Source organism: Bos javanicus, chromosome X (genome assembly GCF_032452875.1).
Source record: "Bos javanicus breed banteng chromosome X, ARS-OSU_banteng_1.0, whole genome shotgun sequence".
Lineage (NCBI taxonomy): Eukaryota > Metazoa > Chordata > Mammalia > Artiodactyla > Bovidae > Bos > Bos javanicus.
This window is the reverse complement of record NC_083897.1, coordinates 136,817,116-136,940,525: the sequence shown is the minus strand read 5'-3', so window position 1 is coordinate 136,940,525 and position 123,410 is coordinate 136,817,116. Positions and strand designations below refer to the sequence as shown.

At 41.7% G+C, this 123,410-nt stretch overlaps 1 long non-coding RNA gene across 1 annotated transcript; it reads right to left on the bottom strand.

Moving 5' to 3' along the window:
• Window positions 1-25,154: 25,154 nt before the first annotated feature.
• On the bottom strand, window positions 25,155-105,339 carry LOC133242121 (uncharacterized). Its single transcript, XR_009734771.1, has 6 exons — window positions 105,163-105,339; window positions 104,565-104,646; window positions 101,524-101,794; window positions 77,228-77,337; window positions 68,298-68,422; window positions 25,155-26,393 (listed from the first exon to the last, which is right to left on the bottom strand). It is a non-coding gene; the product is annotated as an uncharacterized LOC133242121 (long non-coding RNA).
• Window positions 105,340-123,410: the final 18,071 nt, after the last annotated feature.

Below are 123,410 nucleotides of genomic sequence, written 5' to 3'. Positions count from 1 at the left end.
CTGATGCACAGCTAGTCAATACTATTCACTAGAAAACACAGGAACAACTACAACACATGGCCTTCCTGATCTAGCTGAATCACAGCTCCTGGATAGTTACTGCTGTTGTTCAGTTGCTAAGTTGTGTCTGACTCTGTGACCCCAAGGACTGCAGCACACCAGGCTTCCCTGTCTTGCATTATCTCCCAGAGTTTGCTCAAATTCATGTCCATTGGAGAGTACAAAGTGAAAATAAATGAATTTAGAGTTCCTGCTATTTCAAAAAAGAAGCTGATTGTCGAAAAGGCAGACATTGAAGAAGTGTTCTATCTTTCACCAGAGCTTGTTAATATATCACAAGTATTTTAACTACTCTCAGGAACAAATGGGTAAACAGATACAACCCCCTTCACTCTATGATGGGCTAAAAATTGAGAAGTGGCAGCTCTTGTTTATTTTGTCAGGTTAGCTTCCTGAAGGTCATTTTTCAAGGGCACTGCATGTAATTGGGAGAAAAAGAAATTCTTTTATTTTGTGGTATCTGTTTACACATCGAAGAGGCTAATTGAATTTCACTGCTTATAATCTTGTTCATTTATCAACAACCCATAAGGGATACGAATTTGAAAGTGCAATTATATGAAAATGTCATCTCAAGAACCAATCTTGGGTACCTTAAAATTCATCTACTGAACTTTCAATTCTTTCAGATTCACTTTCATTTTTGTCCCATCTGTACAATCACATGGAGAGTCAGGTACCTCCACAAGTTTTTAACAAGGTCTCCGATTCACTGAAAAGTCTCTCAACTCCAATTTTCTCCTTCCTATAGACACATGTATTGCTACTTCTGAATATTTTCACTCTAGTCATTATCTATTATGGAAGACGAAGGTTTTGGTTCCTGCCTCTCCTCCGCCCACCTCTTCCCACCCGCAGACAGCTCCCATCTCCAACCCTTCAAAGTACTCAGAGGGCTCAGGACACGCTACCCCCAAACATGGCACCTTATCACAGTGCATTTTCCAGCTGAAGGGATTTGAGGAAAGGCACGTGTGCGAAGAATTTTCTGACCTTGCCCTGGAGCAGGTCAGAAAACCCTCCTGTGAGAGGTAACCTCCCTACACATGCGTGCAAGTGTAGCTTAGTCACTCAGTCATATCCAACTCTTTGTGACCCCATAGACTGTAGCCTGCCAGGCTCCTCTGTCCATGGGATTCTCCAGGCAAGAATCCCAGAGTGGGTTTGCATTTCCTTCTCCAGGGGATCTTCCCAACCCAGGGATCAATCCAGATCTCCTGCATCTCCTGCACTGGCAGGAGGGTTCTTGACCCCTAGTGCCACTGAAAAGAGCATCCCTATCTCCAAAGTCGAAGGGACCAAGACAGGAATCTGAATCAATGTCTTGCTCAGTTTCCCTCACTTCACTACACCAATTTCATACCCTTTGTCCTCTCATATCTTTCCACAACTGTCTACTCTTCATCAAACCTGGCACAAAAACACTCACCATTCAATCATTTCTTTGGGTCATTTCCTTATGAAGGCTCTTGTCATATAAAACTCATGCTAAATAAATTTGTATGCTGTTCTCCTGTCAACCTGTTTTTGTCCAATTTTCAGACTCAGCCAGGGACCCAACGAGGATGGAGGAAAATTTTTTCCTCCTCAACAGTATTCATCCTGTGATTTTGCTTAGACTGTCATGTGCTTTTTAGATTATTATGTCTCTGTAAATCCTATTTATAACTGAGTCATGTTATATACTATGACTGCTTTCCCATGCAACATTTTGTTTTTCTTAAAGTTATTAATGGTCTTGTGGTTGACTGCTTAGTTCTGTATGTACTTAATATCAGCACATCTAATTATCCTCAAGCTGTGTACACCTTTCCAGACATTAGGACATACTGACGCCTCTGGATAAATCCCTCCAGAATGTTCTGAGCTGCTCCAATCTGGATCCACTTCTAACTCTACCCTCATTATTTATCTACTGACATAAGTTTACTAGCTTAAAACAATACTCATTCATTACCACAACGTTTTTCTAGGTCAGGGGTCCAGGCGTGGCATAACTGATTCTCTATTCAGAGTCTTAGGGGGCTGAAATCAAGAAGGTGGTCAGGGATGCATTCTCATCTGAGGCAGAGTTCTCGTCCAAGCTCATGTGGCTCTTGGCAGAATTCATTTCCTTAAGGTTATAAAACAGACCCTCAGTTTCTACAGACCACCCACCAATCCCTAACATGTGGTCCTCTCCATAAAATGGCTGTCTGCTTCTCTAAAGCCAACAGCAGAGTCAATCTGCTACCTCAAATCTGACTTCTTCACTTGATGATCTCTGTACCCTCTGAATGGGCTCACCTGATCCAGTCAGTCCCACCAAAAATAACCTCCATTTTGAGGAGCTTAAAATCAACTGATTAGGGGCTTTAATTACATCTGCAAAATCTCTTCACCTTCACCGTAAAACTTAATCATGAAAGTGACATTAGGGTCACAGGTCATACCTAGATACAAGGGAGGGGACTATTTAGAGCATGTCTATCAGGGATTGGAAATCCTGGACAGGACGTGTCTTAGAATTCTGTCTACTACTACACCTAGTAACTGGAAGCCATCCAAGAACCTGTTCCATTACTATCATGGGAATTTCCTTAGACTTTCTCTTGGGTTGGAGTCCCTGTTTCCTGGGCCCTTTGACTTCTTTCTTGATTAACTCCCTAATTTTGCAGAAGCATGTCTCAAATAGCTTCCTGAAAAGGATTGCTTGGGAAGCTAAGTTCTGTTTTGCAGACACTGGCAGTGGAATTTTCAGTTTGAAGTTGCTTTTCCTCAGAATTCTCACTGTGTGTTACTACACTGCTTTTTTGCTTCCACTGTTGCTAGTAGTAACTCTAATGTCTTCAAATACTTAATACTTAGTATAAAATTTTTTTTCCTTCCTGAGAATTTGTAGAATCTATTTTCTGTCCCTGGGTTTCTGAAACTTGTTGATAATGTGCCTTGGATTTGGTCTGCTTCATCCTTTGTTCTGTACATTTAGACATCCCTTTCAACTGGAACATTCAAGTTCTCTAATTCTGGGGAATTTTTAAAATTATTTTATTGATGATTTCTTTTTCTCTGATATCTGTCCTCAAGTCATAGAACAGCAATTATTCTAGAACGCCCTATATGGATCTCTATCTTTTTAAAATTTTTGTCTTATTTTCTTCTGTATTTTCTATCCTATTTTCTGGACAGTTCCCTTGATTTTGTCTTCTAACAGTGTGTGTTACCATATTTTTAATGTCTAAGATTTTCTGTTCACTAAATTTTTTTTATAGTATCCACTTCTTGCTTCATAGATTTATATCTTCTCTGAAGATATTAATAAAAATCATTTTGCATATTTTCTTTCCATTGTTATTGGTATTTCAAGTTATTTTTTTAAAAGTAACTAAAGTAACTGGCAGTCCTTGACCATCTGGTCATATTTAAGGATGAGGCACTAAAAAGATAACTGGGAGCTCTTGGGGACAATGGTTGTCAATGGTGCTTTTGTCTCTCTGGTGATATTTGGAAGATCTCTGATTTGAGTATCTTCTGTTCACTTCTTTTGCAACTTAGATTTCCAGAGAAGAAACTTCTGACCTCCTGCATTGAAAGTACATGTCTGGCTGCCAAAACTCTTGAGCTATGGGAGGGGAGAAGGCTGGAGATCTCAAGTCTCATATATAAGGTTTATCTTAATCCCCATGCTTTCTACTTGGTCTGTTTTAGCATGTGCCTCATATTGCCTCATTCAAAGATCATCTGTTTATCTCCTTTACAGAATAAACCTCAAGTCTCTGGCCAGAACAGGAGAGGGATGTTTGCTCAGCTGCCGAAATTTGGAATGGAGATATGAGGGGCTAAATTCTTAAACAGTCTTTCAACCAGTTCTTCCACCTGCCAAATAATGCTCCTTTGGAGGATTCTGCAATGGACATTAGGTCATTTCTCTCCTTTCCCAACTTCCAGCTTAGGATTCAGCTTTCTCATGTCTGGGAAGTCATTTAACTCCCATCTACCTTCCTACTGGCCTCTAAGATTTTGTCGCTATTGTCTCCTCATTCTTTGTCCTTGTCTATTCGTATCTTCTTTTTAACATTCCTTTCCTCTCATTTAGTGGAATTCTGGGAAGAAGAGCCATGAAAGTACGTATGTGTTCAATCTGCCATTCTTAACTATTTGCATAGAAGACCATCACAATCAGAGTTTGCAAGGATAATCTCTCCAAATGATTTGAGAGCCTGTCTGGAGGAATTCACTCATGAGAGAGTCAAGAGACTTTCTGGAAAAAAATATAAGTACATAATTACTAAAATGGAGTCATTTTAGTGGTTACAGATAAATTAATAGAATGAAAATAGCAAAATCAAATACATAAAAATATTTGGTATATGATAATCCATTCTTTCAAGTGTAAGAAAAGGATTAACCTGCAAATTTGCCAGTTGACATGACGTTATAACAAATAACTAATAATTTTTATATATGTATGTATAAAGCCTTCATCAGAATAAATTCTGATGGACTTCCCAGATGGTCCAGTGGCTAAGACTCCACACTCTCAATGCAGGGGGTCCCGGTTTGATCCCTGGTCATGGAACTAGATCCCACATGCTGCAGCTAAATGTTCTGCATGCCTCAACTAAGACCTGGTGCAGCCAAATAAATAAATATTGAAAAAGAAATTCTGAGAGTCCCTACCACTTCTCAGGATCAGAAGAGAATTCCAAGGACATCTTTCAGTATTAGGTTGTATCTCTGCCATTTCTCTTTGCTCTGGTTCTCACATCTGAAGGCAGCTGGCTTTTCTGACACCCTCTGCCCACTACACCTACACGCACACCTAAGAGATCATGACAGCCTTTACCACTACTTCCAAGATCACTGAGCTCGGTATTTGGTCCACAGGCTCCCACATTGCCAGTTCTGTCAGAGGTTCTGCCACTCCCGTAAGGCCCAGTTGGAAGTGGGACACCTTATCCACTGCTCTCAGAATTCCCAGCTCTTATCCACATTGTTGTTGTTTAGTTGCTCACTCATGTCCAACTCTTTTGCAACCCCATGGACTGTAACCCGCCAGGCTTCTCTGTCCACGGGATTTCCCAGGCAAGAATACTGGAGTGGGCTGCCATTTCCTCCTCCAGGGGATCTTCCTGACCCAGGGATCAAAGCTGAGTTTCCTGTATTGGCAGGCGGATTCTTTACCACTTAACCACCTGGGAAGCCCACAGAGCTGGGAACTTTGCTCCTTCAGGGCTGGACTGCTGCCTCATTTCTTCAACTCTTTGAGCCCTGATCTTGTCCTCCCTGACTTCTCAAAACAAGGGCCTCTTCGCTGTCCCTTGAAGAAAAAACCTACACACCTCCAGAGAGGAAGCCCTGAGGTTCCAGAATGCTGTCATCCTGATTAACAAATTATCCCCAAACTTTGCATCTTAAGCAATAACAACTCCTATTTTGCCTGGAACCCCTCGACTTGGGACTGCTCAAAGGCTGAGGACTGGGATATGGAATTATCTGGAGGCTAGGACACTAACGTTTCTGGTGGCTGCTGGGGCAGAGTGGGGGCCAGAGGTCCCAGCTGGTGCTGCCAAGTCAGGAATGAGCACATGGTCTCCTCGTGTGGCTGACACATCGTCACACCATGGTGGCTGGGTTTCAAGGATCACTGTCCCGAAGAGAGAGAGAGCCAGGTACAGTCATAACACTACTTATGACCTAGCCTCAGAACTCACACAGTGTCCCTTCCACTACATTCTATCTGTCGACCCATCCAAAATTCTACTCAGGCTCAGAGGAGGAGAAATTGATTGTACCTCTTGATAGGATTATGGCATGGTTCTAGAGGACCATGTGTGGGACTATAGTTTGACAAAACAGAATTTGCCATACCTGCCTTCCTACATTAAAAAGAAGAAGAAGAAAAAATGCTTCCTTTATCTGTGTGTGAAAAGTCCACAGGCAAGAAAAGATACAGTTAATTTCTCAGTTAGGTTACCCTGCCCATCTGGTTTCATGGTTGAGCTACAAGTGCTAACAAATCCTTCGCTACATCAATTAACTCTGCTTTGCTTCAAGGTCATGGAATAAGCCCTTAACCAGCGCCAGTCACCTTGAAAATAAATGATACTGCTAACAAGGGCAACCAGACAATAAAAAGAATAGCTCAGTGTAATTCTATTTCCACTAGCACACGATCTATTAAAGATCAGGAAAAAAATAGATACATCAGGACTCTTTCTTTGCCTAAATAAAGGTGGCCTACAAATACTTATGTAACAGGAGAAGCAAATTATTTTCTGTTTTCTTTCCAAGTAAATTACTTATATCTTACTGCTCTACTGAACTCATTTATAGAAGAACAGATCAGGTTTTTGTTTTTCTTTTAACTAAGAACATGCCATGTTATTGCTAAAAATTCAATGTTACTCTCTTGCACGTACATTTAGCCAAGTCTTTGTAGAGGCTCTATCATTTGATTTTCTATCATGACTATACTTTTCACAAATGTACCCATGAAAAATTAGCAATTGCCTAATTCCTAAAAGAAAACACAACACTGCAAAAAGCAATCTGCTTAGAGACTTCTAACATACAGAATAACTACATTTCCTTTATTATTATATTATCTTTGGCCACCTGATGCAAAGAAGTGACTCACTGGAAAAGACCCTGATGCTGGGAAAGATTGAAGGCTGGAGGAGAAGGGGACAACAGAGGATGAGATGGTTGAATGGTATCACCAACTCGATGGACATGAATTTAAGCAAGCTCCAGGAGTTGGTGATGGACAGGGAAGCCTGGTGTGATGCAGTCCATGGGGTTGCAAAGAGTTGGACATGACTGAGTGACTGAACTGAACTGAAAAACACTTATAGTCCAAATCAAAGTCCAGGTTAATTTCAGTAACTGACATGCCAAAATGTTGCTTGAGACTAGATTCTAAAATTCATAAGTGATATATTTGCACCTGGAGTAGGATGAGGGAGAAAGTTCAGTTTGCTTATATTCTTTCTTATACCAAAGAAATAAGATTTGGACTAAGTAAGCAAGCTTTGGTCCCATGTACTGAGGGTCTTTCTTAAGAAGTGAATCAAAAAATAATTTGCTAATGACCTTAAACATAAAGTGAACCAGAGACATGGCCTATTTAACTCCCAAATCTGACTTTGATCAATAGAATTTCCTGGCAGACTTGTTAGAAATATATTGAAATAGAAACAGATTCCTAGAATCACCTTTAAAAATTTGACTAAGTCTGGTATAACATCCCAGAACCTGCATTTTAAACAATGCCCCTATTTAAAGTTTTAAAGTCTCATTTTTGGATTGTCCTCATTTTCAGAGAAGGAATGAGTTGGGAGACAGGCTGAAACAAATGGACCAACTAACCCAGATGAAGTTTTATTTTTAGTTCTGACAACACAATAACAACAGAATTCACTGTAGGCCAGCCATGGTTACAAATACTTTACCAGTATTAACACATTTAGTCCTCACAACTAATGATGTAGGTGCTATCATCCTCAAGTGTAAGTTGAGGAAACTGAACAACAAAGAGGTCAAATAACTTGTCTAAGGGCCCACGACTGAACCCAGGCAGTCTATGCTCATATTCACAATGCCTTGCTGACTTCTGGGAGACCTAATCACAAACACATACAAAAGTATTTGTGGCCATGGAACTACAGGATCAAAGACCAACAGACTTGAAGTTGTCAGCTTCTCTTTTTCTCAGCCTTTTGTAGCTGGGGTTAACACTGTAGGCTCAATGCCGTGGGGATTCTGTGACAATGTAGTCGCAGAGTACCAAATCCTACCACCAGGAGAAGACAGTGTAACCCAATTGTTGGCCATCCTAATTCCCATAATTCCCATTACAGCCATCATTTTTATCCTCTGGTTTCTCCACTGGGATGGCCTGGAACTATCCTGCCATCCCTACCCATTCCCAACTCTCGCCAACTCTGTCCCTTGAGTGATTGATGGGTGCCATTTCCCATAAACCGAGAGCCTTCTCTGGGGGACTCATTTACAACCAGAACATTTGTCCTCTCAGTGACTACCACTCTGACCCAGCAGCCAGATCACATTACCTGGACACATTACCATACCTTACCCAACTCTCATTTTTCCCTAGACTTGGTGTCTTCAACCTGACCCTAGCCCATGCCTTACAACCTTCCAATCCAGAAAGAACACACAGCTCCCCAGCATGCTTTATGGGTATTCCACATCCGCATATCTAGAAATAAGTTGATAGCTCATAAAACTATACTTACAACTTGCTCTCCAAACTCATTCCTTCTCTGAAAATGAGGACAATCCAAAAATGAGACTTTAAAAACTTTAACTTATGTATAAGTGATTTATGATGCTTCTGAATTAGACATTTTCAACTTTCGCCTTACAAAGAGGGATCTGTCAGATCTCATAATCTGGCTGTAGAAGTTTAATGCCACAAATTGACATTATATAAAATATTTAAAACATAAGAGATGTGTTATAGAAGATAAGTTCATTATGGTCCTTTTTTAGCTTATCAAGAGGTACATTAAGAAACTAGGACTTGTTCTTAGCTGCATATGCTGTATGAACAGGCATAAGGCTAAACTTTTCATTCCTAAGCATTTGGGTCATACATAATCAATTAGCTAATATGCATTTTCTTGGCTTTATTTCTTAACTGTATTTATGTACCATAGGAGGCAGCAGGAAGAAAATGTTAACTATCCATTCTTAAAGCAAAACTTGAAAGATTATGTCAAGGTAGCATGGTATGGTGGAAATATTATTGGCAATGGAGTCAGGGCTCAAATTCAACTTGCAACTTCCCAATGACTTAGCTTTTCAAATCTAAGTAAAGGTTCATGGCCTTATGCCATGCTAGAAGTCATGCCAGTAGAGAAGTAGACAATGCGACAGGACTCACTGAAAGGAAAGGAAGCAGGTACACATCAACCCCATCATGTGCTTTTTCCAAATATCTGAATTATATCATTTTATATCATTTTGTTTAGCTGTTTAAAACCAGTCAGTCCTAAAGGAAATCAACCCTGAATATTCACTGGAAAAGTGAAGAAGTGAAGTCACTCAGTCATGTCCAACTCTTTGAGACCCCATGGACTGTACCCTGCCAGGCTCCCCTGTCCATGGGATTTTCCAGGCAAGAATACTGGGATGGGTTACCATTTCTTTCTCCAGGGGATCTTCCCGACCCCAGGATCAAACCTGGGTCTCCCAAACTGCAGGAAGGCTCTTTACTGTTTGAGCCACCAGGGAATTCCGGGGAATTCATTGGAAGGACTGATGCTAAAGCTGAAGCTCTAACACTGTGGCCACCTGATGCAACGAGCCAACTCATTGGAGAAGACCCTGATGTTGGGAAACAGAAGGGAATGACAGAGGACAAGATGGTTGGATGGCATCACCTACTCAATGGACACGAGTCTGAGCAAACTCTGGGAGATGGTGAAGGACAGGGAAGTGTTAGTCCATGGGGTCATGAAGAGTCGGACACAACTGAGTGAATGAACAACAACAAAGCTGTTTCAGGGATCCGGTAGGTTGAACTGGGTGGTTTTGATATTGGAGGTAGTGTTAGGTGAGCAAAAGGGAGAGGTATTACACCATGGAATCACATAAAAGGGTTATAGATGATTAGTTCAACTCCCCTCTCATTTTCTCATTTCCTGGCACATCAAGAGGTCACTGGGGAGAAGTTAAACTGCCTTGGGTGTGAATTGCCAGTTGAGCCATTTAACTTCACCAAAGCATCCCACCTAATTCACAGAGCTTCAAATAAGGGTCACAGAAGAGCATCAGAATACTAAACTGGTCACACTGAAGGGGTTACCAAGGGAAGACTGCAGGTGAATACGTACCCTGCAGGCAGAAGTCAACAACAAACACAAGGAACCTAATGATGAAGAATTTTAAATTGTCTTAAGTTCCTGACTTCATTTAAATCTACTTAAGGAATGACCTTTTATCAAAGGTCACCAATGAAATTCTGGACACCAGGCTCAACAGGTTTGTTTCAACCTTTTCCTTCTTTTGATTCTTCTGGCTTTGGACACATCTTCTTCCCAAGGTGTTTATTCCAGAACGGGTTTTTTTTTTTTTTTTTTTTCTGGTGTTCCTATTTCTTCTCTGTCCATTTCTTAGCTGTCTTTATTCCTTTTTTCCTCCTCAGGTTTCTAAATAAAGACACACCACATAGCTTAGTTTTTGGACCTCTTAATATTTACTCTCTTTCGGTTAGTCTATTCAGTCCTTTAGTTCCTATTTTTCTCTTTCAGACTGATCAACTTCTTAAGCATGATTCAACATTTTTAAGTTACTTATACACATCACTAAACATGTACACATCACTAACATGTACACATCGCTAACATGTACACATTGCTAACAGATGACTCTGATCCCTGCAACTTTGCATCATGTTTCTCTTCTTACATTCCCTGCCCCCAAACCCCCAAATTCCCTAACATAGCTCCTCTTTGCCGCCTTCCTCAAGCTGCCCAGGCTCATGAACTTGAGGTCACCCAGAACATCCCTTTCTCATTCACCCTTGAAGCTTAACGGATGTTAACTACTACAGATTTTGCCTCCCAAATTCATCCAGGTCTATGCCACTCCTCCCCTTCTTCACTGACACTGTGTTTCACATCCCCATTACCTCCTGAGTAGAGTTAACATCAAGAGAAATACAAGTCTTCAAGTTATTCAAAGATTATTCTATTTTTTGTAAGAGGTGCTATATTTTCATTGGTGAATAAATGTTAACAGCCAAAGGGAAGATAAACACATGTCAAAGAGTAAAGGAAGATGAATAATCATTCTGAAAGAAAACGTCTATTAAGCTTTTCTTTTCTTTTTTTTTTTATTTATTTTTTATTTTAATTGGAGGCTCATTACTTTACAATATTGTGGTGGTTTTTGCCATACATTCACATGAATCAGCCATGGGTGTACATGCTGTCCACAGTGGCCATATCAATTTACATTCCCACCCAAAGATTATTAATCCTAAAATGCATTTGTCATGTAACTGTTACAAATAACAAAGGCAAAAAACTTTGAACAATTACCAATCCAGGGAAAATCACCCAAAAGGCTGCAGCAACACTGAAATGAACGTTGTGTCTTTAAATAGATGCTTACTGTTGCAGAAAGAATTAATGTTTACAAGGGCCAGGATTCCTTTAGACAAAACAAATGCAAAAATCCATAATTTCTTCCCTCCTCTAACTAGTCAATGTATAATACAGAGATGATGGCAACATAAGAATGCCATATCAGTTTTTCCAAATGCTTTTATAGACCATCTGAATCAGGATCAACCTGGTAAAATGCTGTTTCCCAGGTGTAATATAATTCCCACACTTTTCCCTTCTTTTGTAGTACATGTAGAACATGCTTTTTACACAAGTTCTCACTATGATTTCTATGCACTTTAGAGTTAAGGAACCTCTAAAATATAAAAAGAAAAAGGCTACAAAAATTAAATAAGAATATTATAAATTATATTTGTTTTCTTTTTCATACTTGCCTCTTTTTGAAAATTTTATAGTTATATAAGAAAACGAATGTGTGACTTTAAAAGCAAACTTGTAGACTATTCCTGAATTTTGCCTATATATATATCAGGCAGTAACTCATCAGTAAATTCTTTCAAAATACTAGGAAGATTCTGTAAAAGGAGAAGAGATTGGAGGCAGAACTTTCCCATATATTCTCAAAAGTACAATTAAACTCAAGAGTGACTTAAATAATCTAATGGGGTTTTTTTATTAAAAATTTTTTTTCAAAATTCCAGATGTGTAGGAGAAAGATAATAAAATTATAATACCATTGTTCTTTTAAAAAAAAACTCAAGTTCTCTTGCTAATAGTTAAGAATACTGATTTATTTAAAACATAACATGTTTCTGCTTCATAACAACATCTGTATTATTTTACATTTTTATTGGCAACTTTCACTGTACCCTGGTGATTTCTAAAAATCCTCATACTTCCCTGCTGGTCAAAGTTTCCAAAAAATAATAAACAAATGATTATTAACTCTGATCTTTTTATTCCATGACCATGTATTCCATAAAAAACACTTGAGAAGGCCGAGCTATTAACTTTGGGGAAAATAAGGTCCATATACCAGATTTCAACTTTAGAGATATTTTGTGAGGTGGAAAGATCATCACGAGTACATAGTACAACACCCACCACAAGTGCATTATTCCCAAGGGAAAGTGTTAGCATCTGGACTTCCATTAGCATTAAACACACTCCTAACTTCTCTCACACACTCCACTGCTCATGGAGAAGCTGCTATCATGGCAAGTGTTGCCTATTGCTAAAGTTTCTAGCCAAGTTGTTCAGCTAGGAATCAGCTAGGAATGATTTGGACTTCTAGTGGAGACAATTTGGCAGTATCTGGAGAATTTTTGGATTGTCAGATCTGAGGAGAACTATGGGTATCTGGTGGGTAGAAGCCAGGGATACTGCTAAAAACTTATCAAGCATAGGACAGCCCCCATAACAAAGAATTGTGAAGCCCCAAGTATCAATGGCACCACAGTTGAGAAACCCTGGGCTAAACCCATGGTTCTACAAATTAATGCCCACTACCATAAAGTCTTAGGCTCTGTCTGTTCCTGCTTCTCAACCTTCTACCATAATAATCATCATTTGAATCAAACACCTTGGCTTCAGAGTTCTTTATACCCTCACATTAATTGTTGCTAATCACTTTTTTTTTCTTGTATAAACCATCTTTAATGCATCATCTCCAATTTCCAATGTCAGTGTCTTTGAAGTAAAAATAGAACTAAACACATTTGTAAGGCAATATGAGAGTCAAACCTTTCCAATTTTTACTGTTTCTTCAGCTTTTTATAATCATAACAAAATTTTTATCTATTTACATATATCGAGTCTTTCCAAAGCATTCATTTTAGATTTCACTACAATGGCTTTTTCTTTAGATATTTCATCAGTTTACATTATATTTATTTAAACTTTTGTGATTGCAGGAAGTCATCAGTCCAATTGCTAGAAGTAAATATTGCATGGCAAAATACAGCATATACTATGAGTAATACACTTTTAGCATGCCAAGGGCATTAGGTAGCATATGTTGTATGGAAAGCTTAATTTATCTAAATTGATTAAGAAGAGGTTTATGAAAAGTTCTACTACAGATAATTAATTGATGGACGACTATATAAATGTATACATTAATATTGGCAAGTACCTAATGTAAAGAACAGGTAGGAAAGAAAAATGTCACATCTTGAAAATTGTTAAGAATTTCTAAATTAGAAACAAGATTAGTATCCCATTTTTTCCATATTTTTTAAAGAGCAAAAAAATATATAGTTTCTACAATTGTTTATAGATCTTGCAATTATATGGAAGAAAAATGTATAAAATGAAGAACCAGTTTATTTCTTAAATCCATATGTAGTCTCTCACTTAATAGTGTTAATTTGCATTAATGCAAAAAACATGCTACTGGCATTCTTTGCAGTAAAAATGCTACTTAGAAATTGTGGTCTTCGTGTGGTTGTTCTTTCTTTCCACACAAGGTGCAAAGTTAAACAACCATTTGTGATTGGTTTAACTGTTTTGAGATCAATGGCAGTACTCACTTGTTTTACGTAGAGATCAATTTCTCTGAAATGAAGAGAGTGTGTAGAACAATTTCACCTGAGTAAAAATTTTATTAGCTAATCTCGATACCCAATATGGCTTTTTTCTGCTTATCAACTGCCAGGGCTGGAATTGCCTAGTAGTAGTTTCTTACCAAGTAGGTGGAATTGCTAATCACTTTGAAGCCTTCCTTGATTCATGCCCTCAACCCTAGCCCCTGTACCAACTCTTCCCATCAGACAGTTTAGATCCCACCATATCACCTTAAATTTTTAACAGTACAACTTGCATTGGAACTAAAGGTCTGTCTCTCTTGCTCTCAAGAATCATCTTCTTGAGTGTCAATTCTTACCTAAGTCCCCCTAGCTGCCAACATAGTGCCTTAAACATAGTAAGTGCATAATAAATATTTGTCAGGCTAATGAAATAACTTGAGATTTGCACTCTACTAAACATGGATAATGATTCACGGAATACAAAACATAACCTTTGCCCTCAACTACTTCCCTTTTGGGGTAAAGATATACACAGGAAAGGATAGCAAGCAATGTAAAACAGTACCTAATGAGTAGCAGATGTCTAAGTCAGATAACAATTACTAGAAAAGATTTCTGATGGGTGTGAATTCCCTTAGAATGCTGGTAAGTAGAGAGTGCCTCAATGAGGATACCTTTTGTAAGCTAGTCAAAATGAGGAGGCCATTCCACACCAGTAGGAGGTGGATGTGAAAGGCAGCTTGAGCAAAGCAAAAGCACTTTGCCAATCAGAACCATGGCCATTGAAAGCACATTCTTGGGCTCTTTTTTCATACTCCTTCTCATAAAGTATTCTGAGTTGGTGGGGCGGAGTGGTTTACAGAAAAGCAGTGGTAGAGGCCTAGGCATTATCATCTCTGAAATAGAACTTTGGGTCTAAATCTATTTCTTAGAGATAGATTTCACTAGTGTAGTAGATGCTGTAGTGTGCTACCCAGACTCACAACTGCTGGCATATGGGATACTGGTGACTCACAGCTGAGTTCCTCTCTAGGAATGATTCATTACCAAAGAGAGTGGCCTCACCCTAGCTAACACTCCTTGTCTGAGTGCAGCTTGCATTCAATGACTGCCAAATGGAGAGGCGTATATTATAAAATCCTGGTCCCCTTGTCTCAAGGCACGACAATTTTGAAGACCTGTCAAACTTCTAAGGGCTTCCCTGGTGGCTCAGATGGTAAAGAATCTGCCTGCAATGCAAGAGACTCAGGTTCAATCCCTGAGTCGGGAAGATCCCCTGGAAAAGGGAATGGCAACCACTCCAGTATTCTTGCCTGGAGAATTCCATGGACAGAGAAGCCTGGCGGGCTATGGTCCATGGGGTTGCCAAGAGTCGGACACGACTGGGTGATGAACACTTTCACACACTTTCAAAGCTCTAAAGCTTCTTAACCCATGACCATTTCAACTCTTCCCTCTCTCTATCCTACTTCTATCCTTGACAGCACTCACCAATGAATTATTTGCAGGAAAATCTCCATCTCAGACTTTATTTCCTGGAAAGCCCAACTAAGACTACAGGACAGGAAATGAACCAACAATAGTGGTGGCAGTGAGAAAGGATGGGGTCCAGCAGATTTTAACACTGTCCTTCTTGGGCAGTCAGCAGTTAGACCACTGTAAGCAGGAAAGGAATCAATCATCTCACACACCCTGCAGTATTTCATTCCCATTATCAAAATGGTACCCCATATCCCTGGGAATTTTTACTACCTACCCTCAAATGAGATCTGCTTTCAAAGCCTCCTCTGCACGGGAGCTTCAATGACTGATAATATTTTCAAGTCTCACCTAACAGAAATCTATTTTTTCCATTCAGCCTCGATGCAAGCTAAATCAAGGAATCAGTTTCCCACAGGAGAATAGTTGGGGAACCTTGCTGGTACCTTTGAAATCAGAGCAGGTCACCCTGAATGGTGGGAGAGACAATGCCATGAACTCATCAGACTCCATTTTCTTATCCACCTAGACTCCATGTTATTGATTTTCTAGCCTCCTCTGTGATGCCCCCAGGCCATATGAATGAATCCTGACCTACAGAGTGGGTGGAAGTGATGTCCATCAGCTATGAGGTCAGGTCCTTAAACTACCCACACCCCAAAACAGTTCTCCAGGCAACCTCTCTTTGTTCTACCATTTGGTTGAAAATAATCCTGTAAAATTCTGAGGCCTCTGAGGAGAGGCCATAAAATGTATGGAACCTGGGCCCTTGAATGGGTGAATGTAATACAGCTTTCCATGGCACCAGATCAACTGTGCTTGGGTTATGCCACAGAGATTTATGGCTTACTTGTCACTAAAGAGAGTGATTACCTTACCACATTCAGTTCAGTTGCTCAGTCATGTCTGACTCTGTGACCCCATGAACCACAGCACGCCAGGCCTCCCTGTCCATCACCAACTCCCGGAGTTTACCCAAACTCATGTCCATTGAGTCAGTGATGCCATCAAACCATCTCTCAACCTCTGTCGTCCCCTTCTACTCCTGCCCTCAATCTTTCCCAGCATCAGGGTCTTTTCGAATGAGTCAGCTCTTCACATCAGGTGGCCAAAGTATTCGAGGCTCAGCTTCAACATCAGTCCTTCCAATGAACACCCAGGACTGATCTCCTTTAGGATGGACTGGTTTGATGTCCTTGCAGTCCAAGGGACTCTCAAGAGTCTTCTCCAACACCACACTTGAAAAGCATCAATTCTTTGGCACTCAGCTTTCTTTATAGTCCAACTCTCACATCCAAACATGACTACTGGAAAAACCATAGCCTTGACTAGATGGACCTTTGTTGACAAAGTAATGTCCCTGCTTTTTAATCTGCTGTCTAATTTGGTCATAACTTTCCTTCCAAGGAATAAGCATCTTTTAATTTCATGGCTGCAATCACTATCTGCAGTGGTTATGGAGCCCCCAAAAATAAATTCTGACGCTGTTTCCACTGTTTCCCCATCTATTTCCCATGAAGTGATGGGACCAGATGCCATGATCTTAGTTCTCTGAATGTTGAGCTTTAAGCCAACTTTTTCACTCTCCTCTTTCACTTTCATCAAGAGACTCTTTAGTTCCTCTTCATTTTCTGCCATAAGGGTGGTGTCATCTGCATATCTGAGGTTATTGATATTTCTCCCGGCAATCTTGATTCCAGCTTGTGCTTCTTCCAGCCCAGCGTTTCTCATGATGTACTCTGCATATAAGTTAAATAAACAGGGTGACAATATACAGCCTTGATGTACTCCTTTTCCTATTTGGAACCAGTCTGTTGTTCCATGTCCAGTTCTAACTGTTGCTTCCTGACCTGCATATAGATTTCTCAAGAGGCAGATCAGGTGGTCTGGTATTCCCATCTCTTTCAGAATTTTCCACAGTTTATTGTGATCCACACAGTCAAAGGCTTTGGTGCGGGGAGCCGGTGAGGCATTCTGCTCATGACAAAGGTCATGAGGAAGGAGGCTCGGCATACGCAAAGGCGGGATCGAGCCTCAGGAGTCCCCCGGATATTCTCGAGCATTTTCCCCCAAAAAACCAGAGTCTGCCTACTTTATTGCTTTGTGCTCTCACCTCTGACTTTACTGGGGGCTGTCCCCTACCACCATCTCGCTCTCTCTCTGTCAAAGAGTTAACTTACAGCTCCAATTAATAAAGTTCCTGGGCAATTAGGAGTGTTTAAATCCAAACTCCTCAGATGGCTCTCTAACTCGCCTGACAAGTTTACCCGGACTCCTGCAGCTATGCATATGATTGTTTACAGTCTCCCAGCCTCGAGAGGCATGGGAAGCTTAAGATATTCAAATAGCTTAGAGCCTCTCAGAGAGTTAGAAACTGTCAGAATAAACTAGTAAAGGATTTCATTGATGAGTCAATGTTTGTTGCCAAGTTTTCACATCCCCTGAATTGTATCCTTGAATATGTATTAATTAATAGTGGGTATGTAGAAAAAATAAGTAGTGGCCTTGGTGTTAGTAACTTTAGACCCTTAAGGTAATAAATTCTTTCTTTGTTGTAAACCCATTACACATCCACCCTATAGGAATGCAATTTTATCTTTGGAAGATGGTGCCAAACCTTAAAATAATTACTCTTAGAGAAAATAAGTCTTTGTTGATAAGTCCTTGTCAAGAGTCATAAAATGTTAGTAGGCCTTCTGGCCAGAAGATGATGTAAATCACCTAAACCATTTGTATACGATAAATTTGCAGGAAAGAAACCCTGGTTTTTGATAAGAATCAAAGACTGCTGACTTTGCATCCCCTATTATCCTCTATGTGTAACTTAGGGTATAAAAGCCCCTGTTAAAAATAAAGCTACGGGCCTTGCTCACCAACGCTTGGTCTCCCCATGTCATTCTTTCTTTTAACTTCCAGCTGAGTCTCCATCTGGAGCGCGGAACCCACCACGCTTACTAATTATGCCTGGGCTTCTAAGACCCACTCGAGAAGGTGTCTAGGGTGAGGCACCTTCCGCTATTCGAGAGGGTGCCTGCGGCCTACGTAAGTGGTGCAAACTTCTTGTCTTGAAGTTTTATTGGTCTCCCGCGTAGACCAAGCTACTCAGCTTCTTTTCTCCACTGAATTTTCCTACTGAGCTATCCTCATTCTATTACTCTTTATATCTTTGATAAATAAATAAATAGTCGCCGACGCCGTCTCCCCTTCGAATACCCTGGATCAGCCGGGGCTGGTCCTCGGCACTTTGGCATAGTCAATAAACCAGAAATAGATGTTTTTCTGGAACTCTCTTGCTTTTTCGATGATCCAGACAGATGTTGGCAATTCGATCTCTGGTTCCTCTTCCTTTTTAAAACCAGCTTGAACATCTGGAAGTTCACCATTCATGTATTGCTGAAGCCTGGCTTGGAGAATTTTGACATTAATTCCAGCTTTATTTGAATGTAGTCATAAGAGGTAGGTTTGTGAGAAGTTTCCTGGATATTTGAGGAAACTTGTCTCAGAGAAGCCCCACACATTAAAATATCCTAGAAAATTCAGGAAAAAGCAAAGACTTCTGTGCCATTATTAGCATAGCTAGTGGATGTAATTTAATCAAAAGCATAACCATTTACACACCAACAAACAACTGGCATTCTGTATTTAGCTATGGAAGATATAAATGGATCATGTAATTGCATTCACCCATACATATTATACACATCATTGATTGTGTGTTAATGCGTTTAAATTTTGTTTGAAAAAAACCACCCTGCCGGCATGCTCTGAGTAAACAAACTCTTAGAAAAGAATGATGAACAATGTTTGGGAAAAGAGAAGGAAACCTGGAGAAAAATGAACTAAGATTTTCATTTTTAAGTGAAAACTTGGATAAGCTATAAGGCTGCTTGGGTATATTTAGAAATTATACAAGCTAGAAATATAAGAAATGTGTATTTTAAAAGCCAAGATAAACAAAACACGATGAATATTAACTCACTGTTACCCTGCTTTCTAGATTCCTATATCCCATATTTGGAAGGTAAAATAACCAAGTGAAACAGGAAGACTTGCTTTTCTCTTTTAAGTGAATTTTCCATGTTGAGGGATTTGGCTATGCTTCAGTTCTCTGGAGGGACTATTAAAAAAAAAAAAACACTTAGATTGTTATCTTTGAAACCATCTTCAAAAAGGGCTCAAATTTGAAGTTGTAAGAAACTGGCTTCAAACCTAGAAATGCATCTGATTTCATTTTATTTTAAATTTTATCCTCAAGGAGTGCATTATGTATTTTAAGTCACTCTGGAAGGGGGCATCCAAAAATCTTTCAGTTCACAAGAGTACTCACTATACTGCAACATTTTCATCCACTTACTAATGTCTGAATACCTCTAATACTCATTGCTGGTTCAATCCACTGTGTGTGTGTGTGTGTGCGTATGCGTGCAAGTAATTTTCTTGCATCAGAGGCAGTTTTCTGTTTCTTTAAATTTAGGATCCCACACTTCTTCAGGGAAAAATGCTTTAGATAAGATCCAATGACTGGATATTCAAGCAGCTACACACACTCAACTTGAACAAACTTCAGTTTATGCTTCTGGTAGTAGAGTTCTGTACACTATCGGCACAACATTTTGATAAATTATATTTCTCTTGACTTCAATCAAAATGCAAAAATAGGATGCATTTATAATTATGTTTGTAGCACTGAGTATATTTCTGACTGGAGAGGATTTCCAGTTTAACTAAGTATCAATGAGAACCAAAACCAATGCATATAATTTTACACATCTGTTGATTAGCAAAAATGTCCACAGAATGATTTCTGGCTTCATACATTTCAAACTTTATTTCTTTCCCCACCATCTACACACTTTTCTGCCACATTCTGTGGAGCACACTCATACCCCAATACAATCTGTGGTCCTATGCTTCAAGTCATAACACAGAGTGAGTCATCAGAGGGACGGAGACTGGAGTCTTCCCGGAAACCATTCCTACGCTAGCACAACTAGTGGTAATATACACAGAAGAGACTTATAATAAATATATTCCAATAATCATGGGGGTGTCAAAGTCACAGCTGGGAATTTTATATCTGCATTTTTCATCCACAAGTAAACACACCAAAAGTTTTGTATTTGTATCCCCAACTCAACTTTCCCTTAGCCCATGACCTCTTGAACACCATGAAGAGAAGTATAACAGAGGGGGTTCTGAAATAGGAAGAGTCAGCAGTTTTAGTCCACTCTAGTTAAATTATATTACATTCACAAATTTTACACAAACATATGACCATTTGAAGACAGAGGCTCCTGCCAGCATTCTAGAAGGGACCCATCCAGTGGTGGTCCTCAGGCTTAAGCTTTATCAGCTTCAGGATGTTTTTACTTCTACATAATTCTTTCCTCTGTAAAAACTTTGTATATGGAAACTTTCAAACATATACAGAAGTCAGAAGAATATATAATAACTCACCATGTACTCATCACTCAGTTTCAAGAACTATCAACTCAGGACCTTTCTTATTTTCTTCCATACCCTTACCTACTTTTCCCTCTCCTCCTCACCCTGGGCTATTACCATGCCACTTACAATTATTTCTGTATATACGTATATGCTTAGGTTTATATTTCTTGTGGGATTTTAGGACAGTTTTATCAATGGCTATAGTGGAGGACAGTGGAGCCTGGTGTGCTGCTGTCCATGGGGTTGCAAAAAGTCAGACATGACTTAGCAACTGAATAACAACAATAATTAAATATTTGTTTTGACTTCTGCCAGGAGAATTGCTTTTATTTCCTACTATTTTTGTAAAATAGACTGAGCCTGTTCAATAGTACTCATTTTTAACATTTGCAATAAAGACAAGATTTCATTTGACCTTAAACTTACACAATGTTATGTGTCAATTATATCTCAATAAAGCTAGGGGAAAAAAGAACGCACTTGAACTGGCAATGACCTTTCCTTAACAACAGAGCTGTGAATGAACTTCTCCAAGAACTCCCACATGTTCCATTTTTCTTATGGCTAATAATAGTCATTAATCAATCATATATGCATACATACAAACACACATACAGAAAGACATATGTAATTTTTCTTCTTGCATCACATTCTTCTAAGCCTAAACCAAACCAGATTTTTTTGGTCAGGGGGAAAAAAAAAATCTATAAATAAGGTGTTAAAGGAAGAAATAAGAAAAACACATGAAAGGTCATCTAACACATTAACACGGTTAAGGAAATCAATGCCACACCCCACTCCACACATTCCAGGGGCAGATTTCCCTATCACATTTTATACCATAGTTCTAGATAACTTCACAGTAAGATATCATAAAGCATACCTAAAATAAAAACACTTTAAAATCTCATGATTAGCACTTCACTCAAAGTCAAAAGAAGGAATTTAAGTTGGTAATTTTAGTGCAAGAAAAAATTTATAAAATTTTACTATTCTTATTACAATAAGGGCTATTAAGATACACCACACCTTGGGGAACTTTCCTTTAGAGCCATAAATGTTCTAGCATGAGAAAAATAGTGTATTAGTAGTATATTATAGAAGGCAATGGCACCCCACTCCAGTACCCTTGCCTGGAAAAATCCCATGGATGGAGGAGCCTGGTAGGCTGCAGTCCATGGGGTCGCTAAGAGTCAGACACGACTGAGCAACTTCACTTTCACGTTTCACTTTCATGCATTGGAGAAGGAAATGGCAACCCACTCCAGTGTTCTTGCCTGGAGAATCCCAGGGATGGGGGAGCCTGGTGGGCTGCTGTCTATGGGGTCACACAGAGTCAGACGTGACTGATTCGACTTAGCAGCAGCAGCACATTAAAAAGTGTTGGTACATGTTGTGGTTCTAAACTGGCCTAATATTAAAAAGTTATGATAAATTCCTTCAAAATTTGAGAGTTCACCCCCAGGCTGGAAGCCAAGGGTTCTGGGATTAACAAGACGAGCAGAGTCCCTACCCTCACAGAACTTACGATATACTGAAAAAGAAAGTACCCGGGGAGTTACAATCCTATGTGACACTTGTTATGACAGGAATTACAAGAGGTTTCAGGAGGGTGGTGCAAGGGAGTTGAACCCAGGAAAAGGCCTGGAGAAGTGACATGTAGACTGAGGTTTGCAGCAGCCTTCCAGGTGTGATCTTATTTCATTAAAAGTTTGGGTGTATGCAAAGTGGAATGGAGACTGGAGAAGACAATAATGGGGGCAGAGAGAACAGGCAGAAGACCACTGATGCGGATATGAATGAGAGAAGATGGCATCCTGGACCAGGACGATGGCAAGGAAGATGGGCGGAAGTAGGCAGATTCAAGAGCTATTTCAGAGCTATCATCCACAGAGTTTAGTGATGAGTTAGAATGAGTGGTAAGGAAACTGGGAGAATCTGGAATGTGTCTTGAGACTGGAAGGTGATGGGTTTTGTTTTGTGAATCTGGACATGGAGTTGAGCTCTTTTGCCGGGGACCAGCCCCGGCTGATCCAGGGTATTTGAAGCGGGGATGGCATTGGCGACCTATTTATTTAAATATTTTATCAAAGATATAAAGAGTAATAGGATGAGGATAGCTCAGTAGGAAAATTTAGTGGAGAAAAGAGGCTGAGTAGCTTGGTTTATGCGGGAGACCAATAAAACTTCAAGACAAGAAGTTTGCACCACTTACGTAGGCCGCAGGCGTCCTTCCGTTCTCCCGAAGGAAAGGAGACACTGAGGCCTCCCCGGTCGGATCTTAGAAGCCCAGGCATAATCAGCAAGCATGGCGGGTTCCGCGCTCCAGATGGAGACTCAGCCAGAATTTGAGAGAGAGCGCGACATGGGGAGACCAAGTTTCGGTGAACAAGGCCCGCACTTTATTTTCCAAAGTAGTTTTTATACCTTAAGTTGTGCATAGAGGATAAGGGGGAAGGGGTGGAGTCATGCAAGGACAGCAGTTCCTGGTCCTAATCGAAGCCAGGCTTTCAAACTTATCATATGCAAAAGTTCAGGTGAATTACATCATCTTCTGGCCAGGAGGCCTGTTAACATTTTAAGAAACTTATCTTTCTCTAAAGGTGATTATTCCAAAATCAGGCACCAGCCTCCAAAAAAGCATTGGACAAAGCTGCATTCCTATAGGGCAAAGGTGAGGTGGGCTCAATCAAGAAAAGAATTAACTCAAGGGTCCAAGGTTACAAACATGGAGGCCACTACTTACATTTCTATACACCCATTATATCAATCAATACACTGCCAAGGACACAGTAGGTAAGGAGTATGGAGACTTAGCAGCAAACATTGGCCCAATAAGTGAAAAACCCTTCACTAATACAATTTCTAATCAATCTTTTAACTACTCAAAGGAATCTGTGTTTAGACAGTTTAGAACATCTCCTGCCTCTCACAGTTGGGAGGCTCTGAACAATCACATGTGGCCGGAAAAACCTATTCAGGCAGGCTAGAGGATTTCCAAAGGAGTTTGTAGGTTAAACACTGTCACACCCAGGAATTATTAACTGGAGCTGTAAGCTAACTCTTTTTCAGAGAGAGGTAGTGGGGGACAGCCCCCTGTAAAGTCAGAGGTGTAGGTGAAAGCACAAGCAGAAAGTAGGCAGACTCTGGTTTGGGGGGTAGATGCTCAAGAATTTCCAGGGAGACCCCTGAGGCTTGATCCCGCCTTTGCGTATGCCAAGCCTCCTTCCTCATGACCTTTGCCACGGGCGGAGCTCGCTCCCCGCACTCTTTGGCTTCAAGATTTCTGTTTCAGTTGATTCTCCAGAGACAGACACAAACATCTCAAATTAGAGCTCAGCCTTGTGATTCATGAAATTTTAAAGACTGTGCATGTGTGGTGTAATTACTGCTATAATTTAACGGGGCTGTTTTGTGCCCTAAAGCTGAGAAGCGAGCATACCTTTGTGCGTTCAGAATGTTAATTGAATTACCTCTGACTTTAGTTTATGTTCCTTAAGTCCAAACTCTTAAGTCAGGCAAAAGGGCTCACAGTTATGTAGTACCATACTTAACTACCCTTTTTATAAGCAAGGATTTTTATACCGAAAATAAACAGAGGCATACAGACATAAACCCATAAATTATGTGGGCAAGTACTTTAAAGGAACATGTATTTGCACAAGGACCAGGAGAGCTTTCCTAAAAGGGACCAGGTCCTGGGAATTCTCTCTAAAAGTGATTTATTTCTGTCAACATTCTTCTTCAATTTAAACATACGCATTCACATATATTTAAATTTCTCCAGACATTTGACTTTAAAGCTTTACTTCTGATGTTCTGAATAAATACCTTTAGCAAAGAAGCAATAAAGTAAGTTAAGGCAGCTTTTCTTTTTGAATCTACCTTTCTTGTACAAATCTTCCTCTAAACACCTAAAGATCATTTGATAATATGTCTTTAGAAATGTTTCCTATAAAGTATGTGTGTGCCTATATATGTATGAATAGCATATACATGATACATATCATACACACATATATTACAAACTACTGAAATGTTTCTTATTGCCCTGAATTTTTTTCGTACTGAAGAGTTCTCAGCTTTCTGGCAAAGGAGATTTCCAACTTTATAAATGTATTTATACAATGAATTTCAACAAGAATTTATTAAACATCTACTCTGTATAGATGGATGTGGTGTGTCAATGCATATTATTATCATAGTAAGTTAATTGTCAAAATAAAAGCAATAATAAGCTATGATGTTAAAAAAAAAAACCATACACTTCATGCTGCTGCTAAGTCACTTCAGTTGTGTCCGACTCTGTGCAACCCCGTACATGGCAGCCCACCAGGCTCCCCCGTCCCTGGGATTCTCCAGGCAAGAACACTGGAGTGGGTTGCCATTTCCTTCTCCAATGCATGAAAGTGAAAAGTCAAAGTGAAGTCTCTCAGTCGTGTCCGACTCTTAGCGACCCCATGGACTGCAGCCTACCAGGCTCCTGCATCCATGGGATTTTCCAGGCAAGAGTACTGGAGTGGGGTGCCATTGCCTTCTCTGCATACACTTCATAGCCACAGATAAAAACAGACTTATGAGACCATTTTCTACCTTTCTAACTGATTAAGAAGCAAGAGAATGAAACACGCTTTTAAAAAGCTTGGTCCCTGGTGTGTCATAACAGGAATTGTCCATTCTCCAGCCCTGGTAACCCATTTGCCATACAATCTTGACGATCATCTTCTACCAAAGGATACTATACATGGCCATTGGCACATGTCAAGTTATCTCACATCCTAGGTTATTACTCAGTGCCCAGAAAGTCTTCCTATTATTTCTATTTCCTGTAAAATAATCCTCAGTTCCCAGGAGGAGGTCATTTTGCCTTAAATAATGAAACTGCACTTTGGGTTATGTATCCTCTTAGTGTGTATCAAGTATATTATCCCGAATACAAAAATCTCATCTGTTAGCTTAATGCAAAGCTTTACTTTCCCCTCACTTATAACTTACAGAAAGACATGTTGAACAAGTTAGTTATGTCAATACATGTCTGTTAAGCCCATGAGCTGAATTCCAAAAGGACTGAAGGAATTTTTTTTTAAATGCTCTGCTTACACTGCTGCAACGTTAACATCGCTGACCCAATTAGAAACATACATGGATAGCTCTGTATTTGTAACATTCTGTATGATTTAAATGACAAGGTGCCCTAAAAGGGAGCCAAGATATGTGTTCTGATGTTCCAGAAGTGGTTCTCTCTGGCAAAGGGAGTGTGATTCTTCAGCTAATCAGAGAGAGATCTCTCTTTAAATCTGGAGCTGGAGAGCCTCAGCATAAGAAAAAGAATGAGCACAAAAGGTGTCCAGAACAGGACTTTCTCTGCTGTTCCTCAGACCCAGGAATCCTGCTGGTGTGAAGATGGGTACATCCAAAGAGAAAGCACCCCGAGGAGTGGCTGACATGACCCCGTGACCTTCAGCCAGGTCACCACACACCCAACAGCTGTCCCCAAGGAGACTGCCTCGGCTCTCCCTTTGCTGGTAATGAGACTCCATGGATAAACCCTCTTACCTGGTTCCAGGATTTCTTTCTCAGTTCCTGCTCCATCACTGCCTCTTCTCAGCTCCAAATCTTCTGGCTCTACTTCCTGCCTCTCTCCACCAGGACAGACTTGGACACCCTGATGTTTGGCACCTTGCCTTAATATGGTTTCAACTCACTCTCTGGCACCTGTGCCTCTGGCTCCCCCTCCATCCAAACTTTGGCATCCAGGAGTTTTCTGGTTGGCCAGTGCTTCCATCAGATGCAATCCTACCTAATAAGAGCAAAGCAAACAGTCTGAACCATATCCTAAAAGTACCCTATCCATCAGTCAATATAGGCTTAGTGATGTGCGTGTAACAAATAGCTCCAAACTCTCCATCATCTAAAGTTGAGGTTTGTTCAGCTTATCCTACATGTTCAGTATGGCCCAGCTATGACTCTACTCCAAAACACTTTTGCTCAGAGGCTCCACCACTTGGAACATCCCTGGTCCCCACAGCTAGAGGAAGAAAGCATGAGGTGTTACAAATGAGCTCTTAAAGACTCAATGTATTTGCAGCCATATTTCTTTGGTCAAAGCAAGTCATGCAGCCCTGCCTGCCTCATGTCAAGGGGGCATGAAGGTACAATCGCACCCAAAGGCAGGAGAACCAGAGATATTGCTGAATAATATTAACTGTTACCACAGGCATGAAGTTTTAAGTCACAATTTTCTGATCTCATTGTTTATGGAACTAGAATATTGACTATAGTGTTGGTTGGCTCTGTTAACTCTTAGTAATCCCTAGAGAAAGCTTGAAGATTTAATTAGGGCTTCCCAGGTGGCTCAGTGGTAAAGACCTGCAATGCAGGAGACCTGGGTTCGATCCCTGGGTCAGGAAGATCCTCTGGAGGAGGGCATGGCAACCCACTCCAGTACTCTTGCCTGGGAAATCCCCTGGACAGAGGAGCCTGGAGGGCTACAGTCCATGGGGTCACAGAGAGTGGGACATGACTTAGCAACTAAGCACAGCACACATGCACACACTGCAATACAAAAGGGCGAGAAGAAGCAAGTCCTTGATTAAAAACAAAACTTCCAATGCTATAACTACTAACTGTCATTAGTCCTAATATATTAATATTAATAACAGCTAAGGTTTCATTTCTCAGGCATTTGCAGCACACCTCTAAGCTCTTTACATATATAATTTCTATAAGTCTACAGCAAGACCATGGTACAAGTACTCTTTTTATTCTCATTTTATAGACAAGGAAATTTGACCCAGTGATGTTTAGTAATGTGCTTGGGGGTGACAGCTATCATGGTTTAATGGATGCTATTTTAATCTTTAAAATATTAACATGAAAGTGTCACATAGTTTGGCTCTTCTACTAGCTCCAGGGTTTCCACACTGGGTTACTGTGAGCCTCCTGGCTCATGATTTCTAAAGCAATGTCAGTCTTTAGGCTTTAATCCAGAGAAGATTTTTGGCACATCACAGAGAAGAATGGAGTGGGGTGGGGTGGGGTGGGGAGTACACGACTTTTGATTCTGGCTAAAATGTACAAAGTCCTAACAGAGCATCATTCTTACTCCAACCACCAAAATAGCCCTGATGGCTACAAAAATCAAACTTTTATAAACTCCTTTCAAGAGCAAAGATGCAAAGAACCCTAAAGGAACAAATTTCTAGAAAACAATGAGCTAGTCCCAAGTGAGAGGAGAGCCGTAAGTGTTCTCACTCACAGCAGAATGACAAATGGAGATGAAATTCAGACGGAAAGCATAAGGAGAAAGGAGCCAAGTTGCAGTGAAAGTTCAGTGGTCATGTGTGGCGGACACGTGGACAACACCAAGAGTTCGGCCACAGAGCGAGTCTATGCTGAGCCATCAAATCATTCCCACAGGGTGTCACAAAGTTCTCAGGAGTATTGTGCCAAAGGTTGGAGCAGGACAGAAAATGGATTTCCCCATTGGAGGAATAGGGCCTTTCCCAAGGAAATGGCAACCCTCTCCAGTATTCTTGCCTGAGAGATCCCATGGACAGAGGAGCCTGACAGACTACAGTCCACGGGGTCACAAAGAGTCAGACACAACTGAGCAACTGAACAACAAGTGCAAGGCAGCCATCTCCCATCTCCAAAACCAGACCTGATTAAAGTGTACCCGTGACCCTCTGGACTCTGAGGTCCCAAAGGCCTGGGGCTTGTCAGTTGAGAGAAATTAACCTATGACATTCCTGGTAAGTCAGCAATAGAAGAACAATAAGAATCTACAAATTACCAAGGAAATGTGACCTTAAACCCAAACTGAAAAGACTGACATCAAATACTGGTGAGGTTAGGGAGCAACTAGAATTCTTGTACATTTCTCATCAGAGTTTAAAACAGTACAACCACTGTGGAGAACTGTTTGGCCATTTTTTTAAATTAATTACTTTATTTTAATTGGGGAATAATTACTTTACAATATTGTGATGGTTTCTGCCATACATCAGGATGAGTCGGCCACAGGTATACATGTGTCCCCCTCCCATCTTGAACCCCCTTACTTCTCTCCTCACCCTATCCCTCTGGGTTGTCCCAATTTCTAACAGTCAAACACACATCAGTCCTAAGAAACAACACTCCGCTCCTGGGTCATAATCTAAGATGAATAAAAATGTATGTCCAAAAAAAGATTTATTTACAAATGACCAAAGCAGTGTAACTGATGAGCTCAAAATTGGAGACTACTTATGGGTTCATCAACATGTAGGTAAAGTTTTGTGTGTTCACACAGTACAATACTAGTCAGCAACCTGACTTACCTGTACAATCAAAAACATAGATGATTCTCAGAAATATGCTGAGTGATAGAAGCAAGGCATAAGAGTACCCATGAATCTACCCATTTATACGAAGTTCTAAAACAAGAAAAATAATGCATGGTGATAAACCCCAAGTTGAATTAGCCAGTGAAGGGCACAAGAGAGCTTTCTGGGATAACAGAAATGTTCTATTTTTTTGGCTTTGGATGGTTAATACATGTCATTGTCAAAATTTAGTTGAAATGAAGATTTGTGCAATTTACTAGAGCTTAATTATACCTCGCTTTTAAAAGGTATAAGGTTAAATATTGTTCTTTCAGAGTACGTGAATGAGTCAGCTCCAAACTGAGTCCATAATATCAGAGTTAAATGCCAGGTCTTGTAGGCCACCCAAGGTCAGTATAAAACAATCACAGCACTTCTCTTATTCAGAGCTTTTGACAGTCAGGTGCAGACATGACGGGACCTGCTAGAAAAGGGCACAATCCCACACCTCATGAGTGATTCTATCCTTTCATCTGTTTCTACCCAGTGTTATCTCATGCTGAGTTATCCAAAACCTGCTGATGTGTCACTGCTATAACCTCTCAGTGTGAGCCTTTAATTGCTCAGGGTCAGCCCTTAAAACACTGGGGATTCCCACTCTAACTGCACAGAGCTTATCAATGTATGGCGTGCTAGAGCTCTACTGCTTATTTTGTTATTGCCATTTCTGATCTTAACTTCTCCACACAGGCAAACAGTTTTCCGTAAGGCTCCTCTGACATGCTCCAAAATGACTCCTCCTAGAGAGATAGAAAGTGGTATTATGCAGTAGGGTGACCGCAGGTGAGAAAACAAGCAGCTTGTCTTAATACTGCCTAAAATGGCACTCCTCACACTTGTTTGTACATAGGAAACGTCAAGGAATATTGTTAAAATTATGATGCTGATTGAGCAAGCCTGGAGTGGAGTCCAGGGTTCTAAATGTCTAACAAGTTCCCAGGTTCTAGGATGTTGCTGGTCCACAGTCCACACTGATTTTAAGGCCAAAGTTTTCCTTTCTCTTCAGTTTCTGGAAGGTGTCTCTCTCCATGTGTGAATTCTCAGTCCAGGGTTCAGCTTTTGACTGCTTCAGGTTTAAACGTGCAAGCTAGGGTTCCAGCAGTGGACCAAGGTTAGCTTTTGGAATTAAAAATAAACAACCTGGAAAGGCATTTTAGTTTTCATAGATTAATTCAAAATTATTCCATCTCTTCTCATGTCCTCCCATCATCCATCTGTAGGACTCCCATTGATCAGTAGCTTCCACAGAGTAGGCAGACCTTCCAGAAGCATCTAGGATCAGACAATGAGTCATAGGCAGGAGCTTCACCAAGACTTCAGCTCACATCAGTTAGGATATACATCCTGACTGACAGAGAAATAGGGATGCAGGTCAGTAAGTTCCTCTCTGGAATGGGTCAGAGCCTGCTTCCATAACCAAGTGGGGAAAACAGCTTCCTTCCCCATTGACTCTGCTGGGTACAATGATGATTCTCAGATGGACACAAAGGAAAAGATATTTTACCCCAGAGTGACCTTTTGGCAACAGCATTCTAAGAGATGGTAAGATTATGACAGCATGGTATTTGGCATCCAAGTTCTTGAATCATTCAAAAAACATTTAAGATGTGATCTTTACCCAAGAATTCCAGAAACTTTTTTAAAGAAAAATACACTTGAGACACTGAATCTAAATAATTCAGAATATTCATAAATTCCCCAACCATTTAAGCACTTGATTCATTATTTAGGAAAAACTTTATATGCAAAACAAAAAATAACCAGTGCTTAACATAAAGACATAGAAGACTTATTGCAATTGATCAGGTTTAATTGGATAAGTGGCATTAGTCCTTGACCACATGAATATTTTGTGAAAAAATAAACCACAAACAACCAAAACATACAAGGGGGCCACAGAGGATGAGATGGTTAACTGGCATCACTGACTCAATGGACATGAACAAACTCCAGGAGATAGTGAAGGAAAGGGAAGCTGGCATGGTGCAGTCCATGGGGTTGCAAAGAGTAGGACACAACTTAGTGGCTGAACAACAACAACATACACAACGTGACAGCAAAAGAAGTCTTCAATCTGCTCATAGTTTTGCTAGATCAAACTTTTAGAGGAAAACAGGCAGAATACTCTCTGACATAAATCGCAACCAGATCATCTATGACCCACTCCCAGAGTAATGGAAACAAAAACAAAAACAAACAAATAGGACCTAATTAAACTTAAAAGCTTTTACACAACGAAGGAAACTATAAGCAAGGTGAAAAGACAGCTTTCAGAATGGGAGAAAATAATAGCAAATGAAACAACTGACAAAGAATTAATCTCCAAAATATATAAGCAGCTCATGCAGTTCAATACCAGAAAAAGGAACAATCCAATCAAAAAGTGGGAAAAAGACCTAAACATACATTTCTCCAAAGAAGACATACAGATGGCTAATAAACACATGAAAAGATGCTCAATATCACTCATTATTAGAAAAATGCAAATCAAAACCACAATGAGGTATCATCTCACACAAGTCAGAATGACCATGAGCAAAAGTCTACAAACAATAAATGCTGGAGAGGGCATGGAAAAAAAGGAACCCTCTTACACTTTTGGTGGGGATGCAAACTGGTACAGCCACTATGGAGAATAGTGTGGAGATTCCTTAAAAAACTGGGAAGAGAACTGCCATACGACCCAGCAATCCCAATGCTGGGCATACATCCAGAGGAAATCAGAAGTGAAAGAGTCACATGTACCCCAATGTTCACTGAAGCACTATTTACAATAGCTAGGACATGGAAGCAACCTAATATTCATCAGCAGACAAGTGGATAAGGAAGTTGTACTACATATACACAATGGAGCATTACTCAGCTATAAAAAGGAACCCCTCTGAGTCAGTTCTAATGAGGTGGATGAAACTGGAGCCTATTATACAGAGTGAAGTCAGAAAGAGAAACACAAATACCGTATATTAACGCATATACATGAAATATAGAAAGACAGTAACAATGATCCTATATGCAAGTCAGCAAAAGAGACACAGATGTAAAGAACAGACTTTTGGACTCAGTGGAAGAGGGCGAGGGTGGGATGATTTGAGAAAATAACACTGAAACATGTACATTACCATATGTAAAACAGATGACCTGTGCAAGTTCAAAGGATGAAGTAGGACACCCACAGCCAGTGCTCTGGGACAATCCAGGGGATGGGGTGAGGAGGGAGGTGGGAGGGTGATTCAGGATGGGGGGCACATGTATACCATAGCTGATTCAGGTCGATGTATGGCAAAAACTATCACAATATTGTAAAGTGGTTATGCTGAAATTAAAATTAATTAATTAATTTAAAAAATAGGCTTTAGTTTCCAAGCTCTTCCAAGTCTCCAAGCTCTCAGCATTTCCCTTTACGTTCTAAGGGCTAGTGGCTCAGGCTGGGGGCAGTGCGGCGGTTTCTGCTGAGTCAGAGATCTCCATTGTATTCTTGTGCACTGGCTTTTGGAACTGAAGTAAAGGCCCTTTCATTTCAGGTGAAATTCCTCTTGGTAGACTAGACCTAGGCTGGTCTTTGGAGAGAGATCAAGTTCTGAGCCTTTGGACTAGGAGGACTAACTCCAAGACCCTAGACTACCAGAGAACTAACTCTCAGTTCAGTTCAGTTGCTAAGTCGTGTCCGACTCTTTGCGATCCCATGAATTGCAGCATGCCAGGCCTCCCTGTCCATCAACAACTCCCGGAGTTCACCCAAACTCATGTCCATTGAGTCGGTGATGCCATCCAGCCATCTCATCCTCTATCATTCCCTTCTCCTCCTGCCCCTAATCCCTCCCAGCATGAGGGTCTTTTCCAGTGAGTCCACTCTTCACATGAGGTGGCCAAAGTATTGGAGTTTCAGCTTTAGCATCAGTCCAAAGAACACCCAGGACTGATCTCCTTTAGAATGGACTGGTTGGATCTCCTTGCAGTCCAAGGGACTCTCAAGAGTCTTCTCCAACACCACAGTTCAAAAGCATCAATTCTTCGGCGCTCAACTTTCTTCATAGTCCAACTCTCACATCCCTACTTGATCACTGGAAAAACCATAGCCTTGACTAGATGGACCTTTGTTGGCAAAGTAATGTCTCTGCTTTTGAATATGCTATCTAGGTTGGTCATAACTTTCCTTCCAAGGAGTAAGCGTCTTTTAATTTCATGGCTGCAATCACATTCTGCAGTGATTTTGGAGCCCAAAAAAATAAAGTCTGACACTGTTTCCCCATCTATTTCCCATGAAGTGATGGGACCAGATGCCATGATCTTCGTTTTTGAATGTTGAGCTTTAAGCCAACTTTTCCACTCTCCTCTTTCACTTTCATCAAGAGGCTTTTTAGTTCCTCTTCACTTTCTGCCATAAGGGCGGTGTCATCTGCATATCTAAGGTTATTGATATTTCTCCCAGCAATCTTGATTCCAGCTTGTGCTTCTTCCAGCCCAGTGTTTCTCATGATGTACTCTGCATATAACTCTATGGAGTATCAAATAGTGAGAACTCACACAAAGGAAACCATTTGAATACAAGTGGTGATTCCAAGTCTATGCCCCGACCAGTAATGCTGAAGAAGCTGAAGTTGAACAGATCTATGAGGACCTACAAGACCTTCTAGAACTAACACCCAAAAAAGATATCCTTTTCATTATAGGGGACTGGAATGCAAAAGTAGGAAGTCAAGAAACACCTGGAGTATTTTTCTTTCTGCCTTACTTCACTCTGTATAATAGGTTCCAGTTTCATCCATCTCATTAGAACTGATTCAAATGTATTCTTTTTAATGGCTGAGTAATACTCCATTGTGTATATGTACCACAGCTTTCTTATCCATTCATCTGCTGATGGGCATCTAGGTTGCTTCCATGTCCTGGCTATTATAAACAGTGCTGCGATGAACATTGGGGTACACGTGTCTCTTTCCCATATACGGAATTTAGAAAGATGGTAACAATAACCCTGTGTACAAGACAGCAAAAGAGACACCGATGTATAGATCAGTCTTATGGACTCTGTGGGAGAGGGAGAGGGTGGGGAGATTTGGGAGAATAGCATTGAAACATGTATAATATCATGTATGAAACGAGTCACCAGTCCAGGTTCGATGCACGGTACTGGATGCTTGGGGCTGGTGCACTGGGACGACCTAGAGGGAGGGTAGGGGAGGGAGGAGGGAGGAGGGTTCAGGATGGGGAACGCGGGTATACCTGTGGCGGATTCATTTCGATATTTGGCAAAACTAATACAATATTGTAAAGTTTAAAAATAAAATAAAATTAAAAAAAAAAAAAAAGAAACACCTGGAGTAACAGGCAAATTTGGCCTTGGAATACGGAATGAAGCAGGGCAAAGGCTAATAGAATTTTGCCAAGAGAATGCACTGGTCATAGCAAACACTCTCTTCCAACAACACAAGACAAGACTCTACACATGGACATCACCAGATGGTCAACACCAAAATCAGATTGATTATATTCTTTGCAGCCAAAGACAGAGAAGCTCTATACAGTCAGCAAAAACAAGACCGGGAGCTGACAGTGGCTCACATCATGAACTCCTTATTGCCCAATTCAGACTTAAATTGAAGAAAGTAGGGGAAACCATTAGAACATTCAGGTATGGCCTTAATGAAATCCCTTACGATTTACAGTGGAAGTGACAAATAGATTCAAGGGACTAGATCTGATAGACACAGTGCCTGATGAACTATGGATGGAGTTTTGTGACACTGTACAGGAGATAGGGAGCAAGACCATCCCCAAGAAAAATAAATGCAAAAAAGTAAAAAGGCTGTCTGGGGAGGCCTTACAAATTGCTGTGAAAAGAAGAGAAGTGAAAAGCAAAGGAGAAAAGGAAAGATATACTCATTTGAATGCAGAGTTTCAGGAATAGCAAGGAGAGATAAGAAAGCCTTCTTCAGTGACCAGTGCAAAAAAAGAGAGGAAAACAATAGAATGGGAAAGGCTAGAGATCTCTTCAAAAAATTAGAGATAGCAAGGGAACATTTCATACAAAATTGGGCTCGATAAAGGACAGAAATGGTATGGACCTAAAAGAAGCAGAAGATATTAATAACAGGTGGCAAGAATACACAGAAGAACTGTACAAAAAAGATCTTCATGACCCAGATAACCACAATGGTGTGATCACTCACCTAGAGCCAGACATCCCAGAATGTGAAGTCAAGTGGGCCTTAGAAAGCATCACTATGAACAAAGCTAGTGGAGGTGATGGAACTCCAGTTGAGCTATTTCAAATCCTCAAAGATAATACTATGAAAGTGCTGCACTCCATATGCCAGCACATTTGGAAAACTCAGCAGTGGCCACAGGACTGGAAAAGGTCAGTTTTCATTCCAATCACAAAGAAAGGCAATGCCAAAGAATGTGCAAACTACCACACAATTGCACTCATCTCACACACTAGTAAATTAATGCTCAAAATTCTCCAAGCCAGGCTTCAGCAGTACGTGAACCGTCAACTTCCAGATGTTCAAGCTGGGTTTAGAAAAGGCAGAGGAACCAGAGATCAAATTGCCAACATCCTCTGGATCATGGAAAAAGCAAGAGACTTCCAGAAAAACATCTATTTCTGCCTTGTTGACTATGCCAAAGACTTTGACTGTGTGGATCACAATAAACTGTGGAAAATTCTGGAAGAGATGGGAATACCAGACCACCTGACTTGCCTCTTGATAAACCTGTATGCAGGTCAGGAAGCAACAGTTAGAACTGGACATGGAACAACAGACTGTTTCCAAATGGGGAAAGGAGTAGGTCAAGGCTGCATATTGTCGCCCTGCTTATTTAACTTATATGCAGACTACATCATGAGAAACGCTGGGCTGGATGAAGCACGAGCTGGAATCAAGATTGCCGGGAGAAATATCAATAACCTCAGATATTCAGATGACACCACCCTTATGGCAGAAAGTGAAGAAGAACTAAAGAGTCTCTTGATGAAAGTGAAAGAGGAGAGTGAAAAAGTTGGCTTAAAGCTCAACATTCAGAGAACTAAGATCATGGCATCCAGTCCCATCACTTCATGGCAAATGTGGAAACAGTGTCAGACTTTATTTTTTGGGGCTCCAAAATCACTGCAGATGGTGACTGCAGCCATGAAATTAAAAGACGCTTACTCCTTGAAAGAAAAGGTATGACCAACCTAGACAGCATATTAAAAAGCAGACATTACTTTGCCAACAAAGGTCTGTTTAGTCAAAACTTTGGTTTTTCCTGTGGTCATGTATGGATGTGAGAGTTGGACTATAAAGAAAGCTGAGAGCTGAATAATTGATGCTTCTGAACTGTGGTGTAGGAGAAGGCTCTTGAGAGTCCTTTGGACTGCAAGGAGATCAGTCCTGAATGTTCATTTGAAGGAATGATGTTGAAGCTGAAAAACTCTAATACTTTGGCCACCTGATGCAAAGAACTGACTCATTTGAAAAGACCCTGATGCTGGGAAAGATTGAGGGCAGGAGGAGAAGGGGACGACAGAGGTTGAGATGTTGGATGGCATCACCAACTCAATGGACATAAGTTTTGGTAAACTCTGGGAGTTGGTGATGGACAGGGTGGCCTGGCATGCTGCGATTCATGGGGTCGCAGAGTCAGACACGACTGAGCGACTGAACTGAACTGAATACAAGACCTGGCATCACCCAACTACCAGTAGCACCCTGTGCAGGATGCCTCACCTAAACAACAAAAATACAAACCAAATCATCAACAGACATAATTACCACCTCATTCAGCCTTGCCCATCAGAGGAAAAACAAATAAATAAAAACTCAGCACAAATCTCACCCTATACAAAGCTTACACAAACCACTGGACCAACCTTAGGAGGGCAGAAACCAAAAGGAAGAAAGAATTCAACCTTGAAGCCTGGGAAAGGGAGACCTCAAACACAATTATTTAAAAAAAATAAATAAAGAAGATGAGCCCATCATAGTTGAACAAAGTTTAGGAGTTCTAAATTTTGCTTAACCAGTTTAAAAATGTATAAATAAATTGTAAATGGAGGAATCCAGTTAAGTGCTGCCTCTAAGGTTCAGGAATCTACCTAAATACAGAAATCTGGGGGTTTATTAAGAAACAGATTGGAGGAGTTGAGCCGGGATTTCTGGTACTCAGCAACACAACTATATAAGCACTTACATAAGCAGTCAACTATTTTATTTTCATTGCTTGCCTTCCCTTCTAAAAGTCTAAAACTCTGCCATCCTAGGACATTATAACACTTGTTCAAGGTTGTGGGAGTCTTTATTCCTAAAAAGCAAGTCTGTATCACTTAACATTGCAATTCTCAAGCATTCACTGAGCACTGGCCCAATATTTTGTTAGCAATTATAAAATGTATATTATCAATCAAGCCTAGTTTTCCTAACATCGCTTTAGCTGAAGCATCAGGATTTCTATCCAGACTCAGAATGAGTGATAAAATAGCAGGTAATAGGATATCTGAGGATAAGCAGAGTGAAACTGAACTATTACAGAAAAGCCCTGGGTTCATTTTCAGCATAGTATAATCACAAACATTGTCACCCTCACTACAGTCACCACCGTCACCCTTATTACTGCATCATTATAATCATCACCATTACTGTCACCATCATAAACTAGTGATAGCACAGAAAATATAGAAGTTTCATTGAAAAGAATTTTGGCTGTAACTATTAAGCCTTACAAATTTATATCCCATTTGAATCAATTTCTCTCCAAGGTACCTGTATGACAGAAATACACGGGTACAAAAAAAAAAAAAAGTATGGAAAAAATTATAGAAATATCAATTCTTACAAATAAAATTACATACTCCTAACAGGAATATTTCTAGGCAAATTGACTCTAAAATTTACATTTCAATAGAAAATTGTTTGAAACAAGGAAAAATTATGAAACACCCTAAATAATTTCAAAGACAAGTTTACTTAACAAATGTTTATCAAGTGGCTATTGTGTCAGGTACCATTTTTAGCCAAAGGGATGACTAAATAAAATCTTGGTATGTTACTACTGCAGAACACTGGGCTGCATGTAATGAGAATAAAAAACACCTAATCAACTAATGTGGGAAAAAATCTCTAAGACATGTTGTGAAGTTAAAACAAATCATGATACAATATATGCAGTACAGTGCAATTTGACTCTCATAATAAAAAGTATCTCAATCTGAGCCTGTAAAAATCCAACTCAATAGAAAATAATCCAGGACGATACCTTATGAACAGGGGATGGATGATTACTTCTAGAGAGGAAAGTGGAATTGAGTAAGCTGTGGACAATTTTGGCTTTGTGTAATATTTGAATTTTTACCAGAAGAATGTGTTTATTACATGCATACCTAAAATTTACCAGGCTACCTGAAAAAATACTGATAAAGTATTACTTGTCAAAATGTAGTCTAGAACAAACTGTACTTAATAGGATGTTTTCAAATACCCTCATTGTTGGTCATTTTCCTAGGAATTCAAATTTAGCAGGCTAGTATCAGACCAACTTTATCTTTGTTAAAAGGCAGGAAGGCAAGTGGTAAGAGAAAGAACACACCAGGATGGTGCTTACCATCAGTTAAATGTGGGTTTTAATCCCTATTTTGGTACCTGATAAACACATATGTTCTTAGAATGTATACTTTAAGTAGCCAGCAACATGATGCCTAACAAAAAGTGACTTAAACAACAGGGGTTTGTTCACTCACACAACCAGAAACCCAGAAACAGAACACTGCCAAGGAAGAAAACTTTAACAGTTCTCCCCTGGCTTTTACCTCATAGTTGCAATATGGCTGCTGCAGCTCCAACAAAACACCACATCCTTATAAGACAGCAGTCCAAGTAAGAAGGAAAGAGGTCTTTTATATATGCAGGTCTCTACCTTATTAGGGAGGATAGATTTTCACAGCAGTTCCCACATTTTCCCCTTACATTTAATTGGCCAGAACCAGGTCACATAGCTACCTTCAAGTGAATCACTGGGGAAGAGAATAATGTTTGACTTAAGCTCAAACATAGTTCATATCCTGAGACTGAGCCCTCTGTGCCTGAGCACATAACTACACACTGCCCACAATAATTCTGGATTCCTCTGTTAACAAAAGAATAATAAAGAAACCACCACTGAACAGCCAGGCTTCTCAGGTGGCTCATTGGTAAAGAATCCACCTTCCAATGAAGGAGATGCTGGAGACACAGGGTCAGGAAGAGCCCCTGGAGGAGGAAATGGCAACACACTCTAGTATTCTTGCCTGGATAATCCCATGGACAGAGGGGCCTGGTGGGCTACAGTCCAGGGGATTGCAAACACCTGGACAGACTGAGCACACATGCATGCACACACTGAACAGCTGATGAACTGCTACAATAAGTATCTAAAGATTCAGTTTGTTCATCTGTAAATTGGGGCAAATGACTTATTCTCAGAACTGCTTGGTACACTAAATAAGATAGCATATGGTAAGCACTTCACTTATTCTAAGTTCTTGGTCAATGTCAGTTTTTGTTCTCAATCACTTCCATCAATAATTATGGCATTATTTCCATATTGAGCCTTTTAAAAGATAGACACCAGGAAAAGTAGGAGCTGTAAAACATATAGTTCTCCATTTCTTGCATTTAGATATTCCTATGGACTTCCCTGGTGGCTCAGACGGTAAAGCGTCTGTCTACGATGTGGGAGACCCGGGTTCAATCTCTGGGTTGGGAAGATCCCTTGGAGAAGGAAATGGCAATCCACTCCAGTACTATTGCCTGGAAAATCCCATGGACAGAGGAGCCTGGTAGGCTACGGTCCATGGGGTCGCAAAGAGTCGGACACGACTGAGAAACTTCACGTTCACGTTCATGTACATAATATATGTATATTCTGCAACCAGAAATGTCATCATTTGTCTGAAATGCCAAATTGGTTTCTGCAGAGTCCTGTTTCTGTCCGCCTGCAATGCAGGAGACCTTGGTCTAATTCCTGGGTCAGGAAGATCCACTGGAGAAGGGAAAGGCTGCCTAGTGGTTCAGATGGTAAAGTGTCTGTCTGCAATGCAGGAGACCCGGGTTCGATCCCTGGGTTGGGAAGATCCCCTGGAGAAGGAAATGGCAGTCCACTCCAGTATTCTTGCCTGGAAAATCCCATGGACCGCGGAGCCTGGTAGGCTACTGTCCATGGGGTCGCAAAGAGTCGGACACGACTGAGCGACTTCACTTTCACTTTCACCCACTCCAGTATTCTGGCCTGGAGAATTCCATGGAATATATAGTCCATGGGTTGCAAAGAGTTGGACATGACTGAGTGACTTTCACCTCAAAGAGTCCTGTACAAAGCAACACAATTAAGTAATAGAAGTCATTAGAGGAGATACACCATCAAGAAAAGACTTTCCTAATATTAATTTCAAGTTTATCTCTTGATGCACAAAGGGATCACCACATGGGTGCTAACTGGACACTATTACCTCATGTGGCAGAAAGGAAGAGGGAGCCAGGTCTCCCCGGCCCCTTTTGTAAGGGCACTAACCCCAGACTCCCATTTCCCTCTGACAACTAAGGAGGAGACATTTACTTTCTCAGGAAAGACATCTTCTTGCCAATTTCAAAGCAGTAACGCCTCAAGTCCTTTGCACATGATGGCAACTTAAAATTACTCCACTGTAAATAATCTGATGACAAATTTGGCAGTTTGATTTTAGCCACAGTGGGGAAGGGAAGAGCTAAAGGGCTCAGAGTTGGGCTTCTCTCCATCCAAGTAGACAGATTTACCTCAAGCAGTAGTTCTCACCCTTGAGTGTGTATCTGAGTCACCTGGCTGCTGCTGCTGCTAAGTCGCTTCAGTCAGGTCCAACTTTTCATGACCCCATGGACTGTAGCCTGCCAGGCTCCTCTGTTCCAAGGGATTCTCCAGGTAAGAGTACTGGAGTGGATTGCCATACCCTGAGTGTGTTACATCACAGATCTCTGGGTCTCACTCCCAGTAGATTTAAGGTGGACTCTATAGTTCTAACAAGCTCCCAAATGATGCTCAAGATGGTGTTCAGGACTCCTCTCAGAGAACCACTGCCTGAGGGATGCAGGAGTCATGCCTGCAAGTGACAGCATTAGCCTCTCCTTGAATCCGCACCTGTGAACTCAGGCTCAACCCCAGTCAAACAATAGAGAGCAGAGCATGCGAAATGTATGACATTTCTGAATAACTTCAAATTATTTCCAGCCTGCAGAACTTGAGACTAGATGACTTCATTTGGGGGTAGACCCCCTTCAAGGAAGCTTGAAGGGAGATGAGAAAGGCCACCTATCCAAATAAGCCGGCTTCTCACTACCTCACGCGCCGACTTGCCAACAGAGAGAACAAAGTCACACTCAAATTCTAAACACTTTTAAGGGCGTACAAGTATTTCAAGTCCATGATCCCTTCCTTTGTTTTAGGTCTCAAGAATGTAGGGCTTTTTGCCTCTTTGCCATCACAAAAAGCCAGGACTGTGCTCCGTCACAAAATGCAAGAGCGTGGCCCAGACCAACTGCTGGGCTGAGCCTGCTGTCAACTGCGTGGCCAACAAAGGACCAAAGAGCTGGATTAGACAAAAAAAAAATTTTCTGTCGTTTGAGGCAACAGATTTTTCCAAACAATATTTTAATTTGCATACCAAGCCAGATTCCCTCTCGGAGGACGGATAGAGAACATTCCATCGTGTAAGACAATACTCATTCCCATAGAGTGATGTCAGGGCCCAGCGAGCAACGCTCTTTCTGAGATTCTTTTCCTGGCCGTTAAGGTTCCTGTTATAAAATGTTAACCACTTCAGAATCGGGCAAGAGGTTGCAAATCTCTGTTAGTGTTTTTACAGAAGCAAAAGAGACAAGGCTGTCATCAACTGCCTCATGAGCAATTATTTAATGACTTTTCCCTCCTGGTATGAATAGGATTTCTGCAATCTATCTTCACCTCCCAGGACTTTCTTCTCCCAGGAATACCAATTTGGGTAGTTTATTTCTGCCAGCTTTTGACGTGCAGGGAGCAGTCTGATTGTTTGCTAAAATGATAGGAGGCATTTCAGGGCTCTAGGACTAAATCCTGGTAGGAATTTTGAGGTTAATAGGAAACACACTGGGCATTTTGCTAGTTAGGGGAATACCACGGCACAGGGAAGATTAAGGACAAAACGCTCTCTAACACATAAATGATAGAAAATGGTGTGAAGAAGTACAGCACAGCAGGGAGATGCTGCCAAGAGCCTATTCTTAGGGTTACTTGAAAAAACACCAAGTTAAAAAAAAATACACTATTTCATCTACTAACTAATCAAGTATCCTTTTCTCTCTCTGCATATGAATTCCATAATTTTAAGATGAAAGAAAAAACTTGTATTCCATTTGAACTCTAACTATGTGCTACTTTTTAATTGTGAAAAGCCTGAAAAAATGGATATAGGACACTGAGGGGAAAATACAGTATCAAACAGCCTGAAATAACTGACTTTTAGTCAATTTAACAGAGCTATTTTTTAAAAATAGGAGTATAGTTGGTTTACAATGTTGTGTTAGTTTCTGCTGTGCAGAACAGTGAATCACTTATGCATACACACATATCCACTCTTTTTAGATTCTTTTCTCATATAGGTCATTACGGAGTATTGAGTAGAGTTCCATGCACTATACAGTAAGTTCTTATTAGTTATCTATTTTATATACAGCAGTGTGGGTCAATTCCAATCTAACAGAGCTAATTTTAGGATGAAAAAAAGGAATACAGAGAAACCTTGAAATCCCCTTGATTTTTCCCCTTGTCCTATTTACCTCTCATTATCAAATTTGTTGGGAGTCTTCCCTATACAGGGCTTTGTCCTTTTATTTTATATACATATATTCTAGAACAATGCTGAATATAGTGTTATATGTTTTCTAATATCTATAAGAAACTGTTACTCATGAACCCATGGATTATCGCCCACCAGGCTCCTCTGTCCATGGGATTCTCCAGGCAAGAATACTGCAGTGGGTGGCCATTCTCTTCTCCAGGGGATCTTCCTGATCCAGGGATCAAACCCAGGTCTCCTGCATTGCAGACAGATTCTTCACCGTCTGAGCCACCAGGGAATCCCAATATCTGTGTAGCTGCTATCAATATGATACTGAAACTTGATTTTTTTTCATTCAGTGTTATACTTTTGAGCCTGTCTATACATAGAGACCGAGGTCATTTTTAAAGGCAGCATCAGCTTCCCCTTCTATAAACACACTACAATATGTATTTAGCCAGCTGATAAAAGCTTCAAGTGTTGTCCATTTTAGACAATTACAAACAATGCTGTGTCTCCTTCATGTTTCTAGAGGCTGTATTGGACTTCATCAAGGACAGAATGTCAGAGTGTCTGCACACTTCCACCCCTGCTAGATAACATCAAAACACTCTCCCAAGAGGGGATCGCAATAAGTATTCTGATCAGAAGCACTGACAGTTTCTGTTTTCCCTCATTTTGGCAAGACTCCAACTATGTCATTCTTAAGTTATTCCACTCATCCAAGGATCCCTGATCAACAGCCAAGATGAGTTTCCTGCTCACAGCTAGAATGAGATGACAGTGGACAGATTTACCTCTACCTCTGCCCACTGCTGCCGCTGCTGCTAAGTCGCTTCAGTCGTGTCCGACTCTGTGCGACCCCATAGACGGCAGCCCACCAGGCTCCACTGTCCCTGGGATTCTCCAGGCAAGAACACTGGAGTGGGGTGCCATTGCCTTCTCCGCCTCTGCCCACTAGCATCCCCTATTTCTAGAAACAGAATCTCTCTTTTCTACAGAGAACTGCCCTCCCACTCTGAGTTGTTAGTCACAGTCACAAAGGAGCTTCTCTCTATGTAGAATGACCCATCACAGATAGAGACCAAAATAGAAACAACCAGAATTTCTCATGGGCAATGAGAGAAAATCTCAAGCTTACTTGAGACTTTAAATAACGTGAGAAGGAATAAGCTGTCTTTGTCTGCCTGTGGATAAATGAACAAAGAAGAAAGAGGAATCAAGATTAGATAGAAATTCCTCTCCTAGGTATAGATCCACAAGAACTGAAGACAGGGGCTGGAACAGATAGTTATACACCAGTGTTTGTTTAGCATTATTCAAAACAGCCAAAAGATGGAAATGCTTATCCATGAATAGATGAGTGGATAAACAAACTATGGTATATCATGCAATGGAATATTATTCAGCCATAAAAAGAAATAAGGTACTGATACTTGCAATAAAATGGATGAACCTGGAAAGCATTACATTATGTAAAATAAGCCAGATACAAAGAGATAAATATTGTATAGTTTCACTTATATGAAATATCTACAATAGGTAATTTTATGAAGACAGAAAGTATATTAGAGGTTACCACAGGTGAGGGGAAAGGGGAGTTACTGCTTCATGATAACAGGGCTTGTTTAAGGTGATGGAGAAGCTTTTGGAGCAAATAGTGATGATGTTTGTACACATTGTTAAGGTAGGTAATACCACTGAATAACATACTGTGTTTTTGTATTATGAATATGTATTATATAATGAATACATAATGAATGTATTATGAATAACATAATAAAATGGTGAAGACAGTATATTTTATATGCATTTTATCACAAAACATTTTAAAAACCAGAAAACCATTGAGATAAAAAAAAAAAGATTAGACATACAGACAGAAAGACACATATATCTCCCAATGACATTGTTTGACTTCCTGGATCCCACCATGCCCAAAGTCAGACCTAATTATTTTATTCCTTAGTTTTATAAATCTGTATTCTATTTTTTATTTGTCTTGTTTGAATTGGTTTTCTGTCACTGGGAATTGAAATAATCCTAGATCAAGCATAACAGTGTATGGTCAGAAAGGAAAAATGTTTGATCTCCAAATCCACTCGGGTTCTAAACCTTTCTTTAAAAAAACAACTCTGCTGTCTACAGGCAATCATTCCAATCTTATCCTAATTGAGCTTGTGTGCAGGCTATTGAGGAGCTGGTAATAGCTTGAATAAACATGACAATCTTTTAATTTCTGTTCACTGCTTGATACAAGGTCTATCCCAACCCAATTTTTTCCAGATACATCTCTCCTCTGGTTAATGGGCTAAGGAGAACTGGGTAACATGATGAAGAGGATACAAAGGAAAAAAAGAGTCCACAACAATGAGAAAGTGGACATTCAAAAATGATTTTTTACTACAAAGCAGAAGAGAAATGATCCAAGATCCGAAGGCAAAATAATTCTCCCATTTTAAGCGATCATTCTGACCTGGAGAGTGAGTGCTCCCATTCAGAGTCACCATCCATTCCTGGAGGAAACTGGAGACCCCTCCTTTTTTGTAAAGACAAGTAAGGATTCTGCCTTGATATCACATTTCGCTCTTCAGTAAGGAAACTGACAAATCCTCAGTGGCAAGGAAGAAGGGGAGGAGGAGAAAGAGAACCCCTTTCCTTGTGTTTATCTTTTCATGTAATTTTGTATTTCTGTCTTCACATAAATTTACCAACAGACAACATAAATATAGCAAGATAAAAAATAATGGAATATGTGCAAAACGAGATGGGTAATTTTAGACCTTAAATTCATGGGAACAATTATACTTTGAATCCAACAGTTCCTCCTTTCTCACATATGGCAAACCTGACTAACTTGCCTGTAATCCTGCTCTTAATATGACTTTAAATGAAGCAAAAAAGAAAATAAAACTGTTTGCAAAGAGACAAGCTATAAGATTAAAAGTATTATTTATTGTAGAATTTCTTAGACTTCATTAGGAGAGGGGAACAACAAAACTGTGAAGGATTCCAAAATTAGTAATAAGTGTGATGAAAATCTTAGAAATGCAATGGTCTTTGGGACAGGCAAGAAAGGAAGAAGAGGTTTCCTTGTGTGGAGTAAGGAAAGGGAAAGCACATTGAGCGTAAACTGGAAGACCCTAGAGACTGCAATAGGCAAAATCCAAATATCAGTAAGAGATTACATTGCTTTAGACGTCTTTGCGTTTACTAGCCATCAGTATGTCTTCTTTGGAGAAATGTCTGTTTAGGTCTTTTGCCCACTTTTTCATTGGGTTGTGAGTTTTTCTGCAATTGAGCTTCATGAGCTGCTTGCATATTTTGGAGATTAATTCTTTGTCAGTTATTTTACTTGCTATTATCTCCCATATGAAGGCTCTCTTTTCACCTTGCTTATAGTTTTCTTTTGTTGCGCAAAAGCTCTTAAGCTTAATTAGGTCCCATTTGTTTATTTTTGTTTTTATTTCCACTACTCTGGGAGTGGGTTATAGAGGATTTGGCTGTGATTTATGTCAGAGAGTATTCTGCCAATGTTTTCCTCTAGGAATTTTGTAGTTTCTGGTCTTACATTTAGGTCTTTAATCCATTTTGAGAAGACATACAGATGGCTAATAAACACATGAAAAGATACTCAACATCAGTCATTATTTGTTCAGTCACTCAGTTGTGTCCAACTCTTTGCGACCCCATGGACTGCAGCACCCCAGGCCTCCCTGTCCTTCACCATCTCCCAGAGTTTGCTCAAACTCACGTCCATTCAGTCAGTGATGCCATCCAACCATCTCATCCTCTGTTGTCCCCTTCTCCTTCTGCCTTTAGTCTTTCCCAGCATCAAGGTATTTTCCCATGAGTTGGCTCTTTGCATCAGGTGGCCAAAGTACTGGAGCTTGCATTTCTCCACTCATTATTAGAGAAATGCAAATCAAAACCACAATGAGATATCATATCATATCAGTCAGAATGGCCATCATCAAGAAGTTTACAAATAATAAACACTGGAGAGGACGTGGAGAAAAGGGAACCCTCTTACACTGCTGATGGGAATGCAAACTGGTACAGCCACTATGGGGAACAGTGTGGAGATCCTTAAAAAACTGGGAAGAGAACTGCCATACAACCCAGAAATCCCACTGCTGGGTGTACATCCTGAGGAAACCAGAAGTGAAAGAGACACGTGTACCCCAATGTTCATTGCAGCACTATTTACAATAGCTAGGACATGGAAGCAACCTAGATGTCCATTGATAGATGAATGGATAAGGAAGTTGTGGTACATATACACAATGGAATATTACTCAGCTATAAAAAGGAACACATTTGAGTCAGTTCTAATGAGGTAGATGAACTGGAGCCTATTATACAGAGTGAAGTAAGTCAGAAAGAGAAAGACAAATGCTATATATTAATGTATATATATGGAATTTAGAAAGATGGTACTGACAATCCTACATTCAGGGCAGCAAATGAGACACAGATGTAAAGAACAGACTTTTGGACTGAGTGGGAGAAGGTGAGGGTGGGATGATTTGAGAGAATAACATGGAAACATGTACATTACCATACGTAAAATAGATGACCTGTGCAAGTTCGAAGGATGAAGCAGGACACCCACAGCTGGTGCTCTGGGACAACCCAGAGGGATAGGGTGGGGAGGGAGGTGGGAGAGGGGTTCAGGATGGGGAGGACACATGTATACTTGTGGCTGATTTATTACTGATGTATGGCAAAAACCATCAAAATATTGTAAAGTAATTATCCTCCAATTAAAATTAATTAATTTTTAGATTCATGTCAATGTATGGCAAAACCAATACAATATTGTAAAGTAATTAGCCTCCAATTAAAATAAATAAATTTATATTAAAAAATAAAAAAGAAGTCTTCACAGTGGCCAAGCACTACAAATGCAAATTCAAAAGGAAATTAGGCAAAATATAACAAACTAGTCTCTGTTCCACATGAAAAGAAAAACACAAAGATAGAAAAAGAATACTGTGACATTATGGAATTTTTTTATCCAACATTTCTCTTCTTTCCTTTTTCTCCCCCAGCCCTGGAACAGCTCCATAAGGACTGGAAGGAAAAGAGAGCAAAGGAACAAAGGAAACTCCTTTCGAAAAACAAATGGGGTTTCCAAACTTCATTTATGCTGCTCTTCATCCAGTTTAGTATGTTTCTTTCTTCTCTAAATGCTGACGTGGTTGCTTTTTCTGCCTGGTATTCATAAGCAAGACATTTTTGAAATATGTAGCTTCATACCAGTAATGGGGTGGGGTGGGACACCACACAAAGGAGCTTGCCTTCCAAATATTAGCACAAAGAACTGCTTCTTGAAATATGCCACATTTCCAACTCTGGGAAGGCACTGCTGGCCGAGGAAGCAACAGGAATGGCCGACAAAGGATAGTCCATATCTCATTATAACACAATCAAAAATATGAGCTGCTATTTCCACTTCTGACACCATGTGAATTTTCAGTTCGTTTCACATTCACAGAGGTTTAGCTGAATGAATAATGCCATAGAGGGAAAAAGCTATTTGGCAGAAAAGAGGTACAAGGAGGGGATAGGAGGAATAATTGACATGGCAAGTCATTTGATATTACCAGCTAAGCTCCAGGATTGGGGTTTTGAGGATAATTCCAAACAAAATCCCAGACGTTGGTTTGGAAACTGTTTCTCTAATCTGTGCTCTACTTTTGTGGCATTCCAATGAACGATATCCTCAAATTTTAAGTGTTTTCTTCAAACAGAATTTCCTGTGAATTGCTAACAAATAATTTAATTTAATTGAAGAAAATACAATTAATGTTGAGAAGGATAAGTTGTCTCTGAATCTGTTAGAGAAAGATCTATTCTGTTTTGGTCAAAGTATGAACGAGTTATAAAGAATTGTTTATACAGTTCTATAATAAATTTGAGGGCTTACTTAAAATACTGAATAATTAAATGTATTACAAGGAGTTGGATTCTTTATTAAAAATCCATATTACTAGTGGTTACCAGGGGGAAAGGGGAGGGGCAACAGAGAGGTGGAGAAGTAGGAGGCAAAAACTACTCAGTGAAAGATACACTACAAAGACGTATTATACAACACAGGCAATATAGTCGATATTTTGTAATGACTGTAAATGGGCTGCAACTTTGAAAATTTATATAAACATTAAAAATAAACTAAAAATTCATTTTAATTCAAGGCCAGAGTCTGAATTTCCTTTCTGCAGCTTTTAAATCTCATTTATGCAACTATTTCCTTGTATCCCTTCATTGGTTCACTCTTTCAGAAGCTGAGAACTGTAAAACTGCTGCATACGTATGTTAATAACTATCATTTATTAAACAGTTAACTAGTCACTTCACACAGTATCTAATTTTATCCTTGAGACTATGTTTTCATCTGCATTTAATAGATGAGAAAGCAAGTCCCTGAGGTGTTGGCTAACTTGACTAAGGCTGAGTTTAAATGCAGATCTAATGCCAAAGCCTGTGCAGTTTTCACTCTGCCATGCTATCTCCAACTGAAAGAAGATGGCCATACCACCATAAAGGGGACTATGTTAACATAGCAGTGAAATGTTCATAGAGAATAAACAGAACAAACTATATCAGAGAAAAGACCTTTTCCAAAATATTAGTCACAAGGGCTTTCAAAAAAGTTCTAGAACCACATCTCCTTATTCCTAAATCATTAGTATTACTCCATTATTTATATACAAAATTATATTAAAATTATTAAAATAAGATCTTCTAAAAGGTAGGGAAATACCAGGGTCCTTTTCTGGAAGACTGAATAAAAAAGGTCAATCTATCGGTTTAATGCTATTTCCCCAAGAATCCAAGTGAACTTCATTTGGACTGTGGGATTATTTTCTTTGGCATGGAGGTGAAGAATCAGGTGAAAATGGTTGTAAAGTTTTATGAAAATTACAAGAAATTTTTGAAATGTAATAATGAAGATAGATTTGCTAAACATCACAGCACTGTTTACAATAGCTAGGACATGGAAGCAACCCAGATGTCCATCAGCAGACGAATGGATAAAAAAGCTGTGGTACATACACACAATGGAATATTACTCAACTACTAAAAAGAATGCATTTGAATCAGTTCTAATGAGGTAGATGAAACTAGAACCTATTATACAGAGTGAAGTAAGTCAGAAAGAAAATCACCAATACAGTATATTAATGCATATATATGGAATTTAGAAAGATGGTAATGATGACCCTATATGTGAGACAGCCAAAGAGACACTGAGATAAAGAACAGTCTTTTGGACTCTGTGGGAGAAGGAGAGGGTGGGACGATGTGAGATAATAGCATTGAAACATGTACATTACCATATGTGAAATAGATGGCCAGTCCAGGTTTGATGCATGAGACAGGGTGCTCAGGGCTGGTGTACTGGGATGATCCTGAGGGATGGGATGGGGATGGAGGTGAGAAGGGGGTTCAGGATGGGGAACACATGTACACCTGTGGCTGATTCATGTCAATGTATGGCGAAAGCCACTACAATATTGTAAAGTACTTAGCCTCCAATTAAAATAAATTAATTAAAAAAAATAAAATAAAATAAAAACAAAGTAAAATAAATTAATTAAAAAACATTGTTTTAAAACATGTAATAAAGTTACTATCATAAAAGGGTATAGCATTAACATGAGAAAAGACAAAGAGGTTCAAATAAACATGTAAGAATGTAATGTCTGTTCAAGTGATTGTTTCAATTACAAAGGGCAAGAATATGCAATGCATTTGAAAGGAAGGGAAGGAAGAAGGGGAATGGAACACTGAAAGGAAACTGAAATGCAGATGTACATATGCCATGTTGAAAGAATTCAATGAACTCCAGCAGGAATACAAGAGAGTAGTTAGGCATTAGGGAAAGCACATAGGAGGTTTGCAGAAGGCCAAAATGCCAGGCTATATTTAGGCTTTATCCAACAGTTACATGACTCAGGGAACTCAACCCAGGACTCTGTAACAAGCTAGAGGGGTGGGGGGTTGGGGGCAGGTTAAAGAGGGAGGGGACACGTGTATCCATGGCTGACTCATGTTGATGTATGGCACAGGGCAACACAATATTATGAAGCAATTTTCCTTCAATTAAAAATAAATAAGTTTGGGGAAAAAAAAGATTCCTAAGAAAAAGTTTGAAATAGGGAATTAGCAGAGCAAGGGTAGAAGGCTAATATTTATCCGGTACTGACTATTGTCCAAAGTGTTCTTCTCAGAAACTGACATACATCATTACATCCTCATCACAACCCCATGATTTTGGTATTTTTCAATTAGTAGCTTCCTGTGCTGGGTACTGTTCATTCTGTTTTTATTTTTTGTAGTAATATTTGTACTTCTTTGTATTGTTTGTTTTATTTTTGTGGCAATATTTGTGTTGTTATTTTGAATTTTTCTTGTAGCATGCTATTAGTAAAACAAAAAGATTTTCCATTTAAGAGAATACAGTTATGATTATAAAATTAAAGTAGCAAACTAGTTGGGGAAGGAAATGGCACCCCACTCCAGCACTCTTGCCTGGAAAATCCCATGGATGGAGGAGCCTGGTGGGCCGCAGTCCATGGGGTCACTAAGAGTCGGACACAACTGAGCGACTTCACTTTCATGCATTGGAGAAGGAAATTGCAACCCACTCCAGTGTTCTTGCCTGGAGAATCCCAGGGACGGGGAGCCTGGTGGGCTGCCATCTATGGGGTTGCACAGAGTTGGACATGAGTGAAGCGACTTAGCAGCAATAGCAGCAAACTAGTATTGTTAATTTGAGTTGGAAATATGTATTATTAATATGAAGTCATACATTTAAAAAATATGTACCGTCTGGTTTTGATGAGTAAAATGACCAGTAGAAATAAATGTCCAAACCTTTAGGTTCTGGCCTTTAATTTTATCCCCCCTTCTGAAACGGAGCAGAGTTTCTTGGAGAAATGGCCAATTCAAGATCTGGTTCTGTGGCAGGGAAGATACAAGATGAACCCAGGATATTTGTAGTGCCAGAAATCAAGGAAGATTTCAAAGACAAATAGAATCATTTCAAAAGGACAGTGGAACCACCTTAAAGAGGCTCCTACTAGTCAAATCTATGAACATCTGAGCAAACAGTGGCTACAGTTCAGTATCCACACTTTCTAAGTATTAATTGTAGAAACACAGGCTGGGGGAAATGACATACTTTGTCCAAGAACATTCAGCCAGTGAGAAGTGAAGTTGATGCTGACAGTTTTCATGACTTCAAAGTGACGCTCCTACCATACAGCATGCTCCTCGACCAAAGAATGCTTAACTGAAGAGACAAGTGCAGAAGTGAGGAGCATAAGAGACAGCTAGAAAGAGGCAAGTAAGGAAGCCTGAACGCACTCTTCATTGGGAAAGGATTTTCTACTAAGTAGCTCCATGCAAAGTTACCAAAGAATGACTACAGACACCCAAGCAGTGGCTGGGTAAGATGGAGTATTAGAGAAATGACTCAAGTCCTTCCAATACTGATGTCCAGATGTACCTCATGGTGACATTTCCCTTTAATGTCCCTGCGTATCCTTGTGCTTGGACATGAGTTTGGGTAGGCTCTGGGAATTGGTGATGGACAGGGAGGCCTGGCATGCTGCAGCTCATGGGGTCACAAAGAGTCAGACACAACTGAGTGACTGAACTGATCTGATGCTTGTGCTAAGTCTCTCAGTCACGTCCAAGTCCTGCGACCCCATGGACTGTAGCCCACCAGGCTCCTCTATCCATGGAATTCTTCAGGCAAGAATATTAGAGTGGGTTGCCATGCCTTCTTCCAGGGGATCTTCCCGACCCAGGGATGGAACCTGCACCTCTTATGTCTCCTGCAGGGGCAGCAGGTTCTCTACCACTAGTGCCACCTTCCTGTAATAGTGCTCAAATGCCCGCTCCTGACAGAATGTTCTTGAGCTCAGGCATCTCTGGAGAAGGGAATGGCAAACCACTTCAGCATTCTTGCCTTGAGAACCCCATGAACAGTAGGAAAAGACAAAAAGATGGAAAAAAAATAGGAAAAGACAGTGAAAGATAAACCCCCCAGGTTAGCAGGTGTCCAATATGCTACTGGAGAAGAGTGGAGAAATGGTTCCAGAAGGAATGAAGAGGCTGAGCCAAAGCAGAAAGCAGGCCCAGTTGTGGATGTGTCTGGTAGTGAAAGTAAAGTCTGATACTCTCAAGGACAATATTGCATAGGAACTTCAAATGTCAGGTCCATGAATCAAGATGCCTAATGGTGTGTTAACTATCCCTCAGTTCACCCTGGTGCCCTTGGGGGCCTACAGCCAGTCCTGGAATTCAGTGCCCGACGATTTCCTAGTCTTTCCCAGAAGGTTACAGTAACTCTTCTCACAGTTTTGCCCCCAACTTTCACTTTAAAGTTAAAGTGAAAGTCGCTCAGTCATGTCCGACTCTTTGTGACCCCATGGACTAAACAGTCCGTGGAATTTTCCAGGCCAGAATACTGGAGTGGGCAGCCTTTCCCTTCTCCAGGGGATCTCCTCAACCCAGGGATTGAACCCAGGTCTCCCGCAGTACAGGTGGATTCTTGACCAGCTGAGCCACCAGGGAAGCCCAACAGGGACCCTATCCCTCCTTTAATTTCACAAAGCATGGCTAAGACCAGGCTCTAGAAGTTAATCAAATTTTACTGACTACATGAGGCTACTAGGAAATCAGATGGGAACTAGTGCAGCTCCTGGTATCCACCATGTTATGGAGTAGAGCCCACCTCCCATTACCCACTCATCCTGGGAGGGGTTTTGACTGTTGTCTCCCCCATACCCCAACTCTCCTGGGACTTAGAGAGAGGAAACGCTAGTTTATCCTTGATTACCAGTCTCAGGTTCCCTTCCTGTGAGGGTTCAACTCCAGCCTGCTATGAAGAATTATTATGCACATGGCTCACAGTTACAGCTTCCCTTTGGCATAACCAAAAAGTTTACTGTGGGTATTTTTCTTGCCACAACTGAGGAGCAATCATCCTCAAAGTGGAATCAACCATTCATCTCCAGCAACAAAATAAACCACAGAAATTTCAACACTAGCATGTCTTTTTCTCCCATGGCTCAAATATCCCAGGACTAATTTCTTCAATTAAGGCCCAGGGTTAAAATTCTGGAACTGTCTTTCATCTAGATTCAGAAGTCTCTGAGAAAGAGAAGCTGTCCCCAAGCTCACGATCTAGCAGGCAAAAAGCAGCCTTGACATGAGGGAGGGGAGGATCCATACAGGGGACCCACATCCTCCCCAGAGCAAATGCCAAGGAACTGATGACTCTCACCTCCTCCCATCCATTTTATGATTCCGCCAGATCTGAGAATTTCACTCCATTCTGTGTCTCAACTAAGAAGTTGTACTTATGTACTATGACCTCTGGCTGGTGTATTTTAGAGACATGCAAGGTGATCGAAGGGCAGGCCGTGTCCCTCCTTCCATCCCTCCCTCCCTTCTCCTTCCTCTCCTTTCTTCTAATCTCATCTGCCTGCTGACAGTTTTGGACCCCATCCGGGAGCCAGTTGGACAAGAGAAGATGCACACGTTCCACTGTTGGAGCCTGGCTCTGTACCCCCGGGGGCTGAGCTCTACGGACTACATGAATCAACAGTTGCTCCAGATGGAGCCCTCTCCATCCACCATAAGCCATGTGGGCTTCTGCAGTTGAGTCAGGTACCAGCTCCAGCCCTGTGGGGTCCTAGGATGCAAGAACAGACCTCACGGGTCTCAGCATGAGGCCCAGACGTGTGCTCCTCACTGTGACGGGTTAGGGGGAGAAGTCCCCTGCCTTCATTCTTGGGGTTAGGAACGGTAGGACTCTCGGTGCTACTTCCTCAAAAAAAAACACTCCCTCACAAATGTATCTTTCTCCTCTATCCTCCTGACTCATCTTCCATGTCAGTGACTCCTCTGTTCCGGGTTTCTTTGGCTTACTCAGAATGAAGGGCCTGGTGGGCTCTTGGAATGCGGTGTCCCTCGTCATTGCTCCTCAGCCACAAGTGCCCCTGGAAGGGCCCCATTTTAACAACATGGAACATTACAGAAACGCTTGAATATGTAAGATTACCTTCTCAAAGAATTCCAGCGGTGGTCTTCCCTGAGGGAAATGGACGGGCAAAGGCCAGAACTGACACATATTTTTCATTCTCTTGTTTTGGGGGATTTTTGTATCAGGTACATGAATGTTAGAGCTAATAGACTGAACCTAAGGAAACTACCAACTTTTGACAACTTTCAATCTACCATTTTCAGACAATCTTGTTTGTCCTCAACATAGTCAACTGCAGGAAATCAGAGGTGAATCATTTGATGTTTCTCCTACCATCCAATCATGACACCTGTTAAGTGGCCAAAGCTGTCCCTCATGTCTTGCTCTCAAACCTTGACCCTGCTATATAATTTTCCAGCTTCTATCTTCTACTCACCAAGTTTGCTTCTTGAAGCAGAAAAGAAGCAGAATGGAACCTATGGAAGACAAGAACATTCCCACTCTGTCCCTATGCTATGTCCAATATGCTCACCAAGGACCCAGACAAACAACCCTCTGGTTTTCTGCTGAATTTATTCTCACTGCCTACAGGCCAATGGAGAGAGAGTGCCATTCCATGGCACAGATGCCCATTCAAGGATCTGCCACAGATTCAGCCTCATGTGTAGACATATCTGTCTCCTGCATTACATGATTCTTTTTTTAAGAAAAAAGGTTATGTCTTTATCCCCCAAATGAGAACAGTGCGAAGATCAGGACAGTAGGTTCTCAACAAATGATTACTGAATGAATAAATTACCTTGTTATGAATGCTGGCATGATTTCATAGCATAAATGAACTCAGCAAATACTTGACACTGTTGACTCCTTATTCTGGTTACAGGGCAAGAGTCTGTCTCAATGTGCAGGGGGATACAACTGTGAATCATTAGCGTATGCAGACTCAATTACTCAATGGGCCGTGTATGATAGATGTCTTGGATACACAGTCCTAGCACACAGAAACACACTCTTTTTGAAAACATCCCTTGACAAAGAAGGGTAGCCAGTAAGACCCTGGCTCCTACAGACGATAATTCCGTTATGCCTCAGAGCCTCCAAATTTCTATCTTGCTTCTAAGTGATGAGGAATTTCAAGTCTCCAAGGAGGACAAATAACAGGAGAAAACTTGGTCAGGAAACTCCAGGCCCCCAGGGCTAGAGTTTAGAAAACACTTATGCAGGTGAGGCCACTTTCAAGAAGTTTCGACTATATAAATTCCTCTTTGTCAGACTTACCCTGTATTAGTCTAAGACAGTTATTATATTTTCTTATTATAAGCATGCACTGTGTCCTGCACCTGGAGCACTTGCCAAATTGCTGATTTATTCCTCTTTCTATACATCTGCAAAAAGAATGTGTGTTCTGTTTCATCAGGGAGTTACTTGAAGTCACAGATTGCTAACTCCAAATGAATAGAAACAGTGATTAATCTTGAAGATACGAGCTCGCCACTATTCATGTAACAGATGTCCGTTATGATGAGTTACACATTTGTTCCATGTTTACACTAAAATACAAAAAGAAGATTCAACTATTTTGTTAAAAAAAAAAAAGAAAGAAAAGAATGAATGGGGGAGGGGGGAGGTAGGGAATTAGAACATACTGGAAAGTGTTTATTCAGGTGCCAGGTTAGATGCGATCTTGACATGCAGTACGTCCACAGGGTGGCAGGTAAGGAGGCAGGGAGCGAGAGATAAGCTGGGGTAAACGTTCCTGGCTTCATGTCAGGGTGTGGATATTAACTCACTTCATCTCCCTTGGCTGACAGAAGCACTAATGCCAAAACCGGCAATTTCATCAGCATCAGCTACACAGAAGATGGGGTTTCAGAGGAAGGCGTGAGAAAAGGGAGACTGATGTATGTAATTTTACTCAAATAATTAAAAACAAAGTTGGCAGTCTATCTTCCTGTCAAGAAGAATAAATATCAGACTATGGAGTTGGAAGGCCAAGTGCAAGAGGCTTCCTGCTGCTCCATCTTAACTTGGGTCCAATACAAACTTTAGAGTTGACTCTTCACAAAAACATCCATTCAAAGTGATCTTCCTCTGTGCTTTTGCAGTTCCCTTGAGCAGAGCTAAGGCAGAGAAGAGGATACATGCCAGGGGTAAGTGTGGAGGGGGCTGCCTGACTAAGCCACGTGAGAGCTGATAGTTCCATAGCCACAAACACAGGGTTTGTATAACCCTGAGCTATTTCTCTAAAATATAAAAGGATGAGTGCAAGAGAAGTTTCCAGAACTTTCCTTTCTCTCATTATTTGATTCCTGTCCTCACAAGCCCAGAACTAAAGCAAAGCCTGCATTATAGTAGGAACTAAGTACGTATGTACACACACACACACACACACACACACACACACACACATTTAAATGAACTAAATGAGCATGGGCTGGACTTCATGAAAGACATGTGCACATGGATTATATTTATCAATAGATTAATTACCTTACATATTTACAGGCTCAATGGATTACAGCAGAGGCAGTATCACAAAAGTTAAAGAATCTTTTCTGAATGTTAAAACATGGCTGTAACGTGTACTGAACTATACCTCTCCAGAGTTTCTTTATTTTTAAAACAATTATTTATTTATTTTTGGCTGTGCTGGTCTGTCATGTGGCGCATAGGCTTTTTGCTGCTGTGTGCACTCCTCATTGTGGTGGCTTCTCTTGTTGCAGAGTACAGGCTCTAGGTGCTCAGGCTCAGTAGCTGTGGTACACAGGCTTAGTTGCCCAGCAGCATGTGGAATCTTCCCAGCCCAGGGATCAAACCCATGTCTCCTGCATTGGCAGGTGGATGCTTAACCACTGGACCACCAGGGAAGCCCCCAGAAGTTTCTTTTTAACAGCAACACTTTTAAGAAGAGAAAAGAAACTTCATTTTGTTATTTAATAAAGGGACGGGATCAGCAAGACCAGTCAGTAAAAAATGAATAATTTCAACAGACTCACTGAGAGTTTTGCTTTTAAAGCATTTTAATCACTATTCCTCTCTATTTCCAATAATGTATCATGTGCATGCTTAGTCATTTCAGTCATGTCTGACTCCTTGTGACCCCATGGACTATAGCCTGCCAGGCTCCTCTGTCCATGGGATTCTCCAGGCAAGAATACTGGAGTGGGTTGCCATTTCTTTCTGTATCAAACCTTTTCAACTGCTCCTAACATGTTGAATTTTAAGATGTGAAATACTCCACTTCTACATCTCAACCCTTCTTGTTATTATTTGAAGATTATGAGAGAAGGGAGCAATCCTCCTTGCATTTGTGACAGTCACAATTCCAATTAGAGACTGGAACTATCCTTCAGAAAATTCCTTGTGCTGATGAGATTTCTGGGAGCCAGTAAGGCAGCAAAAGCCTATCTGTCTACCTTAAGCAATGCAGGGAGAGACACACTGCAAAGGGAGCCAAAATAATTAAGGAACTCAGCTTACTAAAAATGACACATTGATGGTTCAAAAGGACACATGAACCTCAATGTTCACTGCAGCACTGTTTACAGTAGCCAAGACATTGAAGCAGTCTATCAACAAAGGAATGGATAGAGAAGATTAAATGAAAGTGAAAGTCACTCAGTCGTGTCTCTTTGCGACCCCATGGACTATACAGTCCATGGAATTCTCCAGGCCAGAATACTAGAGTCAGTAGCCATTCCCTTCTCCTATGGCTCTTCCCAACCCAGGGATCAAACCCAGGTCTCTTGCATTGCAGGCAGATTCTTCACCAGTAGAGTCACGAGAGAAGCCCAAGAATACTGGAATGGGTAGCCAATCCCTTCTCCAGCAGATCTTCCTGACCTAGGAATCGAACCGGCATCCCCTGCATTGCAGGCAGATTCTTTACCAACTGAACTATCAGGGAAACCATAGAAGATGAGGTATATATATACAATGGAGTATTACTCAGCCATAAAAAAAGAATGAAATAATGCCATTTGCAGCAACACAGATGGACCTAGAGATTATCATACTAAGTGAAGTCAGACAGAGAAATATTGTACAATATCCCTTATACAGTGAATCTAAAAAGAAATTATACAAATGAACTTACTTACAAAATGGAATGGGGGGAAGTGAGGAAGGATACTTATGAGGGGAAGAGGGAGGAGTTTGGGATGGACATGTATATGCTGCTATATTTAAAATGGATAATCAACAAGGACCTACTGTATAGCACAGGGAAATCTACTCAGCATTATATAGCAATCTAAATGAAAAAAGAACTTGAAAAAGAATAGATACGTGTATATAAATAACTCAGTCACTTTGCTGGTCACCTGAAACTATCACATTATTTGTCAACCATATGCCAATATTTTTAAAAAGTTTAAAATAAAAATTAATTAAAAAAAATAACCCGTTGTAATGCCATGTTCAAAGTGTTAGTAAGTGGGTACTTGGAGCCAGATGAAAGAGTCTTATAGGCATTCTCCATCTCTCTGTCAAATAAAATTGAGTATTTTTATGTAGTCTAATCCCAGCAAGTGAACCAAGTTGATGACAGAGAAAGGAAGCTTCCATTTTTGAAGAAAGTAGGAATTTCAAGAATATAGGGGTCAGCAAACTTTCTGTAAAGGGCCAAAGAGCAAATGTTGTTGGTTCTGTGTGCCACAGGACCTTTGCTGCAGATAACTATCACGATGGGGAAAGCTGCTGCTAAGTCGCTTCAGTTGTGTCCAACTCTGTTCGACCCCATACACAGCAGCCCACCAGGCTTCACTGTCCCTGGGGTTCTTCAGGCAAGAACACTGGAGTGGGTTGCCATTTCCTTCTCCAGTGCATGAAAGTGAAAAGTGAAAGTGAAGTCGCTCAGTCATGTCCAACTCTTAGCGACCCCATGGACTGCAGCCTACCAGGCTCCTCCATCCGTGGGATTTCCCAGGCAAGAGTACTGGAGTGGGGTACCATTTCCTTCTCCAGATGGGGAAAGCAGTCATGGTCAAAAAAAAAAAAAAAGGCAGAGCTGTGTTTCAATAAAACTTTACAAAGGTAGGTGACATGACAGGATGGATTTAGCTCACAAGCCAGAGTTTGCTGACCCCTGGGAAAAAAACGTGGATGTCTCTCCAAAACAGACTGAAGATGCCAAACTTAAGGTCCCATTGAAAATTACAGTGCTTCTCATGCCCTGTACTTTTAAACCACGCTCAGCACCACCTACGTTTCTTCAGTGCATCTTCACCATCTTCCAATAGCATGTTTCTTAAATAAATCAGAGATGCACTTCTCAAACTATCTGCATAAGCTTAGATTCGACCAAGAAAATAAAGTCATTCTAACCATCCCAGCAATAAAGAAGTATTAGGGCTTATATCAGGTTTGGAATATCTAGAGGTCAAGCAGGCCGATACCAAAATGGAAAAAAAAAAGAAAATCACTACCAAAATGCAGGAAAGTAGACACTTGACTCCACCAGCCCATCCCAGTAATATGGGTGGTTACCAAAAGCTCTACAGAACTCTCCTCCAATATCCAAGAATTTATGAACACCCCCGGCTCCCCCCAGCAACTATCTCTGTCTACACCACCAAAGCATCTTGGTCTTCAACACTCCCTAAAAAGCCACCGTGAGTCATCTTCCTGCCCAACACGCAGCTGCAATCACCCCTGATCATAATAACTTCTATTTCTTTCATCTGAACAAAGCTCACGTTACTCTCTTTGGCAGACTCTAACTCCGGACCTAACAGAAGCAGAAGATATTAAGAAGAGATGGCAAGAATACACAGAAGAACTGTACAAAAAGATCTTCATGATCCAGATAATCACGATGGTGTGATCACTGACCTAGAGCCAGACATCCTGGAATGTGAAGTCAAGTGGGCCTTAGAAAGCATCACTACAAGCAAAGCTAGTGGAGGTGATAGAATTCCAGTTGAGCTATTCCAAATCCTGAAAGATGATGCTGTGAAAGTGCTGCACTCAATATGCCAGCAAATTTGGAAAACTCAGCAGTGGCCACAGGACTGGAAAAGGTCAGTTTTCATTCCAATCCCAAAAAAAGGCAATGTCAAAGAATGCTCAAACTACCGCACAATTGCACTCATCTCACACTCTAGTAAAGTAACGCTTAAAATTCTCCAAGCCAGGCTTCAGCAATATGTGAACCGTGAACTTCCTGATGTTCAAGCTGGTTTTAGAAAAGGAAGAAGAACCAGAGATAAAATTGCCAACATCCGCTGGATCATGGAAAAAGCAAGAGAGTTCCAGAAAAGCATCTATTTCTGCTTTTTTGACTATGCCAAAGCCTTTGACTGTGTGGATCACAATAAACTGTGGAAAATTCTGAAAGAGATGGGAATACCAGACCACCTGATCTGCCTCTTGAGAAACCTGTATGCAGATCAGAAAGCAACAGTTAGAACTGGACATGGAACAACAGACTGGTTCCAAATAGGAAAAGGAGTACGTCAAGGCTGTATATTGTCACCCTGTTTATTTAACTTATATGCAGAGTACATCATGAGAAACGCTGGACTGGAAGAAACACAAACTGGAATCAAGATTGCTGGGAGAAATATCAATAACCTCAGATATGCAGATGACACCACCCTTATGGCAGAAAGTGAAGAGGAACTAAAAAGCCTCTTGATGAAAGTGAAAGTGGAGAGTGAAAAAGCTGGCTTAAAGCTCAACATTCAGAAAACGAAGATCGTGGCATCCGGTCCCATCACTTCATGGGAAATAGATGGGGAAACAGTGGAAACAGTGTCAGACTTTATTTTTCTGGGCTGTGAAATCACTGCAGACGGTGACTGCAGCCATGAAATTAAAAGACGCTTACTCCTTGGAAGCAAAGTTATGTGCAACCTAGATAGCATATTCAAAAGCAGAGACATTACTTTGCCAACAAAGGTTTGTCTAGTCAAGGCTATGGTTTTTTCTGTGGTCATGTGTGGATGTGAGTTGGACTGGGAAGAAGGCTGAGCACCAAAGAATTGATGCTTTTGAACTGTGGTATTGGAGAAGACTCTGGAGAGTCCCTTGGACTGCAAGGAGATCCAACCAGTCCATTCTCAAGGATTTCTTTAGAAGGAATGATGCTAAAGCTGAAACTCAAATACTTTGGCCACCTCATGCGAAGAGTTGACTTGTTGGAAAAGACTCTGATGCTGGGAGGGATTGGGGGCAAGAGGAGAAGGGGATGACAGAGGATGAGATGGCTGGATGGCATCACTGACTCGATGACGTGAGTCTCAATGAACTCCAGGAGTTGGTGATGGACAGGGAGGCCTGGTGTGCTGCGATTCATAGGGTCACAAAGAGTCAGACACGAGTAAGCGACTGATATGAACTCCAGACCATACAGGGAAGAGAATTGGAAGGGATGCTGTGCCCACCTGCTCTTCAGCAGTGTAGAAGCGATCTTTAGAGGGGGCTGATGTCTATGGGGTCACACAGAGTCGGACACGACTGAAGTGACTTAGCAGCAGCAGCAATCATACCTACTTGACAATGGCTAGGCCACCACATTCCTCTCCTTGGTCAAGGCAGCATCCCTCCATCTCCCATTACCCCTTTTTAACCTTCAAATGAAATAAACAACATAGTGCTTCTGTCCTACTTGTTGCAGGGATTCCCTATCTGCCCCAAACTCACTCAAGCGTCCCCCACAAATGGAGCCACCAAGTCCTGTTTGTTATTTTATCCATAAACAGTTGATGACTGTCCTTTAGTTTAATCACAATAGCTCTTTCCCTGGTGGCTCAGATGGTCAAGAATTGGCCCGCAATGCAGGAGACCCTGGGTGCAATCTCTGGGGCAGGCAGATCCCCTGAAGGAGGAAATGGCAACCCACTCCAATATTCTTGCCTGGGAAGTCCCATGCACAGAGGAGCCTGATGGGCGGCAGTCCATGGGGTCTCAACGAGTCAGACACGACGGAGTGACTAACACCTTCACTGGGCAATGTAAAAACTGAAATATGGGTTTCACTCACTCCTTATTCCATAACAGTGGGAAGGAGGATGGATTTTATTGATATATACAGATATATCCCTATCAAAACAGGAAGAAAAATGCCTTAATACAACCCTCATTTCTACAACTGGTCACATGGCCACTCTTAGTTCTTACACCTGTCTCTCTTATTACTCACAGGGAGTGGCATACACCCAGAATACTCAAGTAGCATCACCATAGATTAAGGAAATCCAGCTGGGATCTTGGGCTTCCCTGGTGGCTCAGAGGTTAAAGCGTTTGCCTGGAATGTGGGAGACACTGGTTTGATCCCTGGGTCGGGAAGATCCCCTGGAGAAGGAAATGGCAACACACTCCAGTACTCTTGCCTGGAGAATCCCATGGAAGGAGGAGCCTGGTAGGTTACAGTCCATGGGGTCGCAAAGAGTCAGACATGACTGGGTGACTTCACTTCTTCTTCTTAGCTAGAATCTGCCACCCACCCACCATCATCAGGTGCCTGCCTTGCCTTGTGCATGAGTCCAGCCTTGGTTTCTCCAGCTCCTGGGCTCCCCCCACAACAGAGCCCACAGTCTCACCCCCGCTAGTGACCCACTTTTTGGCAACTCCCTGGCTCAAGGGAGGCAAAGAGATTAGAATTCGGTGAGCCAAGGAAAGGAGCAAAGCCCATCCAGGCTGCCATGTTTCTAAATCCACATGCTCCTCCTACCCCCATGTTTTAACCTTTAAATCTGGTCTCTGGTCTTCTGCTGCTGCTGCTAAGTCGCTTCAGTCGTGTCCGACTCTTTGCGACCCCATAGATAGCAGCCCAGCAGGCTCCCCCTGGGATTTTCCAGGCAAGAACACTGGAGTGGGTTCCCATTTCCTTCTCCAACGCATGAAAGGGGAAAGTGAAGTCGCTCAGTCGTGTCCGACTCTTTGCGACCCCATGGACTTGCAGCCTACCAGGCTCCTCTGTCCATGGGATTTTCCAGGTAAGAGTACTGGAGTGGGGTGCCATCACCTTCTCTGCTCTGGTCTTCTAGATGGGTACAAAAGTGAACTTCACCTTCAGTTACTATCATCTCTGTCTTTCTCTTTTCCTCTCTTCCCTTCTTCCCCTCTCTCCCCTCTCTTTCTCTGAAATCTGCTAGATTTTAGAGAGTGTATCTTCATTAAATTACACCTAAAAGGCATGGATTAACTCTCTTTGATCTAAGCTGGGTAGCTGAGTTGATTACAGACTGGGGTTCGTGGATTTAGATTCGGCATGAACACATTTTGCTTTGTACCAAGGAAAAGCCTATTTCAGAACTTCAAAGTCTAACTCCCCTAGCCAGCCAGCTCTCAAATGTGTGCTGGTGGTCAAGGGCAAGGATAATGTGTGTGATGGTTCAGTGCAAGCGCTACCCCCAGCCCTAAGAAACTGATAGAGACACCTTCTCCTTAATGACAGGTGTTTTAATGGGCAAGGGATAATGAGGTTTTCCTTTAAAAAAAAAAAAAAGGAAATAAAGGTCAAAAGGTTAATATCATCTGAAAAAGCTTTGCCAATAAAAGCCCCCACAATATCCAGTTAAGAATACCAGTTTCCAAATCCTCTCTCATTCTTTCCACCCTCCCTCCCCACATGTGTGTACCCCCATATACACACCCACACGTGGGCACACACACAATAATCAAAGAATTATGGAAGACAGGTCAAATGGATTTCAACTAGTATAAGGGTTGGTTAAAGGGTCAGAAGGACCCGAGTTCCAGTCTTGCTCTGCCCTTACTGTGATTCCCTTATCATGTTATTTAACATCTGTAAGCATCAATTTTCTCCATTAGTAAAGCGTGGATAATTTTAATTTTCTGAAGAAAATTATCACCAACTTTGAATGAGGTGAAATGGGCTGTGGCGTGACCTTTTAAAATCTTACTGGAGCACTAACCTGCCTACTGAAGAGTTAATTATCTAGGGAACATATGTCTGTTTGACTTTCTTTTATTTGATTAGAATTCACATGCTCTGAAGTCATATATTAATACATCGATTTTTATCCAGTGGTAAAGATAACCTCAAAGGTTATGGTTTTATTGCCCTGTAGGATTTTAACCAGTTTTGAATCTACCCTAGCAATATTATTCTAACATGCTATTTTCCCCTCAAAATGTCTATAAATATTGAATTCTTCAAAATGCCCATGGCATCATCATAACCCTCTTAGGGTTCCCATCATTAATGAGCTGAATAAATTCTTCACAGGCATTCATTCTCTATTTGTGTGAGACTCCTGTTTTTAGCTCTTTAAAAATTACACGCCAATAGTACCTATGTCATGAAGTTGTTATGAGAATTAAATAAAATAATGCAAAAAAGCAATTAATAAGGCCTTGATATTTTAAGCAGTTAATGAATATTAACTATTATTATTAGCTGTAATTAAATGCAGTATGATGCACAGGAAATAAAAAATGTAGCATATTAACTTCTCCCAGAGATACCTATGCAGTTAAAACAAAAATAAAGAAAATATTCATTTAATATTCAGCTTCACCTTGATCTCCCTTGGGACTTTTGAATCCTCTAGAATCTAGCCCAGTGAATTAAACTTTTGAACTAAAAGCCATTTTCATGGATGATGCCAGCCCTTATAATTGGGTGGCTCTACAACTGTGTATAGAATAAAGAATCTGTTCCACAAAGAAAAAGAATTTCCCCACTTCACCTGGTCAATAGTAGATAATAAAATTAAAGTTGGGATTAAAGTAAAAATAATTTTTCTTCTCCATCCTCCTTTGATATACCCAATTATTATTCCTCATTTTATTTCCTTCAATTTTAGTGGGTTATTTTCTCTGGCTTTTCCCCCATAAGTTTTTAATGGCTACATCCCTATCTTCTTTTGTCTGATTTCATTCAGTAACTGCCAAAAATAATGGTGTTTGCTCACACAAAAAAAGCCAGTTCCTCTAATTTCACTATGATTTTGGTTGCCTTTCATACACAAACGGCTTTTTCAAATTATAAATCCTCAAAAAGCAAACTCAGATCATTTTTAGTTTCTGTTTTTCGATTTTTTTGTTTGTTTGTTTATCCATTTTTTAGAACTTGGCATAGGAGTTAAACCAGCTTTGGCTCAGAGGAACCAACTGAACTGAGTAATTCTATAAGTGTTGAAACAACACTTCAGAAGCAACACATAACCTTTCCATAGTGATGTCGAGAGAAGAATAAAAAAGCATCTATAAAAATAAACACAAGCACTGGGGCACGCAATTTCCACAGAGAAGTACAAGGGCAACAAAAGGAACTGGGATTTACTCTGAACTGTACACAAACCACAGAGAGCCTGGGTCATCAAATACTTTTTAAAAACCTTCAAACACTGAAACACAATGCAGAAACCTACTGCACTCATTGAAAAAAGCAAACAAGGGAACACAGGGACTTAAATCAAGATTAAACACTCAGCTGTTGTTCCCTTCCAGTGAACCGAAGAAGAGCCAGTTGAATTTGAAAGAAAGTGAAGAAGATAAATAACACACGTAGTACTCAACAGTTCTATCTGCAGAGCTTACTCATGTGTCTAGACATGATCAGACATTTTATACACACACACACTTCAGATACATACTCATGTGTGTTATGTTGTGTTGTCTACCTGTCTGTTTCATATACTGATTTATTCATACCAACACACATTTCCTAGCCTTTGAAATGGGTGAATACCACCACTAAGCAAGTGAAGAAATCAGCTGAGGCAGCCCTCCTGCATGACGACTCTCGTCCCTGCCTACTCCAAGTGTGGTCCCTACATCAGTAGCACCACCTGGGAGCTTGTTAGAGATGCAGAGTCTCAGACTGCACCCCAGATCTCGTGAATCAATACCAAGATTTTAACCAGATTCCCTGGTGGTCTGTATGTACAAATTCAAGTCTGAGAAGGACTGCCCTAGATCCACGCTACCCAGTATAAGCGGTGATGAGCCACTTGTCTATTCAACTGACATGTGATTGGTGAGACTGAGAAACTGCCTTATTATAATTATTAAAATATAAATCTAAAATATAATACTTTATTCCATTACTGGAATACTTCTAAATATGTTGGGAACAACTCTGATACATGAATCTAAATACAGATCAAGTATTTCCGATGAAAACTTAGTATCTGAATTGAGAAAGTGCTCTAAATGTAAAATACACACCAGATTTCAAAGACCTAGCATGAAAAAATGTATGCAACATGGGTCACGTTTTCTAGAATGATTCGAGGTTAAAATACAACTTCAGATATGTTGAGTTAAAAAGTTCACATGCTTCTCTTTTACTTTTAAAAATATGACTACTGGAATATAATGCCTCAGGTATTATTTCTACTGGACAGTACTGCTTTGGATCCACGGGTCTCAAACTCTAAAACTACTGCTGCCTGGGTTTCAATCCCAGAGATTCTGGTGAAATTGGTCTGGGGTGACCCTGGGTGTTAGAATTTTTAAATGCTTGCTGGTGATTCTATTGAGCTGCCAAGATTGAGAACCACCACCCCAAGTTAATATAGATTCATTAATCCTAACTGATAAATAATGACCTCCTAAGGACCTTATGTCTTCTAAGAGCTTCCATCATTCCTCAACTCAAAGGTGGAACTGGAGAAGAACTGTACTGCCTATTTTTTACCTGGAGGGCAAAAGCATCCCCACGGGTGTTATCAGGGCCAGAGGCTGGATGAGATTATTCTACCTCAACTCCAGGCAGAATCAGACAAACCAAAAGACACGAAAATCGAGGTCCTCTCAGTTATCTCCAGAAATCCATCTCTGGCAATTCCAGCAATTCGTTTCCATATCCAATGCACTGGGCCTCCGACTTCTCTGTGCTTAGAATAATTCCTTGCATAGTTTGTTTAAAAGCAGAATTTCTGGCCCTGAGTGAGTCCCAGAACTCTGCGGTAGGGTGACAAACCACCCAGGATTGCCCAGACTGTCCCATTTGGGTTTCTAGCACCACATCCTGGGCCAACCAGCCCAGAAGGACATCCTACCCCGGCGTAGTGCGTGTGTAACAAGTGGTCCAAGTGACCACTGTAGACACCAAGTGTGCAGTTGGAGAACCATGCTGAGAAACATGGGTTGTTGAATATTTTCTAGTGACATCCTTTCTGGATTAACCAACTGCCCTAAAAAGCAGCCATTGAAGGGACACAAGTAGTTCAGCAAATAACTACTGGAGAAAAGCTCTCACCTAATGAAATTTATCAGTAAATTATGTAAACCTGTATGCAAGAGCAGCCACCAAAGAGGTCACCCTGATAGCTTTAAAGGGAATGATTTCAGTGTCAAGAATTCAGCAGCTAGGAGCTGGGGAGGCCAAGTCAGTGTATGGCATGAAGGCATGTCAACCTGAAGTTTGATCACTGCTTCTGTCATTTGCTAGCTGTGTGACTTTGGTGAAGTTCCTTGACCTCTCTGTGCCTGACTGTTTTCATCTGGGATGATGAAATGAGTCATTCATACCAACAGTGAAGCTTAGCCATGAGAGTAAAAAACAATGCGTGGGGCAGACATATTCCAGTCGAGGGACATTCTACAACATACCTGACCAGTTCTCCTCCAAACTGTCAAGGTCTTGAAAAGCAAGGAGAGCCCGACCAACCGTCACAGCCAAGGGAAGCTCCAGGGGACAGGATGATCTACTGTCATGTGGCATCCTGGATGGCACTCTGGAACAGAAAAAGGACATTAGATAAAAACTAACAAACTTCCGGGACATCCCTGGAGTTTCAGTGGTTAAGACTTCACCTTCCAGTGCAGGGGGGTGGGTTCAATCCCTGGTTGGGGAACTAAGATCCCACATGCCTCACTGTGCCGCCAAAAGATTCAAATATATAAATAAAAGGAATACGAAGAGGAAAGCCTTATTTGGAAACAAAAAAAATTCAAATCAAGAATGAATGTTAATATTAATGTATCAAAATTGGTTTACTTCTTGTGACAAATGCACTATACTCATGGGAGACAAGAATAGGACAAACTGAGTGTGCCGCTGTGGGAACTCTGTATGCCTTTACAACTTTTCAGTAGATCTAAAACAACTCTAATTTTAAAGGTTTATTATAAAAAAAAAAAATGCCTAGCATGGTAGCACACAGGTCAGAATTACACAGTTAACCACAGTCACTATTATTGTGAACTATACATGATGGATGATGTGTGTGTGTGTGTGTGTGTGTGTGCATGTGTGCACTTAGTTGCTCAGCAGTGTCTGACTTGTTTGTGACCCCATGGACGGTAGCTGGCCAGGCTCCTCTGTCCATGAGATTCTCCAGGCAAGAATACTGGAGAGGGTTGCCATTTCCTCCTCCAGGGGATCTTCCCCACCCAGGAATCGAACCCACATTTCCTGCATTGGCAGGTGGGTTCTTTACCACTGAGCCACCTGGGAAGCCCTATTATGGATGATACCAAAGGAAAAACAAGCATCTTGATCCAACATTTTCATGAGAAACTAGGAGCTTGAAACCTCAGAGATGGGTTGAGAGATGAGAGGGAATATGCAGAAGCCATAAAGATGGCTTCTGTCATCTACAGCCAGTCCCCGGCCTGTAACTCCTGTCACAGGACCCTGCTGCTTTTCTCCCTGATATTGCTCAGAGGCTGTCATTACTTTCTTCACTCAAATGTTCCCAGTTCGGAGCCCAAACTCCTGTACCCCTCTGCCTGTGCACACACATGCCAGCTAGAGGGTCAGCATCAAAGAGTAGAGGAAAACCACTGTGGACTAGCCAGAGGTGTCTCAGATGGTAAAGAATCTGTCTGTAATGCAGGAGACCCAGGTTCGATCCCTGGGAAAAGAAGATCCCCTGGAGAAGGAAAAGGCAACACATTCCAGTATTGTTGCCTGAGAAATCCCATGGACAGAGGAGCCTGGCATGGCTAAGCAACTAATACTTTCACTTCACAGAAGCAGAACCCTTTTCAGCCATGTTTTCTCCTCCAAGCCTCCTTGCAGCTCCTCTACCTCTCAAAAAATAAAAGCACACAAGCCAATAAATGCAAATACCACCACTCCACTGACCAAGTAACCTCGCTTGGTGGGGGCGGGGAAGGCCTCACCCTCGGGGTCCCGTTATACTTGCAAATACAGGTGGTAGAGCTTAAACGAATACTTTAATATATTCACTTGGACTATACTGTACCTTGTGTTTCCGATTTCATTTAAGCTTCAGGAAAAAAAAAAAAAGCTGTTAGATAGGCAGGGCAGATGTTTTTACCCCCATTTGAGTGATGTAAAAATTTTTCCAGAGAAAGGAAGGAAGGAAGGGAGGGCGGGAAGAAAGAAATTTCAGGAGACAAGCTGATTCATACAGTTAATTTGTGGGTCTCTGTATTAAGCTATTGGGGCTGCCCTTATAAAATATCACGGGCTAGGGGGCTTAAACAACAGAAATTGGTTTCCTCACAGTTCTGAAGTCTGCAAGTCCCAAAGCAAGGGGCCGTCGGGGTGGGTTTCTGGTACAAACGCTCTTCCTGGCGGCAGATGGCCACTTTTGCTGCATCCTCTCTGGTGGAGAAGGAAGGGGCTGGGTTTCTTCTTCCTCTTCCAAGAACACCAGGACTAGCAAATTAGCACCTCTCTCAGCTGACCTCACTTAACTTTAATTACCTTCTCAAAAAAAAAAAAAAAAGGAAAAACCCTTCTCCAAAGGCAGTCACAGCTGAACCTAGGACTTCACCACTGAATTTGGCCGGGGTGGGGGAGGGAGGGGGCGGGTGTGTAGGTGTGTTAGTCTCTCAGTCATGTCTGACTCTTTGCGACCCCATGGACTGTAGCCCACCAGACTCCTCTGTCCATGGAATTTCCCAGGCAAGAATACAGGAGTGGGTTGCCACGTCCTTCTCCAGGGGATCATCCTTACCCAGGGATCAAACACGGGTCTCCAGCACTGCCGGCAGATTCTTTACCGTCTGAGCCACCAGGGAAGCCTGGCGGGTAGGGAAGGGTACCCCCCAAACTCAATTCCACCCATAAAAGGGTGCTCTCTGACAAGGGACAGAAGAATTCATTGGATGACAGGGATGAGCTAACTCTTAGAGGACGGGAAGAACAACCAATTGGACTAGAGGTCAGCTCACTCTGGCCATCGGGTCAAATTCAAAGGTCGTCTTTGTTAAGTCAAGAAGCTTTTATTGGACCTCCATCATGCCCATTCATCTGCATTTTGCCCAGGGCTGCTTTCCCGGCTAGGCTGGCTGAGTAGACTAAGGGCTCCTGAAGACCCAAATATGAGCTTTCCTGTCCTTTAAAGAAAAAGTGCACCAGCTCCTGGGTTAGACCAATCTGTGATAGTTGGTGCCATCTGCAAGATGCCTCCTTAGATCAGTAATCCCGCCAGTTCACTGGGAGCAGAAGTGCCTTCCAGAGTCACAGCCTGCAGGCACGGAGCTCAAGAGAAGAACTCGATCGAGGGCACAGAAGGTTCACGAGACTGGAAAAGACTTCCAGGCCACCCCACCGCAGGGCCTAGGGCTTTTCTCTTAGACCTTGGAACTGTGTGTTGGTATCAGCCCTCAGCACTGTGGCTTCCGACAACTCTCTCATCCTTACAGACTCTTGCCGCTCAGGCCCCAAATGCCACGGCTGTTTCCAGTCACACCCTATCAGTGCTGGCTGTGAGTTATTGTAGGCGTTCAGTTTCTTGAAATTTTACTTTGTTTCAGTTTTGCATGTGTTTTGTATGATTAGGGTTTCCATAGAAAGCAGATCACTTGAATTAAGGGAGCCTTGCAAATAATTACGGAGACCTTAAGGGGTTTCCAGGGAAAATCTCGGGACTGTTAGTCCCAGATGCAATTGTGGGTCCTTTTCATTATTAGACAGTATGTTCCCTTTTCTTTTCAGCATCTGATATTGAAGTCATGGTGTTTTCCTTACTGTATTGATTATAACCCAGGTTCCTTTTTATAGAGACATTTGTCAATAGAAAACAGTTCTTAGATCCTCTTTGAATTAGTAGAGACATTCCCCAAATTATTTACTCAAGAATCCAGAGCCTTCTCATTAGGCCTGTGGTAGAATTTAAGGAGGCAAAACTACAATTGGGATTAATTACACTGTTGGCAAATGGATCTTGTTATTATTTGACTTACTGATCTTCCTGTCCATACAGACAGATCATTTGCATGTAGATTCCTGCTGCTTTAGTCTGTCCAGTATCACTTGCTCTGAGGGACATCCTGTCTCCCATTGCATGTGGTTGTAATCAATTGCAACACTCCAGGCTGCCCGCAAATCATATTACCCTGTTCTACCCCTCGACATAGTCATCGATCCAAAAGAAAGTATGTGACTTGATAGGAGCTGATTAACCAGGATGTTAAAGAAGCTCTGAGAGAGGCTGTCACACAGAAGGACACCAGGCTGAGAGAGGGAGGCAGAGTCCCCAGATCCAGCCCTTCCTGAAGCCTTACCCAGCCCTGGACTTCCTAGGGATGTGGACCACTAAATTCTTTTTTCTGTTTGACTAATTCCAGTTGGGCTTCTCACTCAAAGCCCCAAATGTCCTCACTGATATTACACATTTCCAGATAGACTTTTAAGTATTCTCAGGAATATGCATCGCAACTTTCAGAGGGTGCAGGGCACTGAGCACTGGGATCCATGAGTCCTAATCCCAGCTGCAGCCTTAGAACTCCCAGGCCTTCCCTCTGCCAGCTTCAGGGGCTTTAGAAATGGAGAACCTATGGGACATGGGATGCAACCCAGTTTCTTGGGTATATTGGGTTGGCCAAAAGTTTGTTTGGGTTTTTGTAACAAGGAGATCAAACCAGTCAATGCTAAAGGAAATTAACCCTAAATATTTATTGGAAGGACTGATGCTGAAGCTGAAGCTCCAATACTTTGGCCACCTGATGCAAGGAGCCAACTTATTAGAAAAGACCCTGATGCTGGGAGAGATTGAGGGCAGGAAGAGAAGGGGATAACAGAGGATGAGATGGTTGGATGGCATCACTGACTCGATAGACATGAATTTGAGCAAGCTCCGGGAGGATGGTGAAGGACAGGAAAGCCTGGCGTGCTGCAGTCCATGGGGTCGCAAAGAGTCGGACAGGACGGAGCAACTGAACAATAACAATAACACCTGAATGAACTTTTTAGCCAACCCAGTATTTATGCCTTCTCTTATGCACAAAAGTGCATTCTGGACTTGCTTTCTTAAATTCCATTTCTCCCTGACCTTTGGCCCTTCTTGGCGTGGAAGCCGGACAAAATCCATGAGCATGTAACACTGATGGTATCAATCTTGGGAAAGAAGGGAAGACCAAGTAGGTGAGTGGCTGGACCCCCAACATTGATAATGCTTGACAGAGTGGTCAGGCTAACGTTTGGGGCCGGGGTTGGATGCCAATCCTACCAGTGGTCCCACGCACCACAGAGGTAACCAGGAAGGAGAGATAAAACTCACAGTCCACCACCAAGTGGCTGCAAAATTACCCCTTCAGTGAAGACCCATGTTTTTCTCCTTTGTTTTCCAGAAGATAAGTTTCTAAACCCATCTAAAGTCTGCCTCACTAGATTCTTTAACTGTCGCCTGAAGTGTTAGTTATGACTCTGTTTCTGGAGATAAACTCTACAACCTCCCTCCTCCCCCAGGAAAGTTCCTGACCGAGGCCCATCCACACCAGCCAAAATTCTGATCCAAGTGACTGGCAGTTACCTAAATGCCAGTGATATTGGGCACTTACATGTGTTTGCAGGTCATGATAAATAAGTACCCTTCTTTGTTGTCTTGTTTCTTTGCAGTTTACCTTGGCTTCTTCTGTTTCAAACTGATAGAACTAAAGTCAGTTTTTAAAACGCATGGGGAAGGGAAAACTCTTTAGGTTAAAGGCGGTCCGCCAAGGTGCTAATTCCATCTTTGGTAGGTTTTTCCCAGGACTGTGTTCCTCATCCAGGAATTTCCCTGAGCTTGGTGGTTCACTGGTCCAAATTCCAGCTTTGAATATATAAACCAGCTGAAGTGCTGGGTTGCCCCAGGGACTAGCAGGCAGTTTCTGAACTTCCATCGCCCCCCAGTGGCAATTTCTTAAATCTTTGTGTTAGTTACTCAAAAGAATTTAGGTTATGCCTTTTCCCTCCAAAGTCATCTAAAAACAAAAAAAATTTTTTTTTAAATCTCATACTGCAGATTTTCAAATGTTTGTGTGGAGATGTGTTAGTAATGTCGAGTTTATAGCTGCTGTTTCACAGGGTCATAGATTCATGCAATTGACAAGAATCATGCAATTGACAGATCTCACCAATTAGGACGCCCTTAGGAAAAAATTCTTACCTATCACAGCTGTAGAGTCCAATATTAAAGTGATTACCCCAAATGAGTTTTTTTTTTTTTAATTGAGAGGATCCATATTTGGGTTTCCACTTTTCTGAGTCAATTAAAACACTGTCATTATGATTTCTAAACTCATGCTATCCCTTTGTAAACTTTTCCACCATAAAATGTTTTGTAAGATTGTCTGAGAAGGTGAGAAAACATTTAAAGCCAAAAACTATGAAGGTTTTGGAACTATATATATATATATATATATATATATATATATATAAACTTTGTAAAAGCCAACCTCAAACCCATACAAATAACTAGAAATTATCACTATCAGGTTGTCAAGACCTGTAGCAGATGAATTAAGACACGAAGTAGCAGAATCAAAGGAATAAAAAAGTTTTAGTGATTTCAAACCTCAACCAGATGAAACTCAGCAATAGGTGACAGAGTTGCCCTGGGTCATTGCATAGAGAAGTTTAATGATCCTGAAGAGTCTTTCCATGGTCAGTAGGCACATTTAATCCATCTACCCCCATCCACCCACCCATCACCCCATCCCCTTATCCATTTACCCACCGACCCATCAGTCCATCCCCCCATTCATCCATTCAGACAGGTTTAGAAAGATACTGTGTGGAAAACAAAAGAGAAAAAAGTGTTTCTTCACTGCAAGAATAACTTTGCATCCACTTGGTCATGTGCTGTGGGCTTTGTTTCTCTTTCCTGATTACCTCCATCCAACCATCTATAGATTAGGTATGTGCCAGATGTTCTGTGACGTACCAAGGCGAGAAGATGGATAAGATGTACTACCTGCTGTCATGGTTTTCAAAGCAAATGAGACTTTCAAGATTTTTTTCAATATGGTCTTTATTCTAAGGCTTCATTCTCAGAGAAGGTGGAAATAACCAGCACCAAACTAATACCTTTTGAAAAGACCTTGAGCAGGTAGCATCAAGAAGCCTAGAGATCTAGTCAGCCTTGACTGCGTGGGTTAGAGATGAGAACTCTGCCCTCCATAGCCACTGAATGTTTTCTCTGAAGAACAAAATGTAGGCTCTGTGGGATTCTAAAACCACAAACTATTTTGAGATAGAGAGCAAGTATATGTATGGAACAGCTGAAGAATATTTTTATGGCATCATAAGCTCACAGCCTCATGTCAAATACAGTCAATGCTTTTTGATGGCTGGTATAAAGTGTTGTTTTTTTTTTTTCACCTCATGTTTGAGCAAAGGGGGAAGTGGAATTTCAGAAACCAAGTCCAGACTGAAGAGGCTTATTTTCAACTCATAAAAGGGAAGGTTCTTGCCTCCCTACCCTAGCAGTGGAGTTATTACTTCGGCTTATTTTTTCCAATCACAGTAAATTCTTTGGGTTCACCACCTGCTAGACCCCACCCCCACTCTGCTTTTAAATTAGAAGCCGGGTTTATAGTCCTTTAAATAATACTGACCTTGTGCTGACCCCCTACACATCAAGCATTCCTGCCACTCCTAAATCCGGAGTGGAAGTGTGTGCCCTTCAGCTTCCTTTACTCAGATCCTGACTTCTTTCCGGCCAGAACATTCTCCTCCTCTGGCCACCTGCTTCCCTCACCTTTACAGGATTAATTTCATCAAATCTCTTTTGCTCAAGTATCCTGAATCCTGGTGATCTAAGGGCCTCATTGTTAGTGCCAAAGTCTATCATTTCTTCCTTTTTCATGTCTAGCATAATATCTTGCACGTGTGTGTGTGTTACACTCAGCTGTGTCCAACTCTTTGCAACCCCATGGACTATAGCCCACCAGGCTCCTCTGTCCATGGAATTCTCCAGGCCAGAATACTGCAGTGGGTTCCCATTCCCTTTTCCAGGGGATCTTCCCAACCCAGGGATTGAACCCAGGTCACTGGGCTTACCTGATAGCTCAGTTGGTAAAGAATCTGCCTGCAATGCAGGGGACCCCAGTTCGATTCCTGGGTCGGGAAGATCTGCTGGTGAAGGGATCAGCTACTCACTCCAGTATTCTTGGGCTTCCCTTGTGGCTCAGCTGGTAAGGAATTCATCTGCAATGTGGAAGACTAGGGTTCGATCCGTGGATTGGGAAGATCCCCTGGAGAAGGGAAAGGCTACCCACTCCAGTATTCTGGCCTGGAGGATTCCATGGATTATACAGTCCATGGGGTCGCAAAGAGTCGGACACGACTGAGGAACTTTCACTTTCACTCCTGCACTACATATTCTTTACCATCTGAGCCATCACGGAAGCCCCCTGCACATAGTAGGTGCTTAATAATTTGTTAAAAGCAAGGGAAGGGGGAATAGCAGGGGGAGAAAGACAGAAGGAAGGAGGAAAGACAGAAGGAAGAGAGAGAGTGAGGGAGAAGAGAAAATAATAAAGAAAGAAATGAAAGGGAGAGTAAAGCATTCTTTTACAAGGACCTACTATCTCTCTGGGCTCCCCTGCTGGCTCAGTGGTAAAGAATCCACCTTCCAATGCAGGAGATGCGGGTTCGATCCCTGGTTCAGGAAGATCCTCTGGAGAAGGAAATGGCAACCCACTCCAGTATTCTTGCTTGGAGAATCCCATGGACAGAAGCCTGGTGGGCTACAGTCCACAGGGTGGCGAAAGAGTTGGATATGACTTAGCAACTAAACAATAACAAGTTATCTCTCTAATAAGCACCACCCACCAATTAAATACCCACTTTTTCTTAATGAATGTCCTAAGCAAACTTCTGAAGTTTTTTCAGTGATTTGACTTTACACAAATGTAATCTCTTAGAGTTAATACTTTAAAGTGATGCTTTTCAGTGTTTTCTTGTAGTCCTTTGGGGTAAAGACTGACCTGTTCTCTGTTAAAATAAAACAATGCAACGCCAGCCCCCTAACACACACAATTTTCAGGAAATCTTTAAAGTAGCAGATAGAACATTCTTCAATGTAGCCCTTTTCCTACCACACAATTCTTACCTACATAGTCGAAGTGTTTGAAGAGAGCAAAGCACGTGAATGCACAACAACACAAAATTCAAAGCTGTTCCCAGAAATGGAATTTCCCTTAAGCATTTAACCACCAGTATAATATACAATCATTTCTGGCATCTGCGTGATACAATGAAAGATATATTTCATGCTGTTTCCCGAGGAGTAGTAGCCCATTTTTTTTCTAGTAGCCACTTTTTGGTGTTAGAATTTCCAGCACCATAGCAGACTCACCTGAGTTAAATATATCTGGACGGGCGAGACCTTGGAGGGGATCCTCAAGCTACATGAGTGCCGCCTGATCCTTTCTCACCTCAGAGGGCCCAGTGCTCAGTGCTACTACCCTGCAAAAAGTAATGGAATTGAGTATAAGGCCAGTATGAGAAATTATAAAGGAATTTTAAAAAATGTATCAACTACATTATTTTCACAGATAATTACTTTTGAACTTATTTTGATAAAGCTAGGGGCTAATTATATAATGATTGTATCAATAAATGGTAGAATAGTCATATTCATCTCATCTACTTACTAGATATATTATAAAGCTGAATTAATTGGGGGTAATGCAAAACTTTAGGCAAATGTCCTGCTTCCATGTGAGATGAGACCTAAGCAATTTTCCCTCACCAGGAGGTACTTTCAAGTAATGCTTCTTGAACTATCTACAGTGAAGGACTAGTTTTTTTTTTTTTTTTAATTTCTAATCAATTTCCAACCAATATTTTGGTTAAAAACAAAAACCAAAACAGTACTAATGGGATGAAACAAGATGCAAACATACAAAATGCACCCCAAAGTTCTTTGTTATCAGATTCATGAGATATAAAATGATTCTCTTAAATGGCTATCCAAGTTTTTCTAAATGCTGGCTTTCAATTTATGTTCTTCTTTCCAAAGACAACACACAGGGGAATCGAAAGTCTTACTGTCAAAGTATGTTCCTTGGACCAGGAGCACTGGCATCACTTGGGTGCTTGTGAGAAATACAAACGTAGACTCTCACACCCCATCCAGACTAATGGAATCAGCACCTGCATTTTAACAGCCTCTCTGAAGGATATGTACACCCAGTAAAATGTGAGATGCACTGATCTAAACTAGAAAATCCAAGGTAATTGTACATCACTCAGGGAATTCAAACCGGTGCGCTGTGACAACCTAGAGGGGTGGGATGGTTTGGGAGGTGGGAGGAAGGCTCAAGAGGAAGGGGACATGTGTATACCGATGGCTGATTCATGTTGACGTATGGCAGAAACCAACACAACACAACATTGTAAAGCAATTATCCTCCAATTAAAAATATTTTTTTAAAAAAAGCAATTGTATAGATACACAGACACACACATATAACTTTAAGACCATAGAATGTTTTATTATCAACTCATATTTTGTATGATACTTATTTAATAGTATCACCCTTAAGCAAAGTATAAGCCTTCATCAGCTAGGCCTGGCCTTCCTATCCCCCCAGGGCTCAACATCTGAGTCACCTGAATCTCTAGGTCCTGGGAAGATCAAGTTTCCCTAAGTTACATGGTGCTTCTCAGAGATCTATGTTCCTATGGTCACCTCTGCCTCTGGACTCCTCTTTCTACCTGGGCTGACTGAGTTCACATTGACCCAGATGAAAAAAATCAACCCTTCTATCATCTTGTACAGAAATCCATTTGCCAAAGCTTTTGTTGATTTTGTTAAAACTCAGAATAAAACACAGCTACTTGGATATTTTATGAACATTATTCAAAAAAAAACTATATGCCAATCTAAAAAGTTAACCCAATGGGTAATGGATAAATAACACTAGACACACTGCCCCCACCCCTTCAAAATTAGGAATATCCATAGCCACTTTCCTGAGTTAATATTTTTATTTTGCTGTAAAGTCCTAACCCACATAATCAGAAAAAATTACAGGCATTATAGTTAGAAATAAGGAGGTAAAATTATTATAAGTTGAAATTATATGACAGAATCCCTGGAAAATCTGGAAAATCAAAGATAATAAACAAAAAGTAAGACTAACAACAACCTGTGAATTCAAAACTTTGCAAAACATAAGGCAAATGTAGTCAAAAGCTTTCATAAATATACCAACAATAAATTTGAAGATATAAAAAGAGGAAAAGATCTCCCAGTCATTACAAAAACAAAGTTTAAATAACAAGTAATAAACTCAACATTTTTAAATGATTTTAAGAAACACTTTAAAATTGTAGTAAGGGTCACAAAAGAAGACTTGAACATTTGGAAAGGTACTGTATGTTCATGTATAGGATGACACATTTTTCTAAAGAGTTCTAGTTTTCCTAAATATAGAAACTTAACATAATCCCAGTAAATTACCATCCAGATTTTCAACAACAAACAACCTTGACCAGCCAACTCCAAATTTCATTCAAAAATAAACAAGCAAAGTATCAAGAAAAATTCTGAAAAAGAATAATGAGGAGAATGATGCCAGATGGTCCCAATACTTAAACTAATATAGTATTGGTGTGTTTGTGGACATAATGGTTCAGAGTACAAAGTCCAAAATAGATCCACATACACATGGGAATTTAGTGTCTTAATAATGAGCATGCATGCGTGCTCTGTTGCTCAGTCGTGTCCAACTCTTTGCAACCCTATGGACTATAGCCGGCCAAATTCCTCTGTCCATGGGATATTCCCAGGCAAGAATACTGAAGCAGGTTGCCATTTTCTCCTCCTGCAGTTCTTCCCGACCCAGGGATCAATGATGTCTCAAATCACTGTATGTAGGGGGATATAGGGGGATGATTTATTGAAAAACTAGCCCTGAGACAATTGAGTAAATGAAAAAGATAGAGGGGAGATTAGAGCTGTACTTCATTCCTTACACCAGAATAAATTTCAAACATATTAAGGGTTTAAAGTAAACAGGTGAAATTTTTTTAACTTGAAAAAACAGAAGAATTCATTTAGGACTCAAAGTACTTCCAACCATGCCCCACACCTAGAAATCATAAAAGAAAAGGCTGTGAAATTAAGGTACACAAAAATTACTCAAAGCAAAATTCACCACAAACAAAAACAAAAGAAAAATGACCAACTGAGAAAATATGTCTAGTTCATCATTGTGAACTGAATTGTGTATTTCCCCTCCAAATTCACGTGTCAAAGCTCTAACCCAAATATGACTATATTTGGTGTTTGGGTCTTCCGGGAGGTAATCAAAGTCAATTAGGTCATAAGGGCACAGCCCTAATCTGAAAGGACTGGTGTCCTCAAAGGAAGAGACACCAGAGAGCTCCCTCTCTGCACGTGCATGGAGAAGGGGCCAAGATAGCAGCTGTCTCCAAGCCAGCAAACCAGAGACCAACCCTGATAGCACCTTGATCTAAAGCTCTGACCTCCGGAACAAAACAAGTTTCTGTTGTTTAAACCCTTCAGTCTGTATTATTCTGTTTGGCAACTCAAGCAGACTAATACACTCACACTTTAGAAAAAGAGCTAATTTCTTTACTATATAAATAATTTCTACAAAATCAGTAACAAAAAGAGCAATACATTGTATTGATGAAGGTGTGGGGAAACACATGCATTCCAAGAGGGACAGGTCAACTGGTATAACCACCTATTGATGATAATTTGGAAATACCTATCAAAGATAAAAGCAACTTCCTCTTGACCCAGTCATTTTGATTCTAGGTGTTTATTCCATAGATGTGCTCACATGTGAGAAACAATGTGTAAATACAATATTACTCAATGCAGCACTGTTAGTAATGGGAAAGTATTAGAAGCAATCTAATTTGTTGTTCACCAGTAAGAGACCGGTTACGTAAAGTATATTAATCTATACAATGGAAGAGTGTACAACTGTTAAATAAAAACAAAAGGGAACACTTTACACATCAATATGGAAAACCTCCAAGATATCTTAACTGAAGGAAAAAGAGAATAGGTGTAATATTGCATCTAACAGGTCTGATACATTGCAATAACCCCTAATTAGCCTTTAAAGATCAATTCATGGTGATGTTTGTACATTATAAATGTATTTAATGCCGTTAAATTGTACACTTATTTAAAAACACCCAAAATGGCTTTCAAAAAGACAATTCAGAGGTCATCTCCTCCAGAGTAAAGGCAATAAAATGAAGTCACTCAGTTGTGTCCAACTCTTTGTGACCCCATGGACTGTAGCCTACCAGGGTCCTCCATCCATGGGATTTTCCAGGCAAGAGTACTGGAGTGGGTTGTCATTTCCTTCTCCAGAGGATCTTCCTGACCCAGGGATCAAACCCGGGTCTCCCGCATTATAGGCGGATGCTTTACTGTCTGAGCCACCACGCTAAACACGTTTTCTTTATACTCCCACAGTAAGCTTATAAAGTAACCACAATGAATGAAATCACCTGAGGATGTGTCTGTCTCAGCACCTAGAGTACTGGTGAGGTGGCAGGGAATGTGTCCCACCCATCCCATGGCCTCCAAGACTGGCCCCATATCCAGCATGTGGTAGCAGCTCAGGAAATATTTCCTTTGCTGATTTCAGACTCAAGCCTACAACGTCAACTTCTGCTGAGTGTCCAGCCTGCTGGCCTGCCCTGCAAATTTAAGATTTGTCAGTCCTCACATTTCTAAGGATCTAGCTAGTTATACCTCTTATTGGTTCTGTTTCTTTGGAGAACCCTGATTTGGGGCAAAAGAGAACTCCTCAGATAACCTCATGCATTAGGCTTCCTACTAACATGGCTGCCTCTGCTTCTGATGTAACATCAAGGAAAGTGCGGCTGAAGAGGAACCTTGAGCAAATTAGTAGAGAGGCTCCAGAGAAGAGGAGCAAGAGTATTATATTTTAGCATTTATGTTGACAATTTATTGCCTAACAGGCTCTTTTGTCCATGGGATTTCCCAGGCAAGAATACTAGAGTAGATTGCCATTTCCTACTCCAGGGGAACAAAAGCCACATGGGAAGCCCCTTATAATTTATAGTATATTTCTTTGGCTATAAAGCCTTAAATTGCCATCGCTGGAGAGAAAAGACAGAGAGACAGACAGAGAGAGAGAGAAAGAGAAAGAGAAAGGAGAAAAAATCCAAATCTTTGCTATATTCTGATTATATCTTCCAAATATGTGTACCAATAACTCTGCACTTAGAGCCAGCATATCTTTGGTTTTTATTGTATAAGGAGATCATGCAATAAAATAATATCACAAACATCTGTATCTAGGATTCAAGAGATAAAACATGAATTTTAATATCCCCTGAAGCATATTTCTTGGAAAACTGTGTCTGATGTGGTGGTGGTAGAAGACTGGTTTGTCAACTTGTCTTCTCTGCCTTTAATTCCTTATCCCCACTTTCCAGTGAATCCAAACCACTTGAGAGAGCCTTCCCAGTCCTTCTCCTATAGCCGCTTATAACTTACCTTCTTGACTTTCCTTCCATTTTTACTTTTCTTCTCTCCAATTTATTAATTCATAATGCTTACAATAACAAATAAAACTGATGAAGAGGCAGGAATATGCCTAGGCGGTTGAGCCAAGCATGCCCTTCTGAGTAGGGAAGCTCAGCTAGTCTGAAGGCTCTTTAGTAAATATGGAATGATAGCAAAGAAAAAAGCCTTGAAGACTACCACCATTCACATTTGTGGTTTTACCAGCCAACCACACCAGATGACTTACAGTTCTTTATTTGCAACCAGCACTTACTTTCCTGAGTTTCAGTTCTACACTCCGAATTGCTTTTTGGATTTCACTGCTCATAGCCATTGTCATCACAATGGCAGTGTGTCCAACACTGAACTCATCTTGCCCTGAAACCTACATATTTCTCAAAATCAGCAGCCATTTCTGATACTCCCTCTCATCTTACCTTCTTACGCTTAGCTTTCTCTTTACACAGTAAATTGGTAATTTCAGACATAGCCTACCATATTGTTGTTCCCCTTCAAAAGAAAAATTATGTTAGATGGTCCTTGGCTATAGTTTATACTTTAGAAGTGGACAGCAAATCCAACACCTGCAGGAAATTTCATTAACAGAACCCTATTATTGCTCCTGGAATGTGAAGTCAAGTGGGCCTTAGGAAGCATCACTATGAACAAAGCTAGTGGAGGTGATGGCATTCCAGTTGAGCAATTTCAAATTCTAAAAGGTGATGCTGTGAAAGTGCTGCACTCAATATGCCAGCAAATTTGGAAAAATCAACAGTGGCCACAAGACTGGAAAATGTCAGTTTTAATTCCAATCACAAAGAAAGGCAATGCCAAAGAATGCTCAAACTACCGTACAATTGCACTCATCTTACACACTAGCAAAGTAATGCTCAAAATCCTCCAAGCCAGGCATCAACAGTACATGAACCGTGAACTTCCAGGTGTTCGAGTTGGATTTAGAAAAGGCACAGGAACTGGAGATCAAATTGCCAACATCCGCTGGATCATTGAAAAAGCAAGAGAGTTCCAGAAAAACATCTATTTCTGCTTTATTGACTATGCCAAAGCTTTTGACTGTGTGGATCACAACAAACTGTGGAAAATTCTGAAAGAGATGGGAATACCAGACCACCTGACCTGCCTCTTGAGAAACCTATATGCAGGTCAGGAAGCAACAGTTAGAACTAGACATGGAACAACAGACTGGTTCCAAATGGGGAAAGGAGTACGTCAAGGCTGTATATTGTCACCCTGTTTATTTAACTTATCTGCAGAGTACATCATGAGAAATGCTGGACTGGAGGAAGCACAAGCTGGAATCAAGATTGCCAGGAGAAATATCAATAACTTCAGATATGCAGATGACACCACCCTTATGGCAGAAAGCGAAGAAGAACTAAAGAGCCTCTTGATGAAGGTGAAAGAGGAGAGTGAAAAAGTTGGCTTAAAACTCAACATTCAGAAAACTAAGATCATGGCATCTGGTCCCATCACTTCATAGCAAATAGATGAAGAAACAATGGAACCAGTGAGAGACTTTTTATTTTGGGGGCTTCAAAATCACTGCAGATAGTGACTGCAGCCATGAAATTAAAAGACGCCTGTTCCTTGGAAGAAAAGTTATGCACAACCTAGATAGTACATTAAAAAGCAGAGACATTACTTTGCCAACAAAGGCCTGTCTAGTCAAAGCTTTGGTTTTTCCAGTAGTCATGTATGGATGTGAGAGTTGTACTATAAAGAAAGCTGAGTGCCAAAGAATTGATGCTTTTGAACTGTGGTGTTGGAGAAGTCTCTTGAGAGTCCCTTGGACTACAAAGAGATCTAACCAGTCCATCCTAAAGGAAATCGGTCCTGAATATTCATTGGAAGGACTGATACTGAAGATGAAGCTCCAGTACTTTAGCCACCTGATGCGAAGAACTGACTGATTGGAAGAGACCCTGATGCTGGGAAAGTTGAAGGCAGGAGAGAAGGGGATGACAGAGGATGAGATGGTTGGATGGCATCACTGACTCAATGGACGTGAGTTTGAGTAAGCTCCGGGAGTTGATGATGGACAGGGAGGCCTGGTGTACTGTAGTCCATGGGGTCACAAAGAGTTGGACATGACTGAGCAACTGAACTGAATTGAACTGATTATTGCTCCATTTTTCTTTGTGGTAATTATTATCTAGTGGTAAAGAAACCACCTGTTAATGCCGGAGACACACAAAATTCAAATTTGATTCTGAGATTAGGAAGATCACCTGGAGTAGGAAGTGGCAACCCACTTCAGTATACTTGCTTGGAAAATCCCATAGACAGAGGAGCCTAAAGGGCTACAGTCCATGGGGTCACAAAGAGTTGGACATGACTGAGCGACTGAGCACACACATACACGCAATTATTAGTAAACTAGATCCATACCAATTATTTCCACAGGGAAGGAAGGATGAAATCTCCCACTCCTCCAAGCAAGACTATCCTGATGTTTCCTGCCTAGGTGGGTGGTAACTCACATTGCTCTGCAAAGCTCGTCTCCAGAGCGATGTGCATTTCACCCATCACGACCAGTGCTGCTCCCATCACTTCCAGTCCGCCATGTTAAATCTGATCACCAGTAATGGCCCACTTGTGATGTGACAGCAACTGGCTTAATAATTTCATCACAGTAACATAATCATAATAACAAGTTTGCCACTAATCGCTAGCTTTTCCCACCATTTCAGCTTCAGAATAATTGGGCGAAAATAGATAACCAACAAGGATATACTGTATAGCACTGGGAACTATACTCAATACCTTATAATACCCTATAATGAAAAGGATTCTGGAAAACTCTATACATATATATATATATATATACATATATATATATATATCTGAATCACTTTACTGTACACCTGAAACTAACACATCGTAAATCTACTGTACTTCATTTTTAATCAAAAAGTTAAATGTAAAACATTTTTAATTAAAAAAAGAATAACTGGGGTAGAAAGAAGAGGAATTCAGTTAAATTGTCCCAATGCAGTTACAGTACTGAGTGTACACGCACACACACATACATGCACAAGTACATGTATATCTATATTGTATACTGCCCAAGTTGAGGAGATAGGAGCCCCTGCTCTAGCTGCCAGGTATCAAGGACAGCACGTTTCCGGCCTTTGGTTTGCCAAGAACAAAGTTTCTTAACCTTGGCACTATTGCCACGGGTCTGGATAATTCCTTGCTGTGAGAGCTGTCCTGGACATTTTAGGATGTTTAGCAGCATCCTTGGCTTAGATCCACTAGATGCCAATGGCAGTCTGATAGTTTACAGTAAATGGTGTTGGATTTGTGATCTCCAAGAAGATTTAACTTCAGGACCAGGGACCAGGCTTGATCACTCAGGAGCTTTTGTGTAGCAGAGTTTTATTAAAGTAAGAAAAGGGACAGAGAACGCTTCTGACATAGACATCAGAAGGGGGCTGAAGAATGCCCCCCTTGCTGGTGTTAGCAAGGGAGTTGCATATTTTTTTAACTGGTTATTGCAATTAATCAAAAGAATGTCTCAAGGTTGTAAAAATTTTACCAGGCCCACTCCCACAATTTACATTTTAGGATAACAGGATTAGAATTTAACAATAGAAAGATCCTACCAGACCCACTCCCATGATATACATTCTAAAATATCAGGATTAGCCAGAAGGTTTTCAGGAAGGAGAAACTGTCCTCAAGCAGGATACATTATTGTTATATAATCCCTAGTACAGAGTTTAAACTGAGTTGTTTATTATGTAACCATCAGTTTGAGGCTTAAAGAAAAAAATGTTTTATGTGACTAAAACTAAGGAATGTAGAGGGGAAAAAAAAAAGTTTGTCCTTTCCTCCTCCTTGAGAACTCCAGACCCCTATCTGCTCCTCGAGAACCCCAGACCTCTCTCCTTGGGGACCCCCAGACTTCTTATCAATGTGCCTAGGAATTGACTCTCTCAAATCTCTACCTCTAGTGTGACAACCAAAAACGGTTCCAGACATTTCCAACTGGATAGGATGAGGGCAATAAAACCCCATCTCCACTGGAGAAGCACTGCTGTAAATGGAAGCAAGGCCCTGCCTCCTATCAAACCTCATACATGATGGAGTCCCAAACACAGTAAAAGGCTGGGCATCTCCCCATCAGCATTCATCAGAGGACAACCTTCAGTTTTTTGAACTGGTCCCATGGCAGGCCTGTCAATGCCCTCCCAGGTAGGTATCAAGGAGAGTTCAGTCTTAAATAAGTTCTGCTATAAATGACAGAAACTTTTTCAAACAGTGATGCCCTGTGTACATATGGACACATGGAAGTAGAATTCAGATAAGTCGGGAGTGACCCACGGTAAAAGGTGGTTATCTATAATCAGTGAATTAATTAACTTTTTAGAGGTTTATGTTAAGAGACCCTGGTCTCATAAAAACTAAACACACACACACACACACACACACACACACACACACAAGGCCTGGAACTTATTAGCGATAATATAGTCTCTGAAGTTATTACAATAGTATTAAAATATTAAGCAGAATCATAACCTCCAGTAATTGAATTTTACTGGCAACAAATTCTTTTGATGAAAACGGGCACTGATCTCAGAGAGTGTGAGGCAGCCCTGGCCCCTGGGACAGACATGATGTGGACATGGTCCCTCTGAGCACAGATGTGGCGAGTCCCGGTGAATCCGGGCAGACCCGTGCAGCCCTGAGCTACAAGGATGCTCACCAGCTCTGTCTTAGCAACTTGCCCTCGTGTATTCAGGCCCCAGCAAAGACCGTGAAGGTCATGGGCAGCACTGCCAAGGGAAGGTCCCTGGACCTTACTGCAGAGCGGTGAAGAGTGAAGTTGAGAAAAGCAAACTTCTCCCTGTTGTCAGGTGAGTAATTCTTCGTAAAACCCTCCTCCAGCTTCACATCTCACTTAGAAGAAAATACACCCCCCGCCCAGAGAGCTCCAGCAGCTTCGTCCTCTCCTAGTTCTGCCCTCACTCACCCCGGGCCGCCCCCTGGCCTTCTGCTGTTCACTCCAATCACAGGACGCTCTCCTTTACTGTTACCGTTGTCTGCACTGCTCTTTGTCCTGATCTTTATATGCTGGGTCCTTCTCATCATTCAGGTCTCCTCTAAAATAGCCCTCCCCGCCCCAACCACTTAGAGAGAGGTCTTCCTGATGTCCATAGCTGAGGCTGTATTTAGGATCTCAATCTGTCCTGTGCAAGCCGATCTGGGAGCCTGTTACAAGGCAGACTTGGACTCAGTCAGTGGTCCGGGGTGGGGGTGGTGGTGGTGGAGGACAAACTGGGGGTAATGCGGGGAGAGCATTTCTAACAAGATCCCAGGAGCTGGGTAGGACCACCCCTTCATCTCTGTCACACTACCTGTTTCATTTTTCTCATGATGCTTCACATTTTGAAATTACTTATCTGTTTGTGTACTGGATTGTTCATGAGTGGGCTGATCTATTCGTCTACTAGTAACTTCCATAAGAGCATAAGAGCGGGGACTTTTTTTCACACGATCCTTCCTTATTCTTTAATCTTTGTATTCTCAGCATTAGCAGAGTTCCCCTGGTGTTCAAATCAAGTAAGTGGAAAAAAAATTGTAATCTGCTTATCTGAATCCTATCTCCTTGTGATAATCTGCTCCCAGTGGAACATACTAGATACAGCACTGCCTAGATTCTGGCCTCAGCGGAGCCAGGCTCACTATGAACTCCGATTAGCTCAGCTAAATGAAGACTCTGGTGGGGAGAGTGCGACTTCAGTGAACATAGAACATCTGCTGGGCAATTTTGGGGGGAGATTCAGCTGCAGTATTCTGCACTGAAGGGAAAATCCTCCAAATGGAGCAGAGGGTTCATGGTGCAGGGCCTCCAGTACTGTAGAGTACAGAGAACATATGCAATACCCTGTAAGTCATAATGGAAAAGAAATGTTTAAGAAAAGATGTGTGAGTATGTGTGTGTATATATATATATTAATATGTATATTTGTGAATATATATATATATATATATATATGAACCACTTTGCTTTACAGCAGAAATTAACACAACATTGTAGGTCAAGCATATTTCATTAAAATTTTTTTTAATTTATTTATCTGGCTGTGCTGGTTCTTAGTTGCAGCATGTGAACTCTTCGTTGTGGCATGTAGGATCTAGTTCCTTTATCAGGGATCAACCCTGGGCACCCTGCATTGGGAGTGTGGAGTCTTAGCCACTCAACCACCAGGAAAGTCCCTATACTTCAATTTTGAAAAGATTTTTTTTTAGTTAAATAAAGAATCCTTTCTGGAGAAGGCAATGGCAACCCACTCCAGTGTTCTTGCCTGGAGAATCCCATGGACAGAGGAGCCTGGTGGGCTGCCGTCTATGGGGTTGCACAGAGTTGGACACTACTGAAGTGACTTAGCAGCAGCAGCAGCAAAGAGTCCTTTGACCTGGAAGTCGCTGAAGTTGGAGATTCCAATGGCTTTCACCAATCCCCTCACCCACCAGCCCTACCATGGTCTCTCAGGCTTCTAAGAATGCTATTTTACTGGTGAGGACATCACCTTTCTTGTGTTTGGGGAAAAGTCTTCCCTGGGATGGAATTCCAGCCATTCACATAAATGTCCAGATGGTCCAGTTTTCAGTCCTTAAGGATCTTCTGACAGGTTTCCTTCACCAGCTTCTCTCAAAGAAGATGGACCATAACTTGTTCATGATGAAGAGGTCCCCATGCTTCACACCCTTCTCTCAGATGGCTTCCGCCATCTTATTCTTCTTCTGATAAGACACAGGCACAGTCAACGTGGTGGTTTCCTGCACCAATGGCCTCCTTCACAGGCTCCTTGACTTTGCCGGCGGGAGACTTTCATGTGTCCAGGCCCACAGTGGATGCCCCGGCTTCAGTATTGAGCACCAGAAGGTGGCCATGGTCAGTGCAGACACAGTTCTGAGCAAGGAGATAGGGATCCTGGGCCCTGGTAAAGAGCACTGGCCCTCACATGGGGACTCTGTTCAGCGTGTTCACTTCTGTATTCCTAGCACTTAACACAGAACTTGGCAGGTCACAGATGCTCCATAAGCACAGGTGAATGAATGAGGCTTTTCAAGAGTAATTCCTTTATCCCTTTACTGCCCCTTACTGCTTCAGTGACTGCTCCTTCACACCATAGGATCTAGGCTATAAGTGATAGGGGGCAGTGCTACCCGATTGCCAGTCCGGAAAGTGTGAGTTACTGGTCTAAGCTGAGACACAAAGCTTATACCAAAATGTACATCTGATATGCCATTCAGCACAGTGTTTATCAGGATGACTTATTTTTTTTGGAATAAGATTTTATTGACGAAAGAAATTGCACTCCATTCTAGCACAGGCTTATCTCTTAAAGCAGTGTGTGCACTGGTGCCTGTGTTCAGGATGCACTGTGACCAGCACAGACACGGGGGTTACACAACTAATGAAATATGTTTTCTGACTTCAGAAAACTCATAGGTAGGAGAAATACACAGTTTAAGACACAATTACCAAATTCTGTGTCAAGTTGTATAATAAACAGTTGTGGGAGAAAACATGGAATTGTGGGAGTAATAAGGAATTGTGGGAAAGAATGGAAAATTGTGAGAGCTGAGGGAGAAAACAGAATTTTAAAAGAGAATGGAGAACCAACACAGAGAAACAGAAGTGTGAGAGTAAATGGAGAATATGAAGAGGAAACAGAATTGTGAGAGAAAAATGGAGAACTGTGTGGGAAAATGGGAAAATCCCAAGAGAACACGGAGGATTTTAGGATAGAGGATTATAGACAAAATATGGAACCGTGGAAGTGAATGGAGACTGAAGGAGCTGTATGGAACTGTGGAAAAAAATAGGGACTTGTGAGAGTTGGGAATTGTGAGAAAGAATGAAGAATTGCTAGAGAATAGATAACTGGGAAAGAGAATAGAGAACGGCCTGACATGAAAAAATGGGAGAGAAAACATGGAATTGTGGGAGAGAATGAGAAATTTGGGGAGAAACAGTGACTTGTGGAGACAATGAGGGTTTGAGGACACAAGTAAGGGATTGTGGGGGCTAGATGGCATTGTGGGAGAAACTTATGTGGAGAGGTTGCATGGAATTGTGGGAGCAAGTGGGAGATTGTGGGGGCTGTGGGGAATGGTGGAGGGTACACAGAATTGTGGGAGTGATAAGTATTATAGGGGCCACTGGGGATTGTAGGGGAACAGTGATGAGTGAGAGAGAAGGCTTTGTGGAACTGAGGAAAAATAGGGAATCGTAGGGGCTGCCTGGATTTGGGCCAGAGAATGAGGAATTACGGGAGAAGTAGTGATGGGGGAGTGAGTAGGAAATGGGGGAAAAGAGGATTATAAAAGAGCAAAAAGAATCATGGAGAGATCAAGAATTATAGGAAATATAGGAAACTGGGGGAGGGAATGGAGAACTCTGGAAGAGAATGAAGAATTGAGAGAGACAAGGAATTGTGGAAGCTGGAGAAATACAAAAGGAGCACTGATAACGATGAAGAACTACAGGTTTGGAAAGGCAACTCACTTTACGAGGACCAACCCTAAACTGAGCTAGCAACCCAGAAAGAGTGGCTGATTGACCTCTGCTATGCCTTCACGTCTGACAGCGGCAGTTCCTATCACAGTGTCATGGGCTGGCAACCTCCTAGGCACTGCCTCATGTGTTCCAGGGTCTGGTATTATTATTCCAGACCGGGTCGCTGCTCCTGTCCTCAAAGGGCTGGCTCGGCCTCCAATCAGAAAGTTAAATGCAGCAGTTTAGTGCACTTTGCCACACTTGAAACTCTACCCTGAGGAGCCCTGAAATGTGTGCCCCATACCCATTTTTCATGTCCCTTTGAGTTGTCAGTCCAGAAAGAAAAGGAATATAGGTCTTTGCTCAGTGACATTTTCCCTCTTTTGTACTTTATTTTCCATTGAAACTAGGAAATCTGCTCATTCATCAGGAAATGGCCCATTTATCATTTTTATGAATAAATGTAATGAGAATGCTAGTTTCAACTTGGAAGTGTTATAAATATAAGTCATTGGCTTTGGAATGGAAAAAAAAAATCTTTGCTGACCTCTGGCCAAGAGCTGAGGGCTTCGTATTGCTGCATTTATACATCTATGATTTTGTGTTTATAATTGTAACCAGGGAGATCTCCTGGATGTAATTCAGGACTCTTTCACTTCCTGATCAATAATGCTTTCCATATGTTAGTTTAGAAATGCTGTACCTCTCTGTTAGCAGCTGTCCCCCTCTCAAATGCCAACAGCTTTTAAAGACATAGGGATAGTTCACTTTTTCAGTGGGAAGAACACTGTCATGTTACAGATAGTTACCTTCTCTCTGAGGTACTTTCATGCCTGTACATATATGCATGTGTGCTCAGTCGCTTCAGCTGTGTCTAATATTTGGCGACCCCCTGGACTGTAGCCCACCAGCCTCCTCTATCCATGGAGGTTCTCCATGCAAGAATACTGGAGTGGGTTGCCATTTCCTCCTCCAGGGGATCTACCCAACTCAGGGATCAAACCCACGTCTCCTTCATCTCCTGCCTTGCAGGCAGATTTTTTACACACTGAGCCACCTGGGAAGCCCCTATACATACATATGGACTCTTTAAAGACTCTTTAAGCCAAAAGTCAGCCTCCCCTTTGCCCGTGTCCTCTCATCACTCAATATCCCTTCCTGGAGATAGTATTACCGTTTCCTATGTACAAATGACTCATTTTCAAAATGAACACGTTCTTGAACTCAAACTGTTTTCCATTAATATTATTCAATATTCAATGTAGCAAAATTCCACTCAAACAACATAATTTGCAGTGAACTGAAACGATATGACCTGAATGGATGTAGCCCACAATGACTGTAAATGGGGTTAAGTAGTAAACCAGTCAGTGAGTACACGGGAATCAGACACCTGAATTATCACCTAGTCAGTGACTTCTGGGCCAGGGGAAACTTCGGGGGTCATTTTCAATCTGTAATTTGCTCTCACGTGCACCAAAAACTCCTACCATTTTAACCCACTTCAACAGCTTCAGTCCAACTTAGAAAGGCAAAGCCCAGAATGTCCTGAGACAAACAAAAGACCTGCTAAGTCACTGGGGAATGGCAGCCAGTGTTTTCCAGCCTGTATCAAAGTTGAGACGTAATGTGCTGGAATTTCTCAAATCTGTGCCATAACAGCTAGGAACAGCAGAATCTAAATCTTAAAAGCACAACCAATAAAGGATGTACACTCTCTGAAAAGAAATCACAGACTAAGGCTTGTTATCAGTCATGTCTGCTTCTTTGCCAATCCATGGACTGAAGCCCACCAGGCTCCTCTGTCCATGGGGATTCTCCAAGCAAGAATTCTGGAGTGGGTTGCCATTCCCTTCTCCAGGGAATTTTCCCAATCCAGGGATCACACCCAGCTTTCCAGCATGGCAGGCAGATTGTTTACCGTCTGGGCCACCAGGGGCCCTTATAATTGAGACAGAGCATTTAAATAAAAGAAACCATACAGGTGAGGCTGGCACAAAACACCCCCCAGTGTGGGGACATGAGGCCCAAGGACCACAAGCAGAACCAAGAATCTGGGTGGGGCCCTGTGTTAGTGTAGGTCCTCTGTGGAAGCGTTCTCGATGGGCTTAAACATGTGAGGATTTTATGAGGGCAAACGCCTGTGGTAGAAGTTGAGAAGGACACTGGGGAAGGCTGGAGCCACTTCAGTCATTGATGGAGGATGAAGGGGAGCAGGAGGGCAGGCTGGTGGAAGCTCCCTAGACTCCTGTGCAGACTAAGAAAGGGTCACCCAAGCTGCTCGGGTGTCTTGGAGCCCAAGTCCACCAACAGAGGAAAGTGTGTCTCCGTTAACAGGCTGCCTCAGGGTCCTGTCACACTTGGCCACTGGCGGGGAGCCCCGCCCAGGAGGCACGGCCTCAACACACATGCTGAGATGGTGTTCAGAGCACAGCCGCTGGGGCCTTAGTTAACTATGCTCCTGCAGGTAGAGGTCAGCAAGGCCCATGCTTATGACATTCTCAGGCCCTTCTGTGTCAGATCAACAGTCCCATCTAAAGCTGACTTGGGAGTTGATGTCACAACTAGTCCATCTCCTGCAGGTTGGACCCCTGGGTAGAGAGGATCCCCTGGAGGGGTCATGGCAACCCACTCCAGTATTCCTGCCTGGGAAATCCCATGGACAGAGGAGCCTGACGGGCTATGGTCCATGGAGTCACAAGAGTCGGACACAACTGAAGCAACTGAGCACACGTATGCACTAGTCTGTCTCCAGCCTTGTTCTGATCAATCTCTAACTGCCCAAGCCCACTACAATCAACTCTCTGCATCCACAGGGTCCAAATCCATGGATTCAACCAACCATGGGTTAAAAATACTCAGACAAAAAATTCCTGAAAGTTGCAAGAAGCCAAACTTGAATTTGCCACAGTCTGGCAACTATTTCTGCAGCATTTTCCATTGTGTTAGTATTATAAGTAATCTAGAGATGATTTAAACTTTATGGAAGGATTGAGTAGGTTATACGCAAATGCTATTGAACCATAATCAGTATCAAAGCTGCAAAGAACAAAGCTTTACTTCTTGTTTAGTTCCTAAGTCACGTCTGACTCTCTATGATTCCATGGACTGCAGCATGCTAGACTCCTCAGCCCATGAGATCCCTCAGGCAAGAATATTGGAGTGCATTGCCATTTTCTGCTCCAAGAGAAGACTTGGGGTGTAAGAAATGTCAATTCAGGAGACACATATTCAGATAAAACAAAGACTGACCTGGGGAAGAGAAAGGCAAAAGTCACGAGGTTATTAAAGTTGTCCTGCAAGAATTATGATTGGTTCTGATACAAAAAGGATGTATTTGTCCTTAAGGGCTAGGCTGTCACAAGTTATTTAGGATAAGGATCCCATAAGTATCTGAAATTTCTGGAACATTGTGCAGATGTTCTAGATGCTTCCTTTAAGACAGAAAGTGGTCAAAAGTTCAGATTCCATCTGGGCTGAGATGTAAAACCACCTCCTCAGTGGCTTCCTGGCCCCATTTTAGACAGCTCTCTTACCAATACTGGGCTTCCCAGTTGACACAGTGGTAAAGAATCCACCTCCCAGTGCAGGAGATGGCAGGAGATACAGGTTCGAACCCAGGGTCAGGAAGATCCCCAGGAGAAGGAAATGGCAACCCACTCCAGTATTTTTCCCTGGGAAGTCTCATGGTCAGAGGAGCCTGGCAGGCTCCAGTCCATGGGGTTGCAGAGAGTTGGCCACGACTGAGCATACACACACACACACTTAGCAAGACTGACTCCACTTTGATTTTCCTTTCATAGTACTGCCCTATTTTATATAAGGGACTTGGGGATCCATGGATCTTGGTATGTGAAGGGTTGGGGGTGGGATGTCCTAGAACCAATTTCCTGCAGATACTGAGGGAAACCTGTATTTACAAAGCTGTACAGAGTTCATGTCCTGAGAGTAGGTTTATTTATTCAGCTATTATGGTATCTTTAGTAAAAGAAACTTTTAAAGTATTGTTAAGACAACTGGGCTGGTGAGCTTTAACTGGTGACTGATATCAAGTTTCTGGTGCTCAGAAGAGGTAGATCAAGTGAACAAACGCTCTATACAACCTGGGCCCTGGCAAGACCAGCCTCTTTAGGAGTGCAAATACTGCCTATGCACCTGTCGGCTGGAACGCTGACACACTGACGAGGAGTGCAAATACTGCCTGTGCACCTGTCGGCTGGAACACTGACACACTGACGAGGGCGTGGCAAGACTTCTGGCTGAGGTCAAAACTGAAGATTTCAAAAAGATTAGTCCCCAGGGGGGAGAGAAAATACTCCAACTCTGCCAAATTGCCTCCAGTCAGCTTCACAAGGGCGCCATGTGAAAACACAGGGCTTCAGCAAAATCCCTTTCAACAGAGGACCAGGAATGCTCTATTCACACATACTTGGGCTACAGTTTGTCTCCTCTTTCACGATTTGTTCTTGTGTATGAAGTGGAGATAAGAAAAGAAAACTCGGCACACTCGTGTGGAGTAGGATGCCTATCTGTACAATCAAACCCAAAGAGAGAGGGTGGATTCTGCACCCAGCAGTGTGCCACCTTCACCACACAGCACCCGTCCCATGTGTAGTAGGGAAACTCAGAACCGAGCCCTCAAAATACTGGGAAGTTTCTAACCTCAGTGCTTTCATCAAAGTTCTAAGAAACACTGGCCACAGATACATGCACCCTGGTATTCACTGCAGCACTGTTTACAATAGCCAGGACATGGAAACAACCTAAACGTCCATTGACAGGCGAATGGATAAAGAAGATGAGGTGGATACACACATACACCCCCACACACAATGAAATACTACTCGGTCGTAAAAAAGAACGAAAGAATGCCATTTGTAGCAACATGGATGCACCTAGATATCATCATACTGAGTGAATTAAGTCAGATAGAGGAGTAATATCGTATGATATCCCATATATGTGGAATCTAAAATGAAATTATACAAATGAACTTATTTACAAAATAGGAACAGACTCACAGACTTAGAGATTGAACTTATGGTAACCAGGGGGGAAGAGTGAGGAAAAGGGATAGTTTGGGAGTTGGGGATGGACACATATACAATGCTGTGTTTAAAATGGATAACCAAGAAGGACCTACTGTAGAGCACAGGGAAGTGTGCTCAAAGTCATGTGGCATCCTGGGTGGCACAGGATTTTGGAGGAGAATAAACACATGCTTATATACATGGCCGAGTGCCTTCACTGTTCACCTGAAACTGCCACACGGTTAATCTGCTATACTTCAGTATAAAATAAAAAGTTTTAAAAGAGAAAAGAAACAGTGCCCAAGAAAGAGGTTTCTGGAATTTTTGGTCTTCTCTTATTTAAAGTTTATTTTTAAATTTTGTATTTGTTTAAACTTCTATTTTTTTTTTTTTTTGCCACACAACGTGGCATATAGAACTTCCCTGATCGGGAATCAAACCTGTGCCCGCTGCAGTAGAAGCACAGTCTTGACTACTGGACTACCAGGGAAGTCCATGCTGCTGCTGCTGCTGCTGCTAAGTCACTTCAGTCGTGTCTGACTCTGTGCGACCCCATAGATAGCAGCGCACCAGGCTCCCCCATCCCTGGGATTCTCCAAGCAAGAACACTGGAGTGGGTTGCCATTTCCTTCTCCAATGCATGAAAGTGAAAAGTGAAAGTGAAGTCACTCAGTTGTGTCTGACTCTTTATAACCCCATGGACTGCAGGACGCCAGGCTTCCCTGTCCTTCACCATTTCCCAGAGCTTGTTCCAACTCATGTCCATTGAGTCGGTGATGTCATCCAACCGTCTCATCCTCTGCTGCCCCTTTCTCCTCCTTCCCTCAATCCTTCCCAGTGTCAAGGTCTTCTCCAATAAGTCAACTCTTTGCATCAGGTGGCCAAAGGATTGGAGCTTCAGCTTCAACACCAGTCCTTCCAATGAATATTCTGGTTTAATTTCCTTTACGATTGACTGGTTTGATCTCCTTGTCGTCCAAGGGACTCTCAACTGTACGACAATTAAAAAAGTATTTTTAAAAATCATTGTAAAGATCCCCAGTTCTGCTTCAATAGTGAAGGGTAGCCTGAAGCACTCAACCACCAGATCAATTGGAATCTAAGGTATGATAATGTTGACCTGTGTGACCCTCATGACTTCAATCAAGCTTGAACTCTGTTGACTGCCCAAAGCCCCTTCATGAATACACATGAACCCTTGGCTTAAAATTGCCCCAGTTTTGCTGTTGGGGAGACACTGCTTTGGGAAAGGTCCCTGGCGTTCTCCTTACTTGCTGCAATGAATAAATCCTTCTCCTGATCTTTGGCTTGGTTGTGCCTTTTGATACCCACTGAGAGGGGAACCCAGTTTTCAGGCAATAATAACTTTGGGGGAATTCTGGGTCAGGCAAAGAGATATTTTTAATTTTCGTAGCTTGTGCTGGATTATTCTAGTAAGCCCAAAGTGTCAATTTACATTCCACTGACCAAAAAAAGAAAAGCAGAATCTCAGGTCTCTGCTCAGATTTACTGAATCAGGGTTTGCCTTTTACCAAAGCCCCAGGTGATCTGCCTGCTCCTTCAGGCTTGAGAAACTGCCCCCAGAGCAGTGGTCCTCATTCAGCCAGAGACTGGAATCAGGTAATTTAATGTTGGCGGACTAAGAGGGGGTCCTTTTGGCCTGCACGACCTTTGGTAATGCTGTATGAAAACTTTTGTTTTAACTGCATCTCTGTCTCTTTTATTCACCCCCGTTTTTAGCAACCATCTAACGATTTCCACTTTGCTGAAATGAGTCCTGTGGTTTTTCCCTTTCTGTTTTTTGTTTCACTCCTGTCAATATTTCTGCACTTAATATCTCAATAACCTTTAAAAAATTCCCACCAAGTTTGGAAGAGTCCCTTGACTCCCACTGGACCAATTGAATGAGACTACTTGGGGGCAGGCTCTGGGCATCTCAGGTCATCAACTATTTCAGAGAATTGAGCACCACTTCATTCAAGCCTTCTTACCCTCCAGCTCAAACTCACTTGTGAGTTCTTTGGGATGGACTGATTTATCTTTATAGTTTTTATTTTATTTTGATACCCTTGTAGACTTGTTCATCTCTTTCTCTCTCTAGATCTGTGCTGTGCAATATGGTAGCTACTAGCTGCACATAAAATTGTAATTTAAATGAAAATAAAAGAAGAAATTTATTTCATCAGTTTCACTAGCAATGTTTCACACGCTCAAAGCCAAAAGGTTAAGTTAAAATTAATTAAAATAAAATAAAGTAAAATAAAATTCCATTCTTTAGTCTCACATTTTTAGTATCTAACAGCCACATAATTACTGATTCCTATGTTAGACAAAGCCGATCAAAGGAGAGCTAATGTGATGGAGTGACAGAGTATCGTATGTAAGGCCTGCATGCTCTGACAAGCTACAGCACAACTATTTTTTTAATTGGGAGAAAATGGAGACAGCATTTGTGGTTTTTTTTTAATGTTTCAATAATCATATTGGTGGGTGTGTGAGGACTGTTATTTTGAGGTCATTTGATGTATAATAGGAGATAAAGCAAACGATTACAGATTACATTTGGGGTATTCTAATTACATTATGTCCTAGTCTTGGAAAACCAGGATGCTTGGTGTGGAAGAAAGGAGTTATAAATGTAATCTAGAAATGCTTATGTCAAAGTTCTGTATTCTTATATCTGAATTGGAAGTATCATTATGAGCTCATGAGATTTTCTGTGTGTGTGCACATGTATGGATTACCCCATCCTACTCCCAGGCTTGAGTCACTGAAATGGACTGAAACAGTGACTGACTCCGTAGCAATGAATATCCCCAGTGACCAGACTAGACTAATTAATTATTTCTCATTAAAAAAACCCTAGGACTTCCTGGAGAAACTACTGACTCCAAGTCTGGTCCAGGAAATAAACAAGATGAACCTGTACGATAACTGCCTGACATAAGGCTCTTGATTGTCAAGGTACCCATTTCAAAGACAGCTATCTCAATGGATAAAGAAGTTGTGGTACATATATACAACAGAATATTACTCAGCCATAAAAAAGAACAAATTTGAGTCAGTTCTAGTGAGTGGGATGAACCTAGAGCCTGTTATACAAAGTAAATGAGAAAGAGAAAAGAAAACATCATGTATTAACCTATATATATGGTATCCAGAAAAATGGTATTGATAAACCTATATGCAGGGTAAGAATAGAGACACAGACATAGAGAATGGACTTACGGACATGATGAGGGAAGGAGAGCGTGGGAAGCAATGAGAGAGTAGCACTGAAACATACATATTACCATATGTAAAATCGATAGACAGTGGGAATTTGCTGCATAGTGCAGGAGGCTCAAACCTGGTGTTCTGTGACAACCTAGAGTGGTGGGATGGGGTGGGAGGAAGGTTCAAGAGGGAGGGGACACATGTATACCTATGGCTTATTCATGTTGATCTATGGCAGAAACTGGGGCTTTGGAGGTGGCTCAGTGGTAAAAAATCTTCCTCCCAAGCAGGAGACCTGATCCCTGGGTTTGATCCCTGGGTTAGGAAGATCCCCTGGAGAAGGGACCGGCTACCCACTCCACTATTCCTGGAGAATTCCAAGGACTGTATAGTCCATAGGGTCACAAAGAGTCAGACACAACTGAGCGGCTTTCATTTTCACTTTTCACTTTCATGGCAGAAACCAACACAACATTGTAAAGCAATTATTCTCCAATAAAAAAAAAAAAAAGACCACCATCTCAAATAAACACAGTGCCAGTTGAATGACACAAGCTACTAATAAACCAATTAGACAAGGAGTCAGGCCACCCCCAACCCATGAAGTTCACCTTTTAGAAAGGCCCTGGGTGGCCTAGACAACTGACCACTTGAGTGACCCCGTTTCTCCCTTCACACTCCCTCACTGCCACTCTTATGCTTTCCATCTGCCACTGAAGAGTGAATCCCTGAAACCCTAGATCCCTACCCTCAGACCCTAATAAAGGGAGAGCCCCAGGTCTGCACCCCCTCCCCCTCCTCTCTCTACCTGTGATCTGGCTGTATGGTCCTTGGGCATGTCAGGTACCTTCCCAGATTTGTGAGTAATAAATCACATTCTTCAAAGTTCCCTGAGGCTTGGTGCTAAGGTACATTTCATAATCATAAGAACCACAAAGGCTGGTCCAGCCACACTATTGGCTCTGGTTTGGGAAGTGTCTATGGGGGCTGCCACAGGTATTGGGGGCCCAGGTGAGAGCTTCAGGTGTTTCTGGACAATAGCATCTCTATCAAAAGGCTGACATGACAGAACAGAGTCTGGAACATCTTCTGACACCAGATAGCAAGGACACTCTCAAAAGCATCCAGGATGATATCAGATGACTTAGAAATCAACTTGATGAGGCTCCCACTGGCCAAATATAAGCTCTAGAATAATACTAATTGCCATGGACTGAAATCCATCAAATATTTAAATACATGAGTTCATAATATTCAGAATGATGATGATGATGATTTCCACCTTTATAGGAGGATAGGACACTAATTTGTAGTCTTAAAAATGATAAATGAAGTGAATCAGAGATTTATCTGACCTTTCCTCTATGAAATTTTCAGTTCAGTTCAGTTCAGTTGCTCAGTCCTGTCTGACTCTTTGCAACCCCTTGGACTGCAGCACGCCAGGCCTCCCTGTCCATCACCAACTCATGAAGTTTACTCTAACTCATGTCCATTGAGTCAGTGATGCCATCCAACCATCTCATCCTCTGTCATCCCCTTCTCCTCTTGCCCTCAATCTTTCCCAGCATCAGGGTCTTTTGAAATGAGTCGGCTCTTCGCATCAGGTTGCCAAAGGGTTGGAGTTTCAGCTTCAACATTAGTCCTTCCAATGAATATTCAGGACTGATTTCCTTTAGGATGGACTGGTTGGATCTCCTTGCAGTCCAAGGGACTCTCAAGAGTCTTTTCCAACACCACAGTTCAAAAGCATCAATTCTTCAGTGCTCATCCTTCTTTATAGTCCAACTCTCACATCTATATTTGACTACTGGAAAAACCATAGTCTTGACTAGACAGATGTTTGTGGGCAAAGTCATGTCTCTGTTTTTTAATATGCTGTCTAGGTTGGTCATAACTTTTCTTCCAAAGAGTAAACATCTATGAACTATACCAGTAGGTAACAGAGAGTAAATGAGGAAAATCTTTCTCTGTAAATGTATTCCAGCTAATAAGTGAAAAAGAATGGATAAAGTTAAAAAATAACCATTTTGCAACCCCTGATGAATACACAGATAATGTATAGGTGTTAGACATCAATGGCTGGTTATGTCATCAAAACAGAGACAGACACTATGGGCCTCCTGACAGGAAAACACCTCTCCATCCTATAGTTTGGGCCAAAGAGAAGTGACTTGAGTCTAACAAATCTCAGGATCCAGACGCTGAATTGCAGAAATATGGAAGACAGAGGAATATATTGAGCTGTATGAGTCAAGAGTGCTGTGTTAGTTATTTACTGCTGTGTAACAAATGACCCCAAAACCTAGTGGCTTAAGACAACAATTCACATTTATACTCACAGTTTCCTTGCATCAGGAATTCTAGAGTGTTTTTGCAGGGTGGTTCTGGCTCAGGGTCACACATTGAGGTCACAGTCAAGATGTTAGCTGAGGCAGATGTAATCTGAAGGCCTGACCAGTGCTGGAATACCTGCCTCCAAGGTGGGTCATTCACATGGCAGCTAAGTTAATTCTGGCTGTAGGTGGGATGCCTCAGCTCCTCCTCATATGGGCCACTCCCAGGCTGCTTAAAGGTCCTCATGACGTGGTAGCTGATTTCCTGCTGAGTAATCTAAAGGAGAAAAACAGACACAGCACAATGTCATTGATGGCAAAACCTTAGAAGCCACACACTATCACTTTGGCTGTATTCTGTTGGTCACACAGACCAACCCTGATGCCATGTAGGATGGGACTATACAAGTGTATGAATGACAGGAAGTGTGGGTCATTGGCACCCCGCTGGAAAGCTGCAAACCACGAGTATGCCATCAGCAAATGCCATGCTGTCAAAACACGACTGTTCAAATAGTCTATGAACTTCATCAGATAAATTATAAGCAAAAGAAAGAATGAGCAGGGAACTTATAGACTGAAAGAGATACAAAAGCCATCAAATTTTAAAATGTTAGCAAAACTATATAATATCTAGGTACATGTATCTGGATAACAAAACTATTAAAAATTGCAAGGAAGTGATTACTAGAAAAGCCAAAATGGTTTCTTATGGGGAATGGGTGGGAAGAGATGAGGACTGGGTACAAAGAGGGGCTTTTGGGTTGGCTCGCAAAAATCTTTCTGGATGTGGTAATGGTTATAAGCACAAGGGTGCTTGACTTAGACTACTTCACTAAGACATATGTTTGCTCTATGTGATTTCTTGTGTTTATGCTTTATCTTACAATAAAATTTTTTAAAAATAGAAATCCTAGCCCTGGAGGTATACTGTTAAATCTTCTTAAAGATATTTATTGAACTTTGTGCAAAAGTCACAGTTCCTTGCAATATTAGGAAGTAGGAGGCCAGAACAGAAGTCTGACTATCTATCCACCCATTTACCTATTTAGCTGCACTAAACCTTAGTTGAGGCACATGAAATTTTACTTGCAGCATGCACACTCTTAGTTGTGGCATGCGACATCTAGCTCCCTGACCGGGAATCGAACACCGGCCCCCTGCATCGGGAGTGTGGAGTCTTTAGTCACTGGACCACCATGAAACTCCCCACAAGTCTTTTTTTTTTTTTAATGAAAATTTTCAAAAGTACAAAAGCAGATGCAAGCATGCCAACATATTTACAACATTCCTACAGTTTTTTTTCCTTCCAATTTTCAAGGTAGTAAAAATAAGAAATTTCAGATAACTCCTAACGAATGGTATAAGCACAATTATTCTGTCTTCCATCAAAACCAGATCATTGTATTTGAAATGGAAATAGGAAATTGAACGTGATGGAATGTCCTTCCATCCACCTTTCAGGACAGGAATATTCAATGCAAGTAGCACCAGTATCCCAGGCCTGCCTTTTGAATAAAAGAATGAAATCCATCTCCCCTTACCTCCTCTGTCAATAAGCTGGAATTACCAGGTAGCCCTAGTGGTAAAAAAAAACCCACCTCCCAATGCAGGAGATGCAAGAGACGTGGGTTCGAGCCCTGGGTTAGGAAGATCCCCTTAAGGAGGGCATGGCTACCCACTCCAGTATTCTTGCCTGGAGAATCTCATGGGCAGAGGAGCCTGGCGGGCTACAACCCATGGGATTGCAAAGAGCTGGACACAACTGAGCAACTTAGCATGCATCAAAAATATCGGGGGCTTCCCTGGTGGCTCAGACAGTAAAGAATCTGCCTGCAATGAAAATATTAAAAGAAATAACCTCCCAGCTAACGATGTAGGTTCTCATAGTTCCTTATAAAGCCTGAGAAAAAGAAAAAAGAAAACATACTACTCTAATCTCAAGATATTACTTAGCTATTGGAACTAAAATAGAAAGGCAAACCCAATCAGATCCATCTTTTTTCTTAAGTGAAAATGATTTTGCAGTGAAAACCAGGTAAATTTTACTGGTCAGTGGCTGAGTGAACTGTTTCCACTGGGTATTTTTTAGTTTTCTAAAGGCTGTTTGTTACAAGTTCAGGGCCGCTCATTATTGGTGGCAAGAAACCGGTTTCTGATCAACGTCCCTTCACCCAGTCACAGTGAGCTGAATTTCCATTGTGCTTACCTCCCTGTTATGTATGCCCTACTCTCATTTTCAGGAATGTTTTTATAAACTGGGTACCAAAAAGGGAAGAAGAGCCCTAATGAAAGTCTTTCTGGGATGCTCACGGACTGGGGCAGAGTAGAAGAAATATCTGGAGTTTTTCATGTGTCTGTCAGGAATGGGCCAAGCTTGCATTGCCTCCACAGCAAACTGAGGGCTTTTCTGTCCTTTTTTCTCTCCTTTTACTCTTTTTCTCCTCAGTTCAGTTCAGTTCAGTCACTCAGTCATGTCCGACTCTTTGCGACCTCATGAACCGCAGCACGCCAGGCATACCTTTCCATCACCAACTCCCGGAGTCCACCCAAACCTATGTCCATTGAGTTGGTGAGGCCATCCAACCATCTCATCCTCCGTCATCCCCTTCACCTCCTTCCCTCAATCTTTCCCAGCATCAAGGTCTTTCCAAATGAGTCAGCTTTTTGCATCAGGTGGCCAAAGTATTGGAGTTTCAGCTTCAACATCAGTCCAGTCCTTCCAATGAACACCCAGGACTGATCTCCTTTAGGATGGACTGGTTGGATCTCCTTGCAGCCCAAAGGACTCTCAAGAGTCTTCTGCAACACCACAGTTCAAAAGCATCAATTCTTTGGCACTCAGCTTTCTTTATAGTCCAACTCTCACATCATACAACCACTGGAAAAACTATAGCCTTGACTAGACGGACCTTTGTTAACAAAGTAATGTCTCTGCTTTTTAATATGGTGTCTAGGTTGGTCATAACTTACTTGGGCTTCTCTTATCTCGGATGTGGGGTATCTCTTCACGGCTGCTCCAGCAAAGTGCAGCCACTGCTCCTTACCTTGGACATGGGGTAGCTCCTTTCAGTCGCCCCTGCGCCACCACAGCTGCCGCTCCTGTGCTGTTTTTCTCCTCATCCTCTTCTTTTTATAGTTTAGAAATTAAATTTTAATAAAATTTAATACATATGTATATAATTACATATACTTTTTATAATAATATATGTAATATAAAACATATAATATATAATAAGATATGTAATATTTTGTAATAATGTTTATATATAATAATGGTGATGTGAATGACATTGACTCTTCTCAAACATGTTGGTTTAGGAATCTTAAGGCATATCAAATTATTTGGGCCAGATGGGTAGTTCCTCTATCTGTATTGTCTGAGAACAGTGAATGTCATTCACATCACTGTTATATATAAAGTTAATTTAAATCAATTCGGTGAACGCTGAAAATATTTTAGATATCAGATTTTTTCTTTTCAGGCATCAAATATACAATATCAATATCATGTCTTTCCATCAGTGGCATTTTGAGCAAGGCCTGGAGGTACAGAAGTAGGTTCGCATACCACAGGGCACCTCCAAAGGTTAAGGATCTAAAGAAACAGATGAAATCTGGATTCTGACCCATAGACTATCTTACCTGTGTTCAGAGACACATGAGTAGGCAGAGGAGGAAGACTGCCTGTTAGGAATGCCCCTCTGTTGGTATCCTCTGCTTTAATCAGCGGACGCCTCCTCCATGTTGGGATGAGCTAACTGGTAAATCCATCACAGGACTGCTCAACTGAAATGACAGAGGAGTGGCACTCTGGGTATGTTTACTAGGGAGTATAACTTGGAATTCAGTCTTTATAAAAATTTTTCTTGAGGAAAAAGTATTTAGGGGAGCTTGTTCAAACACTACATGTTCCATCCATTGCTCTAGTTGGCACTTCTCAAGGGAGTTTTGCATGAGAACCACGTGGTAAGGGAGTTAAGAACACATGGGCATGGCTCCATCTGGGACACAGATTCCCAGGTCTAGGGTGACATCAAGGCAGTTCATGGAGAATGCTCCCTAGGTGGTTTTGTGTCTGCTCCGGATGACCCTCTCACCACAACCTCCATTCTTCATGAGGTTCCTGCCCCAACACACAGGAATGATACACTTCAGGCTCATTTTTAGTAAATTTCAGGACAAACATCCTAGAGTTCTATACTGGAAGAGTATGTAAAAAGAGAATATATATCTGAATCACTCTTCTGTACACCTGAAACTAATACAACATTGTAAATTGATATTATTTCAATTAAAAACAATCCAAGAGTCCTAGTAAATCTCAGAGAGGATGGCAATAGGGAAGTGCTTATGGAGTTTGAAAAGATCCCCAGCTGATTCCAACAGCTGGATCATTTTCCCAATTATTCTAAGAACCACACCTCTACCATTTATCCTTGGACAAAAGGATCCGTAAGAAAGATTCTCATCCAGACAAAAGTGTTTTGATACCTAAGCTCTTTGCCTCAGAATTGCTTTTTTATTTCCATTGGCCTACTAGAAGAACAAAAATACTAAATAATTTTTTTCATGAAGTCATTGATAAGGTCCTTCTTCACTTTTATACTGTTCTCTTTGCTAGGACTGGGGAGAAGAGAACACCTTAAGAGTTAGTTTATGCTTTATGAATGCTGGATCATGTAACTGCCTGTGTTTCTCTTCTTGTCTTGGCTGTTTGGAAGTTTAGAACTAATTATGTTGAGCAGTTCACTCTATTTGCTTTTGCCCAATTTCTTCACTTACTTCTTTTTTAAAATCTTTTTTTAATGTGGACTATTTCCAAAGTCTTTATTGAATTTGTTGCAAGTTTGCTTCTGTTGTTTCTGTTCCAGTTTTTTTGGCTTCAAGGCACAGGGGATCCCAGCCCTGAACAGAGATCAAGCCCACATCCCTGTCAACTACAAATTGGCACTTGCCATGGGTGCTTGCCATCTATCTCTACAAGGATTAGATCATGCTACTGCAGCTGCTGACCTCTAACACCCTCGAAAAGGTTCAGGGTGGAAAGCAGAAATGAGGCCCTCTGTGCTCTGGGAAAAGTGGCTGGACAGGTCTTCAGATAGTTAGATATTCTCAGGAGCTGATTTTATGAGCCCAATTCTTGCATCTCCTCATATCTAGAAAACCACTAAAATCCTTCATGGTGACACTGTTTCTCGTGACTAGTGAAGATTTCACAAGACTAGCAGAAGCCTTCTGGAAAAAGTGTTTCATGGCATGGATTTCCCCTTCACCAAAAATCACATATATACTGTCCTTCTCCCCTGCCTCTTTGGAGCAGTTTCTCAGAGCTATCTGAGGCGCTGGCTCCAGGGCTGCAGTCTCCATTTTGCCCCAAATAAAACTTAACTTCCAACTCTCACATAGTGCATTTTTTTCTTTTAGGTCGACATCCTCATATCTAGAAAGGTATGAAATCCTTCATGGTCATGACTGTTTCTCATGACTAGCAGAAAGCTTCTGGAAAAATATGTGCTCGATTGTATGTATTCCACCTTCACCAAAATCACATATACACTGACCTTTCACCCTGCTCCTTTGGAGCACTTTCTCAGAGCTATCTGAGATGCTGTCTCCTGGGCTACAGTTCTCATTTTGCCACAAATAAAACTTAACTCGCAACACTCACATTGTGCATTTGTTGTTGTTGTTGTTGACATCGCCCTCATTGGAAGGTGAAGTCCCAACTACCAGATCACCAGGAAGTCTCTCCACTTATTTTTAAAGTGAACTTTGTCTCTTATGTTTAAACACTGTTCAATGGATTCTTCTGAGATATAACAATCAATACATTTAACACAATGTATAACAAGTATACTAGTGAACAGTAGATTTATAATGATAAGTTTCAAGAGTATGTCATGTTTTGTATTTGTCTTAGATCCATTCTTGAAGGATAGCCTGCTATAAACAAACAAAACAACAGACAGACACTACTGCTTCCTGGATATACTGCTGAAATATTTGGTAATTTAATAGGAATATGGCTGACTGTTAGCGGGGGAAGTGGAGTCCATGGCCAGACTACAGTTTACTTGTCAGTGTCTCTTCCACATGGTTTTCATCTAGGGCCTTCCAAAATGGAATCACTTGGGGAAACTGGAATAACAGGGCTGTTTTCTCAGCTACATCCAAACTGATGATCCTTTCTAGATTTCCAGGGTCCCTGTGGATGTCTGATTCGTGATTGTCTCTAGGGTCTTCTTGATATTAACGGGGAACCCAGACACAAACAATTTTTTGCATACACCAAACACACATACATACATATATATACACATATGCATGTTATATGTTATATAAAGTATATTTTAAGAAAAATAACATTTAAAAAGGAACAATTCTTCTTTATCAATTCTTCTATTCCTTCTTCTTATTCCTATTTCCTGACCATGGTGGTATGTATTTCATATGGCACATGTATTTTCTTTAAAAATAAGAGAATGGCCATTCTATAAATAACTGCTTTGAATCTGGGCACATTTTCTTCTTTGCTCTGGTGAGATCCTTTATAATACACCATAAGCTGCTTCAAAACGCTGGAAACTATAACATCTGAGGCCAGTCCCCAGAGGAATGGCCTGAGCCTCACATATGGAGAAGCTGTTAAAACCTCATCACAGAAGTGTTCAGTTCTCCTTCAGTCTGGAAGTCCTGCTTTCAAGTATGTGAAGTGTCCTGGTGGAAACAGCATGTGAGCTGCTCGGGGCTACTGACACCCTGTGAGCAGGTGGCAAGGGCAGCAGGGGGTGGCTGGAAATAAAAGACATGGAAAATAATGAGCTTGCACTTGACGGTCATTGTCGGCTTAGCTGTTTCTGGCTCCCTTCCATTCAGTTCAGAGAGCTGAGCTCAGTTGGCAAGGTGCCCCCAGAGCGTTTGGAAAATGACCAGAAAGAAGGCTCCAGGGGCATATTTAAAGAAGAGAGCACAGACACCACTTTGCTGCATACTTAGACGTCTGCTGGATAACAGAAGTCTGTGCAATGAGGCAGACATTCTATGTCCATGCCATCCAACATGGACGACACCAGCCCCCTGTGGCTATGAAACCCTTGAAACATTGCTAGTGCGACATGAGAACCAGATACCTTTATTTCACTTTAATTCACTGAAATTTAAATTGCCACATGTGGGTAGTGGCTACTGGATTAGACAGTTTCATGAGGATAATGGAGTATGATTTGGCTCACCGACGTGCAAAACACTCGGCCTGTTCAGTCTGTAATTCTTAGCTACTTTCTGTCTCTAAGGCTGTGGGCCCTGAGGTCACAATGACCGTGTCTGCACTCCAGCTTGTCTATCTCTGTCATTCTTGCTATTGCTTCCTCATTTGCAAATAAACATGGTTTCTTCCTCCCCAGCCTGTTTCTTGCACACAATGCCAGAGGACAGGGCTGTCTCCTAGCACTCGACCCCAAAGCTTAATTCAAAAGGCTGAGAACAAGTCCCTCAGGGCGGATCTGTTTAGAGTTCTCCAGCACAGGGCTGGAGCCATCTGCCTTGACACCACTCGGCTACCTCCTCCAAACAAATGTCAGGTGAAATTAAATCACTTCCAGATGAGGAATGTAGGTCAGTGACAAGGGCAAGAGCCTGAACAAATTGTGAGCTTGACAACTGTTACTTCTGATTGCACTTGAGCCAGGTTGTGTGATGGCTGAAAATCAAGACAGGACCCTCAAATGGGCTTGCTCACTAAGTCACTTTAATGCCTCACAAACGGGAACTCTGGTGGTCTTAAGCCCAGTTAAGGAACTTGGCCCAGAACATGAACTGTGGTGAACGCGCCTGACCACATTTTACAGTGCTAATCTGGATCACAGCAGGGCCAGCAAAGCCCCACATCTGATGGTAGCAAATGAAAACTCAACCCAAAATGCGTGAAAAACAAGCAAGTGTATCTAGAAACACAATGATTGAAGAACAGGGATAGTGGTTACTGTATGCCAGGTCCCAAGCTCGGAGCTGGAAATACACCTGGGAGCTGACTCATTTGGAAAGACCCTGATGCTGGGAAAATTTGACGGCAGGAGGCAAAGGGGATGACAGAGGAAGAGATGTTTGGATGGCATCACGGACTCGCTGGACATGAGTTTGAACAAATTCTAGGAGATAGGGGAGGACAGGGAAGCCTGGTGTGCTACAGTCCATGGGGTCACAGAGTTGGACATGACTGAGCGACTGAACAACAAGTTTCTATCAGCCTAGTCCTTTGCTCCTCAGTTCAGTACATGGACGAGCACCACCTTGGAGCGTGTTACAAGTGCAGAGTCTTGGGCCCCACTGGACTGGAATCTGCACTAGAGATCCCCCAGTGATTCTGGTGCATGTTACAGATTGAGAAGCTCTGGCCCAGTCAACATCCCTGTTCCTAGGAGTCACCCAAGTGCTACAGTCCATGGGGTCACAAAAGAGTCAGCTTGGCCAACCCTTTCTCCTCTCCCTCACTTGCCCTGGCTTTTGAAATTTCCCTCAAGAGAAATCAGTCAATTTCTGGAGGGTCCATTGTAGCATTTTCTTCTTGCTTTAGCTAGGAGCCCTTCTTCACTCTCTTTCTGACCCTCCCAACATCCTGAGTTCTCCTTGGAATTGCTACTCTGAGCCTTGATCTTCTGCTGGTCCATCTTGGTGGCTTCTGCCCTTCTGGCCTCTGTGTCACCCCTTTAGCAATGCAGAGAGATAGGACTGTCCTTGAATGAATGGCCTGTGGCTCTTCCCTGTCATGGATTTGAATCCCAACCAGTTGTGTGACCTTGGACAAGTTATGCCACCTCTCTGTGCCTCTTGCCAGCTCCTGAATTTGCTTGCATAGACAATTACCCACACTGGCATCTAAATCAGACCTCATGTCGTCGTTCCAAGATGGCCACATCTCCCATCTTCTAAGGCTAACTCAGGCCAATGTGACAGACAGAGAAACATTCCAGACAGTAAATTCCAGACAATAAATCAATCCAGAATGGACTGATTTCTTGTCTTCCTGGTTGTTATTTATATAGACTGGCTGGCTGTTGGCCCTACCTACAGGACAACACAAGGGTAACAAATCGTTTTCCTTGGGATTCCTTAGACCTCAGCTGACTATTATAGGTTCTTTCATAGCTACCCTCTCTGACAATCAAGGGTCCTCATGAACACAGGGTGATGCTCTCTTCCTTGGTGTTCTATGTATCGAAGTAGGAAGAGGATACAAAAAGCTGGATCCGACTACAGTAAGAATTATCCAGATCTGCCACTTGGTTGGTGTATAAAATGTATAGATACATAAGACAGATTTCAGTTTTAGAAGGAAAGTTCTTTAAAAATAAGATACAATGTACATGCATGTAATCTGTTAGCCTACCATAAGTAAGTCACTGAGACTCTTAACACCCAGCTTAACCAAGATGACAAGAGAGGAATGCAATGTGGGAGTGTGGGCAGGTCGGGGTTAGGGAAGCGGGGTGGCATGGCTACAACTACAAAAAAGTGAAACAATCCATAGGGGAAAAGGCTGTATGTGAGTGTAAGGGGAAAGCATTATTTTGTCCATGTAAATGATTGTGAAATCCAGTAGGATTTATACTACAATTTATCCTGAAGAAAGAATCCAATCACTTAACTAAAATGGAATCAGAGGATAGTGGTATCTAGGGGATGATCACTCAAAACCCATTCTTACCAAGGTATCTTCTGGGATGAAGGCACTTCTGTATCAGGAAGACATAGATCACTACATCACTCACTCTGACACACCCTCTTTGGCCCTCGTATGTGATGGCACCAACTCTGTAATAAGATCCTTGAACTTTAGGTTGTGATCATGTCCCCACGGTTTCTGAGCTATTAAGGAATGTTATGGAATAGAAAACAAAAGGAAAGGAGAATAACCCAAACTCTGCTTCTCATGAGCTGCATGGTCTGTGGTTTATGAATTTTGTTAAGAACCCTAAGGATTGGACATAAAATTCCTTGTAGCAAAATGTTACTTTGCCTTGGATGAACCTTAAAATCATTATGCTCACTGAAAGAAGCCAGATACAAAGAGCTCATATTATATGATTCCATTTGTGTGAAACATCCAGAAAGGCAAATCTACAGAGACAGGGCTGGGCGTGGGGTGACCAGAAATGGGTATCAGGGGTCTCTGCAGGGTGACGCAAGTGTCCCTAAACAGGACTGTGGGGATGGTAGCCCAACTCAGGATGGCTCCCAAAGGTCATTACATGTACATTCCAAATGGGAGAAGCTGATGGTATTTCTGAAATTATACCTCAATCGAACTGTTAAACATTCACACTGCCTCACTCCATCAGGAACATCACAAAGGCTTCCTCTGGGGCTCAGTGACATTGCTGTGGCTCACTCCAGCCCTTCTAGCTGCCTGCCCTTTTGCCTCTTGATCATCACCCTTAATTTGTAAAATGCACACAGTGAATGCAGGGTGATTTGGGGTGTGCAGGGGAGGGGTAGGCACTGGAGACATGTCTCTGATGCCAGTTAATGTGGTATAGTGTGAATTTCCAGCACCCTGGTGCTACCATAATCATTGTTATGAGCTTACTGGACCAATAAGATGAGGACTGGAAAATAAGCTGCAAGCTGATTTGCCTTCTCTTTGAGTCTTTAATTCAGAGTTGGCCAAATCATTGCTCATTTGGTCTAGCCCCTCTTCCATGTAGGGCTGGATTTTTTTTAAGACAGTTTTTTAAACAGCAGTTGTAGGTTCGCAGAGGAAGGTATAGAGGGCTCCATACACTCCCTGGCTACACACATGCGTGTCCTCCCCATTATCAACACCCCCACCAGAGTGGGACATCTGCTACAATTGATGAACCTATATTGACACATCATAATCACCCAAAGTCCATAGATTACATTAGCATTCACTCTTGGTGTGATATATTCTATACGATTGTACAACTGTATAACAACATCTCTTCCTCATTATTGGGGCTGGATTTTGAGTTTAAAACTACAGGAAAATGCTGGGCTTTCCTGGAAAGAGAGCACTGTGTCCATAGAGAGTTGTAATGTGTCTGATACACAAGGCTATCTTAATCCTATTCCCCTTTGGAGGTGTGCCAAGTAGATACAGCTGAACCTGTTACGAATTTGGAAAGACCTGGGGAAAATTCTGATGGTTAAATCTCATTATATTGTTCCTCTGTTGTTAAAAACAGTAACTGTTGCTAATAGCAAAGAATATGTGCTGGAACTCATTTCATAGCTAATAACAACATTTGATAAGGTAAGTAGTTTTAAGCCTTCTGTGGGACCCCATGGCACATCCTTTATTTAACCCAGCAGATGTTTGAAAGTGTTCGTTGCTTAGTCATGTCCGACTCTTTTGTGACCCCATGGACTGTAGCCTGGCAGGCTCCTCTGTCTATGGGATTCTCCAGGCAAGAATACTGGAGTGGCTTGCCATTTCCTTCCCCAGGGGATCTTCCCAACTCAGGGATAGAACCTGGGTCTCCTGCACTGCAGGTGAACTCTTTACCATCTATTTAGATGATGCTTAATGCTTGCCTTCCCTCAAATCAAGAGTGCTTTGAAGTGTTTAGTAATAGCTGGAAGAATTTTTTTTTTAAACTCAGTTGTTTCTGTTTCAAAGCACTCTTGATTTTAATCTCACCAAGATGGCGATCTTGAGCATGTGCTGAAATACTGGTTTGGTAGGGGCTCCTAATAACCAAGGGCCTCCTGCAGTGTCTATGAGACCAAATTAATTGTCAAAACTGAGTGGCCAAATGTATGTGTAACTGAGTCACTGTGTTGTACACCTGAAACTAACACGACATTGTACATCAAGTATGCTTCAATTAAAAAAAAACACCACCAGATAAGAGTATGGAATTTAGAGATACAAACTACTACATATGAAATAAAGAAGCAACAAGAATATATTGTACAGTACAGAGAAATATAACCATTATTTCACAATAAATTTAAATGGAGTATCATCTATAAAAATATTGAATCACTATGGTATACACCTGAAACTAATATAATATTGTAAATCAATTATACTTCACTAAAAAATAAAAGGGGCATCCCTGATAGCTCAGATGGTAAAGAATCCATCTGCCAGAAGATACAGGTTCGATCCCTGGGTCGTGAAGATCCCCTGGAAAGGGAATGGCAACCTGCTCAGTATTCTTGCCTGGAGAATCCCATGGAAAGAGCCTGGCAGGCTACAGTCCATGGGGTCGTAAAAAGAATCAGATACAATTTGGCAACTAAAGAACAACAATGACAAGAAAAATAGAATAAAATTGCAATGTTCCCCCCCCAAAAAAACTGAGTAGTCTAAGAAATACCCTACTTATAAGCCACCAAGTTGGCCACCAGTTTCCCAGAGGTGGGCAGAACAGAGACAAACACAGCCAGCAGTGGGAGCTTCCTGTTTCTCAAGTTCCACGAGGTGATAAAGAAGTGGGCCCAAAGGCCCACTGTAACATAGAGGCTCTGTGTCAAAGCTGAGGAACTAAGTTTAGGAAATCCCCAATCGCTTAACTAGGCTGCAAGCGAATCTGCCCAAACTTTGCCCTGGAGGGGGACATTATCTTTATTAGTTGGTCAGGAAATAAATCTGCCCTTAGCCTCAGAGGGCGAGATCATCTCTGTACTCCAAGGGCAGTTTGCTCTACAGACATCCTTGGAAAGATAATCTGGAACAAAAGCTGTCAATGCCTTTGCTTAAAAGTGGGGCAGAAATGCAAGAGACCTGTAGAGACTTGCCCCCAACGCCACTGTCTCTATTCAGCTGTCTGCTCAGATGTCCCCTCTCTACAAGTCACTTGGTACCGCTGCTGCTATTTTACATTTCTATATAGTGATTGAGCAACTGATGTGATCTGATCTGAAAGTGCCTTTATGGTCAGGCGATTCAAGGTAGCTGTTCTCTTGCTCTCTATATACCCCCTTCCCCACCAGTCCCTGCTTCACTCACATGACTACCCAATCCTCTTCATTACAGAGCTTATTAGCCCCTGGTTACTGATGAGCCCACTTGACATCAGTTGCCCCCTATGAACAGTAGCCTCTGACTACCCTGAGTAGTGAAGACTGCTGCCACATCCCGGTTGCTACCTGCCACAAACAGTAGGGTGTTACTTCAGGGCACTTTGCTTAAGATCCCCTGTCCAATAAACCACCAATGTCTCTGTCACTGTCTCTGAGCAACTTCAAGGTTTGCAGGCCTGTGCGGTGCAGACCAATAGCACACATGGCATCCTAATATATTGCATTACTATTTGTTATATGTTTTTTCCACTAGAATGCAAACCCCATGAGAGCAGGGCATCATCTGTTTTGTCCCTGTTGTACCAACAGGGTTTTAAAATGTTGCACATGTAACATAATAGGTGCTCAATAAATACTTAATTAGTGAATGAGCACATGAATATGCTGCCACAGTCCTTTGTCCTAGGCAGTTTACATTGAATAACAGTACCATGTGTGCTGTGTGCTGTGCTGAGTCGCTTCAGTCATGTCCGATTCTTTGTGATCCCATGGACTAGAGCCCTCCAGGCTCCTCTGTCCATGGAGTTCTCCAGGCAAGAATACTGCAGTGGGTAGCCATTCACTTCTCCAGGAGAAGCTTCCCTAGGATCACACCTGGGTCTCCCTTATTGTAAGCAGACTCTTTACTGTCTAAGCCATCAGAGTGGCCCTAATCAGTTAAAAGAAAAAAAAAAAGTGTATTCCAATATAGGAGGACCCAGTTCCATCCATGGGTTGTGAAAAATTTTCAGTTCATTTGCTGTGTCTTATCCAATCGGCCTTCCTATCTGTCACCAACACCCGTGCTTGCTCAAACTCATGTCCATTCAGTTGGTGATGCCATCTAATTGCTTTTTGCAATGTGGTTGCTTTCCCCACCTACTTTCAATCTTTCCTGGCACCAAAATATCTCTTGGAAAACTCCATTCAGTGTTATGGGAATCTGGCCGAAGATTTCCTGGGAGAAGTCCAAAATTACAACTCGGTGCTGAACAACCATCAACAGGAGAATGTTGGATCCCACCAAAAAAAGATATCCCACGTCCAAAGGCAAAGGAAAAGACCAAACAAAATAGTAGGAGGGGTGAAATTTTGTTTAGAATCAAATCCCATACCCGCCAGTGACACTTGGAGGGCTCAAAGAAAACCTTGCACACAGCAGAGCTCAGAAACCCCACAGAGACTGAGCCAGAACTGTGTTTGAGTGTCTCCTGTGGAGGGACGGTGGGTCAGCAGTGGTTGCCTCAGGGGCAGGGGCTCTGGGTTCAGGAGCCCTGGTCACCCAGCCTGTGGCATAAGCCCTCTTGAAGGAGGTCACCATTAACCCCAACCATAGAGCCACCGAACAGATGACCCACAAACTGCAGAACAATCATACCAAAGAAATTCTCACACTGTTAAGAAGGTTCTAGGACCCACAACAGATTTACCAACCTGGGGATCTGGCAAGGGAACTGAGAACCCCCAAGGAATTTGACTGTGGAGGCCAGTGGGATTTGATTACAGAACTTACACAGGACTGGGGAAACAGACTCTTGGAGGGCACAAACAAAACCTTGTGCGCACCAGGACCCGGGAGAAAGGAGCAAGGACCCCACAAGGGACTGACCCAGACTTGCCCATGGGTGTCCAGGAGTCCCTGGCAAAGGAATGGGTCGGCAGTGAACTGCTGCAGGGTTGGGGGCACTGAGTGCAGCAGTGCCTGCCTGGAACCTTTGGAAGGAGGTGGCCATTATCTTCATTACCTCCATCTTAGTTTGGGCTCAGGTCAAACAACAGGGAGGGAAGACAGCCCCACCTATCAACAGAAAATTGGATTAAGCATTTACTGAGCATGGTCCCGCCCATCAGAAATGGGCAGATGTGACCCCACAGTCAGTCTCTCCCAGCAGGAAGCTTCCATAAGCCTCTTATCCTTATCTGTCAGAGGGCAGACAGAATGAAAATCAGTGTCAAAGAAAACTTCTCAAACCGATCACATGGACTACAGCCTTGTCTAACTCAATGAAACTATGAGCCATGCCCTGTTCAGTTCAGTTCAGTCCCTGAGTTGTGTCCGACTCTTTGCGACCCCATGGACTGGAGCACGCCAGGGTCCCTGTTCATCACCAACTCCTGGAACTTGCTCAAACTCATGTACATCAAGGTGGTGATGCCATCCAACCATCTCATTCTCTGTTGTCCCCTTCTGCTCAAGCCTTCCATTTTTCCCAGCATCAGGGTCTTTTCTGATGATTCAGTTCTCCTATTTTGGCAGTCACTTTTTTTTTTAAAATAATGATTAGAGTCATCCTGATGGCTTATACAGTAAAGAGTCTGCTTACAAAGTGGGAAACCCAGATTCGATCCTGGGGAAGCTTCTCCCGGAAAAGGGAATGGCTACCCCCTGCAGTATTCTTGCGTGGAGATTTCTATGGACAGAGGAGCCTGGAGGACTGTAGTCCATGGGGTCACAAATAGTCTGGGCATGACTGAGGAGGTTCAGCATTCTATTTAATTCGACATTATAGTGAATCTTTTCTGTGTCAAATCCAGCACCCATATATCATTATCTTAAGCTGTCAACAAAATCCTTATTGAGAAGAAATCAGACTCAGAGTGTCGAAGAGGAGAAAACATGGAGTCAGGGGCCTGGGAACAAGGGACTGGAAGCTGGCTTCCCGGGAGCTGGGGCGGAGAAAGGCGTGAATCTCGGGAGTGGAGACTCAGCATTCATTTGCATAACCAGCATGCCCTGTATGCAATATAGCTTGAATTTACTCTTTTAATTCATCATAGATTTCTTTTAAACGTAATATTTCGATGAATGCACCTTCATGCACTTAAGTAAAAAGATCTGCCGCAAACTCTTGACCCAGACTTACCCTTGACGCGCCTCACCCTAAGTGTGTTAGGAGTGCTCTTTCTCAAGGTGGGTCTTTTGTATACAGCTAGGCTTATAGAAAAGGATATGAACTGGGTCTTTCACAATTTTTCGAGGCTTTGTGAGCTACACAAAGCCAATTTGGTTGTATACAGAAACAGACCTTGTGAAATGAAACTTTTGGGACAGGTGTTTTTTTGTTTTTTTTTTTTTCCTGGGGTTGCTATACTTAAATAGGTTTTTGTGTGTTTGTTTACTCTGTTAGACTGCCATTTTTTCAGTTGACTTTCTGAGTCGTGTCCAATTACTTAGTAATTCTGCGAACTGCGGTCTTTAGGGTTTCTTATCACCCATTCTCAGAGCTTATTCATACTCATATGCCCTTCGAATCCATGGTGCTGTTTAACCATCTCATTATCTGTTATCTTCTTTCCTCCAACCTTTAGTCCTTCCTAGCATCAAGGTTCTTTCCATTAAGTCAGTTTTTTGCATCAGGTGGCCAAAGTATTGGAATTTCAGTGTCAGTATCAGTTCTTCCAATGACTATTCAGGACTGATTTCCTTTAGGATGGACTGGTTGGGTCTCCTTGCAGTCCAAGGGACTCTCAAGTGCCTTCTCCAAGACCACAGTCCAACAGCCTCAGTTCTTTGGCTTTCAGCTTTCTTCACAGTACAACTCTCACATCCATACATGAGTACTGGAAAAACCATAGCTTTGAGTGGACGGATCTTTTTCGGCCAAGTAATATCTCTGCCTTTTAATATGCTGTCTTGGTTGGTCATAGCTTTTCTTCCAAAGAGCAAGCGTCTTTTAATTTCATGGCTGCAGTCACCATCTGCAGTGATTTTGGAGCCCAAGAAAGTAAAGTCTGTCACTGTTTCTATTGTTTCCCTATCTATTTTCCATGACGTGATGGGATCAGATGGCATGATCTTAGTTTTTTGAATGTTGAGTTTTAAGCCAGCATTTTCACTCTCTTCTTTCACTTTCATTAAGAGACTCTTTAGTTCCTCTTTACTTTCTGTCATTAGAGTGGTGTCACCTGAATATCATATCTAAGGTGGTTGATATTTCTCCCAGCAATCTTGATTCAAGCTTGTGCTTTATCCAGCCTGGCATTTCGCACGGTGTATTCTGCATATAAGTACAATAAGCAGGGTGACAATATACAGCCTTGTCGTATTCCTTTCCCAATTTTGAACCCTTCCATGTCCAGTTATAACTGTTGCTTCTTGATCTGCATACAGGTTTCTCAGGGGGCAAGTCAGGTTGATTGGTCAGTAAAATTGCTTGGTCTTTGGCCAGTATGGTTCTCATAATCATGAATGCGCTTTCCAGGAGATTTTTCTGGTGCTGGGAAAGATTGAAGATGGGAAGAGAAAGGGACGACGTTGGGGAAAACCATTAGATAGCATCACCAATTTGGTGGACATTTGTTTGAGCATGCCCCAGGAGTTAGTGACGGATAGGAAAGCTGGTCGGACAGAACTGAGCAAATGAACTGGACAATTTTCTTGACCCAGGGATGGAACTGGGCCCTCCTATTTTGGCACTTTTTTTGGTTTTGTTTTTGTTTTTTGTTGGTTTGTTTGTTTTTTTGGTTAAATAGTGACTAGAGTCACTCTGATGGCTGAGACAGTAAAGAGTCTGCTTACAAAGCGGGAGACCCAGATTCGATCCTGGGGAAGCTTCTCCTGGAGAAGGGAATGGCTACACACTGCAGTATGCTTGCCTGGAGAATTCCATGGACAGAGGAGCCTAGAGGGCTACAGTCCATGGGATCGCAAATTGTCTGGGCAGGACTGAGCACACACGGTACTCTATTTCATTTGACATTATAGTGAACCTTCTGTGTGTCAAATGCAGCACTCCTACATCATTTTCTTAAGCTGTCAACAACATCCTTTATTTGACACAAATCAGACTCAGAACATCGAGGAGAAGACATGGAGTCAGGGGCCTGGGAACAAGGGGCTGGAAGCGGGCTTCACAGGAGCTGGGGCAGGGAAAGGTGCAAATCTCAGCGGCACGGATCAGCGTTCATTTGCATAACCAGAATGCAATGCACGCAATATAGTTTCTATTTATTATTTCAATTTATCATAATTTTTTAAATGTAGTATTTTGAAGAATGAGCCTTCATCCTCTTAGGCACAAAGATCTGCTGCAAACTCTTGACCTGGACTTACCCTTGATGCTCCTCAGCCTCACTGTGTTAGGAGTGAGCATCACCTCATCAGTATGTTCACAGGCTCTTTATGGTATGTTTACTCTTGTCCTTGCTTCTACTCTAACTGAGTCTTTTGTCTCACTGAGGATTCAGTGAGGTAGGCCCAAGTAGGGATAAGGCAAGCTTCCGATAATTTTTGGAGGCCTTGTGAGATAAACAAGGCCAATATTGTTGTGTGGAAGAATAGAATTTGAAACGTGGAGGGCTTTGGGCAGTTTTTCTACACCTGCAGCAGTTAAGAGTTTGATGTGTATTTATCACGTGAAATCATGTTCTTGATTTTTAGTAAGATTTTCATAATCCTAATTTTTATGACCCAGGGATGGAACTGGCTCCTCCTATATTGGTAGACAGTTGTTTGTTTGTTTTTTTTAATTAGTGATTAGAGTCACCGTGGTGGCTTAGAAAGTGAAGACTCTGCTTTCAATGTGGGAGATGGAGGTTTGCTCCTGGGGAAGAATCTCCTGGATAAGGGAATGGCTACCCACTACATTATTCTTGCCTGGAGAATTCCATGGACAGAGGAGCCTGGAGGGCGACAGTCCATGGGGTCGCAAATAGTTTGGCAGGCCTGTGCACTCAGGGCACTCTGTTTCATGTGACATTATAGTGAACCTTCTTCGTGTCAAATGCAGCGCTTCTATATCAGTTTCTTAAGCCGTCAACAAAAGCCTTTATTTGAAAGAAATCAGACGCAGAGCATTGAAGAGAAGACATGGAGTCAGGGGCCTGGGAACAACAGATTGGAAGCCAGCTTCGCGGGACCTGGGCCGGGAAAGGGGCGAATCTTGGGGGCGGGGACTCAGCATTTATTTGCATAACCAGAATGCACTGCGCACAATACGTCCAATTTATTATTTCAGTTTATCGTAGATTTCTTTTAAATGTAGTTCTCGAAGAATGAGCCTTTGTCCCTTTACGTTGAAAGATCTGCTACAACCTCTTCACAGAGGTTTACCCTTTTTTTTGCTTCTCATCCTCAGTGTATTAGGAGTAAGCTCCCTCTAATCCATATGGCCCAGGCACAGTGCAGTACCCATACTCCATTTCTTGCTCCTGCTTGAACATAGTCTCTTGTGTTGAGGTGGAGACTAGGTCAAGTAGGGCCAAGAAAGGAATAATACTTCCATTACCAGACAATTTTTGGAGGTCTTGTGAGACTAAACAAGACCAATATTCTTGTGTAGAAAAGAAGAGGTTGAAAAATAAACGATTTCGGGCAGTTTTTTTAGACCCTTGAAGCTTGCTTTGTGTATCATTTCAGTTTGCGGGTTTGATTTTCAGTGAGTTTAAGGTGAAAGACGCTTAGTCGTGTCTGACTTTTTGTGACCTCGTGCACTATGCAGTCCATGCAATGCTCCAGGCCATGATACTGGAGTGGGTTGCTGCTGCTGCTGCTAAGTCGCTTCAGTCGTGTCCAACTCTGTGCGACCCCATAGACGGCAGCCCACCAGGCCCCGCCATCCCTGGGATTCTCTAGGCAAGAACACTGGAGTGGGTTGCCATTTCCTCCTCCAATGCATGAAAGTGAAAAGTGAAAGTGACGTCGCTCAGTCGTGTCCGACTCTTAGCGACCCCATGGAGTGCAGCCTACCAGGCTCCTCCGTCCATGGGATTTTCCAGTAGTCTCCCCCTTTTGCAGGGATCTTCCTAACCCAGGGATGGAACGCAGGTCTCCCGCACTGTAGGCGAATTCTTTTCCAGCTGAGATACAAGGGAAACCCAATATCCATAAAGCCACAATGGGCTTTTCCAAGTGAAGACAGGATGGCCGATCAGACACAACTGAGCAAAGAAACCAGACAGATTTTTCACTACCCACGACCGGAACCCAGGCCTTGTAATACTGGCAATGGCTTTTTTTCTTTTTTCCTTCTGCTGATTAGAGTTTCCCTGGTGGCTTAGAGAGCCTGCTTTCAATGTGGTAGACCCAGGCTCAGTTCCTGGGGAAGGTTCTCCTGAGAAGAGAATGGCTACCCACTGCAGTAGTCTTGCCTGGTGAATCCCATGGACAGAGGAGCCGGACAGTTTCTGGTCGGACACAACTGAGCAACCTTCAGAGAGAGAGCCACCTGGGAAAAGGAGAACTCTTTTTGGGTGATCCCACGTTTCTGCCACAGGTGGAATTGTCTTTGGGCTGTGCTTTGTTTTCTGTAGTGTCAGTCACTCAGTCCTGTGGGACTGTTAGCCACCCTATGGACTGTAACCTGCCAGACTCCTCTGTCCATGGAATTCTCCAGGTCAGAATACTGGAGTGAGTTTCCATTCCCTTCTCCAGGGACTCTTCCTGACCCAGAGATGGAACCCAGGTCTCCTGCATTGCAGGTGAATTGTTTACCATGTGAGTCACCATTTTCTTTTCTAATCCACAGTTATTACTACTGGATTTAGTGGTAGTCAACTTTCATAGCTGCATTATTCGTATAGGTTCGTTTTCTTTGTTCATAAACTTATGTAGGTAGGTGTAAACTTATGTGGTAGGTGTGTTCGTTCTCTTCTCCCCCATCCCACTCCAGGATGTAATATTCGTAAAAATCCATAGAAGGTCTTAGGCTTCCCTGGTAGCTCAGCTGGTAAAGAATCCCTCTTCCATGCAGGAGACCTAGGTTCGATTCCTGGGTTGGGAAGATCCCCTGGAGAATAGAACAGCTACCCACTCCAATATTCTGGACTGGAGAATTCCATGCACCGTACAGTTCATGGGAGTCAGTTTAGACTCCCTATGAGGATTGCTGATCAAAGTGTATATCTAACTTTTCATTTATGTAATGCCAATTTTTGCTTGTCCTCCAAAGACAGTGTACCAGTGCACACTCAACAGCATTATATTAACATTTCGAGGTTTCACATGCCCAGAAAATTTTGTTTTCAGGCTTTTAGAATTTTTGACTGTCTGGGAGGTATGCAACCCATCATTTAAAGTATTTACATATAATTTCACTGTATGGAGGAGCCATCACTTGTTCAAATAAAAATTCTGGTGTAGGGCATGTAAGAGAGTTTCCAATTGTTTATTTTATACTCAAAGTAGTGGTTGTCCAATTACTTCCTTGGACAAAATTCAAGAGTGAAAATTCTGGACTAAATGTTCCACACATTGAAAGTTTTGATCCATATTACCCACCTGTCACCTGGAAAGATTTTACAATTTTACATTCATATCTACAGTATTTGCATACCTTTACTCCCAAACGCATTTCAAAAGCAGCTTTTAAAAAAAAATCTAAGTTTTGTGTATGCTTAATATTTTCTTTTTTTGTTTTTGTTTTTACATTTTTTAATTGAAGGATAATTGCTTTCAGGATTTAATTTTAAAGGCCAAATGACACAGGGCTCTCAGAAGAGCAAAACCAAGAATTGCTTTTTCCCAACCCAGTTCCCACTTCCCAGAAACAACCATTTTCAATCCTTAGCAGTTTAATCTGTTTGCTTCTATAACTCATAGTATGCTTATACAGCTCTTTCTTCATTTTGTTTTAAACTGTAGCAGACAGGGTAGATGCCCACTCTGATATCAATTTTTCCTCAACCTTCAGAGATAGCTTACAATTCCTGAGCTTTCCAGGGTTCTGAAGCATTAAAAGTCCTTGTCCACACTTGGATGCTGTTACCTGCTCTCCTGTTTTGTCAACAAGAACATATCTTTTCTTTTTATTCCTTTACTGTCGTTTAGTGGGGTTTTGTGGACAGAGTAGAGATAAATGGATATATTTAATCTGCCATATTCAATCTGAAAGCTAAAGATACTGTAGATTTTATTATCATTG